The sequence below is a fragment of the Pantherophis guttatus genome, chromosome 2, assembly GCF_059756535.1.
Source record: "Pantherophis guttatus breed Tessera chromosome 2, ASM5975653v1, whole genome shotgun sequence".
NCBI lineage: Eukaryota > Metazoa > Chordata > Lepidosauria > Squamata > Colubridae > Pantherophis > Pantherophis guttatus.
The window spans coordinates 253,549,370-253,692,395 of NC_142064.1; the positions used below are offsets into that span (position 1 = coordinate 253,549,370).

General features: G+C 43.3%; 6 protein-coding genes across 9 annotated transcripts in view; 4 read left to right on the forward strand and 2 right to left on the reverse strand.

Moving 5' to 3' along the window:
• The first annotated feature begins 4,768 nt into the window (after positions 1 to 4,768).
• On the forward strand, positions 4,769 to 32,171 carry LOC132711654 (oxidized low-density lipoprotein receptor 1-like). Of its 2 annotated transcripts, none has more exons than XM_087888088.1 (7): positions 4,769 to 4,870; positions 21,038 to 21,151; positions 25,560 to 25,655; positions 27,375 to 27,527; positions 28,491 to 28,678; positions 29,297 to 29,394; positions 30,666 to 32,171. In XM_087888088.1, exons 2-7 carry the CDS (start codon positions 21,058 to 21,060, stop codon positions 30,808 to 30,810), a joined length of 774 nt encoding a protein of 257 aa, XP_087744214.1. In that variant the 5' UTR covers positions 4,769 to 4,870; positions 21,038 to 21,057; the 3' UTR covers positions 30,811 to 32,171. The 2 variants fall into 2 exon arrangements, with proteins under 2 accessions (XP_087744214.1, XP_087744213.1); XM_087888087.1 differs by lacking the exon at positions 4,769 to 4,870 and adding an exon at positions 17,685 to 17,710.
• Positions 32,172 to 34,825: 2,654 nt separating this feature from the next.
• On the forward strand, positions 34,826 to 63,867 carry LOC117668067 (killer cell lectin-like receptor subfamily B member 1B allele B). Its single transcript, XM_034421762.3, has 6 exons — positions 34,826 to 35,396; positions 41,439 to 41,540; positions 53,341 to 53,484; positions 58,226 to 58,374; positions 59,463 to 59,581; positions 61,727 to 63,867. Exons 1-6 carry the CDS (start codon positions 35,315 to 35,317, stop codon positions 61,848 to 61,850), a joined length of 720 nt encoding a protein of 239 aa, XP_034277653.2. The 5' UTR covers positions 34,826 to 35,314; the 3' UTR covers positions 61,851 to 63,867.
• Positions 63,868 to 64,730: 863 nt separating this feature from the next.
• LOC117668037 (C-type lectin domain family 2 member D-like) lies at positions 64,731 to 78,696 on the reverse strand. Of its 2 annotated transcripts, XM_060691126.2 has the most exons (5): positions 78,506 to 78,696; positions 73,516 to 73,632; positions 70,371 to 70,582; positions 68,904 to 69,001; positions 64,731 to 66,126 (listed from the first exon to the last, which is right to left on the reverse strand). In XM_060691126.2, exons 2-5 carry the CDS (start codon positions 73,625 to 73,627, stop codon positions 65,991 to 65,993), a joined length of 558 nt encoding a protein of 185 aa, XP_060547109.2. In that variant the 5' UTR covers positions 73,628 to 73,632; positions 78,506 to 78,696; the 3' UTR covers positions 64,731 to 65,990. The 2 variants fall into 2 exon arrangements, with proteins under 2 accessions (XP_060547109.2, XP_060547110.2); XM_060691127.2 differs by lacking the exon at positions 78,506 to 78,696 and having other exon boundaries at positions 73,516 to 73,687.
• A 10,604-nt stretch (positions 78,697 to 89,300) lies between these two features.
• Positions 89,301 to 97,213, reverse strand: LOC117668036 (C-type lectin domain family 2 member D-like). Its single transcript, XM_034421725.3, has 4 exons — positions 97,035 to 97,213; positions 94,426 to 94,625; positions 91,967 to 92,064; positions 89,301 to 89,436 (listed from the first exon to the last, which is right to left on the reverse strand). Exons 1-4 carry the CDS (start codon positions 97,120 to 97,122, stop codon positions 89,301 to 89,303), a joined length of 522 nt encoding a protein of 173 aa, XP_034277616.2. The 5' UTR covers positions 97,123 to 97,213.
• A 20,742-nt stretch (positions 97,214 to 117,955) lies between these two features.
• Positions 117,956 to 130,265, forward strand: LOC148115598 (acetylcholinesterase-like). Of its 2 annotated transcripts, XM_087888089.1 has the most exons (4): positions 117,966 to 119,481; positions 120,837 to 120,991; positions 124,746 to 124,786; positions 129,319 to 130,265. In XM_087888089.1, the coding sequence occupies exons 1-4, from the start codon at positions 117,977 to 117,979 to the stop codon at positions 129,340 to 129,342; spliced, it is 1,725 nt and encodes a 574-aa protein (XP_087744215.1). In that variant the 5' UTR covers positions 117,966 to 117,976; the 3' UTR covers positions 129,343 to 130,265. The 2 variants fall into 2 exon arrangements, with proteins under 2 accessions (XP_087744216.1, XP_087744215.1); XM_087888090.1 differs by lacking the exon at positions 124,746 to 124,786 and having other exon boundaries at positions 117,956 to 119,481.
• Positions 130,266 to 142,339: 12,074 nt separating this feature from the next.
• Positions 142,340 to 143,026, forward strand: part of LOC117668066 (cholinesterase-like) — a 7,391-nt gene continuing 6,704 nt past the window's right edge. The window contains exon 1 of the mRNA XM_060691096.2: positions 142,340 to 142,421. The gene's annotated coding sequence lies outside the window, so the exon portion shown is untranslated. The remainder of the gene's footprint in view (positions 142,422 to 143,026) is intronic.

Consider the following 143,026-nt stretch of genomic DNA (forward strand, 5'->3'; position numbering starts at 1 on the left):
GGGACAGACGTAGTGCCCCTTCAAAATTCAGGTTCCTGGTTAGGGAAGGAACTGTTCTAGCTATTTTTGTATATATATTTTTATATTTTATATATTACATATAAAACATATGCAGGTAGTCCTCGACCTACAACAGTTTGATTAATGACCGTTCAAAATTACAAAGGCACTGAAAAAAGTGACTTAAGATCATTTTTCATACTTACGACTGTTGCAGCATCCCCCCCCCCATGGTCACATAATTTATATTTGGATACTTGACAACTGACTCACACTTGTGACGTTGCAGAGTCCTGGGATCATGTGATCTCCTTTTGCAACCTTCTGACAAGCAAAGTCAATGGGAAAACCAGATTCACTTAACGGTGCAACTAATTTAACAATTGCAGTTATTCACTTAACAAATGTGGCAAGGAAAGTCGTAAAATGGGGCAAAACTCACTTAACAAATTTCTCAACATAAATGTTGGGCTCAATTGTGGTCGTAAATTGAGGACTACATGTGTGCGTATATCTTATTTTTTTTTATATTTCACATTAACGCTTCTGTACCAGACACAAATTCCTTGTGTCTCTAATCACACTTGGCCAAATATTCCTGTTCCATCCAGTCCAGTCCCATCCCATTCCAGTGTAATTAAGCCGTCATGAAACATGCAGGCAGCTTTCTGTAATATCCATACAACCTCGCTATGCTCCATTAATTGATCTAAGGCTAGCCTACAGGTAGTCTTCGACTTAGGACCAACATTGAATCTGTCGCTAAGCAAGAGAGTTATTCTTTGAGTTCTGCCCCATTCTACAACCTTTCTTAGAAGTACATTGATAAGATCTCAACAAGATTTCTCTGCCAGGTTTATGGTTTGCAAACAGTTACATTGGCAAATTCTTTCATCTGTAGTCTCAGAAAACAGCATTGCAGGATTCAAAGTTGTAAACCGCTTCAAGATCATATTTGGAATAATTAGAAGCTCTGCTTCAAAAAGCAGCTAAATACTGATATATAGATGCTTGACATTTGAGGAGAGAAACAAAATTTGCTCATAAGAAGCAAGAAAAATAAGTTAATATAAAATATTATAATATAAATATAAATATAATATAAAACCCATTACCAAGTCTTTTGTTTTTTGAATAGGAAAGACAGTAGCAGCCACAGTTCAAACAGGGTTTGGCTCTACAGCAGTGGGCTACAAATCATATTTAGTAGTCAAGAGTCACAAAATGTTTAGTCAGGCGCTGACTAAATGCTGGTATCCAAGATGAGCAGAAATCAAGAATTCCAAGTAAGACACAACTAAATTTATTGATCTATCCCCATCGTCAGTCCTGTTGGACCCTTGGCCACTCTATGGATCGTCTTGATTTATACGAAGCAGTAAAAATTACATTAAAGCAATTTGTTTAATCTTTCCCAACATATCTGGTATAGCTAACGATAGTACCCCAGCTACGGTTGGTAAAAATGAGGGACTTATAAAATTAATAGAAGATGGTGCGATTGCCACTGGCAACTCATGTTCGATGAACTATCACTGCATCAAGAAAATTTAGATACATCCCACAGTGTCAACTTATAGGGAAGACTATTCAGGTCTGAAAACAAGGCTCTAAGCCCAGGCCAAAATATTAATTCAGTCTATTCCCTTCTTTCTCAGTGAAAAACTCAGAGGAAGGGAAGAGGAGAAAGCAATGGTGGATTTCAGCAGGTTCTGACCAGTTCTGGAGAACTGGTAGCGGAAATTTTGAGTAGTTTGGAGAACTGGTAAATACCACCTCTGACTGGCCCCACCCCCATCTATCCTCTGCCTCCCGAGTCCCAGCTGATCGGGAGGAAATGGGGATTTTGCAGTAACTTTCCCCTGGAGTGGGGAGGGAATGGAGATTTTACAGTATCCTTTCCCTGCCACACCCACCAAGCCACACCCACAGAACCAGTAGTAAAAAATTTTGAAACCCAAAATTTCAAGGGAGAAAGATAACAACAGACTGGAGGGGTGGTAGAAAATAGCTCCTGTGGAGAGGCAGAGAAAGTTAGAGACTTTCAAGAAACAAGGGGGAAAGAAAGAAAAGAAATATTGTGCACATTGGTATAACATTTATATCAGGGGTCTCCAACCTTGGCAACTTTAAGACTTGTGGACTTCAACTGCCAGAACTCCTCAGCCAGCTGAGTCAAGCAAGTCTTAAAGTTGCCAAAGTTGGAGACCTCTGATTTATACCAATGATTTCATTTTTCCAAGGCTGTGTTTCTGCCCCTCCCTCTCTTTCATCATAGCCTAGCCGTGCCTTGTTTGTGCTTGACTGGGTTAAAAATCATCAAGCACATAAAGGTAGGCAGCTTCAAAGGAATGATTTATATGGGTAATCCTCGAGTTACAACAGTTCATTTAGTGACCGTTCAAAGTTACAACGGCACTGGAAAAAGTGACTTAGGACCGTTTTTCACATGCGACCATTGCAGCATCTCTCAGGTCATATAATCAAAATTCAGATGCTTGGCAACTGACTCATATTTATGACGGTTGCCCTTGGTCACGTGATCCCCTTCTGACAGACAAAATCAACGAGTAAGCCAGATTCACCTTAGAACCGTGTTATAACTTAACCAATGCAGTGATTCAATTAACAAATGTGGCAAGAAAAGGTAAAATGGGAGAAGACTCACTTAACAAATTTCTCATTTAGCAAAATAAATTTGGGGCTCAATCAGGGGTAAAATGCTCCTGGTTTGGACCGGATTGCCCAATCCAGTAGTGATGGCGGCGGGTGGTTCGGAGAACTGGTAGCAAAAATCCCTGCCCCCCCCCCCACCATGCCCAGCTGAGCTGCATGAGGCTTTTTTTTTTTTACTTGTAAAAGCATTTTTTCTACCACCTCTTCCAATGAAAAAATGCTTTTAAAAGTAAAAAAAAAAAAGCCTCTGATGATCGCGCGGCTCAACTGGGATCATCAGAGGCTTTTCAAAGCATTTTTTTTTGGGAACCTCTTTGCCAAAGAGGTGGTAAAAAAAATGCTTTGAAAAGTCTCTAGACGATCCCAGCTGAGTTGCTTGATAGTCAGAGAAGCATTTTTTAAAAAGCCTCTCTGATGATCGCAGCTGAGATGCCTGATGGCAGAAGCTTTTCAAAGCATTAGAAAAAATGCTTTGAAAAGTTAAAAAAAAAAAGTTGGCCACACCCACCCAGGCACATTTACCCCCCCCCCCAAGCCACGCCCACAGAACCAGTAGCAACAAATTTTACATTTCACCCATGGGCTCAATTATGGTCTTAACTCAAGGACTATATCTGTACTATAAATCAGTGTTTCTCAGCCTTGGTAACTTTAAGAACTGTGGATTTCTAGTCCCAAAACTTCAACATGGCTGGCTGGGGAATTCTGGAAGTTGAAGTCCACAGGTTGAGACAGCACTGCTATGAATCATTCCATTGAAAGGGCCTCCCTTTGTGCACTTGATGATTTTTAAAAGAAGTTTATCCCAAACTAAAACAACCAAGTCTGTGTGAGCAATCTTGCAGCCTGAGGGAAAGTATCTTCTCAGCTTCCATAAGGCACCTGGAGCACGGCAGCAACAAAAGCATATGTAGATTCAATGAAGATATTAAAATATTTGTTTCTGGCAATGCAACAAACATGAATTAAGGCAGTCATTAAGTTGTAAAGGGAGGCAGCTTCAACCGAATGATTTATATCAGTGTTGGAAGAAATATCCATCTAGTTCAATTCCAAGCTGGGAGAAAGATACTGGAAACGACATGAAGGCTGATTGGAAAGAGAGGTTTATTGATGAAGCAGATCCACATGTGATTCTGGGCAGCTGACAAAATGGAGTTGAGAGTGGGTGGGTTTTTATACCTTCTTTGGGCTTTGTATTTGAGCTTCCTATTCCTGTGCAAGAACATGTCCTTTAATATTCTACTGGCTGTTGTCAGATTCCTATGGGGGTCATGTAGGGGTTATGTGGGAGTCATAGCTGGCTCTACAGGCAAAAGAAGAAATGCAAATCCTAGGTGCTTGTCTGAGCTAATCTGAGCTTGGACTGCTCTGGGGGTGGCACAATGAAGGGGCTTGTGTTCTGAAAGGGTGTTGGACAATTTCTATTGTGGCTAACGGCTTTCGTCCTATGTTGGATCTTGGGTGAGGGGTTGCGTCTAATCCTACCATTCTGCCTTTGTTAGCTGTCTGCAAGGAGTTTCGAAATATCCTGCCTCGAATGGATTTCTGCTTGCAGTATTTGCTTTGCTTATGAACAGAGCTATCTAGAGAGTTGTCTTCCTCTTTCAATAAGCTCTTTATCTCTTAAGTGCTGGCAGCTGCTGTAGGCTATGAAGAAAAACGTGGGGGCTGTCTCTAAAAACACATTTCTCCATTTCTCATTTAGGGAAATATAATATTCTACCTTTTTTAAATATTTCCTAAAATATTTCATTCTTCTGAGGGTGGGGGGCTTCCCACAGCAGTGTTTGGCAACTTTTAAGACCTGTGGACTTAAACTCCCAGCATGGCTGGCTGAGGAATAATGAGAGTTAAAGACTCCATAGGTCTTAAAAGTTGTCAAGGTTGAGAAACACCCTGCTGTGGGAAGCCCCACACGCCCAGAAGAATGAAGTATTTTAGGAAATATTTAAAAAAGGTAGAATATTATATTTCCCTGATTTTATATTCCTCCACAAGCTGGCAAGTTTGAAGACCTCTGGTTAAAGGCAACGAAACATAGGGAAAATAAGGACAGCTCTCCCCCTCTTTTTCCCCCCTCTCCCACTGTGAGTCATCCGGAATTCCAGCCTTACTCAAACATAGTAGTGGAAGCAGCTGCACTTTGGATTCTTCGCCGGCTGGCCTGAAGGTTAAACCCGGAGCTCCCCAGGTATTTGGGGCTTTGACGGGGACTGCTTTGCGCCCTTGGGGTCTCCCGGCGTTGGGAGCTTCCCGTAGGGCAGGTGATTTTGGCCCCGTTGAGCAAACTTTCTCGGTGTTTGGGGCGGGGAGGCTGCGGCCGGAACCCGAGGATGGCTGTTTTGTGCTGCGCCTTTGCAACTTCAGAAAAGTGGACTTCTTATTTTGGAAATGACTCTGCATGTACTTTCTAACACGCCATTTAGGCTAAGCGTTTCTCTATCGGTCTAGCAGGATTTTCAGCGGATAACATTGCTCAAACGGGCCGCATATTATTCATTGAAAAACTGGTTTTGCAACAGGTTTCGCACGTCCATCCAAGATGCGTGTTGCTGGCATACTTCTTTAGGGAGTCAGGAGATTAGGAGAGACAGTGGGTCGTGGAGATAGTCGATGACGTGATTTTTTTAAATTCTTTTTTAAACGTGGTTTTGGTGTATAGAGAAAAAATACATAGAAATTACAATCTCTTGCCTGGGTCTCCACTGTAGATTCTCCCCCCCCCCGCTGAAATTATTAAGACTTGAGAAAAGAACCTGCTCTTAATTTCTTGCAAGTCATTCAGGAGACCCGTTTCTCTTGAGTGCAACAATATCGATTTTAGTATGGCTCTTTCTGGGCCTGGGCCTTGACCCACCCCAGTCCAGCGACTGAAATTGCAGGGATGCCAGATACAAATTTTACACACCAGAAACTTGGCTCCCGCTACTACTGGCCTCTCAAAAGCGCAACAGGAAAGCTGAGCTGACACGTTTCCTTTTTTTTTTTCTTGTTGAAGTTGCCAAAAAAAAAAAAAAAGGACTTACAAAAACAGCCTGTCAAAATGTTCCTAAGCAGAGCACTGTTACTCAGACTACAGGTGTGTGTGTGTGTGAGGGGGAGAGGGAATAGAGGAGGTTTTGGCGGGAAGAGGAAGGAAGGGGGGAGTGTGAAAGGAGGCTGGAGAGGAGGAAAAGAGGCTTAAAGGGGAAATAGAGAAAGAGGCCTGGGGAAAGAAAGAGGGAGTGAAGGCAATAGGGAGGATAAGAGAAGCTTCCATGGGACAAACCTGAAGGAGAGAAGGGGATAGGATAGGGGGGGCTTCTGTGGGGCAAGCCTGAAGGAAAGATGGGGTACGATAGAGGAGGCTTCCATGGGGCAAGCCTGGGGGAGAGAAGAAGAGAGGATAGAGGAGGCTTCTGTGGGGCAAGCCTGAGGGAGAGAAAGGGATAGGATAGGAGAGCAGAGGCTTCTGTGGGGCAAGCCTGAGGGAGAGAAAGGGATAGGATAGAGGAGGCTTCTGTGGGGCAAGCCTGAGGGAAAGTAGGGGATAGGATAGGAGAGGCTTCTGTGGGGCAAGCCTGAGGGAGAGAAAGGGATAGGAGAGCAGAGGCTTCTGTGGGGCAAGCCTGAGGGAGAGAAAGGGATAGGATAGGAGAGGCTTCTGTGGGGCAAGCCTGAGGGAGAGAAAGGGATAGGATAGAGGAGGCTTCTGTGGGGCAAGCCTGAGGGAGAGAAGGGGATAGGAGAGCAGAGGCTTCTGTGGGACAAGCCTGAGGGAGAGAAAGGGATAGGATAGAGGAGGCTTCTGTGGGGCAAGCCTGAGGGAAAGTAGGGGATAGGATAGGAGAGGCTTCTGTGGGGCAAGCCTGAGGGAGAGAAGGGGATAGGAGAGCAGAGGCTTCTGTGGGCAAGCCTGAGGGAGAGAAGGAGAGAGGATAGAGGAGGCTTCCATGGGGCAAGCCTGAGGGAGAGAAATGGGATAGGATAGGAGAGGCTTCTGGGGGGCAAGCAGAGGAATCCACGAAGGAGTAGAGGAGATGGAAGGAGAGCTCAGCAGGCAATTCAAGAGAGGGAGAGAGAGAGGAAGGAAGAAGGGTTGACCAGCCACATGAATACCATCTCATCATGTGACCTGCTGGCTGGGAAAAGAGTGACCATCACCCCACCACTTGACCTGCCTGCTGAGAGGAGACTGACCACCATGACCCTACACGGCCCAGGCCAGTAGAGGTGCCTGAGTGAGGGACCAGTGTGGACTGGTGGCCATACCAAAAAGGGTCAGGAGAACCCAGACTCCAACAGCCCTGTCGGGAGTAGCGCTACATTTATATCCCTTTTATACATCTTTATGGGGTTGTCGCAAAGAAGAGGAGGTTAACCTAATCTCCAAAGGACCTGAATGCCGGACCAAAAAAAAAAAAAAAAAATGAATGGAAACTAATCAAGGACAGAAGCAACCTAGAACTAAGTAGAAATTTCCTGACAGAACAACCAATGGAACAAGTTGCCTCCAGAAGTTGTGGGTGCTCCAACACTGGAAGTTTTTAAAAAGAGATTGGACAACCATTTGTCTGAAATGGTAGAATTCTCCTGCCTGAGCAGGAGGTTGGATTAGAAGACCTCTAAGGTCCCTTCCAACTCAGTCATTCTGTTATCTATTTCCCTAAGGCTGCACAATCCTTTGGAAATTGGGATTCAGTATTACCGTCCTCCATCTCATTCGGAGAAAAACCTTATTCCTTGTATAATAATTTCTCCACAAGGGTGCCTGGAGTCCTGGAAATACATCATATTAAAACATGGTTAGAGAATATTTTCTGGAGAGTTGTAGCACCCATGGCCAATTGTTAATGCAGGTGGGCTTCCGAGTGCCCAAACATTGATCGCACACTCATGCGGGTGTGGTGGGTATGACACCATTAATTGTAAACGAAATGGTCGTAACCCAAGGATGACTTGTGTACTCTGCATACACTCCAGGCATTCTTGGCTTATCCCGTCCAGAAATGCCTCACCTTCTTGCCAGGATTGATAGATGCCCAGAATTACTTACAGTGAGATGGCTGGTATATGAATAAATACATATTTATTAATTAATATTTAATATATTAAATATTTAATATTTAAATGTTTATTGATAAATAGCAGGACTTGAGGGAATAGCATTGCTGAAACAGGCTCTGTATTACTGGTACTAATTTAAAAAATAGCCTTTCAGTCAGGGTGGATTTGATTTAAATCAATTCAATTTAAATCATAATTTTTAAAGAGCAACTGTCATGTCTGTCCCACAGCGGCGGCTCCTCTGATCTGCTGTTGACTCACCAAGTCCCAATATTGCAGAATAAACAGCCTCATGCTACATAACTAAGCTCCATTTCATGCTGAATAAACTAAATTATTAATGTATCTTAAATAGAAAACTATCTTTAGATAGATTTTTATCCCAAAAACATTTTATTAAAATAAATTTGATAAAAATTAAAAAAATCTGATTTAAATTTTTTAAAATCTGGTTTTTTTGATTTTTTATCCACCCTGCTTTCGGTATTTTTCACTCCTGTGAAAGAGTGAAACTGTTGGTCTATTTCCTTATTCGTACCAATAGCAAAAACCTATGCAAAAGCAGTGTTTAATGGTTGTATTAGTGGAATCTATATTTCAGTTTTCCTCTGAAAATCTACAGGTGACAGGTATAGTAGTTAATAGTAATAGTAGTACATGTTCTGTTACATTTCTCTAAGAGTCCAAGGAGAGGATTTTAGGAGATTAGGACAAACTATGGATAGCGCATGAGTCATTGAAGTGAATGAAAAAGAAAAGTTTTTTGTGTATAGAGAAAAATTACACAGAAATTATGATTTCTTTTTTATATATCCACTACATCCACTTTTTCTGCTAAAACAGAGCTGTCAGACTATATTTCTTTGAGAGCTGGATCATCATTGTAGTTCTCTGCAGGCCGGCTGGGGTGGTGGGTGGGGAGAGAGATGTTACGGATGTTTCCCGCGGCACCGTGCCAGCCAAAATGGGGCACGGGCTGCATGTGCACCCTCCCCCCCACGGCCCCGTTTTGGGTGTCAGAGGCACCGTGGGCCAGTCCTTTGCTATTTCCAGGCCAGCTCCATGGGCCGGCTCTGACCCGCAAGACCCGCAGGCCTTGAATTTGACACTCCTGCGCTAAAATAATTGTGACTTGGGAAAGGAATCTGGACCTAATTTCTTGCAAGTATTTCAGGAGACATGTTTCTCTCTCTGATATATGTGGATTGGTGTTTATCTGTGTGTGTTGATAGATATATGAAGCTTTTCCATTATTCAGACCAGCCTTCAGATTCATTTACAGCAGGTGTGTCAAACTCAAGGCCCGCAGGCCAGATCTGCTCCACGGGGTGCTTAGATCTACCCTGTAGGACCGCTATGGAAACAGTGAAGGACCGGCCTATGCTGCCTCTGCCAATGAAAATGGAGCTTGTGAGTGTTCCGTTCCTGGAACAAGGCAGAAGAAAGGAGGCCAGGCAATAAACAGTTAAACTTGTTTATTAGGCTATCTGTGACTTGCTCTGTTTGGTTACAGCTTGGCTAGAGCGAGAGAGATTCTGAGGCACTGACAGCTCTTTTATACTCAGCTGTCAGTGCATGGACCAATCGGCAGGTTCTGATTTCCCGCCGGCGAATTGCCGGTGATTGGACCAATCAGCAGCTCTTGCTTCCTTGCGTAAGGAACGTCCATACGCAAAAGTATGAAGGCTATTACTTAACGCACTGTAAGCCACCCTGAGTCTCCGGAGAAGGGCGGCATATAAATCAAATAAAAAAAATAAAAAAAAAACCAGGGAAGGCCGGGTGTGCCAACCCCTGAGCTCCGTTTTTGCTGACAGAGGGCTGCAGGAGGCCGTCCTGGCCGAAAACGGAGCCTGGTAGGACAACGCATGAGCTCCGTTTTTGCTGGCAGAGTGCTAGCAAAACAAACTACTGGCCACTCTGCCCCCCCCGGCCCCCCAAGGTCAAACACAACCCTGATGCGGCCCTCAATGAAATCGAGTTTGAAACCCCTGATTTACAGGCTCCCATCCTTCTTAGCTTGCTGTTGCAGTCACTAAGTCCTGTCTGACTCTTCGTGACCTGATGGACCATAACATGTCAGCCCCCCCACCCCCGGTCTTCTACAGTTCTCCTGGAGTTTGCCCAAATTCATGTTCATTGCGTCAATAACACTATCTAACTATCTCGCCCTCTGCCACCCCCTTTTCAAAGGCCTTCAGAGTCTTTTCCAGTGAGTCCTCTCTTCTCATTAGGTGGCCAAAGTATTTATTTATTTGAGCTTCAGTTTTAGTATCTGTCCTTCTAAAGAACAGTCAGGGTTGATTTCTTCAGCTTTGATTGATTTTACAATCCAAGGGACTCTCAAGAGTCTTCTCCAACACCACAATTGGAAAGCATTAATTCTTGGCACTCAGCCTTCCTTATGTCCAATTCTCATAGCTGTACGTTACTACTGGGAAAAACACAGCTTTGACTATACAGATCTTTTTTGGCAAGGTGATATCTCTGCTTTTTAATATGTGTCTAGGTTTGTCATATCTTTCCTCTCAAGGGGCAAGTGTCTTTTAGTTTCATGGATGCAATCACTGTCTGCAGTGAACTTAGAGCCCCCCCAAAATAAAATCTGTCACTGCTTCCATTTCTTCCTCTTTTATTTGCTAGGAAGGGATGGTACTGGATGCCATGATCTTAATTATTTAATATTGAGCTTCAAGCCAACGTTTGCATTCTCCTCTTTCACCCTCATCAAAAGGCTCTTCAGTTCCTCTTCACTTTCTGTCATTAGAGTGGTATTATCTGGATATCTGAGGTTGTTGGTTTTTTTCCCTGGCAGTCTTAATTTCGGCTTGTAATTCATCCAGCCTGGCATATAGGTATAAATTAAGTGAAACTTGTTCCAGTAACAGCACTTGTGAGAAGGATCTTGGAGTCCTAGGGGACAATATCTTAAATATGAGCCAGCAGTGTGCTGTAGCGGCCAAAAAAGCCAATAAATCCTAGGCTACATTAAAAGAGGGACAGAATCAAGATCACGTGAGGTGTTAATACCACTTTATAATGCCTTGGTAAGGCCACACTTGGGATCCAGATACTGCATCCAGTATCCCAAGTGTCCCCATGATGTAAAAAAGGTGTTAAGACTCTAGGAAGAGTGCAGAGAAGAGCAACAAAGATGATTAGGAGACTGGAGGCTAAAAAGTTGCAGGAATTGGGTATGTCTAGTTTAATGAAAAGAAGGACTGGGGTGACATGATAGCAGTCTTCCAATATTTAAGGGAGGTCACAAAGAAGAGGGAGTCAAGCTATTCTCCAAAGCACCTGAGGGCAGGACAAGAAGCAATGGATGGAAACTACCCTATTTTTCAGAGTTTAAGATGCATCTTCCCGCCCCCCAAAAGAGCGTGGAAATGTTGGTGTGTCTTATACACCGAATACAGCCATTTTTTGGCCTCCCGAAGCCCCGCTCCACTCATCCCATTTTTGCGAAAAACAGGCCCATTTTTTGCCCAATTTTTGCAAAAATGGGGGCGTTTTTGCCTTCCTCCAGCTCCCAGGAGCACTTTGCAGGCCTCCCAAACCCTCCGTTTTTCGCAAAAATGGGTGAAAAACAGGCCCGTTTTGGGAGGGTTTGGGAGGCCTTCAGAATGCTCCTAAGGGCCAGGGAGGGCAAAAAATTTTTTTTTCTTACTTACCTGTTCGAAATCTTGGTGCGTCTTATACACCAGTGCATCTTATAGTCCAAAAAAGTTGGGGCTTTCCTCAAAACCCAAGGCAGATGCTGACGGAGGTAGTGCTTTCTCCAAATTCAAGTCCCTGGTTAAGGAAAGTCCTTAGCTGACTTCAGTTGTTGTGTAATTAAGCCTTCATGAAACATGCACTAAGAACTAAGAAATTTCATAACAGTTAGAACAATTAATCAGTGGAATGGCTTGCCTTCAGATGTTGTGGGTGCTGCACTTCAGGCTTTTAAAAAGAGCCTGGGTAACCATTTATCTAAGATGGTATAAGGTCTCCTTGAGCAGGGGGTTGGACTGGAAGACCTCCAAGGTTGCTTCCAGTTCTGTTATTCTGATTACATGTATATCACATGATGTACTCTGCATGTAAGTTAAATGAGCAGGGTGACAATCTACAGCCTTGTCATACCGCTTTCCTTATTTTAATCCAATCAGGTATTTCATGTCTGTTTCTAACTACTGTAACCGTGACCCGTGTAAAGATTTCTCAGGAGACAGATAAGATGGTCTGATATTCCCATCTCTTTAAGAACTTGCCACTGTTTGTTGTGATCCACACTATCAAAGGTTTTAGAGTGATGATTGAAGCGGAAGTAGATGTTTTTCTGGAACTCCCTTGCTTTCTCCATAATCCAGTGAATGTTGGCAATTTGATCTCTGGTTCTTTTGCCTCTTTGAAACCCAGAGTGTACTTCTGGTAGTTCTCAGTTCACATACTGCTGAAGCCTAGCTTGTAGGGTTTTGAGCATAACTTTTGCCAGCGTGTGAAATCGGTGCAATTGTAGAGTAGTTTGAGCATTCTTTGGCACTGCCCTTGTTTGGGATTGGAATGTCAACCAACCTTTTCCAATCCTGTGGCCATTGTTGATTTTTTCCAGATTGGGTGGCATATGCTTCCTAAGGCCCACTTGACTTTGCCCTCTAGGATGTCTGTCTCAAGGTCACACCGTCAGGATTACTATGGTCATAAAGATCTTTCTTGCATAGTTCTGTATATTCTTCCCACCTCTTCTTGATCTCTTCTGCTTCTGTTAGCTCCCTACCATTTTTGTCCTTTATAATGCCCATCTTTGAATTCCCTTGATATCTCCAATTTTCTTGGAAAATCTCTAATCTTTCCCATTCTATTGTTTCCTCTATTTCTTTGCAATGTTGTTCTTTATATCATCATTTCCTTTCACCACCAGGCATAGCCACAGCTGAATGCCTTTGGCCCAGGCACTTTATTTATCCTTTGAAGTGACAATGCAGGAAGTGGGTTACTGGAGGGACCTTGCTGAGCACATAATGTGTCATTAGAGTGTGCAGAACTGGCCCCAGAGCAAACACCCAGACTGAAGTTGCGGCTTTCCTCAAAACCCAAGGCAGATGCCGATGGAGGTAGTGCTTTCTCCAAATTCAAGTCCCTGGTTAAGGAAAGTCCCTAGCTGACTTCAGTTGTTGTGTAATTAAGCCTTCATGAAACATGCAGGCAGCTTTCTATAATACGCATACCTGCTCCAGTAATAATTGATCTAAGGCTAGCTACAGGTAGTCTTTCACTTATGACCACCATTGTGGTCATCTAAAATTTCTGTTGCTAAGTGAGATGTTTGTTAAGTTAGTTTTGCCCCATTTTACAACCTTTCTTGTCACAGTTGTTAAGTGAATCACTGCAGGTATTCAGTTAGTAACATGGTTGTTAAATGAATCTGGTTCCCCATTGACTTTGCTTGTCAGAAGGTTGCAAAAGTTGATCACATGACCCCGGGACACTGCAGCTGTCATAAATATGAAGCAGTTGCCAACCTTTTACCACCAGGCACATCCATAGTTGAGCATCCTTTTGGCTTTGGCCCAACCGCTTCACTCTTTCTGGAGCTACGTGTAATTGCCCTCCGCTCAAACCCAGTAGCATATTGGACACCTTCTGACCTGAGGGGCTCATCTTCTGGCGTCGTATCTTTTTGACTTTTGATACTGTCCATGGGGTTTTCTTGGCAAAGATACTGGAGTGGGTTGGCATTTCCTTCTCCGGTAGACTGTGTTTTGTTAGCACTCTCCACTATGACCTGTCCATCTTGGGTGGCCCTGCATGGCTTAGCTCGGAGCTTCAATGAGCTGTACTAGCCCCTTCGTCACAACAAGGCAGTGATCCTCGAAGGGGTCTTAGCTTTTTAAGGTCAGCCAGCTCAGATTCTTGATTCAGTTCAACCCTTTTGACAGAATGTGGAAAACAGAATGATGATTTTTGTTCCCCTGACCAAAAAGGTTGCTCAGTTTATTCATGGCAGTAAAAACTTTGCATGACAAATGATTTTCTGCTGCACACTTTTTAAAAGGCTCTACAGGTAGTCCTCAACTTATGACTACAATTGAACACAAAATTTATATTGCTAAGTGAGAAATTTGTTAAGTGACTTTTCCCCATTTTATGACTTTTCTTCAGGGTGGATTTGATTTAAATCAAGTTGATTTAAATCATAATTTTTAAAGAGCTACTGTCATCTCTGTTCCACAGCAGCTCTGTGGGACAGAGGAAGTTGACCTTCCTCTGACCTGCTGTTGACTCATCGACAGTCCTAATACTGCAGAATAAACAGCCTCATGCAGGGGTGAAATGCTCCCGGTTTGGACCGAATCATCCGATCCGATAGCAATGGAGATGGGTGGTTCAGAGAACCGGTAGCAAAAATCCCTGCGCCCTCCCCCATGCCCAGCTGAGCTGCACAATCATCAGAGGCTTTTTTTTTTTACTTTTAAAAGCATTTTTTCTGCAACCTCTTTGGCCGAAAAAATGCTTTTAAAAGTAAAAAAAAAAAGCCCCTGCCGATCAGGCAAGTCAGGTGGGATCGTCAGAGGCTTTTAAAAGCATTTTTTTTACATCCTCTTCAGCCGCAGAGGTTGTAGAAAAAATGCTTTTAAAAGTAAAAAAAAAAAAAAACTTGGCCACGCCCACAGTCATATTACCCCATCACCACCAAGCCACGCCCACAGAACCGGTAGTAACAAATTTTACATTTCACCACTGGCCTCATGTTACATAACTAGGCACCATTTCATGCTGAATAAACTAAATTATTAATGTATCTTAAATAGAAAACTATCTTTAGATAGATTTTTACTCCAAAAGCATTTTATTAAAATAAATTTGATACAAATAAAAACAAATCGATTTAAATAAAAAAATCCGATTTAAATTTAAAAAATCCGATTTAATTAAACAAAAATTCAATTTAAATAAACAAAATCTGATTCTTTTGATAAATGTGTAAAACACATTCAGGTCATCTGCCAGTTGTCGATTTCCTTCAGCATGGAAAAGAGGTTTGATATTTTTAAGAGTTTTCATTCTTCTAGGAAGTGGGGGGGCTTCCCACATTTGTTTTTAATATCCCAAACTGCTTTGTAATTAGTTGAATTAATACAAGTATGACAGAAACACTACTTGTGTATTTGGGCAAACACACAAATAGAATGTGGCGTTGGCATGTTCCTGCATAATAGTGAAATCAAATCAGGGGTGGTTCTACTTACCTTTACTACCGGTTTGCAGCAGGGCCGCACACACTCGCTCACTTCACTTGCATGCACGCACGCTTTTCTGTGCATGCACAGAAGCATTTTGGTGACATCGGGGTTGGTGGGCGGGGCCTCCGAACGGTTTTACTGCCAGTTCTATAGAACCGGTGCGAAGCGGGGGCAACCCACCATTGAATCAAATGCAATAATGTGATTTATCCACCAGTCAATACTTAAGAGAACAGGAAAAAGAGGACATCCCTTACTTCCATGGAGTCTGCAAAGAGGAAATTAAACAATGTTATTTTATGAGCCAGCATTTTTAATTGCATGCTGCTGAAAAGGATTTTGTTCCCCAGCCTGCACCACCCACCCCCATTTGCAACTAAAGAGTATAAAAGAAGCAACAGCAGTAAAAGTCCAACAGACCTCAAGGTTGCTTGAAAGCAATAATTCTACAAAGTTGTTGTTGTTTTTTAAAAAAGCAAAAGTTCCAAGAACCTTCTATAAAACTGACAATCTCCACTTGTGACAAATCTTTGATTAATCGGCAAAACCTGGAATGGATCCTCCCAGGTTGTATTTGAAATTCTGCAAGGGAACTTTTAAAAGCAGCACTTCTTACTACTGGAATGTATGCATCTGGTTACTCAGAAGAATTGAAACCCTTGTGCTGCTTCTGTATCAATAAAAACTGACATTAGTTCATTTCCCACCAACCAAGGATGCATTGAGATGGCAGGAGATCTTTGCAATGGTCCTGGAAATTTCCAGGAATAAGCCAAGCTGTAATAAGCAACACTTGAAACAATAAAAAAAATAAATGGCAGATAATAAAAACGCCTTAACTTTCTTCTGATATGCACCCAATATACACAACCCCCCCAACCCCCCCCTGCAAAACTCACCCCAGAATCAACGTGGCCAGAACCTGCATTCACCAGACAGAGAAATTCAGTTTTTAAAGGGACAGGCATAAGTTTAGAAGTTTCCCAACAAGACACATAGACTTCAGAGGATAATTAGAACTGCAGAAAAAACAATGGCTACCAACCTGCCTTCCATTGAGGACCTGTATACTGCACAAGTCAAAAAGAGGGCTGTGAAAATATTTACAGACCCCTTACATCCTGGACATAAATTGTTTCAACTCCTACCCTCAAAACAACGCTATAGAGCACTGCACATCAGAACAACTAGACACAAGGACAGTTTTTCCCTGAATGCCATCACTCTGCTAAACAATTCCCTCAACACTGTCAAACTATTTACTAAGTCTGCACTACTATTAATCTTCTCATCGTTCCCACCATCCATCTCCTTCCACTTATGACTGTATGTTGCTTGTATCCTTACGATTTATATTGATATTGTTTCCTGATTGCTTATTTGTACCCTATGATTCTTGATGAACATATCTTTTCTTTTATGTACACAGAGAGCATATGCACCAAGGCAAATTCCTTGTGTGTCCAATCACACTTGGCCAATAAAAAAATTCTATTCTATTCTATTCTATTCTATTCTATTCTATTCTATTCTATTCTCTACAAAATAGGTTCTCAACTTTTTTTTTTTAGAATAGAATTCTTTATTGGCCAAATGTGATTGGATACACAAGGAATTTGTCTTTGGTGTATATGCTGTCAGTGTACATAAGGAGAATAAAATACATTAATCAAGGATAAAAAATACAACACTTAGTGATAGTCAAGGTTACTAATAAGCTATCAAATTGTACTAGGATACAAATAAAAACAGTATAAATTGAAAGATACAAGCAACATGGTTACAGTAAGTGGAAAGAGATAGATACTAGGAAGAGAATAATAATATTAATACAGTCTTAGTAAATTATTTGACAGTGTTGTAGGAATTAGTTGTTAAGCAGAGTGATGGCATTCTGGGAAAAAACTGTCCTTGTGTCTAGTTGTTCTGGTGTGCATAGAAGTTGAAAAAATTATGTCCAGGATGTGAGGGGTCTGTAGATATTTTCACAGCCCTCTTTTTGACACATGCAGTATACAGGACCTCAGTGGAAGGAAGGTTGGCAGTCATTGTTTTTTCTGCCATTCTAATTATCCGTTGAAGTCTGTGTTTGTCTTGCTGGGTTGCAGAGCCAAACCAGACAGTTATGGAGGTGCAGATGACAGACTCAATAATTCCTCTGTAGAACTGAACCAGCAGCTCTTTGGGCAGTTTGAGCTTTCTGAGTTGGTGCAGAAAGAACATTCTTTGTTGTGCTTTTTTGATGACGTTTTTGATGTCCATTTTAAGCCTTGAGATATGATAGAACCTAGAAACTTGAAGGCTCTACTGTTGATACTGTGTTGTCTAGGATTGTAAGAGGTGATAGTATATAGGAGGTTTTCTTCTAAAATCCACCACCATTCCTATGGTTTTGAGTGTACTTAGCTCAAGATTGTTCTGGTTGCACCACAAGGCTACTTGTTCAACCTCCCGTCTGTATGTACAAATACCAACGAATAGATGGTGCCTTAATATTGATCATGTAACAAAAAATCTCTTTCCAAATACATCTCAACCTCTTTTCTGTTTGTTTTTGCACGCTATCACAGCCCGGCAGGAACTCCTTTTTTGGATAAGGTTGTGGGCGGAGACAGCCACAGGACAGCTCTTTTTTTTTTTTTTTGGTTTCCTCTGATTCGCTGTTCTCGCCCCATTAATTAGCATATAGTACACTATAAATATGCTCACTGAGCGAGCGTCTTCACTCGGAGGAGTTTTCGCCTGGTCCCTTGCAGGTTAGTTGATGCGACGTAGAGCAGTGAGGGCGGCTGGGCTGGAAATTGTAAAATATTTGGGGCTTTGGGGGAGGCTGCTTCGCGCCCTTGTTGCCTATTGGGAGCTTCCCGTGGGGCTACTTTGGCCCCGTTGAGAAAGTTACCCGGTGTAATGAAAAAGTGACCTTGCCGCTCTTTTCACGCGTCCATCCAAAAAGTGTTGGCACAGTTGTCCATTAAGTTTCAGGAGATTAGAACAAAAACTTGGTAGTGGAGATAGCGTCCACCCCGCCCTCACCCCCTTGCTGAAATTATTACGACTCGGGGAAAGGAATCTCGACCTAGTTTCTTGTAGGTATAGTAAATATGTCAAGGAGATGTGTTTCTCTGTTGTGCGTCCATAGATGTTTGTGTATTGCTGTATGGAAAGCTTTTTAAGTTCTCGGTTCGGGCTTCAGATTCACTTACAGCAGAGGTCTTCCAACTTGGCTATGCTGGCTGGAGGATTCTGGGAGTTGAAGTCCACAAGTCTTAAAGCTGGCAAGTTTGAAGACCTCTGACTCATTGATCGTAGTTTCTTGCTTTTAAGTCGTGGCCGACCCCGTGTGAACCACGGTAGAACTCTTGCCTTCGCCACCATGAGCTCATCCGCACAGGGACAATTCAGCCTCCAGCCCCATTGGTTGGCAGGCAGAAGCCGGCGATGGGTGGATGGGTGGGGCGATCGTAGGGGCGGTGGGATGGGCAGTATTAGCATGTAAGTTGTTTTTAAAAAAACCGCGGCAATTTTTTTTTAAAGGGACTGTGGAAAGTTTTTAAAGGGAAGTGGCTCCAGAGCCGAGGTTCGGGGGGTGGGGTGGGGGGGAGGGGAGGAGGAGTTATAAGAAGGCGTCGGAGGGGGCAGGCATGCCGGAGTGTGTTGGGGGAGACTAGGAAGGGAGGGAGGGGCGCACCTCTAGGCGGCGCTGTAGAGACGGCTTGGCTCGCAACTCGGCCAGCGCGAACTAAACAAAGTGGGGGGGGGAAGGAGGAGGAGGAGGAGCAAGCCCGGCGTGGCTTTTGCCGGCCCACCCCACAACGCCAGAAGCCACGCCCCCTTTTTTGGAGTTTTGCCCCATTTTACCACCTTTCTTGCCCCGGGTTGTTAAGTGAATCACTGCAGTTAAGTTAGTAACACGGTTGTGTTTAGTGAATCCGGCTTCCTCCTTGACTTGTCCTCCTTGACTAAGTCACCTGATACCTTGTCAGTCAGAAAGGTCGGCGGGCGGTTCGAATCCCTAGTACAGGTCTCCTGTGTGAGCAGGGGGTTGGACTAGATGACCTCCAAGGTCCCTCCCAACTCTGTTACTGTGAAAACTTTGCTTGTCAGAAGGTCGCAAAAGGAGATCACCTGACCCCAGGACACTGCAACCGTCATAAGTAGGAGCCAGTTGCCAATTTTTTTTTTTTAATCACCAGGCACATCCACATCTGAGTGTCATGTTGGCTTTGGCGTAACTCTTCACTGTTTCTGGAGCTACGTGTAATTGCCCTCGGCTCAAACCCAGTAGCATGAGGGGAAGTAGATCATGACCTGAGGGGCTCCTCATCCAGTCTCATAAATTTAGACTTTTGATAGTGTCCATGGGGTTTTCTGGGCAAAGATGCTGGAGTGGGTTGCCGTTTCCTTCTCCAGTGGACTGTTTTGTCAGAACTCTCCACTATGACCTACCCATCTTGGATGGCCCTGCATGGGCCTAGAAGCAACCTAGAACAAAGGAGAAATTTCCTAACATTTAGAACAATTAATCCGTGGAACAAGTTACCTCCAAAAATTGTGCTCCATCACTGGAAGTTCTCAATAAAAGATAGGACAACCATTTGTCTGAAATGATATAGGGTTTCCTACCTGAGCAGGGGGTTGGACCAGAAGACTTCCAAGGTCTCTTCCAACCAGGGGTGAAATGCTCCCAGTTCAGACCGGATCACCCAGTCTGGTAGCGGTGGCGGCGGGTGGTTCGGAGAACCGGTAGCAAAAATCCCTGCCCCCCCCCCTGGCCAGCTGAGCCATGTGATCCTCAGAGGCTTTTTTTTTTTAACTTTTAAAAGCATTTTTTCTACAACCTCTTAAGGCTGTAGAAAAAATGCTTTTAAAAGTAAAAAAAAAAAAAAGTTGGCCACGCCCACCCAGTCACATTACCCCACCACCACCAAGCCACACCCACAGAACCGGTGGTAACAAATTTTAGATTTCACCCCTGCTTCCAACTCTGTTATCCTTTCTGGACCGGGACACCCTGCACACAGTCACTCACGCCCTTGTTACCTCCCGGTTGAACTATTGTAATGCTCTCTACATGGGGCTCCCCTTGAAGAGCACTCGGAGGCTCCAACTGGTCCAGAATGCGGCCGCGCGGGTGGTTATGGGTGCAATCCGTTGCGCCCACGTGACACCCCTCCTGCGTGAGCTGCACTGGCTCCCAGTGGTCTTCCGGGTGCAATTCAAGATGTTGGTCACCACCTTTAAAGCGCTCCATGGCACAGGACCCGGGTACCTTCGAGACCGACTTCTGCCACCAATAGCCTCCCACCGACCAGTTCGCTCCCACAGAGAGGGTCTCCTCTGGGTGCCATCGGCCAAGTCATGTCGGCTGGCGACACCCAGAGGGAGGGCCTTCTCTGTGGGAGCCCCAGCCCTGTGGAATGAACTGCCCCCGGAAATTCGTAAGATTTCTGACCTCCGGGTATTTCGCTGCGCACTCAAGACCCTGTTGTTCCGCCAGGCTGGGTTAGCAACATAATTTTAAATTGGATGTTTTAAATTTTTCGGGTTTTAAATTAAGCCAAATTTATTTAATATTTTTAAATTATTTTAAATTGATGTTGATTCTGTTTTTAAATAGGCTGTACACCGCCCTGAGTCCTTCGGGAGAAGGTAAAGAAATAAAATAAATTTTATAGAAATAAAATTATTATTATTATTATTATTATTATTATTATTATTATTATTCTGTTATGCATGGTTTAGCTCATAGCTTCAATGAGCTGCACAAACCCCTTCACCACGACAAGGCAGTGATGCATGAAGGCGTCTTAGCTTTTCAAGATAGACAACTCAGATTCTCGATTCAATTCAACCCTTTTGACAGAAAGTGGAAAACAGAATGTTGATTTTTATTCCTCTGTTAAAAAGTTGCCCAATTTATTCATGGCACTAAAATAATTTGCAAGACAATTATTTTGTGCTGCACACTTCTTAAAAGGCTGTGTCCTATATCTAAAAAGAGGTTCTTGAAATTAGTAGTAGTTTGCCATCTTCTGTAAGCTTCTTGACCTTCCTTCTGTTGATAGCCCCATTTGTAATTCCAGGTCATACAAATCCAGGAACTATGGCAGGCGGTAAACGTGATGCGCAGGCCCATCCTAGCAAGGGATATGGTCGTCCTAGCAATGGATATGATCCGGTACAGGAAGAAGAAAAAGGTAATAACACCAAACTCTGGAAGCCAATCTCCCAAAATGAAGGATTGAAATGTCCAAGCCGTGGCCACACAGAGCAATCCAAAACACTCTTCCCAGTTGGATTTCCAAAAATTCCTGCTGAATTTTATTATATATGATTTTTTATTGGTTTTCAAAAATAAAATACAAAAAGTATAAATAGTTGAAAAGAAAACATAAGAAGAGGGGGAGGGAAGAAAATAAAAGAAATAAAGTGTAAAGTGGGGGAAAGAAAGGAAAAGGCACCAACTTCCAACTCTTTAACACAGTAGAAGATAACAGTATTTATTTATTTATTTATTATTTAAATTTGTATACCGCCCTTCTCCCGAAGGACTCAGGGCGGTGCACAGCCAAAATTAAAATACATACAATACAAAATTTAAAATAATTTAAAAGCAGAATTAAATCGAATTGGCTTCCCAAAACATTAAAACCCATTACCCTTAAAATAACCCATTAAAATTTTAAGCCAGCCCAGCTTGCTGAAATAGGAAGGTCTTCAAAGCTCGACGGAAGGTCCGGAGGTCCGGGATTAGTCGTATTCCTGGGGGTAGCTCGTTCCAGAGGGCGGGTGCCCCCACAGAGAAGGCTCTCCCCCTGGGGGTCGTCAGTCGACATTGCTTGACCGACGGCACCGTAAGGAGGCCCTCTCTGTGGGACCGAGTTGGCCGGTGGGAGGTTATCAGTGGCAGAAGGTGGTCTCGCAAATAACCAGGCCCTAAGCCATGGAGCGCTTTAAAGGTGAGAACCAATACCTTGAAGCGCACCCGGAAGACCACCGGAAGCCAGTGCAGCTCGCGCAGGCAAGGTGTCACATGGGAGCGCCATGTCGCCCCCATAATTACCCGCGCGGCCGCGTTCTGGACCAGCTGGAGCTTCCGAATGCTCCTCAAGGGGAGCCCCATGTAGAGAGCATTGCAGTAGTCCAGGCGAGAGGTGACAAGGACATGAGTGACCGTGCATAGGGAGTCCCGATCCAGAAAGGGACGCAACTGGCGTATCAGGTGAACCTGATAAAAAGCCCCCCTGGCCACAGCCGTCATATGCTCTTCTAAAGACAGCTGTGCATCCAGGAGGACGCCCAAGTTGTGAGCCCTCTCCGTGGGGGCCAATGACTCGCCCCCAATAGCCAGAGATGGCACCAACTGGCTATATCGGGACGCCGGCATCCACAGCCACTCGGTCTTGGAAGGGTTGAGTCGAAGCCTGTTCCTCCCCATCCAGACCCGCATGGCCTCCAGGCACCGGGACATCACTTCAAGGGCATCGTTGGGGTGGTCTGGGGTGGAGATGTACAGCTGAGTATCATCAGCGTACAGATGGCATCGCACCCCAAATCCACGGATGATCTCGCCCAGCGGCTTCACATAAATGTTGAACAGGAGAGGCGAGAGGACCGACCCTTGCGGCACCCCACAAACAAGGTGCCTCGAGGTCGACCTCTGCCCCCCAGCCAACACAGACTGCGACCGGTCAGAGAGATAAGAGGAGAACCACCGTAGAACGGTGCCTCCCACTCCAACCCCTCCAGCCGGCGCAGCATGATACCATGGTCGATGGTATCAAAAGCTGCTGAGAGGTCTAACAGGACCAGGATAGAGGAAAATCCCCTGTCCCGAGCCCTCCAGAGATCATCGACCAACGCGACCAATGCCGTTTCTGTGCTGTACCCAGGCCTGAAGCCGGACTGGAACGGATCCAGATAGACAGCTTCATCCAGGTACTGTGGGAGCTGTCGTGCAACCACACTCTCGACAACCTTCGCCACAAAGCAAAGGTTGGAGACAGGACGGTAGTTTGCCAAAACAGCCGGATCCAGACAGGGCTTCTTGAGGAGGGGCCTCACCACCGCCTCTTTCAAGGCGGGAGGTAAGACACCCTCACTCAGAGAAGCGTTAATAATCCTCTGAAGCCAGCCTCGTGTAACCTCCCAGGTAGCCAGCACCAGCCAGGAAGGACACGGGTCCAATAAACATGTGGTTGTGTTCAGTCTCCCCAGCATCCTGTCCACGTCCTCGGGAGTCACAGGATCGAACTCCTCCCAGATGACATTCTCAAGACTCGCCTCAGACACATCGCCTGAACCCACCCAGTCAGAGTCCGAGCCGTCCCGAATCTGAGCAATTTTATCGTGCACATAACACGCAAAATCCTCAGCATGCCCTTGCAAGGGGTCTTCCCGCGCTCAAAGATGGAGAAGGGAGCAGGTCACCCTAAACAAGGTGGCTGGGCGATTATCTGCCGACGCGATAAGAGCGGAGAAGTAATTACACTTCGCCGCTTTTATCGCCACTAAGTAGGTCTTGATATAAGACCTCACTAGTGCTCGGTCAGATCCAGAATGACTAGCCCTCCAATTACTCTCTAGGCGTCTTTTCTGGCGCTTCATCTCCCTCAGCTCCTCGGAGAACCAAGGAGCTGGGCCGATTCGGCGCCGGGTCAGAGGCCGCAAAGGCAAAGGTACAACCACAACTTTTTGCTTTTACATAAAAGTATGTACAAGCCAAACAAAATCAAAGTTTCATTTTGTTTTTATTGCAAGCAAAAAAATCCAGCAGCAATTTCAGAATAGAAACAAGTTTAAATATATTCTCTTCTTTGGGTTAAAGAATCAATTTTACCATCTGTGCTTCTCTTTGGTGAGGGGAGCAATATATGTTTCTGTTAACTCATTAATGTTTATCATAATTTATATTAAAATCCTCTATATTATTTCAATTTTTTTTAACCTAAAGGGAGAAAACACTTTTTTTAGTTTTGATATTTTACTAACTTTAAAAAGTACTCAAGTATTATATATAAAGGAGAAAAAAAGAAGACCCTTCATTTTAAACCCAAACACAATACTACATTAGAGGTTTCATTCAATTATATATATCACACCAATTAACTCCGATTAGCTCATTGAATTTGAATCTCTCCCTCGAGTTTATCCTCATGGAATGGATCTTTTTCTTTTACTTTCAAATTTAGTCAATTTTCCAAATTTGGGAATTATTCAGCATTAGTAAAAAGACAGAGGACATACATTTACAAACTCATTTTATACATACAAAACTAATTTAAAGCTTTCTTTCAATATCAAACTTGTAAAAGTCCATCCTAACTAATTAAGTCATTAAATTTAAATTCAGAGCCCAAACTTTGATTATAGGACCATGGGTGTCCGTGTGTCCGTCTGCAGTGGCTGTAACAGTTAAAGGTTGTAACTCGAGGATTACCTGTGTAGGTTACACTCCTTTACATAAAGAAATAGCAGAACCTGAAGGGATAGCATTGCAGAAAAGGGCTATGCATTACTAATTAAAAAATGGCTTGGTAACACTTTTCATACATTGGTCAAAGAGTAATTGTAGCACTAGCAAAAGATTCAGCCATTGCAGTGGATATTAGTTGTATTAGTAGAAACTGTATTTCTCCCAGTTTTCCTTTAAATATTGACAGGTGACATGCGTAGTAGTTAATAGTAATAATATATGTTCTGCTATTTTATCTCTTAAGGGTCTAAGGAGAAGATTTTAGGAGAATAGACCAACTGAATAGAGGAGACAGCATATGAATCACTGACGTGAATGAAAAAGAAATAAGTGTTGACGTATAAAGAAAAATTACACAGATATTGTGGTCTCCTAACTGGGTCCCAAATTATTACTTACTTACTTACTTACTTACTTACTTATTTATTTAATTTGATTTGTATGCCGCCCTATCTCCATAGGACTCAGGGCGGCTCACAACAATTCAAATCAAACCAGATAAAAACATATTAAAATACAAATTAAAGATATGTTAAAACTCATTAAAATAATCAAACTAATCAAACCTGGGAAAGGAATCTGAATCTAAAAAGACACATGTTTTTGGGTGTTATTATTATTATTCATATTTCTATGCCGCCCACTCTGAGGACTCTGGGCGTCTTACACCAAAGACAGTATACTAAATAGCATATTGCCCCCAACAATCTGGGTCCTCAGTGTATCCACCTCGGAAGGATGGAAGGCTGAGTCAACCTTGAGCCGGTGAGATTTGATCCGCTGATCTGCTGAACTAGCAGTCAGCTGAAGTAGCTGCAGTACTGCACCCTAGCCATTGCGCCACCTTGACTCTTGTGCATGGATTGGTGTTTGTGGGTGTTGCTAAATGGAAAGCTTTTCAATTACTCATTCTAGATTTTAGTGTCTCTGTTAGGCTCTCACCCTTCTTAGCTTTTGAAGACCAGCCAAGATCAACAGATTCTCAAATGAATTCAACCCTTTTAACAGAATGTAGATAATAGAATGTTGTATACTTTTTAAAAGGCTGTGTCTTATATCTAAAAATAATTTTCCGTCTTCTGTAAGCATCCTGGTCTTCCTTCTTGTGACAGTCCCATTTCTAATTCCAGGTCATACAAATGTAGAAATGCAGAACATAGATGAAGAGCAAGATCTGCAACGCACTTCTCCCAATGGAAATGCAGGAGGACAAGAGGAAAACTCAGGTAGTAATAACGGTATCGAGAATTGGAAGCCATTCACCCATATGAGGGATTGAACTGTCCAAGCCACGGCCACCGGAGCATACGGAGCAATACAAAACACATACTTTGTCCCCGATTGGATTTTTAAAAACTCCTGCTGAATTTTAATCTCTCAAGAGAAAGAGAGCAGGCGTTTAGAGTCTGCTACAGGGGACAGCCTTAAAATAAATGTAATGAAATAAAGAAGCAAATGTGACTACAGAGAAAGGGACTAGTCCTAGTAAGCTGTAACGAGTAATTGACATAAAGCATATAGTAAGTGACAAGATGAGAGCGGAAAGTCAGCTTCAAACATACAAGAATATAAATGAATATAGGTTTGAATATATATAAATATAAAAGAATATAGGTTTTTAGTATGGATCTGCCTGAGTATGTTCCTTGTCCAGGATGCTGTAGAAAGGAGAAGAAAAATGGATTTGTTCCAAGGACCATTTGTAGTTTATCTCAAGCAATTAAATGTCTTAGGCTAGTTTTACCCCACCTTTATGCAGACTTTGTGTAGTTTCTCTGCAGTACCATCAATTTATTTAATAATTTGTTTCTATATTATTATATATTATATTATATTATTCCATTTCTATAGCCACTCTATTCAAACAAGTGACTCTGGGTGGCTTACAATTCTAAAATTATGGAATGATTAAAATAATTAAAAACAATAAAACACTAAAAACATCCAGAAAATAAATACAGACAGCACCCAAGATAATTAATCAATGGTAAAGCCAAGGAATGGGGCCAGTGGTGGGCTGCAACCCGTTTAACAACCGATACGGTGAGTGCGTGCCTAGGGCGCTTGCGCGCAGTGCTAAAATTGGAGCTTTTTGAAGCTCAGCTGCTTACCTTCTAAGTCAGCCCCGGTAAGTAGAACAGTGGAGGCGTAGAAATCAGCTGTGATGTGCAATTCAGATGAGGTAGAAACAAGGAAATAAAGGACAGGATAGGGTGAGGGGGCAGCTGATTGTCGGAACTACCGGTTCGTCTGAACTGTCGGCAGCCCACCACTGAATGGGGCCCTTACCCCAGTCCAGGTTCCAGACCCAGGTACCTAGCCAAGTTTTTAATGCCTTGTGAAAGGCCAACAGAGTTGCAGACATTCTAATCTCTGAGGGAGAATAGCCCACAAGGCAGGGACTACAATAGAAAAAGCCCACTTTTAGTTCCTGCCAGTCAACACTCTTGACGGGATCTGCAGCAGGCCCAATTCTGCTTCACCAGACCCAATTTTGTTTCATATTTCAATCTTCTTTTAACTGAACCAGATGAAATTCAATATAATCTGGGGGACCACATTTATATACAAGAAGGCCTCTAGTTCCATCATGGACACCAAGGAGATCTGCAAGTCTTCTTAGGGGAGGAAGAAAGGATAAAGATAAGATAAAATACAATAAGATAAGATGGCAAGAACTCCTAAGCAGTTTTATTTGCTCAGTTAGAACATGGTAGTTCAATTTATTTTCATCAGAATCAGACTTACATTTTGATTGACGCGAGAGGACAACAAATGGCTTTGGAAATTAAAAGGCAAAAAGCAAGAAAATCTTAGCAACTTAGAAATGTGTATAATATTTTATTTAGGGATTTCTGCTCACCAGTATCAGATATCTTTCTACCTTCCTTTGATGTAACAGATGAGTACTGATGAATCTTGTTTTTCTCTCTTTTTTTGTGCAGAAAAAAAATGTTTGTCAGCTTGCTCTAAATACAGAAAAGCAATAATTGGAGTTGTCATTTCTTACATCCTCCTCCTGATCATCATTTTTATCCTCGTTGCCCATTTCCTGTCATGCACCACAGAAAATCAGAAGATCCAGGCAGTTCAAACCGGTATAAAAATTTACTACAAGCTTTAGCTGTCTACAAGAATCTGAACTACTAACGGCCAAAGCAAATTGGTGGTAGATAAGAATCAAAGGCATTCAAGGTGGGCTGATTTAGATAACTTGTGGGTGCGAAGGGACTCAATACTGTGTTTCACCCCCTCCCTTGGGCTCAGCCTGCTACATTTCGTACATCTCGCTTATTACCAGGGTAAGAAATCTAGTCCCTAATCCTGTTCTCAGGAAAAGCTTCTCCATGACTTCATGAAGCTGAATGACCTCTGCAGATGGGTTAGAAACATAGAATTGGCCTTGCCTTGCTTTCTAGTCACTACAATCTGCTTCATCTAGTCCAGGAAAACATCAGTTCCTTTATTTGAAAAAAGTCTCAGTGTTTGGTTGAAAGTATCACTGAATCTTATTTTGTGAGTTTAATCCAGAATGAGATAGCCGGAAGGGGAAAAAAAGAATACTCATTTGGCACTAGTGAGAAGAGCAGAAATAGTGGTTTAAGGGGTTTAGCAGGAAAATGAATTGAAAATAGCAAACATTTGGGTCTTTTTTGCCAGGTGACTGTAATAGTAAAGGCAAATCTCAAAAAATGAAATAAGCAAACATTTATTTATTTAGTGCTTTCCTTCCAAAAGCAATAATTGTGAAAAAGATGGGCCAAATGTCAAATAGGTTGACCAAATTAATGGAACATCTCACAAAGAGATTCATAGCTGAATAAGTGGTTTCTTGGATTCAAATCCACCATGCAAATCACCGCTCAGGTCCACAATCTCTATTAATCTCAGGATTATAGAATGGAAGTTGTTACAACAGCTAGAATATGGGTCTCCTTATCCAGATTGGGTTTTATTAGAAATCAGTAACACATTCTAATTTAGCAGGATGGTCCCATCCTACTTAAAAGAACAAGACTGGATAAGTCAGTTTCTATTCTTTCCACCTCTTTTTGTTCTAGGAACACCAGTGCCATTAAACTGCCAAAAGGATGCCACAAAATGTCTACCTCTTCCATGTCCACCTGACTGGATTGGACATCAAGGACACTGCTACAAATTGTCAGAAGAGGAAAAAAACTGGACGGAGAGCCAGAACTCCTGTATTTTACATAATGCTTCCCTGGCCAAATATACAGAGGAGAAAATGGTGAGTAATGGAACTGGTTTAGTCCAGGATAAATCAGTTCCTAGAAATAATGTTGCGTCATTGATGGTGCATGCTCTTTTACATAACCATCCAGTTAAAGGATTTTCTCCTAAAACCAGTAAAAAAACATCTCCTTAGATGCCCCTCCGGTCAAAAGCTTCAGGATCCTCTTAAACCTTCTCCAGGTTCCAAAGAATGCCAGCTTCACAAAGCACGCTCTGTTGACATAAAAAATTAAAAATTCAAGAATATTGCTCTAAACATTATTGAATTAAGTCAGTCATCGCTTGTTTCATTTCTTGCTGCACAGAAACTTGGAAACATCTAATAATCTCAGAGGTAAAGATAGAATTAGGAAGCCAAAAATAAAATGGTAGAAATTACCAAGAGCCATTCTAGGAAGAGCAGGGTTTTTCTTTTACCTTCTACAAAAGGTTTAAAAATCACTTCAAAAAAAGTAAACAAGGTTCTCCTGTTTTGCCTCTCACTAAAGGAATTACTAGCTGGGTTTTATTAGGGTTCAAAATACCTTGTTAGTTTTTTTAGCCTATATGTAAATTCAGAAATTAAACTAGCAATCTAACAAAGCAACGTTCTAACATGTACCATTTTTTAAAGGATATTATGAGAATGTTCACAAGAGACCGTGTCTTTTGGATCGGCCTCAAGAGAGAACCAGTTCAACCCTGGAAGTGGCTAGATGGAGAAAATGCAACGTGAGTCTTCCTCTTTCCCTTTCAGTTGGCAAGAGCTGAAAGTAAAATACCTCCACTGAGGCTCCGTGCATCTCGGGACTGATCTCAGAAAGAGCCCCCTGGCTGCCAGTATTCAGACGTTGCTCTCTAAAAAGATTTGGCTGTACTGACATAGTTAAAAATGTATTACGAGGAGTCCTCAACTTCTAGCCATTCATTTAGTGACTATTCAAAGTTACAACAGAACTGGAAAAAAATGTATGATCAGTCTTTGCAGTTACAGCCATCGCAGCATCCCCCATGGTCATATGATCAAAATTTGGTCACATGGCAACCCATGTATATTTATTTATTATGTTCATTTTATTTATTTATTCTATATGGCCACCCAACTCATTCATGGTGACTCTGGGCAACTTAACCGAAATAAAACAACAATACTAAACCCTCACTGCCCTGGTGACAACAATCAAACCAACCCATTGTTCAGCTGTATATCTCCCCGGGGTCCCCACAGCTGTTAGAATGGTTGCAGCATCCCAAGGTCATTGATCACCATTTGCGACCTTCCCAGCTGGTTTCCAACAAACAAAAGTCAAGAAGGGAAGCTGATTTGCTTAAAACCACACGATTCACATAGCCATTGCAGCGATCTACTTAACAACTGTGGCAAAAAAAGGTCACAAAACCAGGCATAATTCACTTACGTGAGGGGCTTGGTGATGTCTTGAGCTCCTAACTCACTTAACAACCATCTTGCTTAGCAATGGAAATATCTAGTCCTGATAGTGGTTGCAAGTCAAGGACTGCCTATATAATTGTTGTGTTCAGAATCCCACTTGGAACTGAGTCCAGAATGCTCCGAGGGACACAGATCTACTGAACAATCAAAACGTCCCAATAGATGAATTGGGGAACAATCTGCAGAATCATCTTTAATTGAAAATTAAAGATAGTATCCAGGTCCTGTCCTAATGTCCACAAGTCAATCTGTGGGATAGATAACCTCCTGAATAACTTGGAGAGCTGCTACTACTTACAGCAAGATAGTAAACTACCTTGGAGTTTCCCAGCATGGTCCCTTCTGATTAGGCTGCGCTGCAACTTCTATTATTCTCAATCTTTGTGCCCAAGGGTAGGAAATATGGTGGCTATGGTCCAGTCCAGCATTTCTAGAGGGCGCCAGGCCAGGCCAGGCAAGGCTCAGCTAGATGAACTGCATATTCATGACCCCTTTGGTAACTCTTATCTGGGAGGTTATCTCCACCGCCTAATTTCTGCTTCTGTTACAGGGTGAAAATCATGGGGAATGGAGGAGATTGTGCTTTTATGGACAATGATGTCACATTCATGTCAGTGAGATGCAGCAGTCCGCACTACTACATGTGCCAAAAAAAAATGCTCCTAAGAGACCCTGAAAGAGAACTGGAAGTATAGCTAGTTCTTGACTTACAACAGTTCATTTAGTGACCATTCAAAGTTACAACAGCACTGAAAAAAGTGACTTACCATTTTTCAGACTTACAATGGTCACAAGTTTAAAATTCAGATGCTGAGCAAGATCCTGCCATCACCTTCTGTGGCCTTCTGACAAGCAAACTCAACGGGGGCAAGCAAAGATGCACTTACCAACCATGTTGCTGACTTAACAACTGCAGTGACTCCCTTAACAAGCGGGACAAGAAAGGTCGTTAAATGGGACCAAACTCACTTAACAATTGACTCGCTTAGCAACAGAAATTTTGGACTCAATTGTGGTTGTTAGTCAAGGACTACCTGTTGTCAGACCTGGAAGCCATCTTTTGTATTTGGGCATTTGCAGTTACATGATCCCGACTTTCAGCCTTTTTTGCTGAAAATGGGTGTTTTCCACAAAAAACACCCATTTGGGAAGCTGGATTCACTTAATTGTGGTGGCCACTGTAAAAATGGTTGTAAAATTGGGCCTGATTCAGTTTATGACACTAATGACTTACGATGGAAATTCTGTTCCTAATTGTGATAGAGAATTACCAGGAATTACATGCAATTAGGAATTACTGCTCAATTAGGAAGTTGAAGACCCAGATTGTTGGGGGCCATATGCTGACTATGTAAACCGCTTAGAGAGGGCTGTAAAAGCACTATGAAGCAGTATATAAGTCTAAGTGCTATTGCTAATTGTAAGTCGAGAATTACAGGACCATCATGGCGGCCATAGGCCTATCCCAAAACAGCGGGGCAGGCTTCGAAACTCATGCACCAGTTACAGTTTTCTTGTCTTCAGTAGTAGCAATGTGATCTGAAAGGGAAACTATTTCTGTCGTGTCTCCCTGCCCCCCCCCACTCCACCTCCATCATGACCGAATCATTCCCTGGTGACCAAAACACTATATAGTATAAATGATGGTAATGATAATGATACACAGATAGCCCTTAACTTATTAGTGACCATTGACCAAAGTTACAATGGCACAGAAAAAAGTGACATGACCATTTTTTGCACATATTTATTATTTATTTATTTATTGGTTCGATTTATATGCAACCCTTCTCCGGAGACTCAGGGCGGCTTACAATGCGTTAAGCAATAGCCTTCATACTTTTGTATATACCTGCTTAGTAGGGCTTTCGGCCCCCCCTAAACGGTGTTCTTTGTTATACAAAGTCAGCTTATTGCCCCCACAATCCGGGGTCCTCATTTTACCCTTTGTAGCAGCCCCATGGTCATGTAATAAAAATTCAGACACTTGGCAACTGTCTCATACTTAAGCTGTCAAAATAATAAAGATAAATAAATAAAAATAAATTAAACCCCAGAGATGCGTGATTCCGTTTATTGTGTTCCGGCTCAGAAAAACAAATTCTGCTTCTTGGCCTTTACTCGAACATAAATACACCGTAATAAAACTCTATTGCTATTCAGCAGAAACAAAAAAAGACAAAATCCTTACTTGGAGTCTTTGTGGGCCACAAAGAAGATTGGTTTAATGTCATATACCCCTCTACATGCTTTCAAGATGGAGTGCATCAAATGATAGTTTTGGTCTTCAGGCTGCAAAGGAAATGTGAGTCTTTTTCGCCATCTGAAGTGTGAAACCACAAGGAAATATCTCAGAAGGGTTTTTGCACCAATGAGAATCCTGCATACCAGCCACACCAGATATAAAGGGTTAGCAGACCATCTCTTTAATGAAGGACTTTCCTTTATTAGCCTTCCAATGTGGCATCTCCATTGGTCTTGAATATCCAGGGTATCTGTCCAGCCTCACAGAAAAACAACACAAGATTTCAGAAAAGTCTAATGGTGTAGGCAGGTAAACACAGAATCCTGGAGACTGTAGGAGGAATTTCCTCATTTTTAGAGAATTTATTTTATTTATTTTATTTTATTTATTTGATTTGTATACCGCCCTACTCCCGAAGGACTCAGGGCGGTGAACAGCCAACAATAAAATACATAAATACACAAAATTTAAAAACCCGATAAAATCAAATTAAATTTTTTGGCCCAGACAAATTAAAATACCCCAATAATTTAAAAATAGATTAAAATTTACATATTTAAAAAGGGAAGAGATCAGGCCAAGCCCGCTTGATGGAATAAAAAGGTCTTCACAGCACGGCGGAAGGAGCGCAGATCCGGGATACTTAATCATTTAATTAATTTTGGAATGATTTGAAATGCTGCTTCCCAGGTTTTCTGCTCCTAGGGCTAAGATGTGGCTTATGAGGTAAAGGTTCCCCTTGCACATATGTGTTTTTCATTCCCGACTCTAGGGGGCGGTACTCATCTTCGTTTCAAAGCCGAAGAGCCAGCGCTGTCCGAAGACGATTCAGTGGTCATGTGGCCGGCATGACTAAACGCCAAAGGCGCACGGAACACTGTTACCTTCCCACCAAAGGTGGCCCCTATTTTTTCTACTTCCATTTTTTACGTGCTTTCAAACTGCTAGGTTGGCAGAAGCTGGGACAAGTAACTGGAGCTCACCCCATTACGTGGCACTAGGGATTTCATCCACAACTGCTGACCTTTCAATTGACAAGCTCAGCATCTTAGCCATTAAAACACCACATCCCTTGCTTATGAGATAAAATGCCACATAATCTCTTGTTTATCTGTGTTTACCTCTTCCCAGCCAAGAAAACAAACACATGAATCGTTGAACAAAACAACCCAGAGTTCTCAAGGCACGAATGACCAGCCTCAAATGATATTTTATGTATCATCATCCCTGCACTGCCGTTCTTGACGGTTGATATGAGATGTTTGTGTTGATATGTTTGGTTTTTGCCAAATGTGGCACTCTGCTTTATGGCCAAACATCCCCACTTTGGGTCTCATCTGTCCTAAGGACAGTGTTCCAAAAGCCTTGTGATTTGATGTGAAAACTGAGCTCTCTAGAGGAGGCTCCAATGCTGAGAAAATGAATCAACTGGCAGCACTTTTTATGCTAAGCAACCTAGGCCAGGTGGCCCTAAAGGTGCTTTTTGCAAAAGGCAACTGGGCTTTGTTTTTTTCCCTTTTGAAAATGTTTCCCTTCTCATACAAGAAGCTTCTTCAGTTCTAACTTCTTTCAGATAGAATTGAAGAAGCTTCTTGGATGAGAAGTGAACTGTTTTCAAAAGAAACCCAAGAAATCCCAATAGCCTTTTGCAAACAGCACCTTTGGGACAACCACAACCTGGATGATTGAGAATCTCCATAGACATTTAGACCAGCTGGCCTGAAGCTTGGGAAGAAGAATTTCATATCATTCAAACCTGCTCTGCTCTAATGGCATCACTACAAATGAGGGTTGAAAATGCCATTTGTGGTTTCAGAAATTCAGTAGATATGTATCCCAAGCTACCATTGAAGAGACTAAATGAAATCTGTATGGTAGTTTCTTGGCCACCTGGGTGGGACTTGACTTTGGGGCCAGTTAGATGAGACTTCGCCCGCATTCAGACAATCTGTTTGGTTTAGTGGTTAACGCAACCAGCTAGAAAGCAGGAGAACATGAGTTTAAGTCCCACCATACGTCATGAATGCCATCTGGGCAACTTTGGGCCAGTCATTCATTCCAACCTACCTCACAGGGTGGTTGTGGGGAAAATAGGAGGAGGAAGGTGTGTTGGCTACATTTTTTGTTATTTGGAATTGGAATATTCTTTATTGGCCAAGTTTGATTGGACACACAAGGAATTTGTCTCCGGTGTATAAGCTTTCAGTTACATACAAATAACAAAATGATAAGCTATAGATCATAAATCGTAAGATAGATACAACAAGTGTTAAGAAGGTAGTAGGAAAGATGAGAAGAGAATAGCAATTCAGCCCTACTACATGGGTAACTATCTTTAGGCATAAGCCAGTGCTGTAGGATGTTTTAGATGTTTTAATAGAGAATGGCATGGGGGAAAATATCTTTGTGACTAGTCGTTTTGGCATGCAATGCTCTAGTGGTATCCTGAAAGGAGAAGTTGAAACAGTTTATGTTCAGGATGCGAGGAGTCCACAGATATTTTTCTCAGCTCTCTTTCTGGCTAGTGCAGTACACAGGTCCTCAGAATAAATATTAAGGTTTGGTGTGATGTTGATTGAGTTAGATAATAAGCCAAAAGGAAGATTTCTGAAGGCTTTACAATGAGGAACTATTTGGGAGGAGAAATGAGAAAGGATCAGTCGCCTTGATCTGTTGCTGAAGAGTGAAATTCCTCCTTCGCTTTCTCCTTTCTGATAAATGAAGTTGCTGCCTCCGAAACAGAAATTTATCTTATATATTTTGATAAATAAAAAGTGTGGTAAGCCTTGGAAACAAAGCAGGTGGTTCCTCGCTGGTCTCACAGCACTTCCTGTGCGATCTTGTCGCCCACCTTCAGAAAGCCGTGGTGGGGGAGGCTCAGGCTGCTCATACCAAGAAGGGTTGGTACAAAAGTGCTCTTCCTCCTTCAGATTAAACTAGTAGCTGGAGTAACAATGAAAGAAGAAGGCTGTAACTTCTACTTGAATTACCGGCCAAACAGAATGCAAAGGAGACTCAAGCAATCTCAGCTGCAAGGTAAGCTATGGCTTATTTATAGTTATTGGGGGCTTCTAAGTGGATGGTTTTGATGGCCTCAGTGCAAATATCTTCGTGGGGATCTCAACAATAAAGGAAAGAATGTAATTGCCAATTTCTCTTTTGATCAGGTATCTTATCGATGCAATCTATTGTATGAGTTCACCTTTCACATATTTAGCCTTTTCACTGCTCCACAAGGCAAGACTTCTTATTTTCAGCAGGATAACAAAATAACAGAGTTGGAAGGGATCTTGAAGGTCTTCTAGTCCAACCCTCTGCTCAAGCAGGAGACCCTCTGCCGGTTCAGACAAATGGTTGTCTAATCTCTTTTAAAAATCTCCAGCGATGGAGCACCCACAACTGATTAAATGGTGGTCTCTAATAATGCTCTGTAACTAGCAATGAGCAGTGAAGAAAGTCTGTTTTCAATTCTAGTGTGTTTCATGGCATAAATCACTTTATTTTAAAATAACATATTGTCTTCCATGCTTTGTCTCCAAGGCTTTCACATGAGTATATGTACAAGTAATCCTCGACTTACGGCCACAATTGAGCCCAAAATTTAAGTGAGAAAATTTGTTAAATGAGGTTTGCCCCATTTTACGACTTTTTCTGTCGCAGTTGTTAAGTGAATCATTGCAGTTGTTAAATTAGTAACACGGTTGTTAAGCGAATCTGGCTTCTGCATTGACTTCGCTTGTCAGAAGGTTGCAAAAGGGGATCGCATGACCCTGGGTCATTGCGACCGTCGTAAATATGAATCAGTTTCCAAGCATCGGAATTCTGATCACGTGACCAAGGAGATGCTGCAATGGTTGTTAAGTGTGAAAAACAGACATAAGTCGCTTTTTTCAATGCGGTTGTAACTTTGAACAGTCACTAAAGGAACTGTTCTAATTTAAGGACTACCTGTATATGTACCCTGTTTTCTCCAAAATAAGACATCCCTTGATAATAAGCCCAATCGGGCTTTTGAGCGTTTGGCAATAAGGCCAAGCGCTTATTTCAGGGTTCAAAAAAATATAAGACAGGGTCTTGTTTTCAGGGAAACACGGTACATGTAACTCAACTAAAGTACAGGTAGCCCTTGACTTAAAAACCATTAGCAACCGTTCAATGTTGCCATTCAAAAAGTTGGAAGCCGTAAAAAAGTGTGTTACAACTGTCTCTAATTGATAACCAGCATGCATTTAGGATGGTTCCTGGATAGGAGCCTGGATAGCTCAGCAGACTAAAACCTGTTATTAACATTCAGCTGTCCTGCAATTACTGTAAGTTCGAATCTCACCAGGCTCAAGGTTGACTCAGCGTTCCATCCTTTCTAAGGTAGGTAAATTGAGGACCCAGTTTGTGGGGGCAATAAGCTGACTTTGTATAAAATATACAAAAAGTATGAAGGCTATTGCTTAATGCATTGTAAGCCGCCCTGAGTCTCTGGAGAAGGGCGGCATATAAATCTAATTAAAAAAAAAAATGGTTGCAGCATCACTTCACAACCATGTCAAAAAAAGTTTGTAAAATCAGGCACGACTCACTTAACAGCTGACTTGCTTAGCAGCGGATGTTCTGCTCCTAATTGTGGTCATAAATCGAGGATTACCTTTCTGCTAGCTCAGATTCTGCTTTCTTCCATTTTGAGGATTTCAGCTCAATCCTTAGTATGAAATAAGGGATGAACTAGCAACAGAATGGTCTAGTAGTTTAAACCATGAAGTCCTGTCTCCACATTGAAAGTATAACTCTTGCCGTATTATTTTCTATGTTTAATTTGGCCTTTTCTTTCCTACAAAAGGGTAATAAAAATTTGCATTCTTCATAGCCATTGTTCATAACGTGCCTGCTGTTTTTGATGGCCCTTCTGTATCAAAGAAATCTGATTTTTTTCCCCCCAGTCTTCCACAATTTGATAGCTTCAGATATTTCAGATTATAACTTGTGGCTGTATTGGGCAACGATGACCTTGTTGGTGGGGGATAATATTCCAAAAGATTTGGTGGGGAAGGCTGGATTATTCTGTTCTAGGCATTTTTCTATATTGATAATACTAAAAATACTGGAAATACGACATGTTAACTTTACATCGTAAAGTTATAGCTGATATTTCTCTCTCACACACAAAGATTAAAATAAAACCATGTGTGTGTATATACACACACACACACACAAATACACAGAGAGAGAGACAGAGAGAGAGAGGGAGAGGGAGAGGGAGAGGGAGGGAGGGAGGGATGTATTTTGGGGGGAAACAGAGTACATTAGTTGAGCTACCAAAAACACAACTGAAAAGGACTAACACAGGGGTCTTCCTTAAGATTTTATAATCCTTTGCTGTTGTTAGCTGTGAAGAGCCTTGGTAGTACAGTGGTTTAAAGCACCCTGTTATTAACACAGCTGCCTGCAATTACTGCAGGTTCAAATCTTACCAGGCTCAAGGTTGACTCAGCCTTCCATCCTTTCTAAGGTAGGTTAAATGAGGACCCAGTTTGTGGGGGCAATAAGCTGACTTTGTATAAATATACAGAAGTATGAAGGCTATTGCTTAACGCATTGTAAGCCGCCCTGAGTCTTCAGAGAAGGGCGGCATATAAATCAAATTTAAAAATAAATAAATAAATAAATAAAAAGTCGTGTACGACCCATCGCGACCCCATGGACAACGTTCCTCCAGGCCTTCCTGTCCTCTACCATCCTCTGGAGTCCATTTAAGCTCACGCCTACTGCTTCAGTGACTCCATCCAGCCACCTCATTCTCTGCCGTCCCCTTCTTCTTTTGCCCTCAGTCGTTCCTAGCATTAGGCTCTTCTCCAGTGAGTCCTTCCTTCTCATTAGGTGGCCAAAGTATTTGAGTTTCATCTTCAGGATCTGGCCTTCTAAAGAGCAGTCAGGGTTGATCTCCTCTAGGATTTAATCCTTAAGATTTTATGATTTGGTGCTCCAGAGTCCATAATCATGTAGAGAGGTCTCAGGGACAAAGAGGTCTCCTTCTCCAGACCAGCACCACGAGACACTGCTAATGGAAGTAGCTCATCTCTCCTTTGAACCTTTCTTCGTCATAAAGCCTGGGCAGACTCAGAATAACTGCATGATATTTGCACAACATTGGAAAAGTGAAGAGATTCCGATTGAGGAGAAGGTGATTAGGAAAATATTAGAATGTGCAGAAATGAATATATTAACATTAGCAATTAAAGAGAAAGAACAAACTGAATATTATATGATACGGGAAGTATTTTATCAATGCTTAGAGAGTAAAAAGGGAAACTGGAAATAAAAGAAGACGATTAAAGAAGAAAAGAAAACATGTTAAGCTAGAGGTATAAATAAGAAGATAATTGTTAGTATTAGAATGAGGAGGATAATTATGTGTAATGTTGTTATTATTGTATTTTCACTAGAACACATGTTAAGAAGAAAAATGAATAGGCTTACAATGTTTAACTGTTTAACATATTATAATTTTAAGATTAGAGAACTATATTAAGTGAATGACGTTGTAAATGTTGAAGGTTGACACATAGAGTTATTTGAACCCAGACAACACATTGTTTACGGAAAGATGGAATATTTGTATTTTTTTTTATTTAAAAAAAATGAATAACTGCACGGAGCCCCCATGTCTGTTCTGACAGGAACTTGGTTTTTCAGATCCTCAACCAGCCAGCCAGAAAACCACTTTCTCTTTTCAGCCTTGAGTTAATTTTTTTCTTTGTTTTCACCTCCCCCCACCCACCCAGCTTGGACCACTCACTTCCTCTCCAGTTTGGTTCCTTCACAGATTTCTGTGAAATTAAAAATGAGGGGAAGTCTATCTGAGCCATTTTCAGCTCTTTAGAGTAAGGGTGGGATATAAGGCTGGATGAAGATCAACTGATGCCCTACAGTTCATCAATGGTGCCCTTGTATTGACTCTTCCATTGATCAACGGACAAGACAGTCAGACTCAATACATGCTGAAAGTAAAACAAGATTATAAATTCAGTTTTCTTCCAGGCCATCCCCCAGATTGCACCACACACAGGGCTGGGTTTCACTTGCCTTTGCTACCGGTTCGCTTGTGTGCGCGCCCCCTGTCTGCGCATACGCAGAAGCTTCTGCACATGTGCAGATCGTATTTGATGACGTCTGGGCGGGTGGGCGGAGCCTCCTGCCGCCACTGCTACAGGTTTGCCCGAACCGGGCCGAACTGGTAGCAACTCACCACTGACCCCACAGCTGTATTAATTTAAAACTTTTATTTTTTTTATTTAGAACATTTATATGGCCACCCAACTCACTCAGGAAGCCTACAGAATATATTTATTGAACATTGTAAGCAAATTATTTACTGATATCTAGGCCATTAGAAAAACATGGACATGTTTTTCAACACTTTTTAATGTGTTTTAATAACTTTATTACACTGTAATGGAAAAGTGGAACTACAAAAATTTATGAAAGTTAAAGTTGAGTGTGGCAGTGGAAGAGTTAAGAACATGATGGCTAGGGGAAGAAACATGTACCCTAAACATGCTTATTTTGCTTAATGATTAAGCCAAGCCAGGTGGGATATAAATGTATGTATAAATATATTATTTGGGGGAAAATATTATTCATAACCAAGTGTGAAACATTTGCTACCAATTTCATACACCTCCATTCTTTCCTTTCAAACCTTTCTGTGGTGGGTTTTTCATAAGGTCCTGATATGACTAACTCAAATATATGAAAGGAAAGAAGAAATTTAACGCTGGACTAAGCTGTCAAGGCTGAGTTCTGTACATTATTTCCTTTTAAATCTATATTAATTTTCCACCAACCACATATTTTATTAGTGAATGTGTTGTAGCCAGGCTCCCCATACCAGCTTTTAAGGTCAACTAACTTTTAAAAATAGAATTTGTGGGTCATCAACTGGAAATAGTTGCAGAATAGCAGATTATGGGGTAAGAATAAGTAGAAACAGCATGCCTCTGACCATATGGTCCTTCTAGGAATTTGTAATTGGTTCCAGAATCAAACTTTCAGATTTTCAAACATTTTTCTGTCAGTGATATTTTTCAGCTGCAAGTACTTTGAGTAAGTTTTCACTTATGGGATGATTCATTTGTCACTTTCTTAGTTTTCATTTTCCCTTGAGAGATTAGCAACAATGATGCCCAGTGCTTTACTCTTGCTGATAAACTGAAAAGGATAGAGTAAACTAAGAGTAATCTACAATGGGAGAAGGCCAGGGAAGGGGTAGTATTTTTTACCTACCCCTGGGATAAAAATCTTATTGATATATTAAGATTTATCAATTGTTTTTTGTATCTTATGATTTATGAATCTTATGATTTATGATTGATGAGCCTTTTCTCACTTTGTTGTTTGTGTGTACACTGTGAGCTTATGCACCAGAGACAAATTGCTTATGTGGCCAATAAAGGATTCTTTCTTTCTTTCTTTCTTTCTTTCTTTCTTTCTTTCTTTCTTTCTTTCTTTCTTTCTTTCTTCTATCTTCTTCATCATCGTCATCTCTATCAACTGTCTCTATCATTTATCTATCATCTATCTACCATCTGTCTGTCTGTCTCTGTCTCTGTCTCTGTCTGTGTCTATCTACTTTCTTTCCCTCCTCTCTCTCTCTCTCTCTCTCTCTCTCTCTCTCTCTCTCTCTCTCTCTCGCTATCTATCCATCCATCTAGTTATCTATCCATCAATCCACCCAGCTATCTATCTATCTATCTATCATCTATCTACCTATCCAACTAGCCAACTTCCACAAGCAACATCAATGGGGGAACCCAGATTCACTTAATGACTATATGATTTACTATAAGAACCATTGCAAACAGAGTCATAAAATAGAATGAGACTCACTTGACTGCTCTGCTTAGCAATGGCAGTAGGCCCTAGACTTATATATTTATATACAGTGCTTTACAGCCCACTCTTAAATAACTTTTTAAAGTGCCATTGTAACTTTTAACAATCACTAAATGAATTATTGTAAATCGTGGACTACCTATATAGAGGTCTTATTTTCCTTGTTCGCTTCTTTCCTTATCTCTGTGTTTCCAGATTTCTTGGTGGAACATCCTCGGTGTCATTGCTTCCTGATAGGATCTGGATGTGCTATAATCCTCATTCTTGTGGTAGCCCTCACAGCCCTGGGCATCAGGGGTAAGTTATTTGAAACTTGATATTTTCCATGAATGCATTTATTGTACATACGTGAGTCATTTTTAAGAAATTTATTTTAAAAATAAATCCATCATTTATAATTTAAAGTGCAAAGACTGGCCATCCGCCAGTGCCTTTGGGTAGCATGCAAGGATTAAAACAGAGAAAATGAGATTTTTAAAACCACAAATAGAAGATAGTTGTTTTTCTCCCCCGATGAGAAAAAACACAAATCATTAACATAGCATTGTTCAAAGTGGATATACATTTTTAAGGGCTTCAAGGCTTTGCTTTTTTTTTTTTAAGGATAGCAAGGTTGGGATTGCAGACTTCAATAGGAAAATATCATTCCAAAAAGGAGGCAGTGGAATGGAGAAAGCAACATTGACAAATTATGTGTTCTAAATCAGAGGTGGGTTTCAGCAGGTTCTGACCAATTCTGGAGAACCGGTAGCAGAAATTTTGAGTAGTTCGGAGAACCGGTAAATACCACCTCTGACTGGCCCTGCCCCCATCTATCCTCTGCCTCCCGAGTCCCAGCTGATTGGGAGGGAATGGGGATTTTGCAGTATCCTTCCCCTGGGGTGGGGAGGGAATGGAGATTTTATAGTATCCTTCCCCTGCCATGCCCACCAAGCCATGCCACGCCCACCAAGCCATGCCCACAGAACCGGTAGTAAATTTTTTTGAATCCCACCACTGTCCAGTGTAAATACAGTGTTAATCCTCGACTTACAATAGTTTATTTATTGACCATTCGAAGTTACAATGGAACCAGGCATGGTATTCACTTACCTTCGCTACTGGTTCGCAAATGTGAGTGCGCATGTGTCACCTCCACACATGCACAGGACCTTCCGCGCATGTGCAGAGTGTCAAAAACAGGATGTGATGATGTCCGGGCGGGTGGGCGGAGCTTCCCACCACTGCCGATACCGCTTCACCCAAACCGGCTGAATACCACCACTGAACGGCACTGAAAAAATGACTTATGACCATTTTTCACACTTACGACCATTGCAGCAACTTGGTCATGTGATCAAAATTCAGATGCTTGGCAACTGACTCACATTTATGACAATTGCGGTGTCCCGGGATCATGTGATCACCTTTTGTGACCTTTTGACAAGCAAAGTCAATGAGGCAGCCAGATTCACTTAACAACGGTGCTACTAACTTCACAACTGCTGTGATTCACTTAACTGCGGCAAGAAAGGTCCTACAACCCATTTAACAACTGCCTCATTTAGCAACAGAAATGTTGGGTTCAATTGTGGTTGTAAGTCGAGGACTATCTGTATGTTTCCTATATCATACGAAGGGAGCATAAGAAAGAGAAGAATGGATGGAGATCAAGGTAGTTGATCAGTAGCAATAGCGATAGCATTTAGACTTATATACCGCTTCACAGTGCTTTTACAGCCCTCTCTAAGCGGATTATAGAGCCAGTCTATTGCCCCCAACTACCTGGGTCTTCATTTTACCCACCTCGGAAGGATGGAAGGCTGAGTTCAACCTTTAGCCTGGTGAGATTCAAACTGGAGAGATGGATGGAAATAAGGGGGGGGTGTCACTCTTCAGCCCATGGGTCGGATGCATCACATGCTGGCCACGCCCACCCCCATTTTTAGCAAGGGGGAAAAAGTTGCAATACGTTACATGACGACAACATGATGACGTGAGTTTAACACCCCTGCTCTTCAGGGAAGGAGCATTATCTGAGTATCTGAGACCAATTCTGCTTTTCTGGCTCCTGGACCTAATTGTAAGAGATCATTTTTATTTAAATTTAAAGGTGGTTTCCTTTAAATGTGGGTGGGTTTTTTTTTTTGTGGATTGTGGTGTTTTGTCTTATACTGTAGACTACTTCTGCTAACTCCTGGCTGCCTGCAATTTGGCAGTTCTATTCTCACTGGCTCAAGGTTGACTCAGCCTTCCATCCTTCCGAGGTGGGTAAAATGAGGACCCAGATTGTTGGGGGTGTAAGGGGCAAATATGCTGACTCTGTAACCACTTTGAGAAGGATGTAAAGCACTGTGAAGTGGTATATAAGTCTAAGTGCTATTGCTATTTTTAATTTTCCCCCTAAATTTAAATAAATAATTAGTTAAAATTTTAAAAATAAAATTTAAAAGGTCAAGTCAATTCAGCTCAACTCCATTATATCTTCATGAGGTAGATTCTTTTATTGACTACACAGATTTGAATAGAATTTAAAGAATTGTGATAGAGTTCTTCAAAGGTAACTGTACACAATTTACCTTCTTGGTCATTAGAAGTGGTAACATTTTTTTTCTCCCATAGAACATCGAATAACAGAGTAGGAAGGGATCTTGGAGGTCATCTAATCTAACCCCCTGCTCAAGCAGGAGAGTCTATACTATTTCAGTCAAATGGCTGTCCAGTCTCTTCTTGGAAATCTCCAGTGATAGGGGACCCACAACTTCTGAAGGCAAGCCATTCCACTCGTTGATTATTCTCACAATTAGAACATTTCTCCTTAATTCTAGATTGCTTCTCTCCTTTATTAGTTTCCATCTATTGGTCCTTATCTTGCTTTCTAGTACTTTTGATTAGTTTGCTCCCCTCATCTTTGTGGCAGCCCCTCAAATACTAGAACACTGCCATCATTTCTCCCCCCGTCCTTCTTTTCACTAGACTAGACATGCCCAAATCCGGCAACCGTTCTTCATACGTTTTAGCCTCCAGCTCCCTAATCACCTTTGTTGCTGTTCTCTGTACTCTTTCCAGAGTCTCAAGATCTTTTTTTATATTGTGGTGACCAAAACTGGATGCAATATTCCAAGTCTGCCATGCTGCTTTGTAAAGCAGTACTAATACTTCACACAATCTTGAGACTATTCCTCTATTAATGCAGTCGAAAACTGCATTGGCTTTTTTGGCTGTCGCCACACACTGCTAGCTTATATTTAAGTGACTGTCCACTTGGACTCCAAGATCCCTTTCACAGGTACTGGCACGGAGCCATGTTTGACCTAGAATAGAATAGAGCTGGAAGGGACCTTGGAGGTCTTCTAGTCCAGCCTCCTGCTCAAGCAGCAGAACCTATACAATCTCAGACAAGTGACTGTCCAGGATCTTCTTTAAAAACCCCAGTGATTTCTGAAGAGAAGCTGTTCCACTGGTTAATTGTCCTCACTGTTAGGAGGTTTCTCCTTAATTCCAGGTTGCTTCTCTCTCTGATTAGTTTCTAACCATTACTTCTTGTCCTGCCCTAACTTGTATCAGTACAGTTGTTTTTTCCTGCCTCAGTTTGACAGGGCCCAGTGTTCAAGTTTGTCAAGATCCTTTCGGATTTTGAGCTGTCGTCTGGGGGGTGGCTATTCCTTCCAGCTTAGTGTCGTCTGCAAATTTGATGAGTCTAAGCTGCCAGGATCTCTTCTCTGCTTTAATTGACTTGTCAAACTCTTTCTAAATATTTTATGCCTCAGCTCACCATTTAATTTCACTGGGAAGATATATTTGAGCAACTATATCATTTGAGCCATAATTTGCATTTGAGTTAGGGGCTTTTAGTTTTACCCTTAAAATTCTTCCTAAGAAGTCCAAAAAAGCTATCTGGCTCAGTGTGCTTATGACGTTGTTGATCATGCCTACCCATTTGGCATAAATGTTAAAGAAAATTCAGAATTTTGTAGTAAGAGATTATACTCAGTTTGCTGTAACTCTCTATAGAAACTACTGGTATGATCTGTAGCTATCTGTGTTCGAAGAGATTTCAAGTTGTTTTTCATACTGATTAGGAGCCTTGTTTGAAAGAGGGACGGCTATATATATGTTTTAAATAAATCAATAAATAAAATATTGGTCTCACTTATTTTTTATGTGGCACATAATTATAAATAACGCACATTTATGTGCTTCCTATTCTGAAATTAAGCAGCTAGTCAAGTCAAAACATTGTGGGAAGTATCGTAATCTATTTTTAAGATCAACATCATTCAACTAAAATAAACATATATCAAGATCCACGTGGCTTGTAGTTGTAATTTAACCTTTAATCACAGGCGTACTATTTGGCTATGCTATTACAGACATGAGGTGATAATGCCAGCTCTAGCTGCTGGCCGTAGTCCAACCCAATCTCTAAGCATAAGAGTTCAAATCTGCACGTGGGCTCCTCATAAGTGCAGGGGAATTTTTCCAGAAGTGCCTTTGAACTAAAGACCAGGAAACAATAATACGATTAGTTTATTGACAATCTTTCCCTCTGGCCAAGGCCTGAAGAGATAAGGGAATATGATCTGCCTTTATAGGATTACGCAAATCCTTACCTAGCAGTGAAGTGTTTATTTGGAGGGTGTGGTCAAAATGGAAGCCAAAATAGACACGCACCCCACCAGTAATTACAGAAATGAGGGATTACATTCTGGATACCGTAATAGCTACAGTAATCACATAATGATATTATAATTATATAATATAATGATATTAATTAATGAATGTTATAATAATATACTAATGTGGGAAGAAATATCCATTTGGTTCAGTTCCAAGCCTGGAGGAAGACACTGGAAACATGGAAACTGATTGGAAAGAGGGTTTATTGATGAAGCAGAATCGCATGGGTTTGTGGTCCTGGGCAGCTGACAAAATGGAGTTGAGAGTGAGGGGGTTTTATATCTTCTTTGAGCTTTGCACTTGAGCTTCTTGTTCCTGGGCAAGAACATGTATTCTATTGGCTATTGTCAGATTCCTATTGGGTCATGTAGGGGTCATAGCTGCCCCTCTCCTTCCACTCTTTTATTTATGATTCATTAAAAAAAAAAAAGATGAAAGTGCAGAAAAGAGCAACTAAGAGCAAACCGGTTTGGATTTCACCACTGGCCTGGAGGCTAAAATATATGAAGGTTGCAGGAAGTGGGTTTGGCCAGTCTAGAGAAAAGAAGGACTTGGGGTGACATGATAGCAGTATTCCAGTATTTGAGGGGCTACCACAAAGAAGAGGGGTCAATTTATTTTCCAAGGCACCAGAAGGCAAGACAAGAAACGATGGATGGAAACTAATCAAGGAGAGAAGGAACCTAGAATTCAGGAGAAACTTCCTAACAGTGAGGACAATTAACTGGTGGAACAGCTTGTCTTCAGAAGTTGTGGATGCTTCATCATAGGAGGTTTTTAAGAAGAGACTGAACAGTTATTTGTCTGAAATGGTATAGGGTTTCCTGCTTGATCAGAGGGTTGGACTAGAAGACCTCAAAAGTCCCTTCCAGCTCTATTCTGATTGATTTTTGCCAGGTTCAATTATCAATAGTTAGGGCTTATACAATTTTTATGATCTGTGATTGAAGCCCTCTTTGATTTCTTTTTATAAATGAAGTTCATATGTACCACTGTAGAGGGGCATTCTAACTTTTTCTTCTTTTCTGCCTATGTGCAATTTTTGGCTTTTGGCTTTTGCTTTGAATTACTTCCAGTTATTTGTTTCTTTGGATTTCCCGGCTTTCTAAATGTTTTATGGCTCAGCTGACAGTTTAATTCCTCTGGGAAGACATATTTGAGCAGGGGATGGTGCCAAATTTGCATTTGAGTTAGGAGTTTTTAGTTCTACCCATAAAAATCTCCCTAAGGAGTCCAAAAAAGCCACCTGGCTTGGGGTGCTTATGCTTTATGCTTACACATTGTTGACCATGCTTGCTAATAAAACACTTAGAATTGCTTTCATCTTCCCAAAAGATGGTTTGAATGTTCCTTTTAGAAAATAAAGGCTGCCACTGGTTTTGATGAGGCATAGGTTTTACCTTAAAAGATTACAGGGTTGTAAAAAGGAAGTTTGTTTCCTATTCAGATCAGTAGGGAATTAAATTGTCCTTGTAATCTCCTTTCACCTTCCTCACCCGCTTATCTATTAAGATGTGGGTTCCTTTCAGTGGTGAAATCCAAATTTTGTTACTACCGGTTCTGTGAGCATGGCTTGGTGGGCGTGGTGTGGCTTGGAGGGCATGGCTTGGTGGGCATGGCAGGGGAAGGATACTGTAAAATCTCCACTCCCATCCCACTCCAGGGGAAGGATACTGCAAAATCCCCATTCCTTCCCCACTCCTGGGGGAAGGATATTGCAAAAACTCCATTCCCACCCCACTCTGGGGTCAGCCAGAGGTGATATTTGCCAGTTCTCCGAACTGCTCAAAATTTCCGCTACCGGTTCTCCAGAACCTGTCAAAACCTGCTGGATTTCACCCCTGGTTCCTTTGATTTTTTTAAAAAATGCATTTTTGTCATATTTTAATTTTTTCTCCTTTTTGATCCCCTTCCCGCTTTTCTATTGTATTTTTAGCTTTCTTTGAAGCTTAATAAAGTTGAATAAAGCAAATAACATTTTGCTACTGAAAGAAATCAAAACAAATTTAAAAAAGGAAAAAAAAGGAAAGGTTAACCAATGTGATTCAATTTTTTCATCGGTTAATAATGACATGAATTTGGCACATCGGTTGAATTGTGTTATATGTGTTTTAATATGGCTGTACACCGCCCTGAGTCCTCTAGGAGAAGGGCAGTATAGAAGTTTAATAAATTCAATTCAATTCAATTCAATTATTTGATGATACATTGCAGTGAGTCAGAGATGGTTAAGACGCTTTTTGAAAAATTGCCACAGGAAAAGAAATCAGCTACATGATCAAAGACACTAAAGGTTCCCTTAATTCTTAAGAATGGATGTTCACATTGCAAAAGGGAAATTTAATACTCATCCCCTGTAACCACACAGAACAGAAAGTTTTTTTTTTTGAGTAATTTTTTTTTTAAGACAAACAAACATTTAATACATCAATCCTCCTTTCCCTGTGACATCTCAGTGTTATCTTCTAGGCTTCTTCCCCATCTTCCATAAGTTTCTTCTATCTTCATCTTCATCCAAACCATTCTAACATTTTATTGCTAAAACAATATTGTAATCATCATTTGTACATAGTTATAATATCAGTCATATCTCTTTTCCAACCAACTATAAACATGATTCCATGTTTTAAAATATTCTGATTCTTCCTTATCCTTAATCATCAAAGTTAATCTATTAATTTCTGCACAATCTAATTTTTTTAATTACTTCTTTTCCAAAGGTATTTTCTCTGATTTCCAATTTTGAGCATATACAATTCTTGCAGCTGTTATTACATGTATGATCAAATATACATTTTCCTTACTAATTTTTTCTGGAAAGATATCCAGTAAGAACAACTCTGGTTTAAATTCAATGCGTTGCTGTATCATTTCTTCCAGCCAGATTTTAATTTTGTATCAATAACTTTTTGCTTCAAATCCACCACATATGATAATAAAATCCTGGTGTTTGATAACATTTCCAGCAGGTAGCCGATTTATCTTTAAACATTTTTGCTAACTTCTCCGGTGGCATATGCCATCTATAAAACAGAAAGTTAAGGCAAAAGAAAAATGCAAGGAAGATTTTTTTTTAAAAAAAAAGATATATACATTAACTACAACTGTCTGAAAAACTTCCAGTAAATAATACTTGGCTCTTCAGCTGATGGGCCACAGGTTCTCGCTCATTCTCACTAACTGTTGCACTGACTAGGTGCAGATTCAGCCTCTCTGCTTGCCATTGTCATTATGGGCCACCCACAGCTTCTTCCGAGGGGGAACTGATCACATCATCCCTCACCCACTCCCAACCAATCATAAATGCATTTGACTTGGTTTCATGCTCTGCTTCAAAATGCCTGTTTTGCAATTTGTAACTCTTCACTCCTGTTCTAGGGATACCCATAAATTCCATTGGCTGCAGCCTCTGGCCATTGCCCTGAGCACCCATTTCTTCCTGGGCTGCTAACTTCTCCATTGATTGGCAGCTGCCTCTCTTCTTCCACTCTTTCATTTATGATTCATTAAAAAAAAAAAAGATGAAAGTGCAGAAAAGAGCAACTAAGAGCAAACCGGTTTGGATTTCACCACTGGCCTGGAGGCTAAAATATATGAAGGTTGCAGGAAGTGGGTTTGTCAAGATCTAGAGAAAAGAAGGACTTGGGGTGACATGACAGCAGTATTCCAGTATTTGAGGGGCTACCACAAAGAAGAGGGGGTCAATTTATTTTCCAAGGCACCAGAAGGCAAGACAAGAAACGATGGATGGAAACTAATCAAAGAGGGAAGGAACCTAGAATTCAGGAGAAACTTCCTAACAGTGAGGACAATTAACTAATGGAACAGCTTGCCTTCAAAAGTTGTGGGTGCTCCAGTGCTGAAGGTTTTTAGGGAGAGATTGGACAGCCACTTGACTGAAACGGTATAGGGCCATGATGGCGAACCTCTGGCACACATGCAGAGGTGGCACGCAGAGCCCTCTCTGTGGGCATGCACACATTCGGCAGCTGCTTTTCTGGTTTCTGGCGTATGCATGTGCACCAGCCAGCTGATCTTTGCTCATGCGGGAGCCCTGGGAACCCGAAGAGCAGCTGGCCGGTGAGCACATGTGCCCTGGCCAGCTGGTCTTCGGGTTTCGGGGGTTCCAATGCATGTGTGTGTGAGTTCTGGTTTGGGCACTCGGTGCTGAAAAGCTTCACCATCACTGGTATGGGGTCTCTTACTTGAGCAGAGGGTTGGACTAGAAGACCTCCAAGGTCCCTTCCAGCTCTATTCTGTAAAAGCAAAGTTCTAACAATGGCTTATTGAGTCAATGAACTTTTCTTGCTGCAGTAGAAATTCCAGTGGAAACTCTAGCAAGGCAGCTTCCCTTCTTGGAATGGGGCATTTAGGCACTGATCCTTGGCTGCCCCAACTTCACACTCAGCCAAATGCCGCTGTTGAACCACAGCAGGATTTCCGCCTCCGCTGGCCTTCTGCCAGGGATTGTCCACTGTCAATGACCTCCTGGCCCTCCACCCCCAGCTCTTTCATCCTGGCCCATTCCCCGAGGCATGGTTTTCCCCAGGCACTGGACAAATAGCCGCCAGCTAATTGGTGCTGGCAGGTGGAAGTGCATGACTGGCGGTAGGTGAGGAAATTACAGGAGCTGGGGGTGGGCAGCACATGATTGGCAGTGAGGGGGGGTGATGACAGGGGCTGGGAGGGTGAGCAAGGGCCATTCAAGTGAGCCGCTCTGGCTTTAATCAGGATTCGTGGGCTGAGGCAACCGCGCCTTGCTCCACCTCTCTTGCAATCCATAAAAGCAGCTTACAAGCCATTTTGGCCTGCACGCCAAAATCCCAACCAGCCTGGGATGCTTTTGCACAACTTGGAGCCAGCAGAAGCGAGAAAACGTGCAGCCCAGGCACACAGAGCTGTCAGGCTTCCCCTTGTTTCCTCTTTGTGGTCTGGTGAAACCTGGAAGCTTCCATTATTTACCAACTCTTGTAGTTGCACTGGGCCTGTCAAGTTGAGTAAACTTTTTTTTTTTTTTTAATTTGATTTATATGCCGCCCTTCTCCGGAGACTCAGGGCGGCTTACAATGCGTTAAGCAATAGCCTTCATTCTTTTGTATGTTTTATACAAAGTCAGCTTATTGCCCCCACAAACTGGGTCCTCATTTCACCTACCTTAGAAAGGATGGAAGGCTGAGTCAACCTTGAGCCTTGGAGAGATTCGAACCAGCAGAAATTGCAGGCAGCTGTGTTAATTACAGGGTGCACTAAACCCCTGTACTATCAAGGCTCATCAAACTTGCCTGCCAGCCGCACACATTCCAGCACCCAGCACATTATTATTATTATTTTATTGCTACAATTTTACAGCTGCACCAAGAGGCTGGGTTTATCAGCAGCTGAAGCTAAATGTGAAATTATGCCAGTCATCCCCCCCCCCCCCCGCCGCCGTTTGAGTCACACAGAGGAAGCTGTTGGCTGGCACGAGTTTAGTCAAGGGAAGCCTGCTATAGTTTGGCAGCGATCATCGGCTGGGACAAAAATAGGTGTGGCCAAGGATTGGCACCTAAAGCTGTATTCCAGCCAATCTGGAATAAAATAACAAAGTTTAAATGGATGTTGTCAAAACTCACTTCACAACTGTCTCACTTAGCAACAGAAATTCTGGGCTCAATTATGGACATAGGTCGAGGACTACCTGTAGGCAGCTGAATGATCAGCTCACTCTTGCTATAAGGTTTTTATGAACCGACATGGAGATGAAAAGAGCAATCTGGCTTTGCTTTGATTATTGTGGCATCAGAGCAAAGATAAGGCAAAAAAAAAAAAAAAGAAAGAAAAGAAAGAAAGAAAAGAGAAAAGTATGTTTTAGTGTTAAAAAGGAGAGAACGGGGGAAAGGGAGTCCAAGACATATGTGCAAAGATTTTGGGGTGTATGGAGGAAACCAGAGGAAATGGCGGGGACTGGCTGTGCATGCGTTTAAATATTTTCGAGGAGGGCTTATTTTAGTGTATGCGCTCAAAAGCCCGATTGGGCTTATTATCAGGGGATGTCTTATTTTAGGGGAAACAGGGTATATACAAACCAAGGAAAGGCACAGGGACTACTAATGGAAAAAGAAGATCCACCTACACAGCCCAGAGGTGGGTTTCAGCAGGTTCTGACCAGTTCTGGAGAACCGGTAGCGGAAATTTTGAGTAGTTCAGAGAACTGGTAGTAAAAATTCTGACTGGCCCCACCCTCACCTATTCTCTGCCTTCCAAATTCCAGCTGATTGGGAGGAAATGGGGATTTTGCAGTAACCTTACCCTGGAGTGGGGTGGGAATGGAGACTTTACAGTATCCTTCCCCTGCCACGCCCACCAAGCCACGCCCACCAAGCCATGCCACGCCCACCAAGCCACACCCACAGAACCGGTAGTAAAAAAATTTGAAACCCACCACTGACACAGCGGCTAGCTAAAATTTTTTGCCTTCCTTGCATAGATAGGAAAGCCAAGGAATTGGGGAACATAGAACATACATGACTTAGCAGTTTCAGAGTGAGCTGAAATCTTGGTCCCTGCCAAGACATTTCCATAGGGAGTTGGGATGCTGAAATTCAGCTTCATGAGCAGCTGTGAGCAGCCAGAACAAGGGGTGGGGGGGAAACACTGCATAAATAAGAAGAGTGAGGGTAAAATAGATGTCCAGAAAACAGGAATATCACAAAAGAAACCTTTTTGCATTTCTTTTTAAAGTGCTACAATGGAGCTTTCTGTATTTTATTTATTTATTTATTTATTTATTGAATTTGTATACCGCCCTTCTCCCAAAAGGGACTCAGGGTGGTGGACAGCCAAAATTAAAATACATACAATACAAAAGTTAAGATAGCTAAAATAAATTAAATCAATCGGCCTCCCAATTTAAAACCCCAAGTCTATAAAATTTAAAAATTCCCATTAAAAAACCATTTAGGCTAGGCCGGCTTGCTGGAATAAATAAGTCTTCAGGGCCTTACGGAAAGTGCGGAGGTCTGGGATCAGTCGTATTCCAGGAGGTAGCTCAATCCACAGGGCGGGTGCTCCCACAGAGAAGGCTCTCCCCCTGGGGGCCGCCAGCCGACATTACTTGACCGGCTGCACCCTGAGGAGGCCCTCTCTGTGAGAGCGTATTGGCCGGTGGGAGGTTATCGGTAGCAGCAGGCGGTCTCGTAGGTACCCTGGCTCTAAGCTATGTGCATTTCTTTATACATACAGTATCTCCAGAGGTGGGATTCACTTACCTTCCCTACCATTCCGCAAATGTGACTGTGCACATGCATAGTAGTCGCACATCACATTCAGGCGGGTGGGCGGAGCCTCCCACAGTTGCCGCTACCAGTTCGAGCGACCTGGAGAAAACCGGCTGAATCCCACCACTGCTAATATCTCCCTCTATTTGCTTGTCAGCTAATTAGAAATCTTTTTTTAAAAGTCTTTCAGGTCCAGAGAACTCCAGATGTTCAGGAGAACATTCCTGCTACTGAAACAAAGCAGCAAGTCAGCAAAGAGGCAGCAGGAGAAAAATGGAACAAGCTGTGGCGATTTCTGTGTAAGCACCATTGTGACAATTCCACAGGTATGTTCCCAGATTTCAAGGGTCGTGCATAGCAACACTAATACCAACCAGCGGAAGTTGCTTGAAAATGCTACTAGTTTTCAGGAGAAAGACTCAACTCAGGGAGGCCTGCTGATCAGAGAAATCCAGATGGTGGCTGCAACCACCCGACTAACTTTGTGTTGTGCTCCAGTCATGGCCTTTCCTGGACCAGAGGACTCAGACATTCAATCCCTAGTCATCTCAAGATTAGACTACTGTAATGCGGTCTACATGGGGCTACCCTTGAAGAGCATTTGGAAAAGCCTTGGTAGTACAGGGGTTTAAGGCACCCTGTTATTAAGCTGGTTATTAAGACCAGCTGCCTGCAATTACTGCAGGGTTCGAATCTCGCCAAGGCTCAAGGTTGACTCAGCCTTCCATCCTTTCTAAGGTAGGTAAATTGAGGACCCAGTTGTGGGGGCAATAAGCTGACTTTGTATAAATATACAAAAGGATGAAGGCTATTGCTGAGCACATTGTAAGCCGCCCTGAGTCTTCGGAGAAGGGCGGCATATAAATCAAATTAAAATATATATATATCTGGTGCAGAATGCGACGGCACAGGTAGTTTTTGGGGCCCCAAAAATGGCTCCTGTAACACCACTGCTCCACGATCTGCATGGGTTACCAGTCTGCTTCCAGGTGCAATTCAAAGTGTCGGTGGTCACTTTTAAAGCCTTTCATGGCATGGGTACAGGTTACTTGAGGGACCGTCTCACCCCACTGGGATTGGCTCGTACCACTTGTGCCAGGAGGCAAGCTGCGGGTCCCATCAGCCTTGATTATTCCAGCTGGCGGGGTCCGGGATGAGGGCCTTCTCTGCTGTCACTCCTGCCCTCTGGAATATCTCCCCAATCTGAAGTTGGCCTCAACCCTCCTATCCTTTCATAAGGGCCTAAAGATCAGGTTCTGCCGGTCAGTTGGGGGTCTCAATGGGGGAACAGCCCAGTGAAGGTGGTTGATCGAGTAATAAAAGATCCCACTTCTCCCCCCCCCCCCACTCTCCCTTCGCCCTTCCCATATGTCTTTGTTGTTAATGTTTGATTTTAACTTTTTATATTTTAGCTTAGAGGTAACTGTATAAACCACCCAGAGTTATCCTGTGGTAAGATGGACGGCCAACATATTTTATAAATAAATAAATAATGCTGTTACATGCACTTCCAGGCTCAGTTTACGGTCACACACTCACAGCCCTGGTCAGCAGACACACTCAAATCACTTTCAATTGAACACTAAGGCACAGTTTACTCTTTGGAATACACTAAGGTGCTGTGAATTTAAGATAACAGCAACACTTTACTGGTTAGAATCAGGGGTGGGCTCCTGGGGGTTCGGCAGGGTTTGGGTGATCCTCTAGCCAAGGATTGCAGGGGTTCGGTGAACCCCCAAATGCCACCCCTGGCTGGCCATGCCCGCCTCTCCCCTCCCAGGAGTCTCCACGCGGTCTGTTCATAATTCCATGTAACTCCAGGGGCCACTTGGAGGGTCTAGGAAGGCAAAAAACGGGCCTACTGGAGGTTCGGGAAGTCTGGAAACGGGCCTGTTTCTGGCCTTCGGAGGGCCTCTGGACCCCAGGGGAAGCAGTTTTTGCCCTCCCGGAGGTTCGAAGAAAACCTCTGGAGCCTGAAGCGGGTGAAAAACGCTCCCCCACTGTGGTGCAGGTGGCCGACTAGTGAATGAAATGATAGAATAAAATAATATCCTCCAATTAATACGGTATAAACACCGCTGTACTGAACCTAAACAATGTGTCAAGTCCCCCCCCAAATAACTTTATTAAAGTTTTTAAAAAGAAAGATAGAAACTAACAGGAACGAAAATATAAAGAAGTACAGTAGCTTCCAATGTTCTTTGCAAGGGTTATATGAATGTAAAATAATATCGTACTACATAGTTACATCATGACTATTAGTATGCTCACCCCGATGTTGGCATACATTTTGCTTATTCCTGCCAGGAACACCCCCCCTACTCCTGCTAAAATGAGACAGCACATGCCGTGGTGACGTGTGTTAAGATTTACAACAGTCGATTAATAACTCATCATGGGGTGAGAGAAGGTTCAGAGTTTTCATTGGGCACTTTCGATCACCTTCCTGACTTTTTTTACCCAATCAAAACGCCTAGGCCCGAATTCCTTTCTAAAATCAGTTAGTTTTCAAATAGGTTGCTTGTTTCCTTTTACGTTTCTAAAGAGAGATACAAAGGCTTTGTTTGCAGAGCTGCAATTATTGCATACTGTTGAAACGGGGCTGGCAACCGAGTGCTGTTACAAGTGGTGGAATGGAATTGTACTGTTAAAACAGGAAACGCCTCCATGACATCTAGCCAGGCCACATGCTATATAATCTTGGCTGTGTCTTGACCGCATGAAACTCCAGGCCACAAAACAAAGAACCACATGAGCCTTTCAGCGAAGTCCTAGGATGATGAAACTGATAAAAAGCTGGCAAACCTCAGTAACTCAGCCAAAACCATCAGAATTCCCCTCAAGATAAGGAAATCTTTTTTACACATGTACGCACACACACTCAAAGAGTGGCTGGGCTTCAGGACTTCTTTTATCCCCCAAATTCCTTGCTCTGTTGCAGTGGTGGGTTGCTCCCGGTTCACCCCAGTTTGGGAGAACTGGTAGTGGCGGTGGCAGGAGGCTCGGCCCAACTACCCAGACGTCATCAAAAACAATCTGCGCATGTGCAGAAGCTTCTGCGCATGTGCAGAAGCTTCTGCGCATGCACAGAAGCGCCACGCATGCGGAGAAGTGCCATGCGCTCACAAAGTGAGCAAGTGTGTCTGCGTGCTACCGATAGCAAACTGGTAGCGCCGGGCTTTGAAACTCACTACTGCTCTGTTGTTTCTTAAAATCTTAGCTGCTGATGGGACAGGTGGAGGGGTGTGCTTTGTTTGATTCAGCTGGCATTTCCCCCTCCCCCTTCCCCCCCCCACTTTACAGCCTGGTTGTTTCTTAACTTCAAGCCTTAAGAGATCTTTTCCTGGCTTTTGTCCACCCTGCTTAGATGCCTGCTTCATTTTTAGGCATGGCAGCTTCAGCCTAGTATCACAGTATACACTTATTTAAATTTGATTTCTAATTTCCAATTGACTTCACATGGGTTAGACAGGGTGAGCCAAAGGGCCAGATGTGGGCCTGGTCTGGGATAAAGGTAATCATTTGACAACTGTATTCTGTTGTAACCTTTGATTACTATTATTACAACCTAATATTACAACAGCATCAGGGGTGGGTTCTACTTATCTTTACTACTGGTTCGCAACGAGGCCGCATGCGCAGAAGTGTTTTGATGATGTCAGGGTCAGTGGGTGGAGCCTCCCGCCGGTTTTACTACCGGTTCTATAGAACCGGTGTGAACCGGGGGGCAATCCACCACTGAACAGCATGTTATGCTGTCAAAATAAACTTTGCCTCCACCTCAAGCAATTTGTTCTATGTGTTCTATGGTCCGCATTCGAAACAAGAACTTTCTTCTAACAGTGCTTTTAAAGCAAAATAATCTTACTTGCTTTTCTGAACTTCTAAAACTGTTTTCACCTTCTGGAAAGGAAACCATTAGAGTAATGACTAATGCTTACTCATTAATCCTCATCTTTCATCCTTTGTAGGTATGTCTTCTATTAATCCCTGCAGATTAATCCATCATAATCTCTACTAATCTGTTAGATTTATCACACTGATACCATTTTGATCTCTGATCGGTATGTCAGTTATGAAACCCAGCTATTTGTATACCTTCCTTCATTACTGTATAGTTTCTGCTTATTTTGATTTCTCTTTCCCATCAGTGGCTGGTAAACATTATAATTAGATTATAATTAGCTAATAATTAGATAAGGATTCAGCATATCTCAGAATGATTTCAAATGTAATTCATATTCAGAAATAAATGTTTCTGAGTTCTCTCAGATTCCCCCTCCATGCAAAAAATTCTCAGATCTGCAACATTTTTATTTTATTTATATAAATAAATACCACCCACTTTGGCAACCACTGGCTTAACTACTTAACAACCGGTTCTACCAAAGTAGAATCCTGCCACTGGGTCTACCCATTTATATTTGCAGGCACCGATCTACTCATTTGTTTTCTTTTAATATTGATCAGCTGTAGGGCAGCCCTTTGAAGCCCCGCGGCAGCTGCGAGGCCAATAAAATAAAATAAAAAAACACCGAACCGTTTGTTAAATTGCTGGCTTGCCCACCCCTTGCCCAGTGGTGCGGAAGGGCGGGGCAAGGGGCGGGGCGAGCCAGCAATTTAACAAACGGTTCGGCCAAACCGCTTAGAACCGGCAGAATCCCACCACTGGTTTTGCCCCATTTTATGACCTTTCTTGCCACATTTGTTAAATGAATCATTGCAGTTGTTAAGTTAGTAGCATGGCTGTTAAGTGAATTTGGCTTCCCCATTGACTTTGCCTGTCAGAAGGTCGCAAAACGTGATCACATGTTTCCAGGACCCTACAAAGGCCATAAATATGAGTCAGTTGGCATTTTGATCATATGACCATGGGAATGCTGTAACGGTCATAAGTGTGAAAAATGGTCACAAGCCACTTCTTTCAGTGACGTTGTTACTTTGAATGGTCGCTAAATGAACTCTTGTAAGTGGAGGACTACCTGCAAATTGGTGTCAGTATGATGCAGTATTTACACCTGGTTTCAATGAATAAATAAATATGGAGCCCTTTTTTTTCTCTTTCAGGGAATTTGAAGCTGTGTCCCAAAGAATGGCAGCTTCATGGAGACAAGTGTTACTGGATCTCAGGGGAAAAACAGACCTGGAATGAGAGTAGAGACGACTGCAGAGCCAAATATTCGGAACTTGCGGTTTTGAAAAAAGAGGCAGAATTGGTAAATGCCAACATCCTCCTTCATCCTTTAGAAATAAGTAGTCTTGAAAAGATCTGGCACCTCCTCGTGTGGTCATGTCCATGGGAACAGTTTGGGAACAGTTTAGAATAGAATTGTTGTGGCCCGTCAGTGGCCTGTGCGAATTGTAGCTGATTCCGACAGCGAGGAGGCTGGTGTGGTGCTGCACCAGCAGCCTGTGCAGCTGGAACTCGAGTCAGACGATGAGGAGGCTGGAGAAGATGTGGTGCCAGAGGCGGGAATTCAACCAGGGCCTCCAGAACCTCCAGAAGCTTCTTTAAGTGAAGAGGACGAAGAAGAGGAGCCTCTTCTCGATGCATGGGCGCGCAGAGCTGCCAAAAGGCAGGAGTGGCTCCTCAGGAGGGGGTCTCCTCGAGAGTAAGGCTTGGGGCTAATTGGCCACTTTCTTAGCCTATTTAAGGAGGAATGCCGACTGAAGCAAGTTGTAGGGAACAACTTTAGTTCATTCTCCTTTGCGTCTGGATTCTCTGCACATTGCTTCTGGGCTTTCTGCCAACCTTAGTAAGATTGTGATTACTTTATCTTGTAGGCTGTTAAGAAAGTTTCTTAATAGCCTTTGTTTGGAAAAGACTAAGTTATTTTAGTAAATTTAAGTTTTGTACAGACTTTGTTTGTGCTGTGTTCTTTGGGGTCCGTAGCTGGGGCAGAACAAGAATAGAATAGAATTTTTTATTGGCCAAGTGTGATTGGACACACAAGGAATTTGTCTTGGTGCATACGCTCTCAGTGTACATAAAAGGAAAGATACGTTCATCAAGAATCATAAAATACAATACTTAGTCATAGGGAAGAAATAAGCAACCAGGAAACAATATCAATATCAGGGCCTGGTTGGCTTTCTTTCAGATGATTTTTAATTAAACTAAATTAAATTTTATTTATAACTTTATTCATCATTTTAATTGTGCATTTTAAAAATAATTCACTGTATTGCTGTTTATATATTCATACACATTTTGTGCGCTGTTTTTGTGAGTTTTATGCACTAATGCTGAATTCTCTTATGCCCTACTAAGCAAACAAGTAACTGACAAATATATTCTTGACAGCACTTCATCCAGCATATCACCAATGGGGCACAAATGTTGTGGATAGGACTGTCTGGAAATTCCAGGACCGGTGAATGGTTGTGGGTTGATAATTCCTCATATACCGGTAGTAAGGAAGGGTGAGTATTCCCATCCATTTTATGATTATTTGAGCTGGGAAATATATATCTGTTTTCTTCTTCCAGTGTTTTGGGCCTACACCAGTTACAGGTAGTTCTTGATTTACGACCACAATTGAGCTCAAAATTTTTGTTGTTAAATGAGACATTTGTAAACTGAGTGTCGAGCCCCGGCTGGGACTCGCCATCGCTGGGGGGACGGAGAGGTTGGAGTGCTGACCGTCTGGACGCTTGACCCATTGGAGGGAGGTCTGTTCGGACGATGGCGTGCCTTGATGATACACAGCAGGCAGCCAGTCATCCCTTGGCTTCTGGGTGTGTGTATCATCAAGGCACGCCATCGTCCGAACAGACCTCCCTCCAATGGGCCAAGCGTCCGGACGGTCAGCACTCCAACCTCTCCGTCCCCCCAGCGATGGCGAGTCCCAGCCGTGGCTCGACACTGAGTTTTGCCCCATTTTACGACCTTTCTTGCCACAGTTGTTAAGTGAATCACTGCAGGAAGAGAGAGGAACCTGCCCCACTTTACATCGAGGGGGGGCCTGTGTGGAGAGAGTTTCCTCCTTTAATTTCCATGGGAGTCCACCTCAGCGAAGATCTCACCTGGAAAATCAACACAATCTAGGTGGCCAGGAAGGCCCAACAGAGACTAATTTCCTTAGGGTCTTGCATAAAAACAGGGTGGAACAACAACTGATGACCTCCTTTTACCGGTCCACAATAGAAAGCGTTCTCACTTATTGCATCACGGTATGGCATGAGCAAGGGACGCTGTGGCTCAGTGGCTAAGACGCTGAGCTTGTTGAACAAAAGGTCGGAAGTTCAGCCGTTCGAATTCCTAGTGCTGCATAACAGGGTGAGCTCCCATTACTTGTCCCAGCTTCTGCAAACCTAGCAGTTCGAAAGCACATAAAAAATGCAAGTAGAAAAATAGGGACCCCCTTTGGTGGAAAGGTAACAGTGTTCCATGTGCCTTTGGCATTTAGTCATGCTGACCACATGACCACGGAGACGTCTTCGGACAGCACTGGCTCTTCAGCTTTGAAACGGAGATGAGCACGGCCCCCTAGAGTCGGGAACGACTAGCACAGTGATGGCTAACCTTTTTGCCGTCGCATGCCAAAAGCCGGGGGGAGCTTGGGGGGTCACGGCTGCGTCCATAATTCAATGCGCCCCGCCCTTCCACGTATGCGCACACGACCCCCACCACCAATTCCCCCTGCTTTTGGCACGTAGTGGCCCGGTGGGCCCGGTAGGCCCGTTTTTCCCTCTCCCCAGGCTCCAGAGGCTTTCTAGGAGCCTGGGGAGGGCAAAAACAGCCTTCCCCATTCCCCCTGGAGGCCTTCCGGAGGCCGGAAACAGCTGGTTCCCCGACTTCTGGTGGGACCGGAAGGTCTGAAAATCAGTTGGCTGATGCGCACATGCGCGCTGGAGCTGAGCTAGGGCAACACTTGCGTGCCCACCAATATGACTCCGTGTGCCACCTGTGGCACCCGTGCCATAGGTTCGCCATCACAGGACTAGCACATATGTGCGAGGGGAACCTTTACCCTTACTATGGCATGAGGGAGCTCCACCAATCTCATTGTACATACGTTGTGCAGTGACAATAAAGGTTATTATTATTAGTTGATTAGATGAGTGGCCCCAAACATTTCAGGCACCAGGGACTGGTTCCGTGGTGATAGGTTTTTCCACGGACTGGAGGGGCATGGTTTCGCATGCTGTCTGCATCCCATGGATGGGGCTTCGCCTGTTTGCATGCCCCAGTTTCTGGCATGCCATGGCCTGGTTCCGGTCCATGGACCAGGGATTGGGGACCCTTGGATTAGATAGTAACTTGGTTGTTAAGTGAATCTGACTTCCTTTGCTTGTCAGAAGGTTGTAAAAGTGATCGCATGACAAAGCAACAGTTATAAGAATGAATTTATCAACTGCAGTGATTCGCTTAACAATTAAGGCAAGAAAGGTCCTAAAATGGGGGCAAAACTCACTTAACAAATGTCTCATATAGATTTTGGGCTCAATTGTGATCGTAAGTCGAGGACTACCTGTAGAAATATTATAATAGAAAGAGATACAAACAAGAATAAACTAATTCTTTTCCCCTTGACAGTCTTCTTTGCTTGCTCCCTTATCCTACAGGCTGTTAAAAATAACCAAGGCTCAAGGAAACAGCTGTGGGATGTTGAAGAGCCCAAAATTCATCTCAGAATCTTGCAGTGCTGTGGCTAAATGGATCTGTGAGACAGAAGCTCTGATGATGTAAATCATTCAAGAGAAAAACTAGGACGCACTCTACAATAATTACACTGGGGAGGAATCCAGGTGGTCTTCCACTTACAACAGCTCATTTAGTGACCGTTTAAAGTTACAACGGCACTGAAAAAAAGTGACTTATGGCCATTTTTCACACTTATGACCATTGCAGCATTCCCCTATGGCCGTGATGGCGAACCTATGGTATGTGTGCCACAGGTGGCACGTGGAGCCATATCAGTGGGCATGTGAGCTCAGCTCCGGCAGGCATACATGTGCCAACCAGTTGATTTTCGGGCCTTTTGGGCCCATCGGAAGTCAGGAAAAAAGCTGTTTCCGGCCTCTGGAGGGCCTCTGGGGGAGTGGGGAAGGCCATTTTTGCCCTCCCCAGCCTCCTAGAAAGGCTTTGGAGTCTGGGGAAAGCGAAAAACAGGCCTACCTTGCCATCGCATGCCAAAAGTGGGGGGAGTGCGGAGGGTTGCACATGCATGTATGGGGGGGGCGCATAGAATAATGGATGTGGGCACACGCACGAGCGACCCCCCCCACTCCCCCCACTTTTGGCACACGATTGGAAAAAGGTTAGCCATCACTGCCCCATGGTCACGTCATTTACATTCAAATGCTTGACAACTGACTCACATTTATGACAATTGCAACGTCCAAGGACGATGTGATCATCCTTTGCGACCTTCTGACAAGCAAAGTCAATGCGGAAACCAGATTCATTTAACAACAGTGTTACTAATTTAAGAACTGCAGTGATTTACATTAACAAATGTGGCGAGAAAAGTTGTAGCATGGGACGAAAGTGAGAACTTAGCAAATTTCTCACTTAGCAATATCAATTTTAAGCTCATTTGTGATCATAGGTTGAGGGCAGTTCACATTAATGAAGTATTATATTGTGCCATGAAAAATTACAGGAAACACTGAAAAGTTTCTGAAGTTAAAAATGAAAAATTGAATGTCGTTTTGGAGGAGGCCTGCTCATTTTGATTAGGGCAATGGAGCATGTATACATCTGGTTTTCTGGATGCTTTAAAAATGTTTATTAGTTAGTGTTTTTTTATGTTCACATCAGTGGTGGGTTGCCCCCGGTTCACACCGGTTCTATAGAACCGGTAGTAAAACCAGCGGGAGGCTCCGCCCACCGACCACGATGTCATCAGAATGCTTCTGCGCATGCGCAGAAGACCGTGTGCGTGGCCCTGTTGCAAACCAGTAGTAAAGGTAAAGGTTCTCATCCCTGGTTCACATGTATCTTAAGATGTATGGACTTCAAGTCCCAGAATTCCCCAGCCTGGTACCTCCATATATTTTGAAGTTGTACTAACAGCTACAGAAAAGGCACATATCTGCCCTTCACCCTGGCTTCACAAGGGGAGAAAGGACACAGCCGGTTTTGCCAATTCAACAGCTCACTTCTTCATCTTAAAAAAAACCCCCACCAATTATTTCTAGGAAATGGGAGGACTTGACACGGCTGGCTTGATGTGGCCAGCAGGGGGCGGCATAGACCCGTTATGCTATTGGCACATCTGCATTTTCTTTTCTTTTCTTCATTTCTAATCTTAATCATGTACAAGTCTAGTTCATATTGAGGGACAATATAATAATTCTATCTTATTGCTAGCAATGTTCTTGAAAGTGAAGATTTGTTGAAAAAACATTGTGATTGAAAAATCAATCTTTCTGATGCCGGAGAATGTTTGCATTTTTTGCTGTATCTTTTAAAAAATGTGTAATATATTTTTTATAACAAAACTGTATTTTAACCTTGCGGGAAAAAAAACCTTCAAAAAATTAAATGTGTAAACAAAATACAAACTATGAAGGATTCCCCACCCCCCCCTTTCTTTAGTGTTTCCTGTAATGTTTGTTGTGGATGCTAGGAAAATTTAACAATGTTTGTGTCATCCTTTGCCTGTCCTGGTATATGGTAACTCTACACAGAGTGTTGTTTTGATAGCTCAGCTGGCCCCAGTGATATTCCAATAAAGTATCATTTGTTGATTCAGTCTCCAGATGGTTTGTTTTTTTCCTTTAGATGAGCATTTTTCTGACAACACTTATCACAGTAGCCAAGAAAGAACCTGGTGTATCATTATAACGGGATATAAAATAAAACCCTTGCCAAGATTTTCAACATACACTACTTTTATGCATTAATTAATTTATTTTATTTCAAGTATATATCCATCTTCCCAAAAGTGACTCTGAACTGCATGCAATTTAATAATAAAATAGTAGCATAGCAAATCAAATCAATCCAAATATTATTATTACAGCATTTGACCAGCTTTTACAGTAAAATAATGCAGTAAAAAGGGAAATAGTGTATTGGGGAAGAGAAAAAATAATAGGACTATAAAATTAAAAGTTTTGTTGTATAGCTTGGTATTTGATATTTAACTTTATATTTGGTCCTCTGAATTTTGGATATGGGGTTAGCATCCTTTGAAAAGATAATAAACATTATCTTCATGGCATTTATAATTGGCAATGATAGGGGCTGAAATAGTAAACATATAATAAAAGTCATTATTTAAAAAAATAAATTCACAAGGCTTTTAAGTAGATGTCAATAGCAGCAGTGCACCCACATCACAATCTCACTGATTCCCTAGGATCTCCTGGTGTGATGTCATAACCAGGATTTGAGGGACTTCCAGAAAACCAACAGGGTTGGAGCTAATTTCATGGGGGCGGGGGGGGGGGAAGGAATGTCCCATAAAGAGAGTCTTAGGGTAGAGAAGGCCCTCTAAGGCAGGGGTGGGCAAATACAGCCCCTTTATGACCTATGGACTTCAACTCCCAGAATTCCTGAGTCAGCTTGGCTGCCTCAGGAATTCTGGGAGTTGAAGTCCACAGGTTGTAAAAGGGCCACAGTTGCCCACCCCTGCTCTAAGGGTAGATCCCTAGCAAGATGCCTTCTCTGCCAGAGCTGATGCGATGGGAAGATGAAACTGGGGACCGATAGTTGCTCAGATAACCCAGTCCCATGCCATGAAGGATTTTAAAGATTAAAATCAGCACCTTGAATTAGACCCAGAAGCAAACTGGCAACCAATGCAACTTAGGAAGCAGAGGTGTAACAATATAATGCTGAAATCAATAAAGAGGTCTTATAAGAGCCATGGTGGCACAGTGGTTAGAATGCAGTATTGCAGGCTACTTCTGCTGACTGCCGGCTGGCAGCAGTTCGGCAGTTCGAGTCTCACCAGGCTCAAGGTTGACTCAGCCTTCCATCCTTCGGAGGTTGGTAAAATGAGGACCCAGATTGTTGGGGGGCAATAGGTTGACTCTGTAAACTGTTTAGAGAGGTCTGTAAAGCACTGTGAAGCGGTATATAAGTCTAAGTGCTATTGCTACTGCTATCCAGAGTTTCTCAACCTTTTCTACACCACGGATCCTATTTAAATACTTTTTATGGCCAAGACTTAAGATTTAAATCATAACATTTTTCAAGTCTTTAGGGATTCCCTGTGTCAATACTGCCAGTCCCCAGTGGTCCGCGGACCACAGGTTGAGAACCACCGGTCTAAACTATATGGAGATGTAAACAGTTTAGACTAGTAAACAATGTAGAAATGTAAACAGTATAAAGGAATAATAATAATATTAGTGCAACAGCAGAAACACAGACTATATTATGCAGAAGAAAATCCAGAGGAAATAAGCAACTGATTAAACAACTGAAGCATCTTCTACCTATCCCAACCCAGGGCCTGAGAAGAGTTTCTTTCAATACCCTGTTTTCCCCCAAATAAGACATCCCCTGATAATAAACCCAATCAGGCTTGGCAATAAGGCCAAGCATTTATTTCAGGGTTCAAAAAATATATAAGACAGGGTCTTATTTTCGGGGAAACACAATACAGTCAAAGGGGAAGAGGGGGAATCTCTGTCCCCTCTATTTCATACCACCACCCTGATTCCAGCGGCTGTTATCTGTTCAAAAAGGACATCCTAAGATTTGAATACTGACCAGCAAGAGCCAAGGAAAACCATATCCCTAGCAGATATGCTAGGTTTACAGTGTGCAAAGGCAGAAATAATTTCCCCTTCTCTGGAAATAAGGCCCATCTGTTACTTTAGCCAATATTAGGAGATAATTCCAGTTGAGTGGATTGGAAGCCATATGACTTCAAACTATCTTTGGACTTGTGAATTCGTCAGGTTTGCTGCATATCCAGTGATGGAGGGTCTGGCACCTGGAACAGCTTGCTTTCCCTTCGTCATTCAGGAAGGCACAGTGCCCTCCATCACCGAGGACCTCCCACCTGCAACACAAGGGCAACGAGAGTGAAAAGCTGTTTCCCCCATTGGCATCTAACCACACCATCAACTTGACCTAGCAACATCTCTTTTCTGCCATGTCCCCATAGCATTGCTTTCCTCTCACCCCCACCTGTAAGAGAGGCTTAATTCACCCTTAATTGACTTAATTTGGTGTCCTAATTTGATTCTGTATTCTAACAATCTCCAAGAGCAGTCACAAGGTGCTTCACAAGATTTACTTCACAATTTGGTAGAAAGTCAGGCAACCACAGTGATTTGGATTGGAGAGGTAGCAATGGAGGCCCCAAATTTCATGCCAGTATAGTTTTTTTGCTGAGTCAAGAATGAGCAGATCTTAGCTCATCAACAGGTGAGCAAAGAAGCAAAGTTGCGTGGGTGATAAGAAGATAGCAGTGGATTCATATGGGCTAGTCTGACAGTAGCCAGTGTGGTGTTTCCCAGCAACTTTGATCTATAACTCATTCTGTACTCAGAGCTGATGGGAACTGGAGTCTATCTGGAGGCCATCAGTTTGCTATTAATATATTATATATTATAATTTGCTCCTAATTTAAATAGGAGAATTTTAGCACTGGAAGGACATGATCTTCATATGGGGTGGCATGCCTTCATATGGAACACCAGAAATAAGAAACATTCACATTCATATTTTTATAGACATACACTGCGAGATTCACTGATACAGACTTGGGAGGGAATTAGGAAGAAACATTATCTCAAAATACTAAGATGGTTATCCACTATGGAGGCAATGATCTACCCCAACACATTAGATATTGGTAAAATGGTAAAATACAATGAAATTTTGGACAATGGAGGAAGATTAAAATCTAACCAAGAATTAAAGGAACAGGGAATAATTATAGATTGGTGGCCGTATCTTCAATTGCAATCTAAATACAAAAAAGATTTAGAGAAATTTGGATTTGAACCAAAATTTACACAGTTAAATGAATTATTAACAGGCCTGGAAGAGAAATTACTATCTAAAATATATATTTATTTATTAAATTTTGATTTAGAAGAAGAAATTGTAAAGGGACCAATGATAGCATGGGCTAAAAATATTGGGCACAACATTGAGTTAGAAGATTGGGAAAAAAATTGGGAGAAAAATTATACATTAACAAAATCTGCCGCATATAAAGAAAACCAGTATAAAATGTTCTATATTTGATTGGTTTCATCCCGTGTGATTACTTATGTGTCTATTTTCTTCCTGAGCCCTAATTCTGAACTAGGATTTGAAGTTAATTTAGAAAGCAGCCATATTGGGGCTATTCTTCTTCTTTATGCATTTATTTGTTAGACTTATACTCCAGTTTTTTGTTTAGGGACTAATTTATTTTTATTTTTATTTTACATTTTTTTTTCTTATGTCCCATTCTTGGAGATTATCTGGACAACTCTTGGTAATGTTTTTCAGAAGTGGTTTGCCATTGTTTCCTTTCTAGGTTTGAGGGAAAGTGACTGGCCCAAGATCACCAGCTGGCTTTGTGCCCAAGGCACAACTAGAACTCACGGTTCCCAGTTTTTTTATCCTGCTGCCTTAACTGCTACACCAAACTGGCTCTCACAAGTAACATGTGAGGCAGGTATGGCTGAGAGGATCTGGCCTAAAGTCAGCAAGGGATCTTCTGTGGCTCAAAGGAGATTCGAACCTGGGTCTCGACACTCTTAGTGTGAAATCTTCACTACTAGACCACACTGGCTCCGGGGCTGAGAAAGAAGGACCAGCTCATAATCCCCAGGCATCTTGCATGGCTGTGAGAGGACCTAACCTGGGTTTGTCGAGTCCAATAACTAAACCACTACATCACATTGGCTTGCTTCCTGCCGTGGAGGAAATAAATCAATGAACCGTAAACCTTTATCTCTTTTAAAATCTACTTTAACAAATGAGCCTCTGAAGCAGTAAACAATAAATGTTTTTATTAATATAAAAATAAAACAATATCTATTCAAATACTAAATAGTATTTCATTACTTTGCTTAAATATCCTGTCAGATATATATATGAAATCACAATCCACTAGTTTCTAGGCTTTTTTTTTCTGGCAGCCAGCAAACACTCTGCTGCCCATTGGGAGACTAACTCTCCTTAGTCTCCAAATGGGCAGTAGAGTGTTTGCTGGCTGCCAGAAAAAAAAGCCTATATATGTAATCAATCTAATCGATGTTAGCTCTGGCTATTCTTCCTCAGAAGAAAGAGTCTTGTAAACCATCAGAACTGCATCAGAGACCGCCCTTCTAACTGAGTTCCAAACAGTCCAGTTTTCTAACAGAAGAGTTGAACAGAATACTCCTCAATGCCTATCCGAACTGCTCTCAGAACTGCCTTCTGAACTGCCAACGGTTTTCTGTTAAGAATCTACTTTTATACTGTCAACTATGACAGTTAGGGGAGGGAACATTAAAGCCCGGGAGATTCAAACCCATCAGCTGCCTTCTGATTGGCTTATTTACTTGTCCATTCCAAAAGCCATTAATAGGCACAGCAATTGAGAAATAATTTTTCTCTCACACTTCCATTCACTAAATTCTCTAGTTTTAGGCACAAAGTTGGCATTTATGAAAATATGCCCTGCATTTGTGCTCGATGAAAGAAACAGGACGGCACTGGATGATGAATAAACCGCACGCCACTTCTTTTCAGCATTTGGCTGGTGTAGAGTTTATGTAATTAATTTATTAAATTTATATGCCGCCCATCTCACTATTCCTCAAGTGAAGACATAAGAGAGAAAGGATGACTCACGTTGAAGCATTTCCATTGACCCATTTCCAGGGTTGATTCGGGTCTCGTTGGAGGCCAATCCAGTGGGAAATGGTGCCTTTGTAACGCTGCACAAAAGCCTTTGGAGACAATAAATGGTAAACCCTCAAATATTTATAGACCCTCCCCCAAGTGTACATAGGTTTTAACTGTTTAGCTATTTCCTCAATAATCAAATCACAGATATTTAGAGATGGCCAATAATTCTATAATATTGTTTGTTTATATATTATATATTACAAAGGAGTTCATACAAGGATACAAAGACCTCCTGCTCCATTTCCCCCAAAGTGCTTCAGAACATAAAGTCTTCAGCTCCTTAAGCCAGCTCCTGCATCAGAATCCCAGGAAAAGATGCAGCTATTTTAAATAGTTGCAGAGAGCTGCTATGTTGATACCCCTTAGACTTCAAAGCCCCCTTTCAGAGTCAAATCAGAGTGCTAACCAGCCCTAATATCAATGATTTCAATATATCTTAGCAGAGGATGCATGAAGGCAAAACGACTGTGCTGTTTTCTCTCCATTCCATCCTTTCCCTGAAGGGTTAAAAAGGATCCCACCCAGGAGAAAAGGCAGTTGTTCCCTTTAAAAGGGGTGCAGCTATTTCAAAAAGGAGAGTTTACTGTGTGTTTACTTAACTCAGTTCCAGAACACAGAACAAAAAGAAGTGAAAAAGCTAAAGAAGAAAAAAAGTTGGAAAGATGAAATCTGGAAAAAAGTAACTATGAATGGTCACTAAACAAGGCAATCATTAAATAAGGTCTACCTGTAGTAGACATAGGCTAAAGACACTGGCCGTAAATTAGAAAGCAATAGATAATCATCCTTAACAGGGGTGGGCTGCTAGGGGTTCGCAAGGATTCGGGAGAACCTCTAGCTAAGATTCTGCACAGTTTGGAGAACCCCCAAATCCACTCCTGGCTGGCCCCGCCCACCCCACCCCTCCCAGGAGTGCCCACGTGGCCCGTTTTGGATGCAGGTAAGTGCAGGGCACGGGTGGGGGCTTGGGGAGGGTGAAAAATGGGCCTACCGGAAGTTCAGGAAGGCCGGAAATGGGCCCGTTTCTGGCCTCCAGAGGGCCTCCGGAGCCTGGGGAGGCCATTTTCACCCTCCCGGAGGCCGAAGAAAAATCTCCGGAGCTCGAGGAGGGCAAAAATGCCCCCCCCTGCCATGGTGCAGGAGACCGACTAGGCCATGCCCACCATGGCCACGCCCACCCAGCAACCGGGCAGGGAACCCCTTGCTAAATTTTTTGAAGCCCACCCATGATCCTTCATGAAAATCAATCCAAACTTTTTTTCAATCTTTGCTGTGCTCACGGACCAGCACAAAATGAAAACCAATTGAGATTGTATGAAATCAATTCCCTGCTAGCAGAACTGAGGTGTATGTGGGACCTAAATGAAATTGGCACCATCCACAATACAGTAGGATATTTTCACCTCTTACCTTTTCTTCCTTTTCAATAATGGCTAGAGAGGCATTGTACAACGAGCAAAAGTCTTGACTAGCAGACCAAGTTTTTTCTTCATCTGAGAAGTAGAAACATTTCATCTGGTACCCAATCCAGTTAGGCAGGCACGGGCGTCTCCCATGTTCAGAGGTTGCCAATAGCAGCTTACAGTCATCTGGGTTTAAGGTCGGCTTACTTACCAGTGATACTGAGGGGGGAAAAAAGCGATCATGATCTAAAAAACACTCTCCACAGTCCATTAAGAATAAATGTGCATGGGGAATACAGCTAGTCCTCGACTTATGACCGTAATGAAGTCTGGAATTTCTGATGTAAGTCGTGATGGTCATAAGCCGAGGCATCACACAACTGACTTGATCTTACAACATTTTTTGCAATGGTCATTAAGCGAATGCAGTGGCCATAAACCAAACATGGCGAGTGTAAAGTGAATCCATTTTCCCCAATGTGTGTTCTTTGTCAGAAATTAGAAGCAAACATGTTTCCAGCACAAATGTTGTAAATCGTAGTCATCTGACCACACAATACACAAATGCACCAGTGGTGGGTTTCAAAAATTTTTACTATCAGTTCTGTGGGTGTGGCATGGCTTGGTGGGTGTGGCAGGGGAAGGATACTGTAAAATCTCCATTCCCTCCCCAATCCAGGGGAAGGTTACTGCAAAATCCCCATTTTCTCCCAATCAGCTGGGACTCGGGAGGCAGAGAATAGATGGGGGGCGGGGCCAGTCAGAATTTTTACTACCGGTTCTCTGAACTACTCAAAATTTCCGCTACCAGTTCTCCAGAACTGGTCAGAACCTGCTGAAACCCACCTCTGAAATGCACCTCAAATGTGATCACAAGATCTCCTGGGTTGGGGAGGAAGGGGAAGACATCTGTTATAACTTTGAATCTGTAGCCCTTGAGAGCTGAATCATAATTTCAAACAGTGGCTAAGTAATTGGTCATACGTTGAGGACTATCTGTAATAAGGAATAGCTGGAAATCTGTATTTCTAGAGCAGAAATGATCAAGCTTTCGTTGGCTAAGGAGCATACTGAACTTTTGGAACAGGGGATTAAAGGTTGCAATGGGTAATAAGATGGTGAAAAGTTAGCAGACTGTGTAGTATATATGGAAATGGCAGGACCTTCCTTCTCTGTTTCGGTCTCCTTTGGAATGGAGAGGGAATAAGGCAGGGCGAGACTCCCATGCACTGATTTATTTTATGTGTTAGATTTATTTGCTTCTTTTTCTTGATCAAGGTCCCATTTTTTCGCACAATCATCCTGAGAGGTAAGCTGGCCTGAGAGAGAAGGCAAAAGGCCCAAAGCCATCCAAGGAATTTCTGTGGCTGAGGGGAGATTTACAAGCTTTTTTAACCATTGGTGGTGGGGGGAGCTTTTCACCAGTGTTCTCCACTTTATGGAACATTCTCCCTTTGGAGACAAGTATGGTCCTAACCAGGGGTGCTATTCAGAAGGTTCTGACGGGTTCTGGAGAACCGGTAGTGGAAATTTTGAGTAGTTTGGAGAACTGGCAAATACCGCCTCTGGCTAGCCCCAGAGTGGGGAGGGAATGGAGATTTTGCAATATCCTTACCCCAGGAGTGGGGAGAGAATGGGGATTTTGCAGTATCCTTCCCCTGCCACGCCCACCAAACCACACCCACAGAACTGATAGTAAAAAAATTTGAATTCCACAACTGGTTCTAGCCTTGTTTGCCTTCGTAAGGCCCTAAAAACCTGAGTACAGTATGTTCCTGAGCCTGAGGCACTGAATGCACCAGGAGGGCCAAATGACATGGATTTTGTAATTTGTTAGCTGATAGTTATTTTATATTTTACTTTGTATTTTAAACATAATTACTTTATATTTTGAATTGACTTACTTTTCATCTCTTTTAAAATGGTGATAAGGTTTTATAAAACCATTAGACTGGAATGTAGGAAAACTTTTTTTTTAATCTTATGGCTGTATGGATTGATTAGATAGCTTCTAACATTCCTAAACTGAAAAAATAAAAGTTACAGAAGGGTGGCAGGATAGTATCTCCTAGTAAGAAAAAGTTTCTTGGTGTCAACTGGCATTTGGCCATCTAACTTCAAACAACCTTTGTGGCTGATTTATTGTGAAAAGGAGGGATTACTTTTATCTTGTCCATCCAACTTTCCTCTTTCATTTTTCCTTTGTTATGTTACTTATAAAAGGGGAAGTAAGCTAAGGATCGAGGCTCCCTCTTTGAATGAGGGGAATCCCTTTTGCCTGAATATTCTGTAAATTGTAATAAAATGATCTTCCTCTCTCGATTTGTCTCATTGGAAAATGCTTTCTACTCTTTTTATTGATTTTAAATGTTTTTTTTTAAATTTTCAGTTATAACATGTTCTATATATATATATTGACAAGGTTAAAACACAAAATACAAAACTAAAAAAAAAGAAGACAAAAAAGAAAAAAACCCATAAAACAATCAAAACACTAAAAAAAGAAAAAGATGCATCAACCCCGCCCCCAACATATATACAAATATTACCCCCCCCCCAGTTGAATACTGATTAATACATTATTATGACATTAGTTCCTACCCATTGCAAAACAGGGCCTCTAAATTTTTTTAAACTACTAAATCTATTTGCAATTTATTGATTTGTCTTCTATATGTTATATTTGTGACAAAGTAATTAACAGAAAGAATCAGTTGTAACATGTGTTCTGAATTGTAGGCTATCTAGAGCCGTGGTGAAATGTAAAATTTGTTACTACCGGTTCTGTGGGCGTGGCTGGAGGGGGTTAATGTGACTGGGTGGGCGTGGCCAACATTTTTTTTTTATTATTTTTAAAAGCATTTTCTCTACCTCTTCGGCCGAAGAGGTTGCAGAAAAAAATGCTTTTAAAAGCCTCTGAGGATCAGGCAACTCAGCTGGGATCGTTAGAGGCTTTTAAAAGTGTTTTTTTTCCTACAACCTCTTCGGCTGAAGAGGTTGCAGAAGAAAATGCTTTTAAATGCCTCTGAGGATCAGGCAACTCAGCTGGAATCGTTTTCTCCCAGGAGGGTAGAAAGGAATGCAGAAAACAAAACCCTCACCAAAAATAAAAGCATCACCTAGCTTGCAATATTAGAGTTTGGATAACTTACCAATGAAAAATACAACAGCAGCAGAAGCCACAGCAGCAATAACAGCGGTGGCAATATGACCACGGTACGCAATGAAAGGAGTTCCCATTTTTGAATATCTGCAGTTCTGCATATTTTCTAAAGCAGAAAGAAAAAACAAAATCTTAAACCAACAAGATCTCCAATCTCAGGTTAAGAGGAGGTTGATAACGTGGTAAGAAGGTTCAACTCACCTTGCTGGATGGCAGCACCCACTGAAATGAGAAGTTAGAATCAGAGCTCTCTTAACTAACTTCCTTCTTTTCTTTTCTTGGAAATTAGCAATCTCTTTGTTATTGGGAAGAAGTTTGCTTCCTGTCTTACTTGCTTGCAACTTCTTGGCTTGAAAAAAAGGGAAAACTCTTTTCACTCTTCTTTCATTTTTTTCCCCTTGAAACCAGTTGATAGCTCAACTACAACTCCTGGATGAAACTTATTGTTTAATAGCTTCCTCAGTCAGGAAAAAGACAAAGGCTCTTTCCTTTTGAAAAGGAGATATAGTTATTGAATTGCAAAGCTCCTCCAAAATATTTAAAGAGCTTCTTTATCTCTGTGCAGAGCAGGGAGCAGAATGGCTATTCAGTAGCCAGAAATGGCCAAATCAGTAGACCAGTGTTTCCCATCGTGGGCAACCTGGAGGTGTGGGAAGTCAACTCCCAGACTTCTTGGCTGGGGAGTTCAAGCAGACCAAGTCCAAACACCTCCAATCTTCTCAACTCTTCAGGTTGGGCCACACCACTGTAGATAATCCAGAAGCTGTTTTAGACGTCTCCATAATTTACCCAAAAACAGAATGATCTAATCAATAGAAGGTGTGAAGGTGTTTACTGCCTTATGTAAAAATATGTACCACACAATCAGATTTCACTAGGGTATACCTTCCTGTTTGGTAAAGAACCATGATTAAGTAGACATACACAGTACACTAATTTATAAATTACCATTTATAAACCACAGTGCAGTGCTTTTATATAAGACATTCATCCTAAGCAAAGTAGAAATAAGCCACTGCAGATATTTTGGGCTACTATTCCTATCAGCAAGGCAGCAGCTAGGACCACAGCGAAAAATCTGGAGAATGGCACATTGCTAATCCTGTATCTAGTGTGTGAATTAGGTCAAGATCATGAGTTCTAGTCCTGTCTTAGGCATGAAAATTGGCTAGATGACTGTGGCCAGTTATTCTCTCTCAACCCAACCCACAAGGTTGTGGTGGTGGTGGGGGAAATAGGAGGAAGGAAAGAGTGTTGAATATCTTTGCCGCTTTGGTGGGATATAAGTAAAGTAAATGAATGAATGCATAAATAAATAAATAAGCAAGCAAGCAAGCAAGCATTCTCTGGGCATCTGTGCAGAACATGGCAAGTGACAAATATAAAATTCTACATATTTACAAATGACCACACAATGCCAGAGTGGAGTGGAACTCATATGTCATGTCAGACCATGTGTTTGTCATTTTGTGGTTAGGAATGGATAACTATGGTGGTGACTTCACAGATCCACTTCATAACAGCTATTACCTGTATTACCAAGAGCCACGGTGGCGCAGTGGTTAGAACACAGTACTGCAGGCTACTTCTGCTGACTGCTGGCTGCCAGGAGTTTGGCAGTTCGGGTCTCACCGGCTCAAGGTTGACTCAGCCTTTCATCCTTCCGAGGTCAGTAAAATGAGGGCCCAGATTGTTGGGGCCAATAGGTTGACTCTGTAAACTGCTTAGAGAGGGCTGCAAAAGCACTGTGAAGCGGTATATAAGTCTAAGTGCTATTGCTATTGCTACCTGTTGTTTCCAGACTACAAAGATTGTAATGTTCCTCCAAAACATTTAAACCAGGGGTGAAATGCTCCCAGTTCGGACCGGATTGCCCGATCCGGTAGCGATGGAGGCAGGTGGTTCAGAGAACCGGTAGCAAAAATCCCTGCCCCCCCTCCCCATGCCCAGCTGAGCCACACAATCATCAGAGGCTTTTTTTTTACTTTTAAAAGCATTTTTTCTACAACCTCTTCAGCCAAACAAATGCTTTTAAAAGTAAAAAAAAAAAGCCTCTGATGATCGCGCGGCTCAGCTGGACATGGGGAGGGGGCAGAGATTTTTGCTACTGGTTCTCTGAACCACCTGCCTCCATCGCTACCGGATTGAGAAAAAAAACCCCTTTTGTTCTTTTAAATGCCTCTGACGATCCAAGTTGAGTTACCTGATCGTCAGAGGCATTTAAAAGAAAAAAAGTCTCTGCCGATCAGGCAACTCAGCTGGGATCATCAGAGCCTTTTGAAAGCATTTTTTTACAACCTGTTCGCCGAAGAGGTTGTAGAAAAAATAGTTTTAAAAGTAAAAAAAAAAAAATGGCCATGCCCATCCAGTCACATTACCCCCCCCCCCACCAAGCCATGCCCACAGAACCGGTAGTAACAAATTTTAGATTTCACCACTGATTTAAACACTTTCCTTTGCTCAGTGCAGGTGCTTTTAAAAAATTTTCCAGCAACCTGTGACTTACATGTCCCTGGAGTGAAGATGACTCTCTCCCTGCCTTGGGGTTATACTTCATTTGTCAGGGTTTCAAGTAATACCCCTAATGAAAGAAGACTCCGAGGTTAGAAGTTCCTCAAAGATCCATTTTATTAGAGATGCCATACTGGCACATCTGGGAAAACCCGAATCTGAGAATTCTGGGTTTTTCCCACCCAAAAGAAAGTCAAAGATCCATCCCCTGCACCCACAAGTCCATCACATGGTCCAATAATTTCAACGTCCCAACTGGAGACGACCCCCAGTCACTCCCATCCAGGTGCAGGCTGAGTGTCCTTGACTCCCATAGAAAGGAATGTTGTTATGGCTAATCCTCCATAGGCTCCTTGCAATCCCCCCTCCCGTTTTTCCAGGCTCTAAATGTGGCAGCCCTGAAGCGCCAACACACACACACACAAAAAAAATAGCTTCATATATCATTCATATAACATCCCTGGTTTTCCCTTACCTGAATCAGCACCAGAGAGCCATGATTGTCACCTTTCTCTTGCTCTACACCTGAGACCATGAGAGGGCCTGGAGCCAGTGGTGAAATTCTGCCGGTTCTGTCTGGCTCGCACGAACTGGTAGGGGCGGCAGCGTGTGGTTTGGCGAACTGGTAGCAGTGGCAGCGCAAGGCTCCGTCCACTTGCCCGGACGTCATTATTTCCCGGTTTTAACTGGGAAGTAACCCATTTTTGATCCTCTGCGCATGCGCAGAAGGCTTTGTGCATGCGCAGAGGGTCAAAAATTGGATGTGATGATGGCGTGCACGCACTTACGAACCGGTAGGGAAGGTAAGTAGATTTCACCTCTGCCTGGAGGGATAAGAGATTCACCATCTCCTCTAAAGCAGGGGTCACCAATCTTTTGGACCTCAGGGACCACTAAATTCATAATTTTCAATCCCGTGGACCACTAATATGATCTGCTTAATGACCAGCTGGGTGGGCGTGGCTAGATGGTCATGTGACTGGGTGGGTGTAGCCAACCCCTCGCCTCCCCACACGGGCTCCTTAGGGCCCCAACAGGAAGCAGTTATTGGAGCTAAGCAGCCACCACGAGAAAGAGTTGGCAAAACAGCTCAGTTCAGATTGGATCTGACCGAAAAGGAGGCTCAGCAGAAGCACCTCACTGAGGACTACAAGCATAGGCTTTCCAAGCAGAGGGAAGACCTGCGGGAGTGCAAGGCCAGGTACCGGTGCCTGGAGGCTCAGAGGGCTGAGATGGTCAGCCAGTTCCAGGCCATGATGCTGTCCCACTGGAACAAGACCCTCCGGCTCTTCTCCATCAGCGGCACTTCCCACCAGCCTTCGCCCAAAACCCCACACCAGGAGGCTGAGGCAGACCCCAAGTCGGAATTTCTGCCCCCCTCCGACCCACACAAAAAGACCCCAAAGGGAGAGACTCTCTGCAGCAACACAAACATTCATTGCACGTATCCAGCCCAGGGGCCGTAGTTTGAGGACCCCTGATTTAGTGCAATATAAAAAATACAAATAATTTTTCTGTGGACCCCCAAAATTTTCTCATGGACCACCAATGGTCCATGGACCACGAGTTGGTGACTACTGCTCTAAAGCACCGAAACCTCTTGTGTGGCTCACATCCTGCAGCCCAGGTATGGATCGCCTACAAGTAGTCCTCGACTTAGAACCATTCATTTAGTGATCGTTTGAAACTACAAAGGCACTGAAAAAAGCAACCTATAATTGCTTCCTCCTATAATCCATCGAAGGAAGCAATTATAAAAAAGATTTTGGACTGTGCGGAAGCAAATAAGTTGACTAAAAAATTAAAAGATAAAGATCAAACTCAAACATGTTTATCCTGGGAAAAATTATATACTTGGCTAGCGAAGAGAAAACTACAACCCAATTGAAAAGAGGAAAGGTATTTACTGAGAAACCTATATTACACTAATAAAGTGAGGTCGGATAGACCTAATTGATGTATAAAGAGATATAAGTCGTTCTGTCTCCCTCGGAATATAATGTACTTGCAGATTTGTTTGTTATTTGTTATGTTGTCTTGTATGTTATTTATATGGTGTGTTGTTATTTTTTGTTTTTTTTAATGGAAAATGTAAATAAAGATTATTATTATTATTATTATTTTTTAAAAAGCAACCTATGATCATTTTTCACACATTGTAGCGGAAATTTGCCTTGATGTGAACATAGAACATGCAATTAGTTCCATGTGGTAAATCAGTCAAAAGCCTCCTTTTGAAGTGAGGCAATAAAAATCCTTAACTGTAATCCATCAAGGGAGTGTGTTGGGTTTAACAACACTCAACCAGCCAATTAACTTGTAATTCACTCATCCACAGGGAAAAGAAAAAGAAAAAAAAAGTTATAAGTGAAAGTTAAAAGTTATTAGCCAAGGCGGCACCTCTAATCAGGCAGACAGCAGTTGGACATGTCCCCCCCCCCCCACCCCGCTCTCCAGCATGCTCTTACCTGAGAGTTATGAAGCACAGGATCTCTAAATGCAGTAAGTCTACAAAAAGTCTGAAAAGTTTCATGGGAAAATTCCAGAATGTTCAGCCATCAAACCCGGGAGCGAGCTGCCAATAATTTGACCTTTGGCAAGACAGCCAGCTTTCTGCCAGCCGGAATGGGATAAAACTTTCCCCTAGCAGTCAGGTGGGCATGCGTGGATGGATGAGTGCAGCTATCTGAGAACAACTAGGTGGGCGTGGATAGGTGGCATGGCCAGACCAACAAAAGGGAATGAGTGTGGCTCGGCACAGATGACTCAGCCTGAATGAATTGGCATGGTTGGGCGTGGCCAGGTAGGCACAGAGCAAGCCGCCCTGAGCAACTGGATGTATGACTAACTTGTTGCCTTACCAGAAGAAAAATCACGTTTTGGTCAGAACAAATCTTTCCATCCCCCACAACCCAATCTCAATTGCCGGTAGCTATCCTCCATTTCTTCTCCCACACCACCACAACTGATGAAGTTTCTTGGATGAGAAATGAAACTTTTTTTAATTAATTAATTAATTAATTAATTTGTTGAGTACATATTAGATAATATACACTGCTCAAAAAAATAAAGGGAACACAAGCAGAAGACATCTGAGATCTGAATGAATGAAATAGCCTTATTAAATATTTTGTTCATTACATACAATAGTTTTGGGTTCCCTTTAGTTGTTTGAGCAGTGTATAAACAACTGTATGTAAAGAACAAAGTATTTAATAAGGCTATTTCATTCATTCAGATCTCGGATGTCTTCTGCTTGTGTTCCCTTTATTTTTTGAGCAGTATATATAAATGAATTGAATACATAAAATGAATACAGTTAAAGGGAACATTAGGATAAGGACGGTAGGCACGCTGGTGCTCTTATGCACGCCCCTTACAGACCTCTTAGGAATGGGGTGAGGTCAACGGTAGCCAGTCTAAGGTTAACATTTTGGGATTTTTGGGATGAAACCACAGAGTCAGGTAGTGCATTCCAGGCATTCACCACTCTGTTGCTGAAGTCATATTTTCTGCAATTGAGTTTGGAGCGGTTCACTTTGAGTTTGTATCTATTGTGTGCTCCTGTATTATTGTGGTTGAAGTTGAAGTAGTCATTGACAGGTAGGACATTGTAGCAGATAATTTTATGAGCTATGCTTAAGTCATACCAAAGACGGCGTAGTTCTAAGTTTTCTAAGCCCAGAATTTCAAGTCTGGTGGCATAAAGTATTTTGTTGAGAGTAGAGGAGTGGAGAACTCTTCTTGTGAAATATTTCTGGATATGTTGTATTAATGTCCGATATGTGGTGCGGGTTCCAGACAGATGAGCTGTATTCGAGAATTGGTTTAGCAAATGTTTTGTATGCTCTGGTTAGTAGTGTAATATTACCGGAGAAGATTAGGTTTACAACCCTTAATGCCTTTTTGGCGATGTTGTTACAGTGGGCTTTGGCACTTAGATCATTTGATATGAGTACTCCAAGGTCCTTGACAGAGTGAGGGTCATCTACAAGGTCGTGTCCACTCAGCTTGTATTTTGTGTTCTGATTCCTTTTGCCAATGTGTAAGACAGAGCATTTTTTGGTTGAGATTTGGCGTTGCCAATTTTTTGACCACTCCGACACAAAGTCAAGGTCTTTTTGAAGGGTAGCAGCATTGTTATTGGTGTTAAATATTGGTTTTACATCATCGGCGAAGAGAACGCAGTTACTTATAATATGATCACAAAGGTCATTTATGTATAGTATGAAGAGTGTCGGTTGCCTTGGGGGACACCGTTATTAACAGATGCAGGATTTGATAGGCGCTATTTTGTTCTTCTTCCTCAAAGAAAAACAGTCCAGTTGTCTTTTGAAGAAAAAAAAAGCACTTTTGAAACAACTATGACCTGGATTGCTAAGAATCTTGGTGGTACAGCAGACTAAAGTGCTGTTAAGTAACACCAGCTGCCTGCAATTACTGCAAGTTCAAATCTCACCAGGCTCAAGGTTGACTCAGCCTTCCATCCTTTCGAGGTAGGTAAAATGAGGACCTGGTTTGTGGGGGCAATAAGATGACTTTGTATAAAAAAAGAACACCGCTTGGGGGGGAGGGCAAAAGCCCTACTAAGCAGGTATATACAAAAGTATGAAGGCTATTGCTTAACGCATTGTAAGCCGCCCTGAGTCTCCAGAGAAGGGTGGCATATAAATCGAACCAATAAATAAATAAACAATAAAATAAATCTCCAAGACATCTGAGTTTTCCTCTGTTTGCAGGACAGCCACACTTCCAGGAGTCACAGAATGGTTGGGAAACTGAGCTGCCTGCCAAAATGTTCTGATGGAGTACAGAAAACTTCTTGGGGAGAATAAAGGAGATGGAGGGTGGTGGGGTTTCAAGACCTGATATGAGTGGGCGGGTTTCTGTATGGGATCAGTCTTCTTTTGCCTTGACATTTCTGTGGTTAGGCAAAATTACTGCCTAACCACAGAAATGTCTTCAGATAACACTGCTTCCCCCGGCTAAGAAGCGGAGATGAGCACTGTGCCTTAGAGTGGGACACGACTAGCTAGGAAAATCTTTACCTTTCCTTGTAATTTGGTGTCAGTATGATGCAGTATTTACTGCAGTAAATACCTGATTTCAATGAATAGATATTCCTCTTTCAGGGAATTTGAAGCTGTGTCCCAAAACCTGGCTGCTTCATGAAAACAAGTGTTACTGGATCTCAAGAGAGAAACAAAACCTGGAGTGAGGGTAGAGATGACGGCAGAGCCAAAGATTCTGAACTTGCGGCTTTGAAAGAAGAGGCAGAAATGGGTAAATGCCAACATCCTCCTTCATCCTGTAGAAATTGTTATGTCCTTATAAGGACATCCGCCCGGATTGGCTGCCAGCCATCGGGCGGGAAAGTTTGAATCCCTGTCAGGGGCGGTGCGACTGCCGGAGCGAATATAAGGAGAGCTCCGGCAGCGCACGGGTAGTCTTGTCTTGTCTTGTTACTGTAGCTAATAAAGTTACTAAATGTATCGAGCTGGTCACGTCTTCATTTCCTGCGCCTGATCTAACACTGGCGACGAAGGGCTAGAGAAGAGAACCTGAGCAAGACTCGTGGCACGATCGCACAACCGAGCTGAAGTCACTCAACCGCAGCGACCTTTAGAATGGCAAACCCGCAAGCTCCGATTGCCTCGCTGAACCCATTCGACCCAGCACGAGAGAAATGGAGGTCGTACATGGTCAGATTCCGGCAATTCCTGCGGGGGAACCTCAATGATGAGCGAAAAAGAGCCCTATTCCTGGCTCACTGCGGGTCCGATGTCCTGGAAATGGCAATTGACCTCGTGGCGCCCAGGGACATTGAGGAGATGTCCTGGAATGACCTGCAGGAAGTCCTACAGGAGTACTACGCACCCACAGGCATCCCAATCGCCAACAGGTTCACCTTCCAACAGAGAAACCAACGGGAAGGTGAATCCATCAAAGAATTCGTGGCAGCGCTTCGCCAAATCGCTGCCAATTGCGAATTCGACAATGTGGATAATGCCATTCAGGACCGCGTTGTTTTCGGAATGCAGGATGTGGGTCTTCAGAAGAAGTTCCTGAGCCACAAGAGGATCCCACTCAAGGAAGTCCTTGAAGAAGCCACAGCTGCCGAGATGTCCGAAAAAGCAGCCACCGCGATGGTGAAGGCAAGAGGGATCCACAAGATCCACAAGTCCGGCCTGAACTCATCAGATGACTCGACCACGCCGTCAGAGTCTGATGAGGAAATGGCCATCCACAAGGTTTCCCGCCCTCCCAGGCGGGAAAACCCTCAGCATGGCGACCGGGGGGAACGTTGCGGCAGCTGCAAAGGCGACCACCCCAGGGCAACCTGCAGATGGAGAGACGCAACCTGCCGCCGCTGTCTGAAGAGGGGACACATCACTGAGGCCTGCAGAGCAGCAGATCCAGCCCCGGAACCACCCAGGCCAAGATTCCGCGAGAACCGCAGAGAAACCCAGAGGACATCCAAACGGTCCTCGAACCAGTCACGGCGCGGAGAGGAGGAATATCCCCACAGCAGAGCAGTGCACCAGACCACCATCGCCCACATGAACGACGACGGTGCCACCAAGTTCCACGTGACACTGTTGGCAGAGGGGTCACCGTGCAAAATGGAAGTAGACTCCGGGTCCGCCTACTCCATCATGGACTGGCAGCATCTGAAACACCTTAAGCCATCCTGCAAAAAGACCCAGCTGAAACCCCTGAAGTCGAGGCTCATGGACTTCAGCGGAAACCCCATCGGAGTCCTGGGCAGAACCACCATCCACATCACATTCAAGGACTTCCAAGGCGAGCTTCCCATCACAGTCGTGGAGAACAGCCGACCGAACCTGCTAGGAGTGGAGTGGTTTAAGCCGCTGGGGCTATCCATCGGAGGCATCCACCAAATTCACAGGGATGAACTCGACAACCTCATCGAAGAGTTCAAAGAAGTCTTCGATGGTAAGCTGGGGAAATTTGTGGGAAGGCCAATCTCCTTTAATCTGGACAAGGGAATCACCCCAATTAGGCTTAAGCCCCGCCGGGTTCCTTTTGCCCTGCGGCCGAAAGTAGACGAGCAGCTGGATAAGCTGATCGCCCAGGGCGTCCTGGAACTGATTGATCATGCTTCATGGGAGACCCCCATTGTGACCCCACTGAAGCATGATGGGTCTGTGCGCATCTGCGCCGACTACCGTTGTACCATCAACAAGGCGTTGGCACAGAGCGCATACCCAGTCCCAGTAGTGCAACATCTGCTGCATTCCCTGGGAACGGGCTCAATTTTTGCGAAACTGGACCTGGCCCAGGCTTACCAGCAACTGCCAGTGGACGAAAAAACGGTGGAGGCACAAACAATTGTCACGCACAGGGGGGCATTCAAATGCAACCGCCTCCAATTTGGAGTCAGTGCTGCCCCCGGCATCTTCCAATCTATGATGGAACGCCTTCTCCAAGGCGTTCCAGGGGTGGTGCCCTACTTTGACGATGTGCTAATCTCCGGAGACTCACAAGCACAACTCCTTGAAAGGCTCAGGCTTGTCCTGCAGCGATTCAGGGCCAAGGGCTTGAGGGTCAGGCGTGATAAGTGCATCCTAGGAGTACAAGAAGTCGAGTTCCTGGGCTATCTCATAGATAGTACTGGCATCCACCCCACCAAATCAAAAGTGAAAGCAATCCATGAAGCTCCAAGCCCAAAAAACAAAACGGAACTTCAGGCATTCCTTGGGTTGCTTAACTTCTATGCCATCTTTCTCAAACAGAAAGCCACAGTTGCTGAGCCACTCCACCGCCTGCTGGGGAAAGCGGCTTCCTGGAAGTGGGGCCAAGAAGAGGAAGCAGCATTCCGAGCCATAAAAGGACTTTTAACTTTCAAAAGCGTCCTCATACAGTACAACGATACGCTCCCCATTAAGCTGACTTGCGATGCGTCGCCATACGGGGTGGGGGCAGTCCTCAGCCACGAACTGCCCAACGGCGCGGAAGTCCCAATCGCATATTTTTCTAAAACCATGTCCGGCGCAGAACGCAACTACAGTCAGCTGGACAAAGAAGCCCTGGCCATCGTTGCAGGAGTGAAACGATTCCACGAGTATCTCTACGGGGGGAGTTTCATCATAGTCACCGATCACAAGCCACTCCTGGGGCTCCTCGCAGGCGACCAACCCACCCCAACCTTCATGTCCCCGCGGATGACGAGATGGGCCATCTTCCTAGCCGGCTACTCCTACAGGCTCGTGCACCAGCCAGGCACAGCCATAGGAAACGCCGATGCGCTGAGCAGATGCCCATTGAAGGACCCTGTAGAAGACCCAGCCCCCACGCTCCACCTATTCCACATAGACGACGACGCCAGCTGTCCAGTCTCATCTGCAGATGTGGCCGTCCACACCCAAAAGGATCCCACACTCCGCCAAGTGAAGTCCTGGATCGTCAGGGGGTGGCCATCGGAGAAGACGGAGGAGAGGTTCAGCCCGTTCACCAGGAAGCAGAAGGAGCTGTCCACCATGAAGGGCTGTCTGCTATGGGGAGACAGGGTGCTAATCCCAAGCACTCTGCAACGGCGGACGCTAGAGACCTTACACAAAGGGCATCCGGGCATCGTCCGCATGAAGGCCCTGGCACGGAGTTATGTCTGGTGGCCCTCACTGGACAGAGACATCGAAGAATGGGTCTCCAGATGTGACCCGTGCCAAGAAGTACGCCCAGCGCCGCCACAAACCGAGACAGCAAAGTGGGAGACCCCCAGCAACCCCTGGTCACGGATCCACATCGACTTCGCGGGTCCGATGCAAGGGCGACACTTCCTCATCGTGGTAGATGCCTTCTCCAAGTGGCTCGAGGTGGTACCCATGGCATCTACCACAACAGAAGCAACGATCCGGGCCCTGCGCTGCCTTTTCGCCATCCATGGCCTACCGGACGTGCTGGTCTCCACAACGGCCCCCAACTCACATCCCTGGCCATGGAAACATTCCTGGCAGGACTGGGCATCCGCCATGCTCTGTCTGCCCCGTACAGGCCGGCTGGGAACGGACAAGCGGAACGGATGGTGAGACTCACCAAGGAGGCACTCACCAAGATGGGCACGGGAGACTGGCAGGAACGGATAGACAACTTCCTCCTCACCCAGCACATCACGCCGCATGCCACCACCCACAAGAGCCTGGCCGAACTGCTGATGGGCAGAAGGTTGAGGTCACCCTTCGACCGGCTGCACCCCCAATACAGCCCAGAAGTGACTGCAACAGCCAGCCGCCCGCTTCGCGCCTTCAGCAAGGGAGATTCAGTTTTCGCGCTGAATTTCAACGGCTCTCCTAAGTGGCTGAAAGGGAAGATAGACAGCACAACCGGCCCGAAGTCCTACACCGTGGAGCTGGAAGATGGACAGGTCTGTAGACGTCACATCGACCAGCTCCGGAAAAGGTGGGGGGGAGCGCACGAAAACCAGCCTGACGAGGGAGGCCTACAACACCCCGACGAGGTAGGCCTACAACACCCCGACGAGGTAGGCCGACAACACCCAGACGAGGTAGGCCTACAACACCCCGGCGAGGTAGGCCTACAACACCCCGACAAGGTAGGCCTACCACACCCCTGCGAGGCAGACCACCGCCATCCCGACGAGGCCGGCCAAGCACACTACCAGGCACTGTCACGTCGACAGTCCAGCGAGGTAGACCGGGGCCAGCCACATGGGGGATGGCAACACCAACCCAGCGAGGTGGGCACCCGGCACGACAGGGCAAGGGACTACCAACCCAGCCCCCGAGTAGACCGGGACCTGCCCAGAGGGAAGCATCGCACCCCGCCAATGAAGGCAGCCGACGCCAGCCCGGCCAGGGAGACCTCCGCTCCAGGCAAGTAGACCGGGACCCAGCCAAGATGGGCACCGCACCCCCCATGGGTGAAGGTGGCACACGACTCCCCGGTGAGGGGGACCCCCGCCCAACACAGAAGACAGCCCGGCAACGACAACCCAACCCAGATGACCCCAGTCACCAACCGGCGGTAGACCAGGGACTAGGGCGAAGGGAAAGCCGACAAAAACCCGGCCAGGGAGACCTGCACCACCCCGGCAGGGGAGACCTCCGCCGATCCGCAGAGGTAGCCCCTCAACAACATCCTGACCAGGTCGACCACCGCCGATCCAACGGGGTAGGCCAACGCCAGCCCGACTAAGGGGACCTGCGCCACCCCTGCGAGGTCGGACAGCACGACACGAGCCAACGCCACCCACAGCTGGCAGACCGGACCCGAGGGCACCGATCCAAACCACCCCCCAGACGACAACAAGCCAAACCGCAGCCGAACCGCAACACCCGGGAGACCAGGGAGGAGCAAGTGACAGCCTGGGACTTACCGAGACTCAGACGCTCTTCCCGGGTCGGAACCAAGCAACCGCGATGAGACGATAGATCCACAGGCCAGGAGGAAGACCACCAGAACCAGCCATCCAAGGTCTGCGGTCCGGCCGGAGGCACTGAGGATGACCCCGCACACTCGCCAGCCGAACCGAGCCCGGTTCCGGGGAGGGAACCAGGAGACACAGGAGCCCCATCCGTCCAGGTCGGGGACGAGGAAGAAGTGAGACTGCGCAGGTCAACTAGGGTGCCGAGGTGTCCTACGTACCTGCGTGATTACGTGACTTTCATTGATGAGAATTGACAGTCCCCGGACTAAGAGGGGAGAGTGTTATGTCCTTATAAGGACATCCGCCCGGATTGGCTGCCAGCCATCAGGCGGGAAAGTTTGAATCCCTGTCCGGGGCGGTGCGACTGCCGGAGCAAATATAAGGAGAGCTCCGGCAGCGCGCGGGTAGTCTTGTCTTGTCTTGTTACTGTAGCTAATAAAGTTACTAAATGTATCGAGCTGGTCACGTCTACATTTCCTGCGCCTGATCTAACAGAAATGTGTAGTCTTGAAAAGATCTGGCTCCTTCTTGCGTGGTCATGTCCATGGGAACAGTTTGGGAACAGTTTCAACTCAACTGAGAACTGAGAACAGTTTCAGTTCAAGTTTAATTACTGTATTTTTCAGAGCATAAGATGCTCCAGAGTATATGACACACCTTATTTTGGGGGGAGGAAAATAAGAAAAAAAAAATCTGCTGGAGAGGCTCTCTGTTTGAGAGGCTGCCTTTGCAGCCTCCAAAAACTCCGTTTGCAAAGGAGCTTCAAGACGTTTTGGAGGCTGTTTGACAGGCTCTCTGTTTGAGAGCCTCCAAAAGCTCCAAAAGGGTGGAGGCTGGCAGGTGGGCAGGGCTACATTTGGTGTATAAGACGTACCCAAATTTTCACCCTCTTTTAGAGGGGGGGGGAAAGTCCGTTTTATAATCCGAAAAATACGGTATCTAGTGGTTCTCCAGATGGTTTAGAGAACTGGCAAATACCACTTCTGGCTGGCCCCGGAATGGGGTGGGAATGGAGATTTTGCAATATCCTTCCCCCAGGAATGGAGAGGGAATGGGGATTTTGCAGTATCCTTCCCCTGCCACGCCCACCAAGCCACGCCCATCAAGACACCCCACCCCACCAAGCCACGCCCACAGAACCAACAGTAAAAAATTTTGGATTTCACTACTGGATGGGATGTAAAATAAATGATTGCCATGATTTTCAATATACACTTTTATTTACTTATTCATTTATTTGTATATCAACTATATGTTCACCTTCCCAAAAGTAACTCTGAGCTGCATACAATACTGTTGTAAGAAATATTCAGGTCCAACTCCAAGTCTGGAGAAAGGCACTGGAAACAAAATGGAGGCTGGAGGCTCATTGAAAAGAAGGCCCATTTATTGGTGAACAGAACCACCAGGGCTTGTGGTTCTGGTGCAGCTGAACAAATGGTTGAATGAGTGGATGGATCTCTATAGGTTTCTGTGACTTTGAACTGTTTGGGGGGTGGTGCAATGAAGGGGCTTGTGTTCTGAAGGGGTGTTGGGCTATTCCTATTGTGGCTAATGGCTTTTGTCCTGTGTTGGATCTTGGGTGAGGGGCTGATTTCTAATCCTACCATTCTGCCTTTGTTAACTGTCAAACTTTGCTGCAAGGAGTTTTGAAATATCCTGTCTTGAATGGATTTCTGCTTGCAGTATTTGCTTTGCTTATGAACAGAGCTATCTAGATACTTGTCTTCCTCTTTCAATAAGCTCTTTATCTCCTAAGTGCTGGCATCTACTGGGGCCTATTATGAAAGACTGGGGCTGCTCTCTGTTAAGAGCATGTTTCTCCATTTCTCCATTAGTGAAATATAATATTCTGTCTTTTTATTATCTCCCAAAATATCCCATTCTTCTAGGAGTGGGGGCATCCCACAATATAATAATAAAATAGTCAATCAAATGAAATCAAGTAAAATTATTATGGCCTTTGACCAGCATTTACAATAAAATAGTACACTAAAAAGAGAAATAATTTAACACATTTTTTTATTTGGGGAAGGGAAAAAAATAATAGGGCTATAAAACAATATATATAATTAAATATTTTGCTGCCCTCTCCCCCTCCCTTCATCCTTTCCTGGGCACAGAGGGAGGGAGGGAGGGAGGGAAGAAGGAAGGAAGAAAGGAAGGAAGGAAGGAAGGAAGGAAGGAAGGAAGGAAGGAGGGAGATGGGAATGAGAAGGAGGGAGGTAGGGAAGGAGAGAGGAAGGAAGGAAGAAGATGGGAATGAGTAATGGGCAGGAGGGAGGGAGAGAGAAAAGAAGAAAAGAAGGAAGGAAGGAAGAAGATGGGAATGAGAAGGAGGGAGGTAGGGAAGGAGGGAAGGAAGGAGGAAGGAAAATGATGGGAATGAGAAGTGAGCAGGAGGGAGGGAAGGAAGAAGGAAGGAAGGAAGGAAGGAAGAAAGGAAGAAGATGGGGATGAGAAGGAGGGAGGGAGGGAAGAAGGGAGGAAGGAAGGAAAATGATGGGAATGAGTAATGGGCAGGAGGGAGGGAGAGAGAAAAGAAGAAAAGAAGGAAGGAAGGAAGAAGATGGGAATGAGAAGAAGGGAGGCAGGGAAGGAGGGAGGGAGGGAGATTGGAAGAGGAGGGAGGGAGGGAGGGACTGAGGGAAGTCCTGCCTTAGCACTGGGTCACCAGCAACCTGGCCAAGGAGAGCGAGCATAGCAGCAGCAGTCTCGAGGAGGTGGTAAACATGGCTGGGTGCCCCCTCGGGGGAAATGAAGCTGGGCTGGGTTGCGTGGTTCCTGTGCCCATGTATTACTTTATCCAATATTAGGAGATAATTACAGGTAAGTGGATTGGAAGCCATATGTTTTCAAACTACATTTGGACTTGTGAATTCATCAGATTTGCTGCATATCCAGTGATGGAGGGTCTGGCACCTGGAACAGCTTGTTTTCCCTTCGTCATTCAGGAAGGCACAGTTTCCTCCATCACCGAGGACCTCCCACCTGCAACACAAGGGCAACGAGAGTGAAAAGCTGTGACCCTCACTGGCATCTAACCACGCTATCAACTTGCCCTAGTGACATCTCTTTTCTGGCATGTCCCCATAGCATTGCTTTCCTCTCACCCCCACGTATGAGTAAGAGAGGCTTAAGTCACCCTAAGGTGACTTAATTTACTTCTTTATTTCAACAACTTCCACACGGTGCATAAGATCTACTTCACCACCCATGGCCTTGGAGCAGAGGTGGGTTTCAGCAGGTTCTGACCAGTTCTGGAGAACCGGTAGCGGAAATTTTGAGTAGTTCAGAGAAATGGTAGTAAAAATTCTGACTGGTCCCGCCCCCATCTATTGTCCGCCTCCCAAGTCCCAGCTGATTGGGAGGAAATGGGGATTTTGCAGTATCCTTCCCCTGGAGTGGGGTGGGAATGGAGATTTTACAGTATCCTTCCCCTGCCATGCCCACAAAGCCATGCCACGCCCACCAAGCCACACCCACAGAAACGGTAGTAAAACATTTTGAAACCCATCTGCCTTGGAAGAAAGTCAGGCAACCGCAGAGCCTAGGATTGGTATGGTAGCAATGGAGGTTTCAAATTTCATGCCAATGTAGTTTTCTGCTGAGTCAAAGATGAGCAAATCTCAACTTACTAATCGGGAGAAGCAAAGCTGAATGGGTGATAAGAAGATAGCAGTGGATTCTATAGAATGGGTTAGTTTGGCAGTAGCCAGTTTCCTAGCAATTTTGGGTTGCAACTCATTCATCCTCTGCTCAGAGCTGATGGGAACTGGAGTCCATGAATTTGCTCTATCTGGCTAGTTTCAGTAAAGTGTGATTAGTGCTGATATGTCTATTCTCTTCCTGAGCACAAATTTTGATCTAGGACTCCAAGTGTAAGGGGTATGCATAAGAGCACCAGCGTGCCTACCGTCCCTGTCCTAATTTTTTATTCGTATCCATTTCATGTATTCAAAACCATGTTTATACTTTTATCTGTTATATATGCTTGATAAATTAATTAATTAATTAATTAATTTAGAAAGCAGCCATATTGGGGCATTCTTCTTCTTTATGTATTTATCTGTTAGACTTATATCCCAGCTTTTTGTTAAGAACTGATATATTGTTTTTCCCCTTATGTTCAGTCCTGTCTGATTCTTGAAGATTGCCTGGACAACTTTTAGCTAAGTTTTTCAGAATTGGTTTGCCATTGCTTCCTTCATAAGAATGAGAGAAAGTGACTGGCCCAAGTGACAGCTGGCTTTGTACCCAATGGAAGACTAACAGAATACTGTATTTTTCAGAGTATAAGATGCACGTTTCCCACCCCTAAAAGAGGGTGAAAATTTGGGTGCGTCTTATACATCAAATGTAGCCCCACCCAGCCTCTGAAACCTCTGAGGTTTCAGAAGCTGAAAAAGCCTCTTTAAGGGAGGTTTCAGAGGCTGAAAAAAGGCTCTTAAAGGAAGGTTTCAGAGGCTGGAAAAAAAGCAAGGCACAAAGCTCACAACCAATGAACCTGTTGCTAAAATTCACCTCTGGGAATAGTTGATTGGAGGTATTCCGGGAGGCCGATTCACCCGCCAATCAGCTTTTTTCTTATTTTCCTCCCCAAAAACTAAGGTGCATTTTATAATCCGGTGCATTTTACTGTCCGAAAAATATGGTAGATAGATAATAGAATTCTTTATTTATTGGCCAAGTGTGATTGGACACAGAAGGAATTTGTCTTTGCTCTCAGTGCTCTCAGTGTACATAAGGAGAATAAAATACATTCATCAAGAATAAAAAGATACAACATGGACTCCTGTCTATGGAGATTCTCAATCGTCCAGGTCATGGCTACCCCAAAGGTCATTTTCAAAAGTCAACTGGACTTCTTGGACCCAGAAGAGAAGAGGCTTCATTGGATGAAAAGCGAAATGTTTTCAAGGAAAAAACCAAGAAGTCCAATTGCCTTTTGAAAAGCACTTCTGGTGTGGCAGCCTCCTGGTTTCTAGCCTGCTGCCTTAATTGCTACACCAAACTGGCGCTCAGAGGTACCCCTTTAACATACAAGGCAAATAGGGCTGAGAGAAGATGTGGCCCAAAGGGATCACCAAGGGATCTTCCATGGTTCAGAGGGGACATTAATCTGGGTCTCTGCTCTCTTAGTGGGACAACTTTACCACAGATCACACTGGCTCTGGGATTGAGAAAGAAGGACCGGCCCATAATCCCCAGATACCTTTTGTGGCTGAGAGGGGGGCCTAACCTGGGTTTCTCAAGTCCAACAGCTTAATCACTACACCACATTGGCTTGCCTCCACTCTCCATATTCCCTAGTTTTAGACACAAAGTTGGGATTTATGAAAATATGCCCTGCATTTGTGCTCAATGCAGGAAACAGGATGGCACTGGATGATGAATAAACTGCACGCCACTTCTTCTCAGCATTTGGCTGGTGTAATTTATCTAATTAATTTATTTAATTTACATGGCGACCATTTCATCACTCCTCAACTGAAGACATAAGAGAGAAAGGATGACGCACATTGAAACATTTCCGTTGACCCATTTCCAGGGTTGATTCGGGTCTCGTTGGAGGCCAATCCAGTGGGAAGTGGTGCCTTTGTAACGCTGCACAAAATCCTTTGGAGGGAATAAATGGCAAACATCAAATCACTCTGAAACATTTAAAGACTCTGATTATACATTTGTTTTAACCTGATCTGTCCCCGTCTACACACACACACAAACACAGCCAGCCGAGGGTTAAGAAAGTACTTGGCACGCACACAGGTCGTTATCTCAAACTTTGCAACAATATAAGCACCGTCTGCCAAGAGCTTTACTGCAACAGATAACATAAAATTACATACGCATTGCAAATAGTCCAGCAAAACAATATCCCTTTGGCAGCTTCAGACGTTGTTCAAGTGACTAGCCAGAGTTAGTTTTTGTTCGTCACAGATTTTTACCAGCCACCACCCTCTCTTATATAGTCTCTGGGGTGTGGTCCAGTGACTCAGCTATAATCCCTAGCACGCCTCCTTAACTGCTGCGTCCATTTATCACGCCTTCGTTGGCGTGCATCCAGGAACGACGGCTCTCCTTCCTCGCCCTCATCAGAGACACCTGGCTCCTGGCCAATCTCCTCTTCCTCGGCCGGCACCTGAGGCAGTGCCAGAGGGGAGGGGCCTGGAGAGGGAGGCCTGGCTGACTCCTCTCTCTCATGTTCGGAGCCTTCTTCCTCCGATGAGACAGGCTCAGAAGGCGGGGCCACAACATAACCTTTATCTCATGAGACACCTGCCTCATGGCTGCGGCACCAGCACATCACTCAATCTCCTGCTCTGCTATGACCGTGAGCAAGCAGAAGTAGTGGGCCAGTGGCCATGTGGGCTCCTGCAGGGATGAAATCCAGCAGGTTCTGACAGGTTCTGGAGAACCGGTAGTGGAAATTTTGAGCAGTTCGGAGAACCACCAAATACCACCTCTAGCTGGCCACAGAGTGAGGTGGGAATGAAGATTTTGCAGTATCCTTCCCCTGGAGTGGAGTGGGAATGGAGATTTTGCAGTATCCTTCCCTGGATTGGGGAGGGAATGAGGATTTTGCAATATCCTTCCCCAGGAGTGGAGAGGGAATGGGGATTTTGCAGTATCATTTCCCTGGAGTGGGGTGGGAATGGAGATTTTGCAGTATCCTTCCCCTGCCACACCCACCAAGCCGCACCACACCACACCCACCAAGCCATGCCCACAGAACCGGTAGTAAATTTTTTTGGATTTCACCACTGGGCTCCTGCTACACATGGTTGCTGCCGCTGCCGCTATGAGGCAGTTGTCGGAGTCTGGATGGCCTAGCTGTGGTGGCCCTGAGGTAAGCTGGTGCGGGGCACATGGGGCGGCTCCACCCCCCCAGCCTCACCTCATGGCCGCGGCACTGCAAGCGACCAGATGGAATGGGCAGGTGTCCAGCTGCTCAGGCTCTTAAGTAGGGCTTATTTTGGGGAGGTAGGGTTTATATTAGGTGCACATGTAAAACATGCTAGGTCTTATTTTTGGGGAAAGGCATTACATAGTCGTAGGAGATCATACAAGCATACAGAAACTGGCTCTTCCACAACAATCCTTGAAGGCAGGTCGGAGATTTGCTCCAAGTCACTAGCTCAGGGTGGACTTGAGTTTGGATCTCACAGCTCTCTATTCAGAATACCTTGACCCACTACTTGACCCTGGAAAATTAAGGAATTAGTATGTGTGGGCCCGACACGAAAACAGAACCATCCTCTCTTAATAATACAATAGGACAGTGATGGCTAACCTTTTTGCCATCGCGTGCCAGGAGAGGGGGGGCAGGGGAGGGTCATGCGCACGTGCCCACGCGCATGCGTGCACAACCCCCTCCCCCCCGCTCCTGGCATATGATGTCCTGGTAGGCCTGTTTTTCTTTCTTACATGGTTCCAGATCCTCTCTGTGTATCTGGGAAGGGCGAAAACAGCCTTTCCCACTCCCTTGGAGGCCCTATGGAGGCTGAAAGGGCCCATTTCCCAACTCTCGGTGGGACAGGAAGTGACATTTTTTGCTGTCCCCAGCCTCCAGAACCTCTCTAGGAGTCTCTAGGAGCCTCTCTAGGAGTCTCTGGAGGCTGGAGACAGGAAAAAAACATCACTTCCTGTCCCACCGGGAGTTGGGAAATGGGCCCTTTTAGCCTCCGTAGGGCCTCCAAGGGAGTGGGAAAGGCTGTTTTTGCCCTTCCCAGATACACAGAGAGGATCTGGAGCCAGGTAAGCAAGAAAAACAGGCCTCCCCCCCCCGCCCCTCCAGAGGCAGGAAACAGCCTGTTTCCCTACTTCTGGTAGGCCCAGAAGGCCCGAAAATCAGCTGGCTGGCGCGCACATGCACCCCAGAGCTGAGCTGGCATGCCCACTGATATGGCTCCGCGTGCCACCTGTGGCACGCGTGCCATAGGTTCGCCATCATGGCAATAGGATATTTTCACCTCTTACCATTTCTTCCTTTTCAATAATGGCCAGCGAGGCATTGTAGAAAGAGCAAAAGTCTCGACTAGCAGACCAGGTTTCTTCTTTATCTGAGAAGTAGAAGCATTTCATCTGGTGCCCAATCCAGTCAGTCAAGCATGGGCGTCTCCTTGCCAATAGCATCTTACAGTCGTCTGGGTTTAAGGTCGGCTTATTTACCGATGATACTGAGGGGAAAAAGAGATCATCATCTAACAAACATTCAGACATTAACCAGTCACAAATGGGAATGGGGAATACAGCTAGTCCTCGATATATAACTGTTACAAAGTTTGGAATTTCTGATGTAAGTCATAACGGCGAATGTGGTGGTCATCAATCAAACATGGTGTCGTAAAGTGAATCCATTTTCCCCAATGAGTGTTTTTTTTAAAAACCAGAAACAACGTGAGGATTGGTTTCCAGCAATAAAAACCCTTGTAAATTGCAGTCATGTGACTGTGGGGCACTGCAAACGGATGCAAAAAGAGGCCAACTGCCGAGTGCCCAAAATGCAATCAGGAGACCTTGGGGGGGAGCAGCCATTGTAACTTCAAATCTGAATCCTACTTTAGCCCTTGGAAGGTCTGTCATAACTTCAAATCATTGCTAAGCAACCGGTCATAATTCGAAGACTCCCTGTAATAAAGAAAAGCTGAAGATCTGCACTTCTAGAGGAGAAATGGGCAGGCTTTCATTGGCTAAGGAGCAGATTGATCTTTTGCAGCAGGGGATTAAAAGTTGAAACAGGTGATAAAATGATGGAAAACTACCAGATCATGTTTCATATATGGAAAAGGGAGGATCTTCTTTCTCTGTTTCTGTCTCCTTTGGAATGGAGAGACAGAGGATTTTTTTTTTTAGATAAGGTCTTGCACTTCCTGTTTCAGAATCGTGGTTTTGGCAATGACAACATTCTCAGCCTTTGTGAACTGCAAGCACACAAGCACACTGTAACACTGGATCTGGATGGGGCCTGTCAGTCTCTTGTTCTCCCCTCTGAGCCTTCTTCAATGGGCTGCTGTTGGGCAAATGAAATAAGGGAGGGGGAGACCCCATGCATTGATTTATCTGTTAGATTTATTTGCTCCTTTTCCTTTATGTAGTCTTGGTTACTTCCCTCTGCACAATAACCCTGTGATGAACCCAGGGGTGGGCTGCTGGGGGTTCGCAGGGGTTCAGGAGAACCTCTAGCTAAGATTCTGTGCAGTTCGGAGAACCCTCAAATCCCACTCCTAGGCTGGCCCCGCCCATCCTGCCCCACCCCTCCCAGGAGTCCCCACGTGGCCTGTTTTGGATGTAGGTAAGTGCAGGATGCGCATGGAGACTCAGGGAGGGCAAACAATGGGTCTACTGGAAGTTTGGGAAGGCTGGAAACGGGCCTGTTTCCAGCCTCCAGAGGGCCTCTGGAGCTTGGGGAGGCCATTTTCTCCCTCTTGGAGGCTTGAGGAAAGCCTCCAGAGCCCAGGGAGGGCAAAAATGCCCCCCCTGCCATGGTGCAGGCGGCCTACTAGGCCACGTCCACCATGACCATGTCCACCCAGCAACTGGGCAGAGAACCCCTTGGTAAAATTTTTGAAGCCCACTCCTGGATGAATGTATGTATTAGTGGAAGCAGTATGTTCCATCCCATAATTGGATAGACCAGGTTGCCGAGATAGACCTGTCTCACCGGGAAAAACACTTACTCTGTCCCCTGGTATAGCCAACAAAGTGAGGAGAGCCCGTGGCTTAGAGGTTAATACATCTACCTAATATGCAAGTAGCGTGGGTTCGAATCCCAGAAGGGTATGGCTAGCTTAGCTGATGAGAGCTAAATAGCTTGAAATAGATCTACATTAGTATCCCTTTATTTCTTTGTCAGTAAAACATAAATTCAATACAAAAATAGTTTGTCGCAAAATCGACTGCCTGCGAAAGTTCCTGGATTGGGCCTGAAAGGTGAAAGTGGATGAAAAAATGCTTTTTTTAAAAAAAAAAAGCCTCTGATGATCGCGCAACTCAGCTGGGATCGTCAGAGGCTTTTCAAAGCATTTTTTTCTGCAACCTCTTGGCTGAAGAGGTGGTAAAAAAAATGCTTTGAAAAGTCTCTGACGATCCCAGCTGAATTGCCTGATCGGCAGAGGCTTTTCAAATCATTAGAAAAAAATGCTTTGAAAAGTTAAAAAAAAAAAGTTGGCCATGCCCACCCAGTCACATTATACCCTCCCCATCAAGCCACGCCCACAGAACTGGTAATAACAAATTTTACATTTCACCCTTGGCTCCGTCCCATTATTGGGTAGACCAGGTTGCCCTAATAGACTGGTCTCACTGGAAAAAACACTTAATAAGCCTGTGAGGTAGGCTGGGCTGAGAGAGAAGGCAAAAGGCCCAAAACCATCCAAGGAGCTTTTGTGGCTGAGGGAGGATTACAACCTGGGTCTCCCCAGAGCCAGTCCAACCCCCTTCACTAACCTGGCTGCTGCTATCCCCCCAGAAAGGGGGAAAAATAGAACAGAAATGCAAAAAAAAAAAAAAAAAAAAAACCCACCCCCACCTCTCACTAGAAATGAAAGCATTATCTAGCTCGCAATGTTAGAGTTTGGATGATTTACCAATGCAAAATACAAGAACAGCAGAAGCAACAGCAGAAACAACAGCGGTGACAACATGACCACGGTAGGCAACGAAAGCGTTTCCCATGTTTGAATCTCTGTGGTTCTATAAATTATCTAGAAAAGAGAAGAAAAACCAAATCTTAAACCCAGGAGGATTCCAATGACAGATTGAGAGGAAGCTGTGGCACAGAAGTAAGAAACTCCAACTCATTTATACCAGGAGGAGGAGTTAGAATCAGTTTTCTTGTCCAATCATCTTCTTCCCTTCTCTTGGGTAAACAGTTCATAGTGTAACTATCTGTGTTCTCAGGATCACCTCAGTAATGCTAATGCTAATGGTTCCTGCAGTCTGCAATGATCCCTCTGGAAATGCATTCATACTCCGACACCATTCGAAGAACGAACTAAATTGCATAGCTAAAAGTCTGTAGCACCACTGAGGTGATCCTGAGGACTGAGGTGGGATTCAGCCGGTTCGGTGAACCGGTAATTATAGCCAGCTGCCTGGGCCCGTCCTCCTGCCCCGACGCTATCCTATCTTATACAATCGCCGTGTTTTTGATGCAGCATGCATGTGTGTAAGGCGCGCGCACGAAGCTATCCCGTCCTATACAATCGCTGTGTTTTTGATGCAGTGAGCATGTACTCCAGTAGTGGATTGCCCCCGGTTCGCACCGGTTCTATAGAACCGGTAGTAAAACCGGCGGGAGGCTCCACCACTGATCCCAACGTCACTAAAACGCTTCTGCACATGCGCAGAGGAGCATGCATGGCCCCGCTGCGAACCGGTAGTAAAGGTAAGTAGAACCCACCCCTGATGTGCGCAAGGCACGCGTGGACACATTTTAGATTCTGGGCGAACCGGTTGTTAGATTATGTGAAGCCCACCTCTGCTGAGGACACAAATAAATCTGCAAGTGCTTCAACACCCTCTAAAAGAATGCAAATGTCCAGCTGTCTACAAGGAGTATAAATCCTTCCATTCCCCTCCATCTTGTCAGAGCTGAAGAAGCTTCTTGGATGAGAAGCGAAACGTCTTCAAAGAAAAACCAAAAAGTCCAGTTGCTTCTTGAAAAAAAGCACCTGTGGGACAACCATGACCTGGACGACTGAGAATCTCCACAGACATCGGTACACACTTGATAAAGAACAGTGTAAGAGCCTTGGTGGCGCAGCAGACTAAAGTGCTGTTAAGTAGCACCAGCTTCCTGCAATTACTGCAAGTTCAAATCTCAGGAGGCTCAAGGTTGACTCAGCCTTCCATCCTTCCGAGGTAGGTAAAATGAGGACCCGGATTGTGGGGGCAATAAGCTGACTTTGTATGAAAAAAGAACACCGCTTGGGGGGCCCCGAAAGCCCTACTAAGCAAGTATATACAAAAGTATGAAGACTATTGCTTAATGCATTGTAAGCCACCCTGAGTCTCCGGAGAAGGGCGGCATAAAAATCAAACCAATAAATAAATAAATAATAAATAAATAAATAAATAAGAGTGACACTATAGCTAAATAAATAGGAATAGTTGTTTGGCTTTCTAAGACGCTTGCCCTGCTTGATTCTCGCTTGTGTCCTTTCCAAACTTCTCTAATGCATAGGATGTGGTTGCACAGGAAAGTACCTAGAAATTTATTTCATGAAGACCATCACTGGAAAAATAAGCCAATGTGATATTTTTGTATCCTAAGATATAAAAATAGAAATCTTTTGGCATCTCGAAGTAACAGTAACAGAGTTGGAAGGGTCCTTGGAAACTAGGGAGCAGACCTTAAAGCAAACTTCAATTTAGGGATGATTCAATATATAGTAATTCCCTTTCACATATTGAATGGCACACTATCTGTGGTTTTCTGTGCCCAAACTCTTCAGTGCATTGATCCTTTCATCAACTTGTCCATCAACCTCCAAACATTTATTGCATGAAAATAATTTAATAAATACCATAACCATCTATTAAATAAAAATAAAATTACATTAAACCATCTATTAAAGAATAGAATTATGGATCATAAGAATCATAATCATAGCCATCATGCTATTCATAAAGATAGCATCAGAGTTGAAAAGCATTTTAATGTTTTGTATGTCCTTCCTTCAAATCTTTCCACTAACACTTATGTGAACGGGCTTCCCCCGGAGTTACAAAACATCCAAGACTTACGCATTTTCCGCCGAGCCCTGAAAACATTTCTATTCCAATAAGCTGGTCTGGCCTAACTCTCCCTTTTAAATTGGCTTTTTAAATTGGCTTTTAAATCGGGTTTAGACCTCTTTTAGATAAATTTGGATGTTTTAATCTTTGAGCCAAATTACTTAATCTGTTTTTTAATAGTTTTTAACTTCTATATGTATTTGTATTTATTATGGCTGTTCACCGCCCTGAGTCCTTCGGGAGTAGGGCGGTATACAAGTATGAAAAATAAATAAATAAATAAATAAAACTATTCTTTGGTTAAAGTGATGATCCCATCATGAGCTATTCTAGAATGGATTCGAACTGAGATCTCTCATCCAGAATTCAGCATCTGAACCATTACCCCATGCTAATTCTCATTAGTTACCCTTGTGAGGCCACGATCTGGATTTTAAAATGTGATCTTGTTTTTTAGTATATTAGGTGAACATTTAAGTTTAAGTATAAAAGCAAAATTGAAAAGTCGGCAATTCAGTGGTTCGAATCCCTAGTGCTGTGTAATGGGGTGAGCTCTCCTTACTTGTCCCAGCTTCTGCCAACCTAGCAGTTCGAAAGCACATAAAAAATGTAAGTAGAAAAATAGGGACCACCTTTGATGGGAAGGTAACAGCGTTCCGTGTGCCTTTGGCGTTTAGTTGTGCCGGCCACATGACCACGGAGATGCCTTTGGACAGCGCTGGCTCTTCAGCTTTTAAACGGAGATGAGCACCGCCCCCTAGAGTCGGGAACGACTAGCACAAATGTGCAAGGGGAACCTTTACCTTTACCTATAAAAGCAACAAAGATGATTAGTGGACTGGAGGCTTAAACATATAAAGAACAGTTGCTGGAATTGGATATGTCTAATTTAATGAAAAGAAGGACTAGGAGTGACATGATAGGAGTCTTCCAATATCTCAAGGGTTGCCACAAAGAAGAGGGAGTCAAGCTATTCTCCAAAGAACCTGAGGGCAGGACAAGAAGCAATGGGTGGAAACTAATCATGGAGGTTTTTAAGAAAAGATTGGACAACCATTTGTTTGTTTGTTTGTTTGTTTGTTTTATATGCCGCCCTTCTCCGGAGACTCAGGGCGGCTTACAATGCATTAAGCAATAGCCTTCATACTTTTGTATATACCTGCTTAGTAGGGCTTTTGGCCACCCCCTAAGCGGTGTTATTTTTATACAAAGTCAGCTTATTGCCCCCACAATCTGGGTCCTCATTTTACCTACCTCGAAAGGATGGAAGGCTGAGTCAACCTTGAGCCTGGTGAGATTTGAACTCGCAGTAATTGCAGGCAGCTGGCAGCTAAGTGCTACTTTAACAGCACTTTAGTCCGCTGTGCCACCAAGGCTCTTGTCTGAAATGGTATAGGGTTTCCTGCCTAAGCAGGTGGTTGGACTAGAAGACCTCTTCCCACTCTGTTATTCTAATTTAACTGTTCTCTTTGTCATCAGAACTTAAGAGCTACACAGATAGTCCTCTCTTAATGACTGCCCTTGTTCAAAGTTGCAACAGCAGTGGAAAAAGTAACCATATGACTAGATCTTGCACTTGTGACCATTGCAGTATCTCCATGTTCATGTGGACAAGAATTGGGTGCTTCACAACTAAGGTGTGTTTACAACCCTTACAGTGTCCCATGGACACATGATCGCCATTGGTGTGCTTCACACAGCTGGCTTCCGACAAGCAAAGCCAACAGAGCAGTCAGCAGTAAAATTGCAAGTGGCAGTCATGTGATTTCGCACTTAATGATCGTGTGTTATTTGCATAACCACTGCAGCGGAACTGATGTCATAAATCCGTTTGCAGACACGTGATGTCTCATTTATTGACCGTGTCCCTTAGCAATGAGATACCAACCCCAATTACGGTCATTAAGCGAGGACTACCTGTAGAATAAAATAATAATATAACGTAGAACGTTAAGCAATATGTCTTCGTCTGCCATATCTATATGATCAGTTACTTAGCTATTTCGGAATTTATAACTCACCTTCATTCACAAGAAGCATTTAAACTGTTTACAATCCTGCATAACATGCATTTAAATGTGAGAAGAATCCTAAGCATGGTATTCAGTCATGCTGCTTGAGGCATCCATTAGTTATAATATTAGCACTTGTCTCATTTTAGCTTAATGTGAATGGTGTGCTCTCAACTTACGAGGTCATTCCCTCACATACTCACACTCCTGGAAAATTGCCATACTCAAACCAATTTCAACTGAAGACTGTGGCACAACCAGCTCTTTAAAATACACAGAGACCTAGTGAATTTAAAATAACGACAAACTTTTACTGATTATAAAGTATATCTGCTTGCTCTTACACACACAAACACACACAGACATACATACCAGTGGTGGGTTTCAAATTGTTTTACTGCCGGTTCTGTGGGTGTGGCTTGGTGGGTGTGGCAGGCTTGGTGGGCGTGGCTTGGTGGGTGTGGCAGGGGAAGGATACTGTAAAATCTCCATTCCCTCCTCACTGCAGGGGAAGGATACTGCAAAATCACCATTTTCTCCTGATCTGCTGGGACCTGGGAGGCGGAGAATAGATGGGGGCGGGGCCAGTCAGAATTTTTACTATCGGTTCTCTGAACTACTCAAAATTTCCACTGCTGGTTCTCCAGAATTGGTCAGAACCTGCTGAAACCCACCTCTGATACATACACACACGCACACACACTTACCCAGGGTCCACAACTAGGCTGCCAGGCATTAGCCAGAGGGGCAGAAGCAGCCAACTCTGGATCCAGAAATGACTCAAAGAGTGGGTAGGATTCAGGACCTCTTTTATCCCTGAAAGTCCTTGTTTTTTTGGTGAAAGGGGTGGGGGTGGGGGGGTAGGCTTGCCATGTGCTCAGGTCCAACTTTTGTCCTTTTGTTTCTTTAATGACTTGGTTCCTTTCCATGAGGTAGCTTTTCCTGGCTTTTGTCTGCTCCGTTTACGTGCCTTCACCACTTTTAGGAATGGTGGTTTATGTGAGGCCTAGTCTCACAGAACAAGGCTCATAGTGAAGGGAAACAATAATAAGGATATAATAAATAATACTAGAATATGATATACTGGTATACTAGATTCTGTAACCATTAGGTTCCTGTAATACATATATTCCTTTGTATTTGTATCACATATATTATTCCTTTCTATTTGTATCTCCTGTTACAAACATATTGTCATGAAGCCTCTGAAATGTATCTGGTATTTGTCAAACGTACGTCCCTGCCATTTGACCTGAACTCATATCAATCTCTTTCTGTGCCATCTAAAAGCATGGTATGTATCTCAGTTGAAACCACAGCCATCAACAAAGGGATAATTTACACCTCAGTCCTAATTTATGCTTGATCTGGATAAGATCTGGTCTTCCAGAGCCAGGGGCTAAGTAGCCAAGTAAGTAAACAAAGAAATGCTTAAGATAAGACTAATTGGAAGTTTAGATTCCTTTGCAGGGCAACAAGGAATACACAAACCTAAATTAGGAGGCCAGAATTGGGTACTAAGCTGACGTCTCTGAGGGTATAAAAGGACGCCATACCTTCCCCAAGGTATGGCTATTTCCTCGCATGCATTGTATCTGTATGTTCTGGATATAGTTCCACCCAATATTTTGTTTTTGGCCATAAATAAAATCTGTTTTTTTTTGCAAGCCTCGTCTTGAGTCTCTCTCTCTTTGGCATTCTGGTGACTCAAGTGTATTTTGCGACCTTACAATAGGAAGTGGTGTTCTTTATGCAGTTAGGAAATTCCCCATAAGAACTGTAGAAAGTTAGTACCCACCCCTCTCCGAGAAGAATGAAATATTCTAGGAAATATTAAAAAGGCAGAATATTTTACCTCCCTGGATGAGAAAAGGAGAAACGTGCTCTTGGAAAGCAGCTCTCACCTTTGTTAATAGCCCCAGAAAGACTGAGCCATCTTATCTACAAGACAAAAGACCTTCAGCTCCAGGGTGATAGGAATTGCCCAAAGCCCCTTCATTACATCACCCAGCAAGATTTAATCAAGTCTGGGACTCAAGACAACCTACAAAGTTTTTTTTTTTTAAATTTTATTTATATGCCGCCCTTCTCCGGAGACTCAGGGCGGCTTACAATGCGTTAAGCAATAGCCTTCATACTCTTGTATATTTATACAAAGTCAGCTTATTGCCCCCACAAAGTTACCCCTGCATTAGTTATCCCTGTTCAGAATGTGAACTTTGCTGTCTTCAAGAGTGACCTTTGTCTTTTAGAGGTAGATGGACTGCTGAATCCTGTCCTGATGAGTTTGTTCTCCTATGTTGTGCCATGTGTTTGTGAGGTGGTTGTTTTGTTTTCTCAAAAGTCTGCACACGTCTCGCTGCATTGTTGGCAAATTCCAAGTACTAGATCAGTGGTGAAATCCAATTTTTTTTACTACTGGTTCTGTGGGCGTGGCTTGGTGGGCGTGGGGTGGCTTGGTGGGCGTGGCAGGGGATGGATACTGCAAAATCTCCATTCCCACCCTACTCTGGGGCCAGCCAGTGGTGGTATTTGCTGGTTCTCCGAACTGCTCAAAATTTCCGCTACCGGTTCTCCAGAACCTGTCAGAACCTGCTGGATTTCACCCCTGTACTAGATATATAGTAAATTCCAGGTATGTAGTTGAAAGGTATGTAGTTAAAAACATAAGCTTTCATGTACAAAATCCAAGCTGCATGCCAAATTATGCCCTTTCTGAGCCCAGCAATGTTTACCAGATACCTTTCAGTGAGAAGGCAGGAATTCTAATATCCATCAATGCTGCTATTGTGGGAATGCGGTGGCCATAGTATATGTGTAGACCAGTTTAATTGGTTGGACACATGTATGGAGCTTGGCACCGAAATAATCTGAGTGGAAAAAGCGGGTTCATATGGATACTCTCTGAAGGGCCCTATTCATTCTCTCTTTGTTCATAACATAGGCTGTGCCTGCATTAGCAGAGACATCTCCTTGTAGAACATTCCTGAGGCTTGAGGTAATCTGATACCTCAAGATGGGCCTCCCGGCTAGCAGCAAATATGATAAGTTTTGTTTTTACATTAGGTATCGCTTTCCTAGAATTCACGTGATTTACTGTAATATGGTAGGATGTGAAAGTTATGTCCAGATATGGAGAAAATCCTTTGTATCACAGATGTAATATGAGAATGTATAGCTGTAATCATGCCTTCTGATACGCCCTATACCCTTGTATAATAAAAGAGGGTGACGGAGTCAGCTCTGGGCTCTCTCATCACGAGAAACACCTGTGTTTGTGCTTTCTCTAATCTGGACTACTCATGAGAAGCCCACCAGGATGAATGCAACATGCTATGAACCTACTGATTGGAGCATTTGTTTAAGCTTTTTAATCCTCATATGAACCTGTCAAATCGTAGTTTTAATTGATTGTGAACATGATGTTTCTGTGGAAGAGAAGAGGGTCGGCAGCAAAGCTCCTGATTTCACCGAATGCCTCTTTCTTACCATGGTAAGGGGACGGGCTGCAGTGCAAAACATCAGCAGCTGTTGTGCTGCCGCCTGCACTGCTTGCTTGGAGCTGGTTTGGAAAGGGAAAAAATGCAACCAAATTAGGTGGGACATGCCCCACTCAGATCCCTCCAAACGGGTCTCCCTAAAGTAGCCTCCCTGCTGAAAAGTGCTTCCTGCTTCTCCTCTGCCTGCATGCTATGTTACAGGCTCTGCAACCAGGTAGTGGCCAGTGGCCCCGGGTAGTGGCATCTTGTTGGTCTTGGAGGGTGCAACAGCATGCAGGTAGAGAAGCGGGAAGTGCTTTTCGCACCCCCAGCTCATTCGCTGCAAGAAAGTGTGGGTGCTCACTTTTGGGTCATGTAGTTCAGCGGGGAGGCTACCGAAGGGAGACCTGTTTGGAGGGATCTGGGTGGGGCATGTCCCGCCTAATTTGGCTGCGTTTTTCCCCTTTCCAAACCAGCTCCAAGCAAGCAGTGCAGGCGGCAGCGCAACAGCTGCTGACGTTTTGCACCGCAGCCCGTCCCCTTACCACGGTAAGAAAGAGGCATTCGGTGAAATCAGGAGCTTTGCTGCCGACCCTGATGTCAACAGAGGCCTTCCCGGGATGGCTAGTATGTGTCCAGGCAGCCAGCCAGGCCTGCCCCCCGCCCCATAGCAGTCTAACTTGATCCTGGGCAGCACGCCACCAGCAGCGGCCAGCCTGGCCTGCCACCCTCCCCAGGCCTCCCCTCCCACCTGCAACTTACCAAAAATTAGGAAGGCGATGGCAGTCAAGCAGGTGAGGAGCAGAGCAGCTGGGCCTGTGTCAGGAGGTTTGGGCAAGGAGCAACCGATAGCAAGCAAGGAGAGCATTAAGAAAGCATCCAACAATTCAGCCTTGCACGTGTGGTAAGAGGAGCTGCCCGGTGGGCATGCATGTGGCGGGAAACAAACTTTCAGTTTCTGGTGCACGCATGTGCACTGGCCAGCTAGTCTGATGATCTAAGCTTTGGGTTGCGAACCCGGAAGAGGAATGGCCAACGCTGCGTGAGCCCACCTCCAGCACTTCTCTGCCACCCCCCTTCCCTCTTAGTGGCCCTCTGCCGCCCCCTTCCCTCTTAGGATCCCCCTAAGTCATTCCACCCCCCCCAGGGGGCAGTACCGCCCACTTTGGGAACCACTGATTTAGAGGTAGTAAAACTTTTTGGTGATAGCCAGCAGATGGCACTATTTAGAAATGGACAAGTTTGAAAACATTTAGAGGTAATAAAACGTTTTGGTGATAGCCAGCAGATGGCACCATTGAGATGATCACGGAGTTGGACTTGGTGAGTGCCTGGAGATAATTTTGCATTGGATTTCTCTACTATGAGTAACTCTGAAAGCCTATTAGCTTATTAGCCCAATGGACAGCAAGGCAAGAGCTAAATCGATAGTTCATCAATCTATTAATTCACATAATTAAGTGTTGAAGCAAATTGACAAAAAGGTAAAGAGTTTTATTGAGTTGAGTTAAGGGAGTTCCCTCTTCTCTTCCACAGAAACAACATGTTCACAATCAATTAAAACTACGATTTGACAGGTGCATATATGGATTAAAAAGTTTTTAAAAATGCTCCAATCAGTAGGTTCAGGGTGGGGCGTGTCCCGCCTAATTTGGCTGCAATCTTTCCCTTTCCAAACCAGCTCTAAGCAAGCGATACAGGCGGTGGCGCAAGAGCTATTGAAGTTTGTGCACCGCTTGCTTGGAGCTGGTCTGGAAAGGGAAAAAACTGCAGCCGAATTAGGCGGGATATGCCTCACCCAGATCCTTCCAAACAGGTCTCCCTTCGGTAGCCTCCCCACTGAACTACGCGACCCAACAGTGATTGCCCCAGAATGCAGGCAGTGGAGAAGCAGGAAAGCTTTTCAGCGGGAAGGCTAATGTAGGGAAAGCCGTTTGGAGGCATCTGGATGGGGCATGTCTCACCTAATTCGGCTTAATTTTTTCCCTTTCCAAACCAGCTCCAAGCAAGCGGTGCAGGTGGCAGCGGAACAGTTTTTGAAGTTTGCGCACCACAGCCCGTCCCCTTACAACGGTAAGAAAGAGGCATTTGGAGAAATCGGGAGCTTTGCCGCAGACCCCGATGTCACCAGAGGCCTTCCCGGGATCGCCAGTATGCGGCCAGCAAGACCTGCCACCCCCCTGCCGAGGATCCAGGTGGGCTGCCATGTGTGTGTGGGGGGAGCTGTTGCCACTGTCGTTGCTGCTGCTGCCGTCATTGCTGCCACTGCCATTCCACCAAGAAAGCCAGGGCCAGTATCAGTAAGAGTTGGAAGGGACCTTGGAGGTCATCTAGCAACCCCTTCTCACGCAGGAGGACTATACTAGGGATTTGAGCCACTTTTTAATTCTAGACACCTGCAGCCCATTCCTGCCTCCTCCGGTGTTGGAGCGTGTGTGTGGGGGGGGCATGCTTTTCAAGGAATCACAAAGAAGGCTGAGAGCAGAGTCATTCTGACAGTGTCTTTTAAAATTGCTTGGAAGAGCAATTTTTTCCCTAACAAGAATGGTTTGTATGTGGAATAAAACATATGCTTAGAAAAAGTACTTGCAAAACTTGGACAGAAGGAAAAGAAAGACAGGACTGGACTCATTACCAGTAGCTAGTAGTTCATTGTTATCAGTGACTCTCACTGATTCTAAACTCATTTTAAGACTGGGATTGATGACTATTGAAATTTAAGTATTCAACACTGGTCTCAGAAATCTTTGAGAACCTGCAGAGGTGAAGACATTAGGTGGCCATCAGTCATTACCTTAGTGATGAACTCAAAGAAATCAGGCATGACATTGCTTATTTATCAGAACTGTTTGCAAAGTTCAATGAAGGGAATTTGCAGTTGCAAGGAAATGAGGTCAATCTTATTAAGGCCAAATTTGTCATCTCTACGTTTATTTCAAAGTTAACTCTATTCAAGCGCAATGCAGGCTGTCACGAGTTATACCAATTTCCGAGCTTGTCCGAGCTAGAAGAGAAAGGTAGGATATAAGATGATCTGCAAGGTTTTTGTGACCATTTGGACATGCTGCATAAAGATATGTCTGAGCGATAACAGGATCTTCTTTTGATGGAAATTCCAGATTGGGTGATAAATCCATTTTCAGATACTGAGGAAGATGGGGTAGTGGAGGAACAACTAATAGAGCTGCAAAATGACATTGAGCTGAAGCCAAAGTTTAAGAAATCATACCAAGAGTTTTGGTTACAGAAGGAAATTTCTGATCGCTATCCTGCACTATGGACAGTGGTTAAGAAGCTCCTTGTTGCATTTGCAACATCATATTTGCTGGAACGTGGTTTCAGTGTGGTCATCCAACTTCTCTCCAGGCAAAGAAATCGACTCCAGATTACTGAATGTGGTGATTTAAGATGCCTGCTAAATGACTTAAAACCAGACATTGGGAAACTGGTATCATTTTATCAAGCCCATCCATCACATTAAGAATTTACTGAACAGTGAAGTAGTTACTAAATTTAACTGAGTTTACTAAGTTAGTAGTTACTAATGTTCTTGATAAATGACTATCAGACTTTGAAAACCTGGTATCACTGGATCATGTTCAACAATTTTGTTGAATTAACAAAAGATTTTTAAATTGGATTTTGAATAAATGTGCAATTAATTGTTACAGTTTTGAATTTTACTGTTACTATCTTCCTTAGTGGGTTGTGCAAACCGCTATTCTGAACAATGCTATTTATAGGGGTGGGAGTGGGGGGCACTGATGATGAGTTTGTAGCACCAAGGGGGCGGTGGACTGAAAAAGTTTGGGAACCACTGCTCTAAATCAATGTTTCTAATCTTGTCAATTTCTCAGAAATTTACATCAGTGGCCATTAGCTGTGGAATTCTAAGATTGACACTCCATATTGCTGAACTATCAATAAAATTGCCAAGAATTGGAAACGGTACTCTAAATTAGGCTACGAAAAATGGAATCAAGAATAGGTTTTGGGGAAAAGAAGACCATGAGGAGTTTTGTGTGTTAAAGAAAATTATAGAAATTGTTTTCATGCTGATTATAAACTCCTGAGCTTAATTTATATGTTCTGGGAAATCTTTCCTTAACTTACAGCATATAACCAACTGTCTGGTTCACTCTTTTGCTTTTAGCTTCACCTGCTGGTCTTCAAAGTTTTTAAAAACAAAACAAAACAGCAGAGCAGTTCCTGCAAGCCATCTTAACCCTACCCCAGTTATCCGATTAAAAGGGCACATTCAGCCACACATATTAATAACACGCCAATGTCCCCTAAATCTTGCTGAAAAGAAAATTGAGTGTTCTGATTTACCACATGTAGCAAATGAAATATTGTACCAAAAGTAGAGGACTCATTTGTCCTTCAGTAGTTGTTGTTTTGGCACTGGGATAATAGTAGAGTGTTTGAAGCAAGAAAGAACATGACATATCTCTAGTGATTTATTAAATATATGGGTGAAGATGGGGACCAGTTGTTTAGCACAAGCTTTCAAGCAAGGAGTTATCTCGTCTGGGCATGGCACTTTTCTAGGATTTTGTCTGTGAAATAGATCTTGCACCAGTGGTGGGTTGCTCCTGGTTTGCACCGGTTCTATAAAACCGGTAGTAAAACCGGCGGGAGGCTCCGCCCACCAACCCCAACATCATGAAAACGCTTCTGCACAAGCGAAGCGAGCTACAAACTGGTAGTAAAGGTAAGTAGAACCCACTCCTGCCTTGCACCTCATTTTCTGTGATCACCAGAGATGGGGGCCCCAAAGGGATGGGAGGAGGCTTGTCTGTTGTTGTGTATCTAAGATGGAGACAGTCAGTGGTGATAGTTGACAGTGGTTTCCTCTCAAACCTACAGTAAAACACATTTTGGTCAGCTGCCAGGAGATTTGCAGTAACCAGTGATAAGAGTTTTTGACACATTTGCTGGTTCGTTTGTTGAGAGCTGATTCCTCAGCTTTTCAGAGCAGTGTCTTTTTGCTGCTCTGATCTCCCTTGTTAATACATTTCTGGCCTGATTGCACAGTATTCTATCCCCTTTCCTCCTAGGCTTCCTCTATGGCACAACGTAGCTGCTTGAGTTTAGCTGTGAACCAAGGCTTGTTGTAACAGTATATTCACAGTTTTTTGATCGGCACGCAAAAGGTCTTCACAAAAACTAACATATGATGTTACAGCATCTGTGAGTACATCCAGGTCTGCAGAAGTATCTTCAAAAACTTTCCAATCTCTGCAATCAAGTCAAGCCTGTAGCTTTAACTTTGCCTCCTCAGTCCAAGATTTCACTGATTTAATTGTTGGTTTTGTGGTTTTAAGCCTTTGTCTATAAACAGCTACAAGGTGAATTATACAATGATCAGAGTGTCCTACAGCTGCTCGTGGTAAAGACCGATAAGCATATTCTAACATTGTGTAGCAGTGGTTTAGAGTACTCTTGCCTCTAGTAAGACAGTTGACATGTTGAAATGTCACATCATGTGGTCAGCTAGAGTTTGTAACATGTTCCTTATACAACCTTGTGGGAATTGCAAATAGAAGAAATGATGAAATGATGAAATATGTTGCAAATAGAAGAAATGATGAAAACTTTTGTAGAGAATAAAATGGTTTGCAACTGATATTTTTTAAAATAATTTTTTTATTTTCTTTTAATACAAACATTTCATCTTTCATTAAACAGTGTATCGTCTGGGTATAATTTTTTTGTGCAATAACCATTAACATTGATTTAACCATTAAAAATCAACCATGTTCATTATTTATCTATTTTTGAATTAATACTAATACATATCTACTATGGTAACATTTCTCTTAGTTTATTTGACTTTGTAATACATTTTCACTATTTTACTCCTCTGCTTTTATTTCTAGTTTTCATATTTATTCTCTAACCATTGATAAAATAACCCCCATATACTATAATAGTTCGATTCTTCCTTTCCTTTAATTGCAAGTGTTAATCTATTCATTTCTGCACATTCTAATATTTTCTTAATCATATTTTCATATGTGGGGATTTCTTCCCTTTTCCAATTTTGTGCAAATACAATTCTAGCTGCAGTTATTACATGAATAATCAAATTTACATTTTCTTTACTATAAGTTTCTGGTAAAATCCCCAACAAGAATAATTCAGGTTTGAGATCAATATGTTGTTGTGCCATCTTCTCCAACCACATACGAATTTTTGCCCAATATTTTTTTTGCTTCTACACAAGTCCACCACATATGGTAAAATGACCCGACATCTGATGGCATTTTCAACATCTAGCTGATTTAGATGTTAAGAGCCTTGGTGGCACAGCAGACTAAAATGCACCAGCTGCCTGCAATTACTGCAAGTTCAAATCTCACCAGGCTCAAGGTTGACTCAGCCTTCCATCCCTTTGAGGTAGGTAAAATGAGGACCCGGTTTGTGGGGGCAATAAGCTGACTTTTGTATAAAAAAGAACACCGCTTAGGGGGGCCGAAAGCCCTACTAAGCAGGTATATACAAAAGTATGATGGCTATTGCTTAACGCATTGTAAGCCGCCCTGAGTCTCTGCAGAAGGGCGGCATATAAATCGAACCAATACAATAAATTTGTCTTTAAACATTTTTGCCAATCTTTCCCGTGGCAAATGCCTTCTATAAAACATCTTATACAAATTTTTCTTGTATGCAGTTGACATTGTTCATTTATAATTTCTATCCTATAATTGCTGCCATTTATCTAACTCTATCATAAGTTATACTTATTATATAAGTATAATAAAATAAATAAATAATGTAACCAAAGTTTTTGCCCATGCTATCATTGTTTCTTTCATTTGTTCTTCTTCTAACTTAATACGCAATAGATAACTATACAATTTTTTATCCCCCTCTCTTCTGTTCCTGTTAATATCTTATCCAGTTCTATTAATTCCATGTAGAAACCATATAATTTAGCATCTTTTTTGTATCTAGATTTCGTATTTGCAATTGTGTATACCAAACCATATCAATCCCGTTTTTTTCAATTCTTTTTTGTTCCCCCTTTTCAGTCAAAATATCTTTATATCTAACAATATTTCCCATGTTAATAATGTTTGGATGTATAAGGGCTTCCATAGTTGAAAGCCAGACTGGTATCTTCAAATAGTATTGTTCTCTGATTTTCTCCCATACGAATAATAAAGCATTTCTTATATAATGTCTTTGAAAATAACCATGTATCTTGTTTTTCCCATACCATAAGAAGGCATGCCAACCCGATTGCAAGTCATGTCCCTCCAATGTAAATGACCTTGTATTTCTCAATACAATCCATTCTTTCATCCATGTTAACGCTGCCGCCTGATAATATAATTCCCAATTTGGTAATCCAAACCCTCCTCTGGTTCTTGCATCTTGTAACATTTTAAAGTTAATTCTTGCTTTTTCCTCCTGTCAGATATATTTCACAACCGCTGTGATTCACTTAACAACTGTGGCAAGAAAGGTTGTAAAATGGGGCAAAACTCACGTAACAAATGTCTCACTTAGCAACAAATTTTGTGCTCAATAGTGCTCAGAAGTCAAGGACTACCAATAGTTGTTATGATAAAAATAATCCTGGCCTACCTTGTTGGGCTGACATGGAAGGAACAGACTGGTGGAGCACGGGAACTGTTGAAGAGTCTGCAGACACCAATAGGCCAATATTCTACATACTACGAGGAGTATACCATTTATTCATGGGAACTAGTAGGCAATTATCAACCTTGGGCCAAATGTGAGCTTGGACCATCACCTCAATAAGAATCCAAACGGGAATATATCAATTTAGCAAGAATGGATAAATTGTACATAGAGGGATTGTGAGCTTCTGGAAAGATGTCTGCGTCCTAGATTTTAAATATTGGTTCTCTGAAATTGGTCAGCTCGATGTAGGAGATAACCAGGTGAAACCTGAAAGGGGTGGGGTGGGGTCAAATACATAATCAGTTTGGAGGTGCTGTGCTCCCAGAAAATACTAAATCTAGGACCCCCATGAATTCTGTTGACTTTTATCTCATGCCAATTTGCCTCGACCATTAGTAGATCAGATTCAGCTGTAATAGGTAGCATGTAATAATCTTGTGATATAGTACTTTGAACTCAATTCCTGTTTCTGGTTACTTGTACCTGACATTAAGTTATCATTTGATTTAGCTTTGTTCTGCTGGAGTGATAAGGTGGTTCCATATGGCCTAGATTAACTCAGCATTTGAATTATAATGATATATATTTAAGACTTTATAATGAAAAAAAAAATAGGGACGCAGTGGTTCAGTGGCTAAGATGCTGATCTTGTCGGTTCAAAGGTCAGCAGTTCAGCGGTTTGAATTCCTAGTGCACGTAACGGGGTGAGCTCCCACTACTTCTCCCAGCTTCTGCCAACCTAGCAGTTTGAAAGCAGGTAAAAAATGCAAGTAGAAAAATAGGGACCACCTTTGGTGGGAAGGTAACAGTGTTCTGTGCATTTTTGGTGTTTAGTCATGCCAGCCACATGACCATGGAGATGTCTTCAGACAGCACTGACTCTTCAGCTTTGAAATGCCCCTTAGAGTCGGGACTAGCACATATGTGTGAGGGGAACCTTTACCTTTACCTTAATGAGGCAAGGTGCTCATTTATTATGGGGATCTTGACACAATGCTTCTCTTGCCTTTTATATTGTCCAACATTGAAGAAGCCAACCAAACCCCTCTGGGAAAGTTTGGATCTCCACGGCTTTGTGGAGTTTCACCTTAAGCACAATTTTTAGATACTGGGACATCAAACCCTTCCATGGAGCACTAACCTTCTCCATCCAGGGAAACCAAAGATCCAAATTCTATGATCTTATTTTGATTCAAGATGATTCCCTTGAATCGGTTTGGTCAGAAATGTTTGACGTCCACGATTCCAACTACAGATTGTCGAGGAAGACATGGAAAAGGGGCCTTGTGAGAAGAAACACGGCAGGCTTCCTCCCAGGTTGGCCGGAGAAAGGAATGTCCCCAGAAAGCTACAACATCTACCATGCAGTCTATGTTGTGGCACACGCCTTCCAGGATATCTTCACATCCTTATCTAGCCATGTTGTCATTCCAAGAGAAGACAAGGTGGATCTTCCAAACCTTCTACAACCACGGCAGGTCAGGGTGAATTCAACTTAAATGACAGCTGAAGTAAATCTTACATGTTGGGTGGTTTTCTTTTCCAGAATCTTTTTATTTCATTTCAGCTCTAGGAATGTCTTCTGCTGTTTCTTTCCAGCATTTGATTTGGTCCAGGGGTGGGTTCTACTTACCTTTACTACTGGTTCGCAACAGGATCGCTCGCTTCAGCAAGGCATTTGCTAAATTCCTCTTTTAGTGCTTTTTAATATTACTCCTTGGCAATGGTGGGTTGCTCCCGGTTCGCACCAGTTTGCAAGAACCAGTAGTAAAAATTTGTAGTAGTTCGGAGAACCAGTAATAACATTGGCTGGCCACACCCCTGAACCGGTCCCCGGTCGCCGCTCGCTTACCCTGCCCACCTCATCAGAGGCTTTTTTTTTTTTTTAACTTTTAAAAGCATTTTTTCTATAACCTCTTCGGCCAAAAAAATGCTTTTAAAAGTTTTTTTAAAAAGCCTCTGATGATTGCGCAGCTCAGCAGGGATCGTGAGAGGCTTTAAAAGCATTTTTTCTACAACCTCTTCAGCTGAGTGTAAAACTCCTGTATAGAATTCATTGGTTATAAGTTGAAAGCCATCAGCCCAGATGGTTTTAAAACAGATGAGGCAAATTCTATGAACATGATAGTCAAACAGAACGATTGTATTGTCTAGGGTTTAAGATGTTGAAGGAGGAGCAGGGAAACCCAGGTTCTAGTCCCCTCTCAATCATGGAAGTTCCTTGGAGAACTTTAAGCCATTCATTCTCCCTCAGGCCAAACTACCTCACAGGATTGTTGTGGCAGGAGGAGAGAGCAATAAGTAGGTCACTTTGGGCTTCTCTTACAAAAGGCACAATAACAGTGACCTAAATTATAAAATGGGTGTATCTTTCTCTTTCTGCCTTGCCTTTTGCTTCCCTTCTTTCCTCAGCTATTTGCAAAGCTTCTTCAGACAGCCATTTTGCTTTCTTGTCTTTCTTTTTCTTTGGGATGGTTGTAGTTGCTACTTCTTGTACAATGTTGCGAACCTCCGTCCATAGTTCTTCAGGCACTCTTGTCTATCAGACCTAATTCTTTAAATCTATTTGTCACTTCTACTGTATATTCATCAGGGATACGATTTAGTTCATATCTGAGTGGCCTAGTGCTTTTCCCTACTCTCTTTAATTTAAGCTTACATTTTGCAACGAGAAGCTCATGATCTGAGCCACAGTCAGCTCCTGGTCTTGTTTTTACTGACTGTATAGAGCTTCTCCATCTTTGGCTGCGGAGCACATAGTCAATCTGATTTCTGTGTTGACCGTCTGGTGATGTCCATGTGTAGAGTCATCTCTTGGATTATTGGAAAAGAGTGTTTGCTATGACCATCGTATTCTCTTGACAAAATTCTATCAGCCTGTGCCCTGCTTCATTTTGTACTCCAAGGCCAAACTTGCCTGTTATTTTTTGGCTTCCTACTTTAACATTCCAATCCCCCATGATGATAAGGACATATTTTTTGGTGTTAATTCTATAAGGTACTGTAAAGCTTCCTAGAACTGGTCAATTTCATCCTCTTCAGCACCAGTGGTTGGGGCATAGACTTGGACTACTGTGATATTGAATGGTTTGCCTTGGATTTGAACTGAGATCATTCTGTCATTTTGGGAATTGTATCTCGGTATTACTTTTCCTACTCTTTTATTGATTATGAAGGCTACTCCATTTCTTCTGAGGGATTCTTGCCCACAGTAATATACCTGATGGTCATCTGAATTAAATTCACCCATTTCTGTCCATTTTAGTTCGCTGATTCCTAAGATGTCGATGTTCAGTCTTGTCATCTCTTGTTTGACCACGTCCAGCTTGCCTTGATTCATGGATCTTACATTCCAGGTTCCTATGGAGAAAAAATCTTTACAGCATCTGACTTTCCTTTCACCACCAGATGCATCCACAGCTGAGTGTCCTTTTGGCTTTGGCCCAGTCGCTTCATTCTTTCTGGCGCTACTAATATTAGCCCTCTGCTCTTCCCCAGTGGCATATTGGACACCTTCCGACCTGAGGGGCTCATCTTCTGGCATCATATCTTTTTTCCTTTTGGTACTGTGCATGGGGTTTTCATGGCAAAGATACTGGAGTGGGTTGCCGTTTCCTTCTCCAGTGGATCACGTTTTGTCAGAACTCTCTGCTATGACCTGTCTGTCTTGGGTGGACCTGCATGGCATAGCTCATAGCTTCATTGAGCTACGCAAGTCCCTTTGCCACGACAAGGCAGTAATGCATGACAGGGAAGAGTTGTGGAAAATACTTGCAACTAAGCTTACAGAAACAGGTTGAGAAGTAAAGAACAGAAATGGCTACCCCCATGTCTGAATCCAGCTAAAAACACCTCTCAGCTAACTATCCTATGGGCAACTTCAAGCACCAATTCACTACAGATGATTGCAACTAAGGAATAATATCTCACTTGGGCAAAAATTATTTACTAACTTGGAGGCTGGCTTTGTAAAACCAGTTACACAATTGTATCAGACTGGCTGTTTGAAGAACCTCAAAGCACTATCACTTCCTGTTGCGAAGACTATAAAACTTGCTACTACCAAAAATATCAAAAAGTGCTAAAAGAAGACACCATCCCTTGCCAGCCATTAAAGGAATGAAAGGTAAAATCTAACAGCTACTTATTTTTCCTTATTTCATTCTGCATATTGGCACAAAGGCTTTTTTTAAAAAGGAAAGTTAAGAAAAAGATGAAAGTGAATCTAGTCCCTATTGTTCTTGGGGGGGTGGGTTATTACATTTATTAAATGTCATTTCTTTTTAACAGAGAACACTTTCCTTGATTATCTACATGTCCTTTGCTTAGTTTAAGTTCTTTCTGTATACCTAGCAATTATGAGAAGGAGGGAGGGAGAGAGTTTGGTCTAGTGGTTAAGGCACCAGACTAGGAATCAGAAACAATGAATTCTAGTTCTGCCTTAGCCATAAAAACCAGCTGGGGGAGAGTCTGAGTCTTCAGAGAGGGGCGGCATATAAATTGAATTAAATTGAAATTGAAATTGAAATTTGAGCTGCTCACTTTCTCTCAGCCTAACTCACCACATAGAGTTATTGTTGTGGGGAAAATAGAAGAAGGAAGGAGTATTACATATGTTCGTCCCCTTGAATTGTTTATAAAAATAATAAAGGCAGGATATTAAATAAATTTATAAATTACATCCAGAAGCTAGAGACTAAAATAGAGAGGCTGGTTGGCTGGCAGGATAAACAACTGAGCCTTTAAAAATGGCAATAAATCTCATTTGGGACAAAATTCTGGAAAGATAAAAAACATTTTTAAAGTTTACAGAGAATATCAGAGTTGGAATGGACCTTCTAATCCACTTCTTGCTTAAGCAGAAGATCCTGTATACAATGACAGACAAATGGCTGTTCAATCTCTTCCCACAATTTCTGGAGGCAAGTTGTTCACTAATTAAATTGTTCTCACTGACAGGAAATTTCTCCTTAATTCTAGGTTGGATCTCTCTTTGATAAGCTTCATCCATTATTTGCCCTCAGGGGCTTTGGAGAATAGGCCAATCCCCTCTTCTCTTGGCAGCCCCTCAGAGAATAGAGTAGAATAGAATAGAATAGAATAGAATAGAATAGAATAGAATAGAATAGAATAGAATAGAATAGAATAGAATAGAATAGAATAGAATAGGAGACGGAAGGGACCTTGGAGGTCTTCTAATCCACTTCTTGCTTAAGCAGAACATCCTATATACAATGACAGACAAATGGCTGTTCAATCTCTTCCCACAATTTCTGGAGGCAAGTTGTTCACTAATTAAACTGTTCTCACTGACAGGAAATTTCTCCTTAATTTTAGGTTGGATCTCTCTTTAATAAGCTTCCATCCGTTATTTTCCCTCAGGTGCTTTGGAGAATAGGCCAATCCCCTCTTCTCTTGATAGCCCCTCAGGAATAGAATAGAATAGAATAGAATAGAATAGAGTAGAATAGAATAGAATAGAATAGAATAGAATAGAATAGGAGACGGAAGGGACCTTGGAGGTCTTCTAGTCCAGCCTCCTGCTCAAGCAGGAGAACCTATAAGGTGTGCTTATACAGTATTGGAATAATCTCTTATTGGTTGTAACTTTTTCCAGGTCCACCGACTCGTCCTACAGTTGCAATGTCTTGTCTGCTATGCCCGTCTCTCTTGTGCCACCTCCCCCTCCTCCTCCTCCTTCCCTTTCCATTAGCCTCCAGTTCTGCATCTAAAGGAGACACAGTGGTCATAACCAGCAGTGGCCCCATTAAGGGCAAGCAGTTCCTGGCTGGCCTTGGATCTGTGACAGCCTATCTAGGCATTCCTTACGCTGAGCCTCCCCTGGGGAAGTTGCGTTTCCAGAAACCTCTTCCATATCAGCCATGGAAGCAAACATTGGAAGCCACCAGTTTTGGGAATTCCTGTCCTCAATTTATTTTCCAGGATGTCCCTGAAGCAGAGATATGGTCTCCTAAAACACCACTGTCAGAAGATTGCCTTTCCCTCAACATCTGGGTGCCACACCCACAACCTTCTTCACCAGTGCCTGTTTTGGTCTGGATACACGGAGGGGGATATTTATTCGGCACATCTTCTGTGGACGTGTTCAATGGGGCACCTTTGGCTGCCACTGAGAACATCATTGTGGTCACCATCAATTATCGCTTGGGAGCCCTGGGCTTTCTGTACTTGCCACCAGCTGCTCCAGGGAACCTTGGCTTATGGGACCAACAGCTGGCCCTGAAGTGGGTAAAAGAGAATGCAGCTGCTTTTGGGGGAGATCCTTCTCGGGTGACCATTTTTGGCCAGAGTGCTGGAGGATCTTCTGTGAATTTCCATCTTCTTGCACCAAAAAGCCAGGACCTTTTTGCCCAAGTTGTGATCCAGAGTGGAACAGCCAATGCCTTCTGGGCTTGGAGGTCTCCTGAGGAAGCCAAACAAAAATCACTGGAATTTGTTCATCTGCTAGGTTGCTCCGAGGACAATAATATCAGCATAGTGCATTGCCTGCAATCAAAAAATGTTTCTGAACTTATTCGGCATGAAATATCTTTGTACTTCAAAGATGGCTTCCTTGCGGATTTTCCCTTCAGGCCAACCACAGATGGGGAGTTTGTGCTTGGTGATCCAGAAAAGCTCATGAAGGAGGGGCAATTTCAGGCCAAACCTGTCCTCATAGGTGAAACCTCTGATGAAGCAGCCTCATTTGTCCACTTTGTTTTCCCTAACACCACCCACAATCTCATCAACCAGGAGCAGCTTCTGAAAGGGATAAGAATGTTGGTGCCAAATGCAACTGAAGATTTTATTCAGACTATTGCACTGAAGTACAGTGGAGGAAATCACGGCCCAGCACAATACCGCTCTGCTCTGTCCCACTTCTATACAGATCGGATATTTGCATGCCCAATAAGGGAAGCTGCAGGAAATATCAGAATAAGTGGGAGTCCTGTATATGCCTATTTATTCGCACATCGCCCTTCATGGTCAGTTTGGCCTGAATGGATTGGAGCAACTCACGGTGCTGAGATTCCTTTTGTTTTTGGAACCCTTGAATCTACGCTGCCTTTCAATCGAACATACACAGAGGCTGAAGCCAGGCTGAGCCGTAAGATGATGCATTACTGGGCAGAGTTTGCCAGAACTGGGTAAGTGCAGTGGTGGGATTCAGCCAGTTCGCACCACTTCGGGAGAACCAGTTGTTAATTTTCTGAGCAGCTTGGGGAACTAGTTGTTGGAAGAAATCGTTAGGGCAGAGAACCGGCTGTTAAATTATTTGACACTGAGTAAGTGGTTCATTTTATTTCAAAAATTTGTATTTTAAATCCAAAGAAAGCCTTTCCATTCAACAAATGCACCTTATATCTAAAGCAATGAAGCCATAAAGTAATGCTTGCTATTCCTTTGCGTATGTTTACAGGTTGTGTTAATACAATAGTTCATGATTTACAACAACAGTTGGAACTAGAATTTCTGTTGCTAAGCAAAACAGTTGTTAAGTAAATCATACCCAATTTTAAAACCTTTCTTACCACAGTTATTAAGCAAATCACTACGACTTTTAAGTACAATATGTGATTATGTGAATCCAGCTTCCTCCATTGACTTTGCTTGTTGAAAATCAGCTGGGAAGGTTGCAAATGGTGATCATGTGACCCTGGGACATTGCAGCCATTGGAAATACATGCCAGTTGCCAAGCAGCCAAATTTTGATCACGTGACTGTGAGGATGCTGGAATAGTTGTAAGTGCAAGGACCAGTTGTAAGTCATTTTTTTCAGTGTCATTGTAGCCTTGAATTGATGTTAAGTGAATAGTTGTAAATCAAGGATTACCTGTACTTGAAACAGCCCTGAATTTTTTAAGGATTCTTAATAATGTCACTTATAGATAATTGTTCTTTTATGAGTTCAGTGGTATCACACATATTCCAGGGTACATTATTTCTCCAAGTGGAATAAAGAAGGCAAAAGGGAGATAAGAAACAGAGCATTACCATTAAGAGAATGAGCAAAGGTTTGCAAGGGAGTAAGTAGTGAAGGGGAAACTCACAGGATGGAGGGTGCCCAGGGTGTGAGGATTGGGACTGGCAGATCCAGGAGTCTATGAGGAGCTGACCTGGGTTTGGATCAGCAAGGAGGAGACACAAGAGATTTCACCAAGCCAAACTCCACCCCTCCCTCAAAGTCCCCTTTGGGAGTTCCCCTTGGTTGTAGTTTGTCAAGTCAAAACTAGTCTCTTTGGAAAAGAGCTACATCAGAGTTGGAAGGGACCTTGGAGGTCTGCTAGACCAACCTCCTACTCAAGCAGGAGACTCTATTCCATTCTGGACAAGTGGCTGTCCAATCTCTTCTTAAAAACCTCCAGCAATGAAGCACTCATAGCTTCTGAAGGCAAAGCTGTTCCTCTGATCAATTGTTCTCACTGTCAGGAAATTTCTCCTTATTTCTAGGTTGTTTCTCCCCTTGATTAGTTTCCATCAATGTCCTTTTCTTCCTCCTTAGGAATCCCACTGGGTCAGCAGCCAGCAAGGATGAGTGGCCACTCTATAATGCCGCAGAGCAGAATTTCTTCCTTCTTAATACTGAGCCATTCCAGGAAAGGGTGATAGAGCACTGTGATTTTTTAAAGAGCCTTTTTTCAAAGGCTGAAGAGACACGTAAGTTCAGCTATTAGTTCTGCCTTTGGAAGGGAGTAGTGGTTGATGAAAAAGATGTTTTTAAAAATCATTTATATATCAAATATAGAGATTGCCCATCTCACTCATAGAGCAATCTCTAAAAATTGGTTTTATTTCCAGTCTTTGCTGAAACATACTCATTTGATTTCACACTGTGCAATTTTGTAATGCTAGTGATAAATTTTGTAGAGCAAGCATATTTCATGATGTCCCAAGAGTTGGGTCTCTAGTAATGTCCTCTAAGTAAGCCTTAGTTGCTCACATAAAGATAACAACAAGAACAACAACAATAATGAACCCCAAAACATCTGGCTCACCACTTGACCACCATTGTCATTGACAAAATCCCTCTCAGTCAAACTTCTGGTTTGGCGTCGCGACGATGCAGTCGAGGAAATAGCGGGCTCCTTTGAGTCCTGTGAAAATCCCAACTGACAAACCGCCGCCGATGAGTCTTTGGACCAAACTCGTCTTGCAGGGACGAGGGGAGAAGAGGAGTGCCTCGGGAGACCAAGAGGAACAGGCAAGTTCCTCAGAGATCAGAGGGAATCCTCTGAGTCTGCGGCGGGGGGCGGAGGCCATGGCGGCTGCCACGAAGCTGGGACAAACCGAAAGAAGAATTGTGCAGGAGGAAAGAAGAAAGAACGAAGTGTTTTGAAGCTGGGTGAGTGACACCAACCCAGGCGAGAAACAATGTTAGAACATGGACTTTTACTAATAAGACCCCTAGCCTTAAATAGTGGCTTTGGATTTGTGGGGCATGAAGACTCAGCAAAGTAATTACAGGAAGCTGAAACATACCATAAAATTGGGGTTTTTCTTTAAATTGGAACTGGTCTGATCCTTGGAAAAAGAAAAGAGAAAAAGTGACAAATAGGGATTTAATACCTTTAAAAGTTAGAAAAAGAGAGACAAATGGATGGTTACATAATTGTTACAAAATGGAGATTGCCGTGACTAAGCGAATAGTGGATAGTAGCGATTTGCCTTCTGCTTGAAAAAGAAACATTGTGACTTGATATTTATTCTGGATTACTTTGAATGACTATGGATTTTTGATCTTGGAGATTCCTATTCTGTCTATGGGAGGCTTCATAGGTGGAAAGAAAGAAGAAATATAACGGGACTAGTAAAACTGAAACTAACTGGCGTAGGAACAAAAGAAATGGCGCAGGAACAAAAGAAGGGAAGCTGATGGATTTTATATGGAACAGATGTTACAAAAGAATTAAAATGACATATAGACTTTCAAATATGGCAATACTGAATTTGAAGTGGAATATTATGGACAGATAGGGAAATGAAGAAATAAAATATATAAAATGAAAATGGAATGCTTAAATGTTTAAATGTTTAAATGAATTTTAAATACAAACAGGAGGTGCTTATAGAGTAATAAAGATGGAAAATAAAACAAGGTAATTAAACTAGAAAATTGATGTAAAGGTGGATAAAAATGATATTGTTGTAAAAGAATAAGAGTATATATCAATATTAGATAAACTTAAGGAAATTTATTAGATTATGTGTCACGAGTGTTTCCAGGATTGCTGTGGCTATCTGCCTACTCACAAACAGTATGGTTTTAATCAAGCCATCTGCTGTTGGCAATTACCTGCAAGCCTTCCCCGCCCTAGTTAATTGCAGGTTAACTCCCTATATAAGCAAGGACCTTTTGCTTGCTACTCGGGCCTAGTCTGATCTAGGCCTAAATGCACAGCTCCTGCAGGAAGCTTGTTGCAACGCCGCAGATGGGAGAAGAATGCAGATAAGGACTCCAGATGCTGCTACAGAGAGACTCCCACGGATGCTTGCCTTTTGCTGTTTTGTAGCACGCAAGCTATCATCGGGACTGCTGTTGCTGGACCTTCTTCCTCCCACAAGCTTCAAGCAATGTTTGCTGTTTGAACTGTTTTTACTTCAGGTGACTTTCAGCTGTGAAGCTCTTGCTGCTCCCATTATGATTGCCTTGATGATGTATCGACGCCGAAGCTGCTTACCTTCATGCTAGCTTTATTCTTTTGTGAACTGTTTTGGTATTGTGGAGAGGGATCTAGGGAGATAGCCTTGCTTCACATACCCAGATAAGACTTTGTTTTTAATGTGTTTTCTTAAAGACATAGTGCTTTTTAAATGTTTTTAAGTAAATTATATTTTTACACAAGACGCCTCTGTCAGAATCATTTCAGTCTCAGTGTGTTTACTCATGAGCTGGTTCACGGTCCGGGGTACCCCTCAACCCCATTTCGTCACATTATGGAAGAATATGTGGAGAATATGTTTGATGTAATATGTTTCCATTTTAAATTGTAAACAAAATTTAGAATGGTAAATATGATTAAATATAAATGATTAATGTATTAATTGGATGATAAATTAAGATACACAGATTTAAGTAGCAAAGTAAGACTGAGTTTAATCTGTTTTGGAAATGATTAATATTAAGAAAAATGTTGGAAATCACCCAGGAAGAGTATGTTGGGAAAAAGTTAAATAATGGATAAATATACTGAAAATTAACCAAACAACAAGTGGAGATATGGAGGAGAATATGCTGAAAAGCAGCCAATAAAACAAGCTGTGAATCAGCCAAAATAATAGAAATGGTGAGGAAGAGAATATGCTGGAAAACAGCCAAAACAAGATATGCTGGGTACCAGCCAAACAAGAGTTGGAGATGTGGAGGAGAATATGCTAGAAATCAGCCAAAATAAAATATGCTGTGAATCAGCCAAACAATAGATGTAGGTGTGGAATAGAATATGCTGGAAAACAGCTAAAATAAGATGCTGGGAATTAGCCAAATAATAGTGAGGTATGGAGGAGGATATGTCGGAAATAGCTTGAATGTAAAATTGTTGGAAATTAAATAAAACAATAGATACCGGGTGAAGAAGAATATTTTGGAAGACAATTAAAATGAAGCGAAATGAGTATGAAATGAATCTGTGTAAAATAAAAAGTGTAATAGATGATAAGTTCAAGAAAATTAAGTGTAAATTAATAAGTTTTAAGATTTAAAGATTTGCCGAAATGGGTCTAGAGATTCAAGAATACAGATAGAAATTTGATTTATAAATTGAAATAAAAATAGAGTTGTATACATTTGGAAATTAAGATTTGTGGTGATAAATAGTAAGGCAAATACTTAGATTAAGAGGTTAGAATATTTCTTAAAAATTTGTGTTTTGATTTTAATGTTGAAAGATGTAATGAGCTAGATAGAATTTTGATTTACAATTGAATATAAAAATGAGTTGTGTCTATTTGGAAATTAAGATTTGTGGTGATACAATAGAATGGTTTAGATTAAGACGTTAGAATTTGTGTTAAAATTTTATGTTTTGACTTTTAATTTTAAAAGATGTATTAGAAAAAAATTTGGAATAGAGCTTGGAAAAGAAGTGTAAGCAATTGTACTTATTTATGACCAGATCAAGACTTTGTTCTTAAAAGATGTATTTTGTGTGTTTGTTTTAAAAAATAAAAAAATATTTTTCAAAAAAAAAAATCTGCCCATCGCAGCTTGGACTGAGTAGGTGGAGAAAAAATGTCACATCCAGTCTAAACATCTGGCTGACCATGTGACAAACAATAATGTTTTGATATATATTTAATAAATATATATTATGCCATGAATCATGGAATCCTCAGAATCCTACTTCTAGATTCAGATTCTTTAATGATAAGATGTACACCTTATCTTGATATTTCATTTTTCTTTGTTCTGCAGACAAGTCTGAAGGTTCCAACGGACTAGGAAGAAGACATCAGGTAGGAATTCAGTGCTTGGTTTTAGTAACGGCCGGCAATTGGGATCAAGATGGATGATTTCAGAAGGGGACTAGACTTCTTCCTAAATAGTAATTTCACATCGGCATTTCAAACCATTTTTAAGTAGCACTTTTGTGGCTCAGCTTCACTGTGCGAAATGGAAGCTCTCCAAGCTGATGCCAATGGCCTTTGTGGAAGAGGAACCTGGAGAAACCTCTCGATCTCAGCATAAACAAATCAACAAATACAGATCTTGGGCATGAGGAAAGAAGGAATGAGCCACCAAGAGTAACTTACAGAAAAGATTACACAGTGCTGAGAAAGAGAAAGTATGAGAGTGAAATTCAGCCTGTGGGGAAAATCAGTTTTCATATGAATGGGACTATTTAATAGACAAACGGAGACATTAGGAATTTCTCCTTGTAGCCCAGTGATAAACATTATCAGAACATTCCCATAGGCACCCCTGAATCTCAAGATGCAAATATTTTTTCTAACGAAGACCATTATCCTCTCTACCTTGTCATGATCAGATCACTCTCTCCTTCGTCTCGACCTTCGAACTGCTGCACCCCGCCGCAGGGAGCCGGAGCCGGTAAGATGGTTCCGTCCCAGGCGCCTGATGGAACCTGACAGGTTCCAGATGGAGCTTGGGCCATTTCCTGAGGCTCTGACACACACCTTGACTGGAGACCTAGTGGCTGCCTGGGATAGGGTGGCCGCTGGAGCTCTGGATCGGGTCGTGCTTTTGCGGCCTCTGACTCAGCGCCGATCTCAATTGGCTCCTTGGTTCACCGAGGAGCTGAGGGAGTTGAAGTGCCGGAAAAGACGCCTAGAGAGTAGTTGGAGGGCCAGTCTTTCTGAATCTGACCGGACACTAGTAAGATCCCATATTAGGAATTACCTAGTGGCGATAAAAGCAGCGAAATTTAGTTATTTTGCTGCCCTTATTGCGTCATCAGATAACCGCCTGGCCGCCCTCTTTAGGGTGACCTGCTCCCTGCTCCACCAGAAAGCGTGGGAGGACCCCTTGGAGGGGAGAGCCGAGGATTTTTTTCAGTATCTGTATGACAAAATCACTCAGATTCGGAAAGATCTGGACTCCGACTGGGTAGTCTCAGGGGGAGGGACTGGGGCAGGTCTTGAGAATGTTATCTGGGATGAGTTTGATCCTGTGACCCCTGAGGACGTGGACAGGATTCTGGGCAGACTGAACGCGACCACTTGTTTATTGGACCCGTGTCCTTCCTGGTTAGTGCTGGCTTCCCAGGAAGTGACACGAGGGGATTATAAATGCTTCGTTGGGTGAGGGTGACTTTCCCGCCGCCTTGAAAGAGGCGGTGGTGAGGCCTCTCCTCAAGAAGCCTTCCCTGGACCCGGCAATGTTGGTAAACTATCGTCCGGTCTCCAACCTTCGCTTTGTGGTAAAGGTTGTTGAGAGTGTGGTTGCGCAACAGTTTCCCCAGCACCTGGATGAAACGACGTATCTGGATCCGTTCCAGTCGGGCTTCAGGCCCAGGTACAGCAAGGAAACAGCATTGGTCACGTTGGTAGATGATCTCTGGAGGGCTCAGGACAGGGGGTGCTCCTCTGTCCTGGTCCTGTTAGATCTCTCAGCGGCTCTTGATACCATCGACCATGGTATCATGCTGCACCGGTTGGAAGAGTTAGTGGTGGGAGGCACTGTGTTGCAGTGGTTCTCCTCCTTTCTCTCTGACAGGTCGCAGTCTGTGTGGACAGGGGGGCAGAGGTCGACCCCGAGGCCCCTCATATGCGGGGTGCAAGGGTCGGTCCTCTCGCCCCTCCTGTTCAACATTTATGTGAAGCCGCTGGGCGAGATCATCCATGGTTTCGGGGTGAAGTACCACCAGTATGCTGATGACACCTAGCTGTACATCTCCATCCCAGACCACGCCAACGATGCCTTTGAAGTGATGTCCCGGTGCCTGGAGGCCGTGCGAATCTGGATGGGGAGGAATAGGCTCAGGCTCAACCCATCCAAGACCGAGTGGCTGTGGTTTCCAACGTCCAGATATAGTCAGTTGGTGCCATCGCTGGCTATTGGGGGCGAATCATTGGCCCCCACGGAAAGGGCTCGTAACTTGGGCGTCCTCCTGGATTCACGGCTGTCTTTAGAAGAGCAGTTGACGGCCGTGACTGGGAGGATTTTTCATTAGGTTCACCTGATTCACCAGTTGCATCCCTTTCTGGATCGGGATTCCTTGCGCACAGTCACTCATGCCCTCGTCACCTCCCGCCTGGACTATTGTAATGCTCTCTACATGGGGCTCCCCTTGAGGAGCACCTGGAGGCTCCAATTGGCGCAGAGTGCAGCCGCGCAGGTGGTAATGGGAGCGACATGGCGTTCCCATGTAACACCCCTCCTGCGCAAGCTGCACTGGCTCCCGGTGGTCTTCCGGGTGCGCTTCAAGGTTTTGGTTACCACCTTTAAAGCGCTCCATGGCTCAGGACCTGGGTACTTGCGGGACTGCCTACTACCACCAATAGCCTCCCACCAGCTGGTACACTCTCATAGAGAGGGGCTCCTCCAGGTGCCCTCGGCCAAACAATGTCAACTGGTGGCCCCCAGGGGGAGAGCCTTCTCTGTGGGGGCACCTACTATCTGGAACGAGCTCCCCCAACGGAGATACGGAGGATCCCAGATCTGCGCACCTTCCGCCGCGCTCTAAAGACCTTTTTATTTCACCACTTTTATTTCGCCTAACTTTCTCCCTCTTTTTAAACATTTTTAATATTTTTAATATTTTTTAGTACTTTTAATATTCAAAGTTTAAATTGTTTTAAATTGGTTGGGGTTTTAAATTTGTCTGGGCCAAAGTATTTAATTTGATTTTATATCTGCTTTTTAAATTTTGTATGTATGTATTTTATTGTTGGCTGTTCACCGCCCTGAGTCCTTCAGGAGTAGGGCGGTATATAAATCAAATAAAAGTAAAAAGTAAAAGTAAAGTAGGTAACAGAAGGGCAGGAAGTAACTTGAGATCAGTTAGGTTATTAATTTCCAATGTGTATGCATGCATATAAATCCCCCTCCATTTTGAAATGTATAAATATGAGTGAATTTGTCAAGTGTGCCATCATAATGGCTTCTGAGCAGTGGTGAAATCCAATTTTTTTTTACTATTGGTTCTGTGGGCGTGGCTTGGTGGGTGTGGCGTGGCTTGGTGGGCTTGGTGTGGTGGGCATGGCAGGGAAAGGATACTGCAAAATCCCCATTCCCTCAGCACTCCTGTGGGAAGCATATCGCAACATCTCCATTCCCATTCCACTCTGGGGCCAGCCAGAGGTGGTATTTGCCAGTTCTCCGAATTACTCAAAATTTCTGCTACTGGATCTCCGAACTACTCAAAGTTTCCGCTACCAGTTCTCCAGAACCTGTCAGAACCTGCTGGATTTCACCTCTGCTTCAGACTACTTCACCGCTGGCATCCTGTGATAAAAAGCAGGGAGGGGAGAATGGGGTCATAGGGAAGGGGATGACAGGATGACAGAAATCAGAGGTGTCAATCTGGAACAGATTGGTTGATCCAACAACATGAGCATGAGAATGGAATGTGAAACTCCACCAAAGCAGCACCAAACCTTTAAGCTGTTACCAAAACTCCTAATATTATTGGAGTCTTAAAACTGGTCAAAATGGGAGGACCTGGGAGAAGGGGAAAAGGCAGGCTTTGCATAGGAATACTTAGATCCAACTTTTCTTGCGCTGTAACCACTTGACTTTCGTAAAAGTGTCCCTTTTGCTACAAATGGATTCGAGGGGCTTTCTTTCCTGAACATCCAAGCTGGGACAAGCCTGACAGCATCCCTTTCTCTGCAAGAGTTTCTTCCACTATTTTCTCAAGGGAATTTCTCCAGTGCACACTCTTAACAGTAAATACTGCAGCAAGCCTTGATTACGTGCTTTGGGTCCTGCATTTTGATTCCACAAACCCCTCCATGTTTAGTATAAGGGGAATACAGAGCACCTTAGGTGGACCTTTAAGGTTAAGATTAAGGCACCAGGCTAGACATCAGAAGACTGTGAGTTCTAATCCTACCTAAGCCATGAAAGCCAGAAAGGTACAAATAGAACTCTCAGTCTGGTAACTTTTAGCCTGGTGCCTTAATCTCAAGAACCCATCTAAGGTGCTCTGTGTTCCCCTTATAATAAATAGGCAGATTTTAGACTAGTCACTCTCTCTCAGCCCAACTCACCTCACAGGGTTGTTGTTGTCGGGAAAATAGGAGGAGGAAGGAGTGTGGGGTATGTTTTCCACCTTGGGTTATTTGTAAAAATAATAAAGGTGAGATACATATAATAAACAAAAATAAATAAAATTATCTTACTACAGAGAAGAGCATCCTGGAATCTCAGCTTTGCCTCTGGCCTAGAACTGGCCTACTATGAAGGGCTGCCACTTAGGTTGAACCTCTTTGAAAATGGCATCCATATCTCAAAGGCACCATTTGAAAACCTAGCTACCATTTTGTTGGCTTCAGAATAACGGTTGTGTGTTTATTTCTCTCAGGAATCAATCAAGACTTATCTTTAAAGCCTGGGCAAATGATGACAAGCTGCACCAGAGAACCTTCCAGAAGCATCCATTGTCCTTTCAGGGACTGACTGGTGGGACCTTGGGAGACAAATAAGGAGACAACTAAAACTCACATCACTTTTGCTGCTAAAATAATAAATTTCTTGGAGTAATTTGTTATATCTTGATTTGAGACAGTGCTTTTAATTAATCCAGCTCCCTCAAAAAAGAACCTCTTAATAAATACTGTTTGAATTCTTAGGATAAAAATCATTTTATTTTCACAATGAAGGGAAATAGTAATAAGGATATGATAAATAATAGTAGAATATAATATACTGGAATACTATAATTAGTAGAAACTTGTTATTCTGTAAACATTTGTTTCCTGTAACACATATATGCTACATTATGCCCTTGTATTTGTATTTCCTGTAAGCAACTTCCTGCAACAAACATATGCTGTATTAGGCCTCTGTAAAGTATCTGGAGTTTGCCAAACATATGTTCCTGCCATCAATTTGAATCCACATCAGTCTTATTCCTGTTTTTTTTCTGCCATCCAAAACCTGGTGCTTATCTCGGTTTGGAGCTGTATACATCATCCAGGGGATAACTTACACCTCAGCCCTAATTTACACCTTTGATCTGGGTTGTTGGGCGCTCAGTTTCCTTCCCTGCAGCGCCAGGGGGCCTAGTGGCCAATTGGGAGAACGAAGGAATACTCAAGGATAAATAAGAGGCATCTATCCTTTGCAGGGCTATTGGATACAAACCTAAATTAGGAGGCCGGAATTGGGGACTTAACTGGTGTTTCTAACAGTATAAAAAGGATGCCATACCTTCTCTGAGGTGTGGCCTTTCCTTACATGTCTCTTTTTGTATATGTTTACCCAGCTTTCTACTTTTCATTAAAATTAAATGCTGATTCTTTCTCACAAGCCTCCGCTTCAGTTCTTTTGGCTCATTGTTGGCTTAAGCACATAGCCAGACCTTACAACAACAACTTAAGAACTTGATGCAATATGGAAAAACAAATAAAGGAAACAGGAATTCTGCCAAATTTTGCTATAACCTAATGACGCACATATCTTTTTCGTAGGGCTGAGCTCCTTAAATCTAATAAATGGGCAGGTTTGATCTTCTAGGTTCGTGATGGTGAACCTATGACACATGTGTGACAGGTGGCACATGTAGCTGTTGTGTACTGAGCCTGCGCAGGGAACTAGCCCTCTATAGGAATTGTATGTAACATTCTGGTTCATGATTGGTTGGCCGCCTTTACAGCCGGGGTATAAGAAGGCTATCAAGGCAGAATTGTTTTTTGCGTTGTTACTGATCTAAATAAAAGCATTTGTTGTGACAGCTGCCTCTATATATGCCTCAGATCGACTGACGAACACAGATAACGTGAGTCTGTAAAATTGGCGACGAGGGTGGGATGAATGCCGATGGGCAGTTATTGTGAAAAAAAACCAAAAACCTGAACTGCTTTTTCTGAGGCGCTTGCCGCTGAGGCGGTGAGACGTTCGACTGACTGACTGAGGTACAAGAAGGTGTCCATCCAGTAGAAATAATGGCCTCATCTCACTCCTTCCCTCCTTTTAACCCGAATAATTTATTTATTTATTTATTTATTTTTAAATTTATATACCGCCCTTCTCCCCGAGGACTCAGGGTGGTGTACAGCCAGAATTAAAAAACATGAAATACAAATATTAAAAAACAATTAATATATATATAAATTTGGCCCAAAATTAAAAATACAAACCAATTAAAACATTTAAAATTTCTTCTTAAGCCAACCCGGCTTGCTGGAAAAAGTGGGTTTTAAGGGCACGGCGGAAGGCACTAAGATCTTGGATTCTCCTTATCTCTGGGGGCAACTGAGTCAACTCTGGGGCAACTCTGGGGGCTAATGAGTCATGGGACGCATATATGGCTAGATTTGAGTGCTTTCTTATTGCAAATGACTATACTAACCTGTCCCTGGAGCGTAAACAGGCATATTTCTTAAGCTTTTGTGGAACTGAAATGTTTGACATGGCTATGACCCTAATGGCTCCACAATCCATTCATGCCGGGACCTGGGATGATTTTATGACTAAATTGCGGAAACACTATGCGCCGGCGCCCTCGAGAATAGCCCGCCGCCAGCATTTTTATCACAGGGATCAGGCCCCTGGGGAGACCATTAACCACTACGTCGCAGTCCTGAGGAAACTGGCCCCTCACTGTCAATTTGACAATCTAGATGATTATCTTCTTGACAGACTTGTGAATGGAGTCAGGGACCAAAATCTGAAGAGCCGTTTAATCGCAAACCATGAGCTGACATTCCAAACGGCTCTTGATGAGGTGTGTGCGGCTGAGCTCACCACACTCTCCTTAGCAGAACTTCCCAGAGGACAAAGCCCGTGTAAGTCAAAGGAATCTAATGTAAGTGTAAATGAGATTGAAATCTCAGACTCAGATGAAGAATCGGAGGTCCACCGGGTGTCAGGCGCTACTAACAGAGCTGAACCGCCTCGATATAAACGATGCCCTGCGAACACAGAATGCCTTAGCTGTGGGGGAGATCACCAAAGACAATCTTGTAGGTTCAAGGATGCGTCTTGCCGCCGTTGCGGCCGACGAGGGCATATTGCGAGAGTATGCCGTTCAACGCAGCCCCAGCCTGTCTCTTCCCCACCTCTGTAGTCTGATGTGAGATGACCTCCGAGGCCATCCACAACGAGACCCCGCTCAGAGCGCCGCGCAGCTGACATCCATATGGTCTCACAATACGACATGCACCACTCACAACAACAAAAGATTCATCTCATGGTCCAAATTGAGGGAAAGTTGTGCCGCATGGAAGTGGACACTGGGTCCACCATGTCAATTGTGTCATGGAGCAAAATAAAGCGCCTAGTTCCTAAGCTGTCCAAGTGGAGTCTGCCCGCCCTTTTTGGGCCGTTTGCCATTGATGGTGGTTGACGGGCCTTTATAAAGCCTTTTAGACCTCAACTGGTTCAACGCCCTCGGGTTGACCGTCCAAGGGGTAAACACCATCCGCTCGTCTGAATTGGACAATCTCATCAATGAATTTCCTTCCGTGTTCGATAGGGCTCCTGGCAAGTATAACGGCTCCCCTGTCTGCTTAAATTTAGATCCCCAGGTCCTGCCCCACCGTCTGAAGCTGCGACGGGTGCCATTCGCTCTGCGACCCCGAGTTGATGTCGAACTAGACAAACTTATTGCTCAAGGCATCCTCGAACCTGTGGATTATGGCCGTTGGGAAACACCTATCGTCACGGCCATTAAAGCAGACGGGTCTGTCCGCATTTGTGTGGACTACCGGGCGATGATCAACAAGGCGCTACAATCCTATGCCTACCCTGTTCCCGTCGTGCAGCATCTGCTGCACTCCCTTGGTAATGGGTCTGTTTTTGCAAAACTTGATTTGTCCCAGGCTTACCAACAGCTGCCTGTGGACGATCAAACGGTGGAGGCACAGACAATTGTTACTCACCACGGAGCTTTCTGATGTCGCCGCCTGCAATTCGGAGTCAGTGTCGCTCCAGGGATATTCCAGAGCCTTATGGAAAGCCTCCTTCATGGAATCCCCAGGGTCGTACCCTATTTTGATGATGTGCTGGTGTTGGCTACCAGCACATCTGAACTCATGGCTCACCTTTGCTCAGTACTTAAAGTTTTTGACCGCGCTGGCCTGAAAGTGAAGAAGTCTAAATGTCACATCGCCGTGCCTCGGGTTGAGTTCCTGGAGTTCCTGATCAACGCCCGGGGCATTCATCCCATGGCAGCAAAGACTAAGGCCATCATGGAGGCTCCCCCTCCTCGCTGTAAAGCAGAGCTCCAGGCATTCCTGGGGCTCTTGAACTTCTATGCTGTCTTTCTTCCGCATAAGGCTTCCATCGTGGAACCTCTTCACCAACTGTTATATCGCGGGGCTGTGTGGACCTGGACTGCTAAAGAGGCTGCTGCTTTCAAGGCTGTAAAGTCCTTACTTACCTCCAACTCAGTCCTGGCACAGTATTGTGAGACCGTGCCCCTAATCCTGGTGTGTAATGCGTCACCTTACGGGGTGGGCACCGTGCTGAGTCATAAATTCCCAAATGGGACGGAAGCTCCGGTGGCTTTCTTCTCGAGGACCCTGGCTCCGGTCGAACGGAACTATTCTCAATTGGACAAAGAGGCTTTAGCCCTCATTGCCGGGGTCAAGAGGTTTTATGATTACCTTTATGGATGCCATTTCTCCCTCATCACTGACCATAAGCCACTGTTAGGCCTTTTGGCAGGGGATCATCAAACCCCGCAAATCTTATCCCCTAGGATGACCCGCTGGTCTGTGTTCCTCTCTGCGTATGACTACACCTTGTTCCATGTTCCTGGAAAAAATTTTGGCCCATGCTGACGCTCTGAGCCGCTGCCCTGTGGACACCCTCCTTTGCGACCTGGCCCCAGCGGCTACAATGTTCCTGATCAATGATGCCTCATTCCTGATTACTGCCGCAGACATCGCCCGTGTTTCAGCTCGGGACCCTGAGATTTCTACTGTTCTTGACTGGGTGAAACGGGGTTGGCCACTGGGCCCATTTAGCCCTGAGCTGCGGCCTTATGCTGTACGAAGAATGGAGTTGTCCACGATAGGGGGGTGCCTGTTATGGGGACATTGGGTCATTGTTCCTCCTCCCCTCAGTACAGCTGTTCTAACCACCTTGCATGCCGGCCACCCAGGGATGGTTCGGATGAAGGCTTTGGGGAGAAGCTATCTATGGTGGCCTAACCTGGACCGGGATATTATGGAATGGGTGTCTATGTGTCACCAGTGTCAGGTTTCCAGGCCTTTGCCCCCAAAGGAGCAGCCCAGGGAGTGGGAGGTGCCCTCTGCTCCGTAGTCCTGTGTGCATGTTGATTTTGCGGGGCCTTTCCACAGGCAGGTGTTCTTAGTACTAGTCGATGCCTTTTTGAAGTGGGTGGAGGTGGTCTTGATGTCCTCCACCACTTCAGAGGCATTGATAAGAGCTCTTCGTAAGATTTTCTCAATACACGGATTACCTGATCTGTTAGTATCTGACAATGGGCCCCAACTGACAGCTACCAATTTTGAGATGTTCCTAGCTGGTTTGGGCATTCGCCACTGCCTGATATCGCCTTTCCATCCATCTAGCAACAGATGTGTTGAACGGGCTGTGAGATCGGCGAAAGAGGCACTAGGGAGAATGGGGCCCAGGGGATGGCCAGAGAAGGTGGCTGAATATTTGCTGGTGCAACATACCACCCCATGCCAAACAACTAACAAAAGTCCGACCGAGTTCTTAATCGGCCGCCACCTGCATACAAGGCTTGTCAGGCTACATCCCCTATACGCCCCATGTAAGCCTTTGGATTCCTCCAGTCTGGTTAGGGAGTTCCGGGTGGCAGATGCCGTATATGCCTGGAACTATAACGGCCAGCCCTTATGGTTACCAGGGAAGGTGGTAGGGGTCACCGGGCCCTGATCTTATAAGGTGGATCTAGGCCACGGGCGAGTATGGCGGCACCATACAGACCAATTAAGGAGTCGTTGGGGGTCCCAGACTAGTCAACAATACGACCGACCTGTGGGAGGAGCAGCCGAAGGTGAGGAGTTAGATAGCTTGCCCCAGAGCAAGCCAGGGCGAGAGCAATGAGTAGGGAACAAGGAAGTACCTGAACCGGCCTGGGCGGGTTTGGATCAGCCCCAGGAGGTGGAAAACCAGAGGGCTGATGGAGAATCTGAGTTAGCAGAAGAACTGGTGCCGCCCCAGCCAGGGTTACGCGCAAGCCTGAGACGGTCAGGCCGAATCCGGCACCCACCAGCGTACCTGCAAGTTTACGTATGCACGGTCTCGGTGGGAAGGGGTGTTGTGTACGGAGCCTGCGCAGGGAACTAGCCCTCTATAGGAATTGTATGTAACGTTCTGGTTCATGATTGGTTGGCCGCCTTGACAACCGGGGTATAAGAAGGCTGTCAAGGCAGAGTTGTTTTTTGCGTTGTTACTGATCTAAATAAAAGCATTTGTTGTGACAGCTGCCTCTATATATGCCTCAGATCGACTGACGAACACAGCTAACGAGAGTCTGTAAAAGGGATGGGAGGAGGCTTGTCTGTTGTTGTGTATCTAAGATGGAGACAGTCAGTGGTGATAGTTGACAGTGGTTTCCTCTCAAACCTACAGTAAAACACATTTTGGTCAGCTGCCAGGAGATTTGCAGTAACCAGTGATAAGAGTTTTTGACACATTTGCTGGTTCGTTTGTTGAGAGCTGATTCCTCAGCTTTTCAGAGCAGTGTCTTTTTGCTGCTCTGATCTCCCTTGTTAATACATTTCTGGCCTGATTGCACAGTATTCTATCCCCTTTCCTCCTAGGCTTCCTCTATGGCACAACGTAGCTGCTTGAGTTTAGCTGTGAACCAAGGCTTGTTGTAACAGTATATTCACAGTTTTTTGATCGGCATGCATAGGTCTTCACAAAAATTAACATATGATGTTACAGCATCTGTGAGTACATCCAGGTCTGCAGAAGTATCTTCAAAAACTTTCCAATCTGTGCAATCAAGTCAAGCCTGTAGCTTTAACTTTGCCTCCTCAGTCCAAGATTTCACTGATTTAATTGTTGGTTTTGTGGTTTTAAGCCTTTGTCTGTAAACAGCTACAAGGTGAATCATACAATGATCAGAGTGTCCTACAGCTGCTCGTGGTAAAGACCGATAAGCATATTCTAACATTGTGTAGCAGTGGTTTAAAGTACTCTTGCCTCTAGTAAGACAGTTGACATGTTGAAATGTCACATAATGTGGTCAGCTAGAGTTTGTAATATGTTCCTTATGCAACCTTGTGGGGATTGCAAATAGAAGAAATGATGAAATGATGAAATATGTTGCAAATAGAAGAAATGATGAAAACTTTTGTGGAGAATAAAATGGTTTGCAACTGATTTTTTAAAATAATTTTTTTATTTTCTTTTAATACAAACATTTCATCTTTCATTAAACAGTGTATCGTCTGGGTACAATTTTTTTGTGCAATAACCATTAACATTGATTTAACCATTAAAAATCAACCATGTTCATTATTTATCTATTTTTGAATTAATACTAATACATAACATATCTACTATGGTAACATTTCTCTTAGTTTATTTGACTTTGTAATACATTTTCACTATTTTACTCCTCTGCTTTTATTTCTAGTTTTCATATTTATTCTCTAACCATTGATAAAATAACCCCCATATACCATAATAGTTCGATTCTTCCTTTCCTTTAATTGCAAGTGTTAATCTATTCATTTCTGCACATTCTAATATTTTCTTAATCATATTTTCATCTGTGGGGATTTCTTCCCTTTTCCAATTTTGTGCAAATACAATTCTAGCTGCAGTTATTACATGAATAATCAAATATACATTTTCTTTACTATAAGTTTCTGGTAAAATCCCCAACAAGAATAATTCAGGTTTGAGATCAATATGTTGTTGTGCCATCTTCTCCAACCACATACGATTTTTTGCTCAATATTTTTTTTGCTTCTACACAAGTCCACCACATATGGTAAAATGACCCTGGCATCTGATGGCATTTTCAACATCTAGCTGATTTAGATGTTAAGAGCCTTGGTGGCGCAGCAGACTAAAGTGCTGTTAAGTAATTGCTGCCTGCAATTACTGCAAGTTCAAATCTCACCAGGCTCAAGGTTGACTCAGCCTTCCATCCTTTCAAAGTAGGTAAAATGAGGACCCGGTTTGTGGGGGCAATAAGCTGACTTTGTATAAAAAAGAACACCGTTTAGGGGGGCCCGAAAGCCCTACTAAGCAGCTATATACAAAAGTATGAAGGCTATTGTTTAATTGTATTGTATTGCATTGTAAGCCGCACTGAGTCTCTGCAGAAGGGCGGCATATAAATCAAACCAATACAATAAATTTGTCTTTAAACATTTTTGCCAATCTTTCCGGTGGCAAATGCCATCTATAAAACATCTTATACAAATTTTTCTTGTATGCAGTTGACATTGTTCATTTATAATTTCTATCCTATAATTGCTGCCATTTATCTAACTCTATCATAAGTTATACTTATTATATAAGTATAATAAAATAAATAAATAAATAATGTAACCAAAGTTTTTGCCCATGCTATCATTGTTTCTTTCATTTGTTCTTCTTCTAACTTAATACGCAATAGATAACTATACAATTTTTTTATCGCCCTCTCTTCTGTTCCTGTTAATATCTTATCCAGTTCTGTTAATTCCATGTAGAAACCATATAATTTAGCATCTTTTTTGTATCTAGATTTCGTATTTGCAATTGTGTATACCAAACCATATCAATCCCGTTTTTTTCAATTCTTTTTTGTTCCCCCTTTTCAGTCAAAATATCTTTATATCTAACAATATTTCCCATGTTAATAATGTTTGGATGTATAAGGGCTTCCATAGTTGAAAGCCAGACTGGTATCTTCAAATAGTGTTGTTCTCTGATTTTCTCCCATACGAATAATAAAGCATTTCTTATATAATGTCTTTGAAAATAACCATGTATCTTGTTTTTCCCATACCATAAGAAGGCATGCCAACCCAATTGCAAGTCATGTCCCTCCAATGTAAATGACCTTGTATTTCTCAATACAATCCATTCTTTCATCCATGTTAACGCTGCCGCCTGATAATATAATTCCCAATTTGGTAATCCAAACCCTCCTCTGGTTCTTGCATCTTGTAACATTTTAAAGTTAATTCTTGCTTTTTCCTCCTGTCAGATATATTTCACAACCGCTGTGATTCACTTAACAACTGTGGCAAGAAAGGTTGTAAAATGGGGCAAAACTCACGTAACAAATGTCTCACTTAGCAACAAATTTTGTGCTCAATAGTGCTCAGAAGTCAAGGACTACCAATAGTTGTTATGATAAAAATAATCCTGGCCTACCTTGTTGGGCTGACATGGAAGGAACAGACTGGTGGAGCACGGGAACTGTTGAAGAGTCTGCAGACACCAATAGGCCAATATTCTACATACTATGAGGAGTATACCATTTATTCATGGGAACTAGTAGGCAATTATCAACCTTGGGCCAAATGTGAGCTTGGACCATCACCTCAATAAGAATCCAAACGGGAATATATCAATTTAGCAAGAATGGATAAATTGTACATAGAGGGATTGTGAGCTTCTGGAAAGATGTCTGCGTCCTAGATTTTAAATATTGGTTCTCTGAAATTGGTCAGCTCGATGTAGGAGATAACCAGGTGAAACCTGAAAGGGGTGGGGTGGGGTCAAATACATAATCAGTTTGGAGGTGCTGTGCTCCCAGAAAATACTAAATCTAGGACCCCCATGAATTCTGTTGACTTTTATCTCATGCCAATTTGCCTCGACCATTAGTTGATCAGATTCAGCTGTAATAGGTAGCATGTAATAATCTTGTGATACAGTAGTTTGAACTCAATTCCTGTTTCTGGTTACTTGTACCTGACATTAAGTTATCATTTGATTTAGCTTTGTTCTGCTGGAGTGATAAGGTGGTTCCATATGGCCTAGATTAACTCAGCATTTGAATTATAATGATATATATTTAAGACTTTATAATGAAAAAAAAAATAGGGACGCAGTGGTTCAGTGGCTAAGATGCTGATCTTGTCGGTTCAAAGGTCAGCAGTTCAGCGGTTTGAATTCCTAGTGCACATAACGGGGTGAGCTCCCACTACTTCTCCCAGCTTCTGCCAACCTAGCAGTTTGAAAGCAGGTAAAAAATGCAAGTAGAAAAATAGGGACCACCTTTGGTGGGAAGGTAACAGTGTTCTGTGCATTTTTGGTGTTTAGTCATGCCGGCCACATGACCATGGAGATGTCTTCGGACAGCACTGGCTCTTCAGCTTTGAAATGCCCCTTAGAGTCGGGACTAGCACATATGTGTGAGGGGAACCTTTACCTTTACCTTAATGAGGCAAGGTGCTCATTTATTATGGGGATCTTGACACAATGCTTCTCTTGCCTTTTATATTGTCCAACATTGAAGAAGCCAACCAAACCCCTCTGGGAAAGTTTGGATCTCCACGGCTTTGTGGAGTTTCACCTTAAGCACAATTTTTAGATACTGGGACATCAAACCCTTCCATGGAGCACTAACCTTCTCCATCCAGGGAAACCAAAGATCCAAATTCTATGATCTTATTTTGATTCAAGATGATTCCCTTGAATCGGTTTGGTCAGAAATGTTTGACGTCCACGATTCCAACTACAGATTGTCGAGGAAGACATGGAAAAGGGGCCTTGTGAGAAGAAACACGGCAGGCTTCCTCCCAGGTTGGCCGGAGAAAGGAATGTCCCCAGAAAGCCCCAACATCTACCATGCAGTCTATGTTGTGGCACATGCCCTCCAGAATATCTTCACATCCTTATCTAGCCATGTTGTCATTCCAAGAGAAGACAAGGTGGATCTTCCAAACCTTCTACAACCACGGCAGGTCAGGGTGAATTCAACTTAAATGACAGCTGAAGTAAATCTTACATGTTGGGTGGTTTTCTTTTCCAGAATCTTTTTATTTCATTTCAGCTCTAGGAATGTCTTCTGCTGTTTCTTTCCAGCATTTGATTTGGTCCAGGGGTGGGTTCTACTTACCTTTACTACTGGTTCGCAACAGGATCGCTCGCTTCAGCAAGGCATTTGCTAAATTCCTCTTTTAGTGCTTTTTAATATTACTCCTTGGCAGTGGTGGGTTGCTCCCGGTTCGCACCAGTTTGCAAGAACCAGTAGTAAAAATTTGTAGTAGTTCGGAGAACCAGTAATAACATTGGCTGGCCACACCCCTGAACCGGTCCCCGGTCGCCGCTCGCTTACCCTGCCCACCTCATCAGAGGCTTTTTTTTTTTTAACTTTTAAAAGCATTTTTTCTATAACCTCTTCGGCCAAAAAAATGCTTTTAAAAGTTTTTTTAAAAAGCCTCTGATGATTGCGCAGCTCAGCAGGGATCGTGAGAGGCTTTAAAAGCATTTTTTCTACAACCTCTTCAGCTGAGTGTAAAACTCCTGTATAGAATTCATTGGTTATAAGTTGAAAGCCATCAGCCCAGATGGTTTTAAAACAGATGAGGCAAATTCTATGAACATGATAGTCAAACAGAACGATTGTATTGTCTAGGGTTTAAGATGTTGAAGGAGGAGCAGGGAAACCCAGGTTCTAGTCCCCTCTCAATCATGGAAGTTCCTTGGAGAACTTTAAGCCATTCATTCTCCCTCAGGCCAAACTACCTCACAGGATTGTTGTGGCAGGAGGAGAGAGCAATAAGTAGGTCACTTTGGGCTTCTCTTACAAAAGGCACAATAACAGTGACCTAAATTATAAAATGGGTGTATCTTTCTCTTTCTGCCTTGCCTTTTGCTTCCCTTCTTTCCTCAGCTATTTGCAAAGCTTCTTCAGACAGCCATTTTGCTTTCTTGTCTTTCTTTTTCTTTGGGATGGTTGTAGTTGCTACTTCTTGTACAATGTTGCGAACCTCCGTCCATAGTTCTTCAGGCACTCCTGTCTATCAGACCTAATTCTTTAAATCTATTTGTCACTTCTACTGTATATTCATCAGGGATACGATTTAGTTCATATCTGAGTGGCCTAGTGCTTTTCCCTACTCTCTTTAATTTAAGCTTACATTTTGCAAAGAGAAGCTCATGATCTGAGCCACAGTCAGCTCCTGGTCTTGTTTTTACTGACTGTATAGAGCTTCTCCATCTTTGGCTGCGGAGCACATAGTCAATCTGATTTCTGTGTTGACCGTCTGGTGATGTCCATGTGTAGAGTCATCTCTTGGATTATTGGAAAAGAGTGTTTGCTATGACCATCGTATTCTCTTGACAAAATTCTATCAGCCTGTGCCCTGCTTCATTTTGTACTCCAAGGCCAAACTTGCCTGTTATTTTTTGGCTTCCTACTTTAACATTCCAATCCCCCATGATGATAAGGACATCATTTTTTGGTGTTAATTCTATAAGGTACTGTAAAGCTTCCTAGAACTGGTCAATTTCATCCTCTTCAGCACCAGTGGTTGGGGCATAGACTTGGACTACTGTGATATTGAATGGTTTGCCTTGGATTTGAACTGAGATCATTCTGTCATTTTGGGAATTGTATCTCGGTATTACTTTTCCTACTCTTTTATTGATTATGAAGGCTACTCCATTTCTTCTGAGGGATTCTTGCCCGCAGTAATATACCTGATGGTCATCTGAATTAAATTCACCCATTTCTGTCCGTTTTAGTTTGCTGATTCCTAAGATGTCGATGTTCAGTCATGTCATCTCTTGTTTGACCACGTCCAGCTTGCCTTGATTCATGGATCTTACATTCCAGGTCCCTATGGAGAAAAAATCTTTACAGCATCAGACTTTCCTTTCACCACCAAATGCATCCACAGCCAAGTGTCCTTTTGGCTTTGGCCCAGTCGCTTCATTCTTTCTGGAGCTACTAATATTAGCCATCTGCTCTCCCCCAGTAGCATATTGGACACCTTCCAACCTGAGGGGCTCATCTTCTGGCATCATATCTTTTTTCCTTTTGGTACTGTGCATGGGGTTTTCATGGCAAAGATACTGGAGTGGGTTGCCATTTCCTTCTCCAGTGGATCACATTTTGTCAGAACTCTCTGCGCTACACAAGCCCCTTCGCCATGACAAGGCAGTAATGCATGACAGGGAAGAGTTGTGGAAAATACTTGCAACTAAGCTTACAGAAACAGGTTGAGAAGTAAAGAACAGAAATGGCTACCTCCATGTCTGAATCCAGCTAAAAACACCTCTCAGCTAACTATCCTATGGGCAACTTCAAGCACCAATTCACTACTGATGATTGTAACTAAGGAATAAGCTGGTCTCCTATCCCACTTGGGCAAAAATTATTTACTAACTTGGAAGCTGGTTTAGTAAAACCAGTTACACAATTGTATCAGACTGGCTGTTTGAAGAACCTCAAAGCACTATCACTTCCTCTTGCGAAGACTATAAATCTTGCTACTACCAAAAAATTAAATAGTTCTAAAAGAAGAGACCATCCCTTGCCAGCCATTGAAGGAGAGAAAGGTAATATACTTATTTTTCTTTATTTCACTCTGCATATTGGCACTAAGGTTTTCTAAGGGAAGTTAAGAAAAAGGTGAAAGTGAATCCAGTCCCTATTGTTCTTGGAGGGTGGGTTATTACATTTGTTAAATGTCATTTCTGTTTAACAGAGAACACTTTCCTTGATTATCTACATGTCCTTTGCTTAGTTTAAGTTCTTTCTGTATATCTAGCAATTATTAAAGGGTGGGAGGGAGAGAGAGAGAGAGTTTGGTCTAGTGGTTAAGGCACCAGACTAGGAATCAGAAACCATGAATTCTAGTTCTGCCTTAGCCATAAAAACCAGCTGGGGGATTTTGGGCTGGTCATTTTCTCTCAGTCTAACTCACCACACAGAGTTGTTGTTGTAGGGAAAATAGGAGGAGGAAGGAGTATTACATACGTTCGTCCCCTTGAGTTGTTTATAAAAATAATAATGGCAGGATATTAAATAAATGTATAAATTACATCCAGAAGCTAGAGACTAAAATAGAGAGGTTGGCTTCCTGACAGGATAAACAACTGAGCTTTTAAAAATGGCAATAAATCTCATTTCGTACAATGGGACAAAATTCTGGAAAGATAAA

Excerpts from the sequence above, each read along its gene's own strand:
- LOC132711654 (XM_087888088.1), top strand. The coding sequence starts at position 21,058 with ATGGCAGGCGGTAAACGTGATGCGCAGGCCCATCCTAGCAAGGGATAT. Across the intron at positions 21,152-25,559 it reads GGTACAGGAAGAAGAAAAAG|GTCATACAAATGTAGAAATG; the intron begins GTAATAACACCA and ends TTCTAATTCCAG. Across the intron at positions 28,679-29,296 it reads AATATACAGAGGAGAAAATG|GATATTATGAGAATGTTCAC; the intron begins GTGAGTAATGGA and ends CATTTTTTAAAG.
- LOC117668067 (XM_034421762.3), top strand. The coding sequence starts at position 35,315 with ATGAAAGAAGAAGGCTGTAACTTCTACTTGAATTACCGGCCAAACAGA. Across the intron at positions 41,541-53,340 it reads CACAGCCCTGGGCATCAGGG|TCTTTCAGGTCCAGAGAACT; the intron begins GTAAGTTATTTG and ends TTTTTTTAAAAG. Across the intron at positions 58,375-59,462 it reads TGAAAAAAGAGGCAGAATTG|CACTTCATCCAGCATATCAC; the intron begins GTAAATGCCAAC and ends TATTCTTGACAG.
- LOC117668037 (XM_060691126.2), bottom strand. The coding sequence starts at position 73,627 with ATGCAGAACTGCAGATATTCAAAAATGGGAACTCCTTTCATTGCGTAC. Across the intron at positions 70,583-73,515 it reads TGCTGTTGTATTTTTCATTG|TATCACTGGTAAGTAAGCCG; the intron begins GTAAGTTATCCA and ends TTCCCCCCTCAG. Across the intron at positions 66,127-68,903 it reads GTCAATGGAAATGCTTCAAC|GTGGGAGGTCCTCGGTGATG; the intron begins GTGAGTCATCCT and ends CTTGTGTTGCAG.
- LOC117668036 (XM_034421725.3), bottom strand. The coding sequence starts at position 97,122 with ATGGGAAACGCTTTCGTTGCCTACCGTGGTCATGTTGTCACCGCTGTT. Across the intron at positions 92,065-94,425 it reads TTATTGAAAAGGAAGAAATG|GATTTTGTGCAGCGTTACAA; the intron begins GTAAGAGGTGAA and ends TTCCCTCCAAAG. Across the intron at positions 89,437-91,966 it reads GTCAACGGAAATGTTTCAAT|GTGGGAGGTCCTCGGTGATG; the intron begins GTGCGTCATCCT and ends CTTGTGTTGCAG.
- LOC148115598 (XM_087888090.1), top strand. The coding sequence starts at position 117,977 with ATGTCTTGTCTGCTATGCCCGTCTCTCTTGTGCCACCTCCCCCTCCTC. Across the intron at positions 119,482-120,836 it reads GCAGAGTTTGCCAGAACTGG|GAATCCCACTGGGTCAGCAG; the intron begins GTAAGTGCAGTG and ends CTTCCTCCTTAG. Across the intron at positions 120,992-129,318 it reads TTCAAAGGCTGAAGAGACAC|GAATCAATCAAGACTTATCT; the intron begins GTAAGTTCAGCT and ends TATTTCTCTCAG.